This window comes from Lycorma delicatula, chromosome 1 (assembly GCF_047948215.1).
Source record: "Lycorma delicatula isolate Av1 chromosome 1, ASM4794821v1, whole genome shotgun sequence".
NCBI classification, from domain to species: Eukaryota; Metazoa; Arthropoda; class Insecta; order Hemiptera; family Fulgoridae; genus Lycorma; species Lycorma delicatula.
This window is the reverse complement of record NC_134455.1, coordinates 138,031,139-138,175,317: the sequence shown is the minus strand read 5'-3', so window position 1 is coordinate 138,175,317 and position 144,179 is coordinate 138,031,139. Positions and strand designations below refer to the sequence as shown.

The 144,179-nt window shown below is 34.9% G+C and overlaps 1 protein-coding gene across 2 annotated transcripts; it reads right to left on the bottom strand.

Annotated features, from left to right (window-relative positions):
* Positions 1–49,563: 49,563 nt before the first annotated feature.
* Positions 49,564–132,331, bottom strand: mh (DNA-dependent metalloprotease SPRTN). 2 transcript variants are annotated; one of them, XM_075362076.1, is made up of 7 exons: positions 132,172–132,331; positions 129,957–130,098; positions 117,396–117,574; positions 92,067–92,175; positions 70,855–70,974; positions 60,743–60,971; positions 49,564–53,871 (listed from the first exon to the last, which is right to left on the bottom strand). In XM_075362076.1, exons 2-7 carry the CDS (start codon positions 130,071–130,073, stop codon positions 52,802–52,804), a joined length of 1,824 nt encoding a protein of 607 aa, XP_075218191.1. In that variant the 5' UTR covers positions 130,074–130,098; positions 132,172–132,331; the 3' UTR covers positions 49,564–52,801. The 2 variants fall into 2 exon arrangements, with proteins under 2 accessions (XP_075218191.1, XP_075218187.1); XM_075362072.1 differs by having other exon boundaries at positions 132,191–132,331.
* Positions 132,332–144,179: the final 11,848 nt, after the last annotated feature.

The window sequence follows — 144,179 nt, the reverse complement described above, 5'->3', positions numbered from 1 at the left end:
TTCCACCGGAGTACCGGAACGGACCTCCAGGGTTGGTAGCCCTGGAGTGGGGGTGTACCCCGGCGGCTAGCCTTACTACAGAAGGGATTACTTGTTCATGAATTTTCCTGAACAAACCAACGTGGCAGAGGGTGCACGTAAACACCCTCGTTTAGAGCCGGCTGTTTCGCCTGAAGCGAAACGCCGAAAGAGTACGGAGAGTAAGAAGATAGAAATTGAGGCTAGAAAAAGCTTACAAAAGGCTTTTTTTAAAAGTAGTAATGTACCGAAACCTAAATATTTGGTCATTACAAAGGAGGATGGAAATTTCTCGAGGGTGAGTCCTTTTCTCATCGCTCGAGAAATAAACAAATGTGCTGGAGGCCCTGTAAAGGAAATACGGAAAACTTTTACGGGACTTCATGTAGAGACTGTTAATGATATACAGTCTCAGAAGATTTTAGGGCTGAAGAAAATTGGAGAGCTAGCGGTACGCGTTGATCCCCACGGCACGCTCAACACCTCAAGGGGTGTTGTGGTCTGTCGGGATCTTTTAAACTGTTCGGAGCAAGAGATTGTAGAGGAGCTGGCAGCACAAGGAGTAATAGAGTGCCGTCGGTTGAACATGAGAAGGAACGGTGAGGTCTTACCCTCGGCTTCTCATGTCCTTACTTTCAACCGGCCTACTTTGCCAGAAAAGATAAGAGCGGGGATTCACCGTTTGGATGTGCGGGCATTTGTCCCACAGCCGATGAGGTGCTTCAAGTGCCAACGCTTTGGCCACACCGCTGTTAGATGCGAAAGACCGCAAATATGCGTGTGCGGTGAAGAGGTGCATGAGGGAGAGCCATGTAAAGAGCCTCCTACATGTATAAACTGCAAAGGAGCGCATTCTTGTAGATCAAGGAATTGTCCTGTCTACAAAGATGAGGTAGCTGTGCAGGAAGTAAAAACCCTGCAAAAAGTCAGCTACTTCGATGCAAAGAAAATAGTTAACGCCCGTAAGCCTAGAGCAGCAACATCTTATGCTCAGGCTGCGGCTACTGTTCCTGCTCCTGCTCCGATTGCTGTAGATGAGGTACAAATTATAAATAAACTTGCTCCCACTTTGGCTAACATGATTGAGAGGATCATCGAAAACAAGATGAAACCTCTTGGCAATAAAGAACTTGTTAAGCCAAAGATAGTGATACAGCCTGCTGAAGATAAGTCGATAAAAGTGAAAGTTGCTCCTCCAGAAAAGAAAACGGATAACAAACCTGAATGTCAAGTCCGTCTCAGCGAGATCCTCGATGAAAAGAAAAAGGCGATACCTACAGAGTCTGTTATGGAGGCTCCCAAGCCTCCTGTAACTGAAGTGGCCTCTAAGCCTCAGAGGCCACAAAAAATCACACAGGGGGGGCGAGTGTCCCCCCTCCCACAGGCGGTGACCGGTGCGACCCCCGTGTTGGGGAGCGGGCAGGTTGTCGCCTCTCAATCGGCGCCTGAAACCGGCGCCGATCCATGCCCGTCGTCGTCGGCGGCTTCGGTGGTCTCCGATACGGAGACCGGAAGCCTTACAGGCGACGACCTTCTCCGCGAACACGATGCTGTTCGCAGGATGGAGAAAAAAAGGAAAAAGGGATGGCCGAAAGGAAAACCCAGGCAATAATTTAATTAAAAATTAAAAATTAGCGAGTCGATTGTACAATGGAACATCAATGGATGTTTTTCAAACATCCATGAGCTCCAACGCTTGGTACATGACGTAGACCCGATTTGTATATGTCTGCAAGAAACGCATTTCCGCCGAAATGAAAATTTTAAATTAAAAGGATTTGATATATTTCGGCGAGATCAACCGCCAAATGTAAGAGTTAGAGGTGGAGTAGCTATATTAACATCGACTAGAGCTACCACCGAAGCGGTTGTTCTAAACACCAACCTACAAGCGGTCGCCGTTAGAATGAAGCGACCGCTTAAGATCACTGTGTGCAGCATATACTTACCGAATTACGATTGGAATAAGGATGACATAGAAAGATTAATTTCCGAGCTTCCCCCACCTGTTTTACTGGTGGGTGATTTTAACGCTCATAATTCTCTCTGGGGATCGGATCGAGTAGATCCCCGTGGAAGAGAACTGGAAGGGTTCCTGATGAATTCTGAACTTATTATTTTAAATGACGGATCAGGAACCTTTTTCAATGCCAGAGATGGATCGACGTCCTGTATAGATCTTGCACTTATAAGCGGATCGATAGCACCGAGGTACAGCTTCCATGTTATAGACGATCTGCATGGAAGCGATCATTTCCCGGTGCAAATTGTAACTGATGTTACTAGAACAATATATCCCATCCCTAAAAGATGGTTATTTGAAAAGGCAGACTGGACGAGCTTCACAGCTAGAACGATGCTCCCAGAAACAACCGGAGTTATCGGAGACGATGTCGACGCCATAACAAATGCAATAATTGAGTCGGCATCGAGATATATTCCCAAAACATCTGGGAAACTTACAAAGAAACCCGTTCCATGGTGGAACGATGAAATAAGTGAAGCTATAAAAAGAAAGAAAAGGGCGTATAATGCCTTTAAGAAGCGTCCTAGTATAGAAAATCTTGTTGCCTTTAAGAAATACAGGGCGTATGCAAAACGTGTTATGATAGATTCGAAAAAACGATCCTGGCAGCAATACGTGTCATCCATTGACAAAACTACTACTGCATCAGATGTTTGGAGGAAAGTGAAGGCGATTTGTGGGCGTAATGATTTTGCTCCCATAACTAGCCTTCAAGATGAAGATGAAATAAAAGATACTCCATATGAAATTGCAGAGCTGTTATCCAATCATTTCGAAAAGGCCAGCAAAACGGCCAACTACGAGGAAGGTTTTCGAACCAAAAAAGAAGAACACGAAGGTCTACTAAATTTTGGAACTGAGTATAATTACTCATATAATGTACCATTTAAAATGGAAGAATTCGCGAAGGCGTTGGAAAAATCAGGTAACACAGCTGCTGGTCCGGATGAAATCCACTATAATATGATCAGGCAGCTGAATACCACTGCAAAGTGTAGATTATTAGAACTTTATAATAAAATATGGCGGGATGGAACGTACCCGCAGCAGTGGAAAAAAGCTCATGTTGTTCCAGTACCGAAGAAAAATAAAAATTTAAGAGACCCCAATAGCTACCGTCCTATTTCTTTGACGTGTGCTATGGGGAAAATTTTGGAAAAAATGATTAATAATCGACTCGTCTGGGTTTTGGAAAAAGAAAACCTGATATCACCGTATCAAGCAGGTTTTCGACAATACCATTCTACCACTGATCAAATGATCAGCTTAGAGGACATTATATATAACAGCTTTATTACAAGGAAACATTGTGTCGGAGTCTTCTTTGATCTTCAGAAGGCTTTCGATATGACCTGGCGACATGGTATAATGCTCCAGTTACATGAATGGGGCATTCGTGGCAATTTGCCTATACTACTCAGCAACTACATGAATGATCGTACCTTCCAAGTACGCGTCAACAACGAATATTCATGTGAAAGAATCTTGGAAAATGGCATACCGCAAGGTTCGCCGTTGAGCGGTACCTTGTTTACCATTGCCATTAATAAATTGATATTAGCCATTCCAGTAGAAATCAGCAAAAGCGTCTATGTTGATGATCTGGCAATCGTATATGCCAGCAACAAGACTGCTATAGTGAGGTACAAATTGCAACGAGCGATCAATGCTCTAAATGAAGTTGCAAGGAATACAGGATTCCAATTCTCACCAGAAAAAACGTGCTGTGTACACTTTTGTAGGAAGAGAATTCCTCATCAAAGTCCTGCTCTGACAATTGATGATAATCCAATACAATATAAAGACAGCGTAAGGTATTTAGGACTAGTATTGGATAAATCCCTCACATAGGGATTACATATACAGGACTTGAGTGATAGATGCAAAAGAGCCCTAAACATTATAAAATGTTTATCGAACCTAAATTGGGGCTCAGGAAAAGAGACATTATTGAGACTGTATAAAGCATTGGTTCAATCTAAACTAGACTACGGATGTATCGTATATTCATCCGCTAGAAAGTCGCACTTAAGAAAGTTAGACGTAGTTCATAATAGCGGAATAAGATACGCAACAGGTGCTTTCCGCACGAGTCCGGCGGCTAGTCTGATGTCTGAAGCCGGAATAATGCCACTACATTATAGAAGAGAGATCCTCTTGTTAAGATATGCAGCAAATATATGGGCTTTCCCTGCCCATATAAATAATAAATTGTTTATGAATCATCCCATGGCTGCATTATACGAACGTCGTGCTACCTATTCCAGACCAGCCGGAATTAGGTACCACGAATTAAGAAGGAAATATGAAATTGCTATACCAGAGACACTAGCAATTTCTACTAGAGAAATACCGCCATGGCTCTTGCCAGCGGTAAATACAAGTTTGGATCTCTCTCAAGGAGAAATAAAAAAGAAACCAGCAGTGATCATCCAGCAAGATTTTTTAGCAACCGTCAGTAGTTACGAAGAACATATTAGAATTTATACTGATGGTTCTAAAACTGAACATGGTGTTGGATGCTCGATATATGTAAATGAAGAAGCCCACTTTTGGAGACTGCCAGATGTGGCCAGTGTCTACACGGCAGAGCTCACTGCAATTCAGCAAGCTCTTCGCTACGCTGAACACTATTGCGAAGAGAGAGTGCTAATATGTTCCGACTCATTAAGTGCACTTGTCGCAATTCGGAACAAGAACATTAAGGATGTCCTAATTGCAAACATCCTGTCCATTTTATACGTTCTAAAACAACGAGGACAGCGATGCGTATTTGTATGGACTCCGGGGCATGCTGGTATTACAGGTAATGAAATCGCAGACGAAGCTGCCAGAAAGGCAACAGTCTGCGATGATTTGGATGCATTTCCTGTAAGAGTGGCAGATATTAAAAACCGTCTAACAAATATAGTAAGAAACAAGTGGAACGCTGAATGGAGGAGTTTAAATACAAAATTAAACTCAGTTAAAACTTCTCCTTATAAATGGAAAAGCGACTTTAAATTGACTCGCCGTGAACAAGTAGCGGTGACCAGACTTAGAATCGGTCACACGCGATTAACAAATTTATATTTGTTAACCGGCGAAGTGAGACCAATGTGCGGTGTTTGCAATAAAACACTGAAAATCAAGCATCTAATAGAAGAGTGTACCATATATGAGGACCTCAGAAAGAGGTTCTGTTTTACAAATAATATTAGTGCTGATCTGGATAATGGAAATGAAGAAAATATAGTTGCATTTTTACACGCCAGTGGACTTCTTAAAAGTCTGTAAAATGGAAGTTTAAAGCTGTGGAAAAAGATACTCTAAGTGGTAGTTATATATATATATACATATAGAAGAAAGAGGAAAGATATGGTATTGAGAAGATTAATTATAATTTTAAGTTCATGGTCTTTTGAGAACCTATCTCAAATTTTAATATTGGGGCCCTTTACACCCCGTAAGTGTTTGTGATTGTCCTTGTCTTTCATGTTTTAATGTTTATTGTGAAGTTTGTGTTTTTTAAATAAAATGTAAGGGCCCTTTACACCCTTACATATGACGATCCTGATGGAGATAATAATTTCTTTTAAAGAATGTGACGAGGGCTAATGACCTTAGCAGTCGATGCCCGTAAAAATTCAGAAAAAAAAAAAAAAAATAATAATAATAATAATAATAATAATAATAATAATAATAATAATAATAATAATAATAATAATAATAATAATAATGCCCTGAGGTAGATATTCCCCACGTCCGGAACACAACATCTACGTTCCACGTCCAGGGCGGTAACAGCTGTACTCAAGTACATTACATATAGCTGGCTAACGGGGTTCCGAGTGTTGTTTCTCGGATATACTTTTTTCGGTCGATTTACATCTATAGGCCGAATTACAGGACTGGACTTTACGGCCACCTGCAGATATGACATTATTAACGATTACGGAAATGGATTAATACCGCCGTTAGAGCTGGCGATGTGGCGGCCACGGTCAAAGTTATTTGCAGGTGTAACGGAGACCTTTCGTCGTCCACATGCCCCCTGCGATGGCAAGCATGTAGTTAAGGTGCCCATGTTCGGAGCATGGGAGCCCTGAAAGCTTCGGTGTGTAGGGGCCTGGAGTCAGTGCAGAGACTGCGCATCCGCTCTCTGCCAGGACATATGCCGGTTCCACCGGAGTACCGGAACGGACCTCCAGGGTTGGTAGCCCTGGAGTGGGGGTGTACCCCGGCGGCTAGCCTTACTACAGAAGGGATTACTTGTTCATGAATTTTCCTGAACAAACCAACGTGGCAGAGGGTGCACGTAAACACCCTCGTTTAGAGCCGGCTGTTTCGCCTGAAGCGAAACGCCGAAAGAGTACGGAGAGTAAGAAGATAGAAATTGAGGCTAGAAAAAGCTTACAAAAGGCTTTTTTTAAAAGTAGTAATGTACCGAAACCCAAATATTTGGTCATTACAAAGGAGGATGGAAATTTCTCGAGGGTGAGTCCTTTTCTCATCGCTCGAGAAATAAACAAATGTGCTGGAGGCCCTGTTAAAGAAATCAGGAAAACTTTTACGGGACTCCATGTAGACTGTTAATGATATACAGTCTCAGAAGATTTTAGGGCTGAAGAAAATTGGAGAGCTAGCGGTACGTGTAGATCCCCACGGCACGCTCAACACCTCAAGGGGTGTTGTGGTCTGTCGGGATCTTTTGAATTGTTCGGAGCAAGAGATTGTAGAAGAGCTGGCAGCACAAGGAGTAATAGAGTGCCGTCGATTGAACATGAGAAGGAACGGTGAGGTCTTACCCTCAGCTTCTCATGTCCTCACTTTCAACCGGCCTACTTTGCCAGAAAAGATAAGAGCGGGGATTCACCGTTTGGATGTGCGGGCATTTGTCCCACAGCCGATGAGGTGCTTCAAGTGCCAACGCTTTGGCCACACCGCTCTTAGATGCGAAAGACCGCAAATATGCGTGTGCGGTGAAGAGGTGCATGAGGGAGAGTCATGTAAAGAGCCTCCTACATGCATAAACTGCAAAGGAGCGCATTCTTGTAGATCAAGGAATTGTCCTGTCTACAAAGATGAGGTAGCTGTGCAGGAAGTAAAAACCCTGCAAAAGGTCAGCTACTTCGATGCAAAAAAAATAGTTAACGCCCGTAAGCCTAGAGCAGCAACATCTTATGCTCAGGCTGCGGCTACTGTTCCTGCTCCTGCTCCGATTGCTGTAGATGAGGTACAAATTATAAATAAACTTGCTCCCACTTTGGCTAACATGATTGAGAGGATCATCGAAAACAAGATGAAACCTCTTGGCAATAAAGAACTTGTTAAGCCAAAGATAGTGATACAGCCTGCTGAAGATAAGTCGATAAAAGTGAAAGTTGCTCCTCCAGAAAAGAAAACGGACAACAAACCTGAATGTCAAGTCCGTCTCAGCGAGATCCTCGATGAAAAGAAAAAGGCGATACCTACAGAGTCTGTTATGGAGGCTCCCAAGCCTCCTGTAACTGAAGTGGCCTCTAAGCCTCAGAGGCCACAAAAAATCACACAGGGGGGGCGAGTGTCCCCCCTCCCACAGGCGGTGACCGGTGCGACCCCCGTGTTGGGGAGCGGGCAGGTTGTCGCCTCTCAATCGGCGCCTGAAACCGGCGCCGATCCATGCCCGTCGTCGTCGGCGGCTTCGGTGGTCTCCGATACGGAGACCGGAAGCCTTACAGGCGACGACCTCCTCCGCGAACACGATGCTGTTCGCAGGATGGAGAAGAAAAGGAAAAAGGGATGGCCGAAAGGAAAACCCAGGCAATAATTTAATTAAAAATTAAAAATTAGCGAGTCGATTGTACAATGGAACATCAATGGATGTTTTTCAAACATCCATGAGCTCCAACGCTTGGTACATGACGTAGACCCGATTTGTATATGTCTGCAAGAAACGCATTTCCGCCGAAATGAAAATTTTAAATTAAAAGGATTCGATATATTTCGGCGAGATCAACCGCCAAATGTAAGAGTTAGAGGTGGAGTAGCTATATTAACATCGACTAGAGCTACCACCGAAGCGGTTGTTCTAAACACCAACCTACAAGCGGTCGCCGTTAGAATGAAGCGACCGCTTAAGATCACTGTGTGCAGCATATACTTACCGAATTACGATTGGAATAAGGATGACATAGAAAGATTAATTTCCGAGCTTCCCCCACCTGTTTTACTGGTGGGTGATTTTAACGCTCATAATTCTCTCTGGGGATCGGCTCGAGTAGATCCCCGTGGAAGAGAACTGGAAGGGTTCCTGATGAATTCTGAACTTATTATTTTAAATGACGGATCAGGAACCTTTTTCAATGCCAGAGATGGATCGACGTCCTGTATAGATCTTGCACTTATAAGCGGATCGATAGCACCGAGGTACAGCTTCCATGTTATAGACGATCTGCATGGAAGCGATCATTTCCCGGTGCAAATTGTAACTGATGTTACTAGAACAATATATCCCATCCCTAAAAGATGGTTATTTGAAAAGGCAGACTGGACGAGCTTCACAGCTAGAACGATGCTCCCAGAAACAACCGGAGTTATCGGAGACGATGTCGACGCCATAACAAATGCAATAATCGAGTCGGCATCGAGAAATATTCCCAAAACATCTGGGAAACTTACAAAGAAACCCGTTCCATGGTGGAACGATGAAATAAGTGAAGCTATAAAAAGAAAGAAAAGGGCGTATAATGCCTTTAAGAAGCGTCCTAGTATAGAAAATCTTGTTGCCTTTAAGAAATACAGGGCGTATGCAAAACGTGTTATGATAGATTCGAAAAAACGATCCTGGCAGCAATATGTGTCATCCATTGACAAAACTACTACTGCATCAGATGTTTGGAGGAAAGTGAAGGCGATTTGTGGGCGTAATGATTTTACTCCCATAACTAGCCTTCAAGATGAAGATGAAATAAAAGATACTCCATATGAAATTGCAGAGCTGTTATCCAATCATTTCGAAAAGGCCAGCAAAACGGCCAACTACGAGGAAGGTTTTCGAACCAAAAAAGAAGAACACGAAGGTCTACTAAATTTTGGAACTGAGTATAATTACTCATATAATGTACCATTTAAAATGGAAGAATTCGCGAAGGCGTTGGAAAAATCAGGTAACACAGCTGCTGGTCCGGATGAAATCCACTATAATATGATCAGGCAGCTGAATACCACTGCAAAGTGTAGATTATTAGAACTTTATAATAAAATATGGCGGGATGGAACGTACCCGCAGCAGTGGAAAAAAGCTCATGTTGTTCCAGTACCAAAGAAAAATAAAAATTTAACAGACCCCAATAGCTACCGTCCTATTTCTTTGACGTGTGCTATGGGGAAAATATTGGAAAAAATGATTAATAATCGACTCGTCTGGGTTTTGGAAAAAGAAAACCTGATATCACCGTATCAAGCAGGTTTTCGACAATACCATTCTACCACTGATCAAATGATCAGCTTAGAGGACATTATATATAACAGCTTTATTACAAGGAAACATTGTGTCGGAGTCTTCTTTGATCTTCAGAAGGCTTTCGATATGACCTGGCGTCATGGTATAATGCTCCAGTTACATGAATGGGGCATTCGTGGCAATTTGCCTATACTGCTCAGCAACTACATGAATGACCGTACCTTCCAAGTACGTGTCAACAACGAATATTCATGTGAAAGAATCTTGGAAAATGGCATACCGCAAGGTTCGCCGTTGAGCGGTACCTTGTTTACCATTGCCATTAATAAATTGATATTAGCCATTCCAGTAGAAATCAGCAAAAGCGTCTATGTTGATGATCTGGCAATCGTATATGCCAGCAACAAGACTGCTATAGTGAGGTACAAATTGCAACGAGCGATCAATGCTCTAAATGAAGTTGCAAGGAATACAGGATTCCAATTCTCACCAGAAAAAACGTGCTGTGTACACTTTTGTAGGAAGAGAATTCCTCATCAAAGTCCTGCTCTGACAATTGATGATAATCCAATACAATATAAAGACAGCGTAAGGTATTTAGGACTAGTATTGGATAAATCCCTCACATGGGGATTACATATACAGGACTTGAGTGATAGATGCAAAAGAGCCCTAAACATTATAAAATGTTTATCGAACCTAAATTGGGGCTCAGGAAAAGAGACATTATTGATACTGTATAAAGCATTGGTTCAATCTAAACTAGACTACGGATGTATCGTATATTCATCCGCTAGAAAGTCGCACTTAAGAAAGTTAGACGTAGTTCATAATAGCGGAATAAGATACGCAACAGGTGCTTTCCGCACAAGTCCGGCGGCTAGTCTGATGTCTGAAGCCGGAATAATGCCACTACATTATAGAAGAGAGATCCTCTTGTTAAGATATGCAGCAAATATATGGGCTTTCCCTGCCCATATAAATAATAAATTGTTTATGAATCATCCCATGGCTGCATTATACGAACGTCGTGCTACCTATTCCAGACCAGCCGGAATTAGGTACCACGAATTAAGAAGAAAATATGAAATTGCTATACCAGAGACACTAGCAATTTCTACTAGAGAAATTCCGCCATGGCTCTTGCCAGCGGTAAATACAAGTTTGAATCTCTCTCAAGGAGAAATAAAAAAGAAACCAGCAATGATCATCCAGCAAGAATTTTTAGCAACCGTCAGTAGTTATGAAGAACATATTAGAATTTATACTGACGGATCTAAAACCGAACATGGTGTTGGATGCTCGATATATGTAAACGAAGAAGCCCACTCTTGGAGACTGCCAGATGTGGCCAGTGTCTACACGGCAGAACTCACTGCAATTCAGCAAGCTCTTCGCTACGCTGAACACTATTGCGAAGAGAGAGTGCTAATATGTTCCGACTCATTAAGTGCACTCGTCGCAATTCGGAACAAGAACATTAAGGATGTCCTAATTGCAAACATCCTGTCCATTTTATACGTTCTAAAACAACGAGGACAGCGATGCGTATTTGTATGGACTCCAGGGCATGCTGGTATTACAGGTAATGAAATCGCAGACGAAGCTGCCAGAAAGGCAACAGTCTGCGATGAATTGGATGCATTTCCTGTAAGAGTGGCAGATATTAAAAACCGTCTAACAAATATAGTAAGAAATAAGTGGAACGCTGAATGGAGGAGTTTAAATACAAAATTAAACTCAGTTAAAACTTCTCCTTATAAATGGAAAAGCGACTTTAAATTGACTCGCCGTGAACAAGTAGCGGTGACCAGACTTAGAATCGGTCACACGCGATTAACAAATTTATATTTGTTAACCGGCGAAGTGAGACCAATGTGTGGTGTTTGTAATAAAACACTGACAATCAAGCATCTAATAGAAGAGTGTACCATATATGAGGACCTCAGAAAGAGGTTCTGTTTTACAAATAATATTAGTGCTGATCTGGATAATGGAAATGAAGAAAATATAGTTGCATTTTTACACGCCAGTGGACTTCTTAAAAGTCTGTAAAATGGAAGTTTAAAGCTGTGGAAAAAGATACTCTAAGCGGTAGTTATATATATATACATATAGAAGAAAGAGGAAAGATATGGTACTGAGAAGATTAATTATAATTTTAAGTTCATGGTCTTTTGAGAACGTATCTCAAATTTCAATATTGGGGCCCTTTACACCTCGTAAGTGTTTGTGATTGTCCTTGTCTTTCATGTTTTAATGTTTATTGTGAAGTTTGTGTTTTTAAATAAAATGTAAGGGCCCTTTACACCCTTACATATGACGATCCTGATGGAGATAATAATAATTTCTTTTAAAGAATGTGACGAGGGCTAATGACCTTAGCAGTCGATGCCCGTAAAAATTCAGATAAAAAAAAAAAAAAAAAAAAAATAATAATAATAATAATAATAATAATAATAATAATAATAATAATAATAATAATAATAATAATAATAATAATAATAATAATAATAATAATAATAATAATAATAATAATAATAATAATAATAATAATAATAATAATAATAATAATAATAATAATAATAATAATAATAATAATAATAATAATAATAATAATAATAATAATAATAATAATAATAATAATAATAATAATAATAATAATAATAATAATAATAATAATAATAATAATAATAATAATAATAATAATAATAATAATAATAATAATAATAATAATAATAATAATAATAATAATAATAATAATAATAATAATAATAATAATAATAATAATAATAATAATAATAATAATAATAATAATAATAATAATAATAATAATAATAATAATAATAATAATAATAATAATAATAATAATAATAATAATAATAATAATAATAATAATAATAATAATAATAATAATAATAATAATAATAATAATAATAATAATAATAATAATAATAATAATAATAATAATAATAATAATAATAATAATAATAATAATAATAATAATAATAATAATAATAATAATAATAATAATAATAATAATAATAATAATAATAATAATAATAATAATAATAATAATAATAATAATAATAATAATAATAATAATAATAATAATAATAATAATAATAATAATAATAATAATAATAATAATAATAATAATAATAATAATAATAATAATAATAATAATAATAATAATAATAATAATAATAATAATAATAATAATAATAATGCCCTGAGGTAGATAATCCCCACGTCCGGAACACAACATCTATGTTCCACGTCCAGGGCGGCAACAGCTGTACCTTTGTACATCACATATAGCTGGCTAACGGGGTTCCGAGTAAATTCCTCGGTTATGCTTTTCTAAGTTTGACCTGGTTCCAACTTCAGGTCACTAAACGGACTGGATTTTTGGCTACCTGCAGGAAATGAAATAACAAACGATTTTGGAAATGGATTCATACCATTCTTAGAGCTGGCGATGTGGCGGCCAGGGTCAATGTTATTGCAGGTGTAACGGAGACCCTTCCGTTGTCCACATGCCCCCTGCGATGGCAAGCATGTAGCAATGGTGCCCATGTATGTCGGTGCATGGGAGCTCTGAAAGCTTCGGTGAGTAGGAGCCTGGAGTCAGTGCAGAGACTGCGCATCCGCTCTCTGCCAGGACATATGCCGGTTCCACCGGAGTACCGGATAGGACCTCCAAGGTTAGTAGCCCTGGAGTGGGGGTGTACCCCGGCGGCTAGCCTTGCTACAGAAGGGATCAATGTTCATGAATTTTCCTGAACAAACTCACGTGGCAGAGGGTGCACGTAAACACCCTCGTTTAGAAACCGCCGATTCGCCACAAGCGAAGCGGAAAAAAAGTAAAGAGAGTGATAGAATTAGAAAAGATGCTGATAAAATCAGTAAAGATTTGAGAAAAGCTTTGTTTGGTAATAATGTTCCCAAACCAAGATTTTTGGTCATTACAAAAGAGAATGGTAACTTCCAAAAGGTAAGTCCATTCTTAATTGCTAGAGAGATTACAAATTGTGCTGGTGGTCCTGTCAAGGATATCCGTAAGACGTTTAACGGATTACATGTCGAAACTATAAACGACATGCAAAGTCAGAAAGTCCAGGCGTTGAAGAGGATCGGCGAATTTGCGGTTACTGTTCAACCGCATAGTACACTCAATTCATCTAGAGGAGTTGTTGTTTGCCGTGATCTTCTTAACTGTACTGAAGAAGAAATAGTGCAGGAAATGTCCAGCCAGGGAGTGACACATTGTCGCAGACTTTCTATGAGACGAAACGGTGAGATTCTTCCTTCGGCCTCTCATGTATTGACATTCAATAGGCCAAGTCTTCCTGAAAAGGTACGAGCTGGCATCCATCGGCTTGATGTACGGGCATTTATTCCACAGCCGATGAGATGTTTTAGATGTCAACGTTTCGGACACACTGCCGCTAGATGTGAAGCGCAGGAAATTTGTATATGCGGATCGAAGATACATGAGGGTGATCCATGTAAAGACCCTCCAGTCTGCATTAATTGTAAAGGGCACCATAACTGTCGATCCAGGAACTGCCCAGTATACAAATCAGAAACAGCCATTCAGGAGGTTAAAACGCTTCAAAAAGTCAGCTACCCTGAAGCGAAGAAGATTGTAAACCTACGTACACCTAGACCATCGACTTCATACGCAGAAGCAGCTGCTGCTCCCCCCACACCTAAAATCAACGTGGAGCAGTTGCTTAATACGATGGCGCCAAGTCTCGCGACAATAATAGAAAGAATCATTGATTCCAAGATCGAGTCTACTCAACAGATACAACAAAGTAAACATGAGAAGGCTCAATCCCGGACTGACGTCGCCGACAGAAGACCCGCACCAGCGCAGTTTAAAAAACCGGCAAAATCCTCGATTATAACTCCAGCAATAGACGTAATGAAGAAAAATCTTGATCTATCCAACAAAGATCTAAAGATCACCCCGACGACGAGTCATATAGCTAAGGATACTGTGACAAGAGTACAGGAAAAATCTGCGTCAACCAAAATGGAGGTGCAAGTAACTATCGAAAAAGCACCAGACACAGACGATATTAAAACCGTACCTACAGAGGCCCCAAAAGCTCAGAGAACAACTGTGGCGAGAGCATCTGTATCAGCCGGCCCAAGCACAGCCTTAGATATCGAATCGAGTTCATCAGCCGCCGAAAGTGCATCGGTTGCAAGTTTAGACTCAATTGCAACGATGCTCACAGCACCATTGAAGCTTTCATCGCCTGATGTAAGCCGGCGAACGTCACTGGCGTCAGAAAGAGAAGACGAAGCCATGTCCGAAGCCTCAGACACTCTGTCGTCGGAAGTTGAGGCCGTTCGCAGGATGGAAAAGCGGTGTAAAAAAGGTTGGCCGAAAGGAAAGCCTAGGCGGTAATTTGTGGATTCGAGTTAGGAGAACATAAATTTTTGAACATTTTTGATTCAAAGAAATGTGAATAATTGAACCTTTTTTTTTTTTTTATTTTTTTTGAAGTGGGATGGGGCTAATGACCAAAGTAGTCGATGCCCCTAAAAACCTCAAAAAAAAAAAAAAAAAAAAAAAAAAAAAAAAAAATAATAATAATAATAATAATAATAATAATAATAATAATAATAATAATAATAATAATAATAATAATAATAATAATAATAATAATAATAATAATAATAATAATAATAATAATAATAATAATAATAATAATAATAATAATAATAATAATAATAATAATAATAATAATAATAATAATAATAATAATAATAATAATAATAATAATAATAATAATAATAATAATAATAATAATAATAATAATAATAATAATAATAATAATAATAATAATAATAATAATAATAATAATAATAATAATAATAATAATAATAATAATAATAATAATAATAATAATAATAATAATAATAATAATAATAATAATAATAATAATAATAATAATAATAATAATAATAATAATAATAATAATAATAATAATAATAATAATAATAATAATAATAATAATAATAATAATAATAATAATAATAATAATAATAATAATAATAATAATAATAATAATAATAATAATAATAATAATAATAATAATAATGCCCTGAGGTAGATAATCCCCACGTCCGGAACACAACATCTATGTTCCACGTCCAGGGCGGCAACAGCTGTACCTTTGTACATCGCATATAGCTGGCTAACGGGGTTCCGAGTAAATTCCTCGGTTATGCATTGTTGAGTTTGACCTGGTTCCAACTTCAGGTCACTAAACGGACTGGATTTTTGGCTACCTGCAGGAAATGGAGTAACATATGATTTTGGAAATGGATTCATACCATTCTTAGAGCTGGCGATGTGGCGGCCAGGGTCAATGTTATTGCAGGTGTAACGGAGACCCTTCCGTTGTCCACATGCCCCCTGCGATGGCAAGCATGTAGCAATGGTGCCCATGTATGTCGGTGCATGGGAGCTCTGAAAGCTTCGGTGAGTAGGAGCCTGGAGTCAGTGCAGAGACTGCGCATCCGCTCTCTGCCAGGACATATGCCGGTTCCACCGGAGTACCGGATAGGACCTCCAAGGTTAGTAGCCCTGGAGTGGGGGTGTACCCCGGCGGCTAGCCTTGATACAGAAGGGATCAATGTTCATGAATTTTCCTGAACAAATTAACGTGGCAGAGGGTGCACGTAAACACCCTCGTTTGGAAACCGCCGATTCGCCACAAGCGAAGAGGAAAAAAAGCAAGGAGAGTGATAAGTTAAGAAAAGATGCTGATAAAATCAGTAAAGATTTAAGAAAAGCTTTGTTTGGAAATAATTTTCCCAAACCAAGATTTTTGATCATTACAAAACAGAATGGTAACTTCCAAAAGGTAAGTCCATTCTTAATTGCTAGAGAGATTACAAATTGTGCTGGTGGTCCTGTCAAGGAAATCCGTAAGACGTTTAACGGATTACATGTCGAAACTATAAACGACATGCAAAGTCAGAAAGTCCAGGCGTTGAAGAAGATCGGCGAATTAGCGGTTACGGTTCAACCGCATAGTACACTTAATTCATCTAGAGGAGTTGTTGTTTGCCGTGATCTTCTTAACTGTACTGAAGAAGAAATAGTGCAGGAAATGTCTAGTCAGGGAGTGACACATTGTCGCAGACTTTCTATGAGACGAAATGGTGAGATTCTTCTTTCGGCCTCTCATGTTTTGACATTCAACAGGCCAAGTCTTCCTGAAAAGGTACGAGCTGGCATCCATCGGCGTGATGTACGGGCATTTATTCCGCAGCCGATGAGATGTTTTAGATGTCAACGTTTCGGACACACTGCCGCTAGATGTGAAGCGCAGGAAATTTGTATATGCGGAATGAAGATTCATGAGGGTGATCCATGTAAAGATCCTCCAGTCTGCATTAATTGTAAAGGGCACCATAACTGTCGATCCAGGAACTGCCCAGTATACAAATCAGAAACAGCCATTCAGGAGGTTAAAACGCTTCAAAAAGTCAGCTACCCTGAAGCGAAGAAGATTGTACACCTACGTACACCTAGACCATCGACTTCATACGCAGAAGCAGCTGCTGCTCCCCCCACACCTAAAATCAACGTGGAGCAGTTGCTTAATACGATGGCGCCAAGTCTCGCGACAATGATAGAAAGAATCATTGATTCCAAGATCGAGTCGACTCATCAGATACAACAAAGTAAACATGAGAAGGCTCATTCCCGGACTGACGCCGCCGACAGAAGACCCGTACCAGCTCAGTTTAAAAAACCGGCAAAATCTTCGACTATAACTCCAGCAATAGACGTAATGAAGAAAAATCTTGATTTATCCGACAAAGATCTAAAGATCATCCCGACGACGAGTCATATAGCTAAGGATACTGTGACAAGAGTACAGGAAAAATCTGCGTCAACCAAAATGGAGGTGCAAGTAACTATCCAAAAAGCACCGGACACAGACGATATTAAAACTGTACCTACAGAGGCCCCAAAAGCTCAGAGAACAACTGTGGCGAGAGCATCTGTATCAGCCGGTCCAAGCACAGCCTTAGACATAGAATCGAGTTCATCAGCCGCCGAAAGTGCATCGGTTGCAAGTTTAGACTCAATTGCAACGATGCTCACAGCACCATTGAAGCTTTCATCACCTGATGTAAGCCGGCGAACGTCATTGGCGTCAGAAAGAGAAGACGATGCCATGTCCGAAGCCTCAGACACTCTGTCGTCGGAAGTTGAGGCCGTTCGCAGAATGGAAAAGCGGTGTAAAAAGGGTTGGCCGAAAGGAAAGCCTAGAAAGTGATATAATTGGACCAGAAATTATAAGGAAAAGCAAAATTTTGATCATTTTGTGAAATTTAGAACCTTTTTTTTTTTGTTTTTTTTTGAAGTGGGACGGGGCTAATGACCAAAGTAGTCGATGCCCCTAAAAACCTCAAAGAAAAAAAAAAAAAAAAAAAAAAAAAAAAAAAAATAATAATAATAATAATAATAATAATAATAATAATAATAATAATAATAATAATAATAATAATAATAATAATAATAATAATAATAATAATAATAATAATAATAATAATAATAATAATAATAATAATAATAATAATAATAATAATAATAATAATAATAATAATAATAATAATAATAATAATAATAATAATAATAATAATAATAATAATAATAATAATAATAATAATAATAATAATAATAATAATAATAATAATAATAATAATAATAATAATAATAATAATAATAATAATAATAATAATAATAATAATAATAATAATAATAATAATAATAATAATAATAATAATAATAATAATAATAATAATAATAATAATAATAATAATAATAATAATAATAATGATAATAATAATGATGATAATAACAATAATAATAATAATAATAATAATAATAATAATAATAATAATAATAATAATAATAATAATAATAATAATAATAATAATAATAATAATAATGCCCTGAGGTAGATAATCCCCACGTCCGGAACACAACATCTATGTTCCACGTCCAGGGCGGCAACAGCTGTACCTTTGTACATCGCATATAGCTGGCTAACGGGGTTCCGAGTAAATTCCTCGGTTATGCATTGCTGAGTTTGACCTGGTTCCAACTTCAGGTCACTAAACGGACTGGATTATTGGCTACCTGCAGGAAATGGAGTAACATATGATTTTGGAAATGGATTCATACCATTCTTAGAGCTGGCGATGTGGCGGCCAGGGTCAATGTTATTGCAGGTGTAACGGAGACCCTTCCGTTGTCCACATGCCCCCTGCGATGGCAAGCATGTAGTTAAGGTGCCCATGTTCGGAGCATGGCAGCCCTGAAAGCTTCGGTGTGTAGGGGCCTGGAGTCAGTGCAGAGACTGCGCATCCGCTCTCTGCCAGGACATATGCCGGTTCCACCGGAGTACCGGATAGGACCTCCAAGGTTAGTAGCCCTGGAGTGGGGGTGTACCCCGGCGGCTAGCCTTGCTACAGAAGGGATCCACTGTTCATGAATTTTTCTGAACAAACTAACGTGGCAGAGGGTGCACGTAAACACCCTCGTTTAGAAACCGCCGATTCGCCACAAGCGAAGCGGAAAAAAAGTAAGGAGAGTGATAAGATTAGAAAAGATGCTGATAAAATCAGTAAAGATTTGAGAAAAGCTTTGTTTGGTAATAATGTTCCCAAACCAAGATTTCTGATCATTACAAAAGAGAATGGTAACTTCCAAAAGGTAAGTCCATTCTTAATTGCTAGAGAGATTACGAATTGTGCTGGTGGTCCTGTCAAGGAAATCCGTAAGACGTTTAACGGATTACATGTCGAAACTATAAACGACATGCAAAGCCAGAAAGTCCAGGCGTTGAAGAAGATCGGTGAATTTGCGGTTACTGTCCAACCGCATAGTACACTTAATTCATCTAGAGGAGTTGTTGTTTACTGTGATCTTCTTAACTGTACTGAAGAAGAAATAGTGCAGGAAATGTCTAGTCAGGGAGTGACACATTGTCGCAGACTTTCTATGAGACGAAATGGTGAGATTCTTCCTTCGGCCTCTCATGTTTTGACATTCAATAGGCCAAGTCTTCCTGAAAAGGTACGAGCTGGCATCCATCGGCTTGATGTACGGGCATTTATTCCGCAGCCGATGAGATGTTTTAGATGTCAACGTTTCGGACCCACTGCCGCTAGGTGTGAAGCGCAGGAAATTTGTATATGCGGAATGAAGGTACATGAGGGTGATCCATGTAAAGACCCTCCAGTCTGCATTAATTGTAAAGGGCACCATAACTGTCGATCCAGGAACTGCCCAGTATACAAATCAGAAACAGCCATTCAGGAGGTTAAAACGCTTCAAAAAGTCAGCTACCCTGAAGCGAGGAAGATTGTAAACCTACGTACACCTAGACCATCGACTTCATACGCAGAAGCAGCTGCTGCTCCCCCCACACCTAAAATCAACGTGGAGCAGTTGCTTAATACGATGGCGCCAAGTCTCGCGACAATGATAGAAAGAATCATTGATTCCAAGATCGAGTCGACTCATCAGATACAACAAAGTAAACATGAGAAGGCTCATTCCCGGACTGACGTCGCCGATAGAAGACCCGTACCAGCTCAGTTTAAAAAACCGGCAAAATCTTCGATTATAACTCCAGCAATAGACGTAATGAAGAAAAATCTTGATTTATCCGACAAAGATCTAAAGATCATCCCGACGACGAGTCATATAGCTAAGGATACTGTGACAAGAGTACAGGAAAAATCTGCGTCAACCAAAATGGAGGTGCAAGTAACTATCCAAAAAGCACCGGACACAGACGATATTAAAACTGTACCTACAGAGGCCCCAAAAGCTCAGAGAACAACTGTGGCGAGAGCATCTGTATCAGCTGGTCCAAGCACAGCCTTAGACATAGAATCGAGTTCATCAGCCGCCGAAAGTGCATCGGTTGCAAGTTTAGACTCAATTGCAACGATGCTCACAGCACCATTGAAGCTTTCATCACCTGATGTAAGCCGGCGAACGTCATTGGCGTCAGAAAGAGAAGACGATGCCATGTCCGAAGCCTCAGACACTCTGTCGTCGGAAGTTGAGGCCGTTCGCAGAATGGAAAAGCGGTGTAAAAAGGGTTGGCCGAAAGGAAAGCCTAGAAAGTGATATAATTGGACCAGAAATTTTAAGGAAAAGCAAAATTTTGATCATTTTGTGAAATTTTGAACCTTTTTTTTTGTTTTTTTTGAAGTGGGACGGGGCTAATGACCAAAGTAGTCGATGCCCCTAAAAACCTCAAAAAAAAAAAAAAAAAAAAAAAAAAAAAAAAAAAAATAATAATAATAATAATAATAATAATAATAATAATAATAATAATAATAATAATAATAATAATAATGATAATAATAATAATAATAATAATAATGATAATGATAATGATAATAATAATAATAATAATAATAATAATAATAATAATAATAATAATAATAATAATAATAATGCCCTGAGGTAGATATTCCCCACGTCCGGAACACAACATCTACGTTCCACGTCCAGGGCGGTAACAGCTGTACTCAAGTACATTACATATAGCTGGCTAACGGGGTTCCGAGTGTTGTTTCTCGGATATACTTTTTTCGGTCGATTTACATCTATAGGCCGAAATACAGGACTGGACTTTACGGCCACCTGCAGATATGACATTATTAACGATTACGGAAATGGATTAATACCGCCGTTAGAGCTGGCGATGTGGCGGCCACGGTCAAAGTTATTTGCAGGTGTAACGGAGACCTTTCGTCGTCCACATGCCCCCTGCGATGGCAAGCATGTAGTTAAGGTGCCCATGTTCGGAGCATGGGAGCCCTGAAAGCTTCGGTGTGTAGGGGCCTGGAGTCAGTGCAGAGACTGCGCATCCGCTCTCTGCCAGGACATATGCCGGTTCCACCGGAGTACCGGAACGGACCTCCAGGGTTGGTAGCCCTGGAGTGGGGGTGTACCCCGGCGGCTAGCCTTACTACAGAAGGGATTACTTGTTCATGAATTTTCCTGAACAAACCAACGTGGCAGAGGGTGCACGTAAACACCCTCGTTTAGAGCCGGCTGTTTCGCCTGAAGCGAAACGCCGAAAGAGTACGGAGAGTAAGAAGATAGAAATTGAGGCTAGAAAAAGCTTACAAAAGGCTTTTTTTAAAAGTAGTAATGTACCGAAACCCAAATATTTGGTCATTACAAAGGAGGATGGAAATTTCTCGAGGGTGAGTCCTTTTCTCATCGCTCGAGAAATAAACAAATGTGCTGGAGGCCCTGTTAAAGAAATCAGGAAAACTTTTACGGGACTCCATGTAGAGACTGTTAATGATATACAGTCTCAGAAGATTTTAGGGCTGAAGAAAATTGGAGAGCTAGCGGTACGTGTAGATCCCCACGGCACGCTCAACACCTCAAGGGGTGTTGTGGTCTGCCGGGATCTTTTGAATTGTTCGGAGCAAGAGATTGTAGAGGAGCTGGCAGCACAAGGAGTAATAGAGTGCCGTCGATTGAACATGAGAAGGAACGGTGAGGTCTTACCCTCAGCTTCTCATGTCCTCACTTTCAACCGGCCTACTTTGCCAGAAAAGATAAGAGCGGGGATTCACCGTTTGGATGTGCGGGCATTTGTCCCACAGCCGATGAGGTGCTTCAAGTGCCAACGCTTTGGCCACACCGCTCTTAGATGCGAAAGACCGCAAATATGCGTGTGCGGTGAAGAGGTGCATGAGGGAGAGCCATGTAAAGAGCCTCCTACATGCACAAACTGCAAAGGAGCGCATTCTTGTAGATCAAGGAATTGTCCTGTCTACAAAGATGAGGTAGCTGTGCAGGAAGTAAAAACCCTGCAAAAGGTCAGCTACTTCGATGCAAAAAAAATAGTTAACGCCCGTAAGCCTAGAGCAGCAACATCTTATGCTCAGGCTGCGGCTACTGTTCCTGCTCCTGCTCCGATTGCTGTAGATGAGGCACAAATCATAAATAAACTTGCTCCCACTTTGGCTAACATGATTGAGAGGATCATCGAAAATAAGATGAAACCTTTTGGTAATAAAGAACTTGTTAAGCCAAAGATAGTGGTACAGCCTGCTGAAGATAAGACGATAAAAGTGAAAGTTGCTCCTCCAGAAAAGAAAACGGACACCAAACCAGACTGTCAAGTCCGTCTCAGCGAGATCCTCGATGAAAAGAAAAAGGTGATACCTACAGAGTCTGTTATGGAGGCTCCCAAGCCTCCTGTAACTGAAGTGGCCTCTAAGCCTCAGAGGCCACAAAAAATCTTACAGGGGGGGCGAGTGTCCCCCCTCCCACAGGCGGTGACCGGTGCGACCCCCGTGTTGGGGAGCGGCCAGGTTGCCGCCTCTCAATCGGCGCCTGAAACCGGCGCCGATCCATGCCCGTCGTCGTCGGCGGCTTCGATGGTCTCCGATACGGAGACCGGAAGCCTTACAGGCGACGACCTTCTCCGCGAACACGATGCTGTTCGTAGGATGGAGAAGAAAAGGAAAAAGGGATGGCCGAAAGGAAAACCCAGGCAATAATTTAATTAAAAATTAAAAATTAGCGAGTCGATTGTACAATGGAACATCAATGGATGTTTTTCAAACATCCATGAGCTCCAACGCTTGGTACATGACGTAGACCCGATTTGTATATGTCTGCAAGAAACGCATTTCCGCCGAAATGAATATTTTAAAATAAAAGGATTCGATATATTTCGGCGAGATCAACCGCCAAATGTAAGAGTTAGAGGTGGAGTAGCTATATTAACATCGACTAGAGCTACCACCGAAGCGGTTGTTCTAAACACCAACCTACAAGCGGTCGCCGTCAGAATGAAGCGGCCGCTTAAGATCACTGTGTGCAGCATATACTTACCGAATTACGATTGGATTAAGGATGACATAGAAAGATTAATTTCCGAGCTTCCCCCACCTGTTTTACTGGTGGGTGATTTTAACGCTCATAATTCTCTCTGGGGATCGGATCGAGTAGATCCCCGTGGAAGAGAACTGGAAGGGTTCCTGATGAATTCTGAACTTATTATTTTAAATGACGGATCAGGAACCTTTTTCAATGCCAGAGATGGATCGACGTCCTGTATAGATCTTGCACTTATAAGCGGATCGATAGCACCGAGGTACAGCTTCCATGTTATAGACGATCTGCATGGAAGCGATCATTTCCCGGTGCAAATTGTAACTGATGTTACTAGAACAATATATCCCATCCCTAAAAGATGGTTATTTGAAAAGGCAGACTGGACGAGCTTCACAGCTAGAACGATGCTCCCGAAAACAACTGGAGTTATCGGAGAAGATGTCGACGCCATAACAAATGCAATAATTGAGTCGGCATCGAGATATATTCCCAAAACATCTGGGAAACTTACAAAGAAACCCGTTCCATGGTGGACCGATGAAATAAGTGAAGCTATAAAAAGAAAGAAAAGGGCGTATAATGCCTTTAAGAAGCGTCCTAGTATAGAAAATCTTGTTGCCTTTAAGAAATACAGGGCGTATGCAAAACGTCTTATGATAGATTCAAAGAAACGATCCTGGCAGCAATACGTGTCATCCATCGACAAAACCACTACTGCAGCAGATGTTTGGAGGAAAGTGAAGGCGATTTGTGGGCGTAATGATTTTGCTCCCATAACTAGCCTTCAAGATGAAGATGAAATAAAAGATACTCCATATGAAATTGCAGAGCTCTTATCCAATCATTTCGAAAAGGCCAGCAAAACGGCCAACTACGAGGAAGGTTTTCGAACCAAAAAAGAAGAACACGAAGGTCTACTAAATTTTGGAACTGAGTATAATTACTCATATAATGTACCATTTAAAATGGAAGAATTCACGAAAGCGTTGGAAAAATCAGGTAACACAGCTGCTGGTCCGGATGAAATCCACTACAATATGATCAGGCAGCTGAATACCACTGCAAAGTGTAGATTATTAGAACTTTATAATAAAATATGGCGGGATGGAACGTACCCGCAGCAGTGGAAAAAAGCTCATGTTGTTCCAGTACCTAAGAAAAATAAAAATTTAACAGACCCCAATAGCTACCGTCCTATTTCTTTGACGTGTGCTATGGGAAAAATATTGGAAAAAATGATTAATAATCGACTCGTCTGGGTTTTGGAAAAAGAAAACCTGATATCACCGTATCAAGCAGGTTTTCGACAATACCATTCTACCACTGATCAAATGATCAGCTTAGAGGACATTATATATAACAGCTTTATTACAAGGAAACATTGTGTCGGAGTCTTCTTTGATCTTCAGAAGGCTTTTGATATGACCTGGCGTCATGGTATAATGCTCCAGTTACATGAATGGGGCATTCGTGGCAATTTGCCTATACTGCTCAGCAACTACATGAATGACCGTACCTTCCAAGTACGCGTCAACAACGAATATTCATGTGAAAGAATCATGGAAAATGGCATACCGCAAGGTTCGCCGTTGAGCGGTACCTTGTTTACCATTGCCATTAATAAATTGATATTAGCCATTCCAGTAGAAATCAGCAAAAGCGTCTATGTTGATGATCTGGCAATCATATATGCCAGCAACAAGACTGCTATAGTGAGGTACAAATTGCAACGAGCGATCAATGCTCTAAATGAAGTTGCAAGGAATACAGGATTCCAATTCTCACCAGAAAAAACGTGCTGTGTACACTTTTGTAGGAAGAGAATTCCTCATCAAAGTCCTGCTCTGACAATTGATGATAATCCAATACAATATAAAGACAGCGTAAGGTATTTAGGACTAGTATTGGATAAATCCCTCACATGGGGATTACATATACAGGACTTGAGTGATAGATGCAAAAGAGCCCTAAACATTATAAAATGTTTATCGAACCTAAATTGGAGCTCAGAAAAAGAGACATTATTGAGATTGTATAAAGCATTGGTTCAATCTAAACTAGACTACGGATGTATCGTATATTCATCCGCTAGAAAGTCGCACTTAAGAAAGTTAGACGTAGTTCATAATAGCGGAATAAGATACGCAACAGGTGCTTTCCGCACAAGTCCGGCGGCTAGTCTGATGTCTGAAGCCGGAATAATGCCACTACATTATAGAAGAGAGATCCTCTTGTTAAGATATGCAGCAAATATATGGGCTTTCCCTGCCCATATAAATAATAAATTGTTTATGAATCATCCCATGGCTGCATTATACGAACGTCGTGCTACCTATTCCAGACCAGCCGGAATTAGGTACCACGAATTAAGAAGGAAATATGAAATTGCTATACCAGAGACACTAGCAATTTCTACTAGAGAAATACCGCCATGGCTCTTGCCAGCGGTAAATACAAGTTTGGATCTCTCTCAAGGAGAAATAAAAAAGAAACCAGCAGTGATCATCCAGCAAGATTTTTTAGCAACCGTCAGTAGTTACGAAGAACATATTAGAATTTATACTGACGGTTCTAAAACTGAACATGGTGTTGGATGCTCGATATATGTAAATGAAGAAGCCCACTCTTGGAGACTGCCAGATGTGGCCAGTGTCTACACGGCAGAACTCACTGCGATTCAGCAAGCTCTTCGCTACACTGAACACTATTGCGAAGAGAGAGTGCTAATATGTTCCGATTCATTAAGTGCACTCGTCGCAATTCGGAACAAGAACATTAAGGATGTCCTAATTGCAAACATCCTGTCCATTTTATACGTTCTAAAACAACGAGGACAGCGATGCGTATTTGTATGGACTCCAGGGCATGCTGGTATTACAGGTAATGAAATCGCAGACGAAGCTGCCAGAAAGGCAACAGTCTGCGATGATTTGGATGCATTTCCTGTAAGAGTGGCAGATATTAAAAACCGTCTAACAAATATAGTAAGAAACAAGTGGAACGCTGAATGGAGGAGTTTAAATACAAAATTAAACTCAGTTAAAACTTCTCCTTATAAATGGAAAAGCGACTTTAAATTGACTCGCCGTGAACAAGTAGCGGTGACCAGACTTAGAATCGGTCACACGCGATTAACAAATTTATATTTGTTAACCGACGAAGTGAGACCAATGTGCGGTGTTTGCAATAAAACACTGACAATCAAGCATCTATTAGAAGAGTGTACCATATATGAGGACCTCAGAAAGAGGTTCTGTTTTACAAATAATATTAGTGCTGATCTGGATAATGGAAATGAAGAAAATATAGTTGCATTTTTACACGCCAGTGGACTTCTTAAAAGTCTGTAAAATGGGAGTTTAAAGCTGTGGCAAAAGAAACTCTAAGCGGTAGTTTATATGTATATAAAGAAAAAATGGTATTGATAAGTTTAATTTTAATTTTAAATGTATGCATATATACATAAGGGAGTCTTGAAACGTGGCACGTATAGTGACGGGAGGTAGCCCTCTTGCCTAGGCCATTTTGGCTCACCTACATTCAAGAGCAGTGAGTCGGGGAGTGTCCGATGATGGCATGGGGGACCCTCAAGGGTGGATTGAGGGCGCGAGGCTGTGGGTGTGCGCTGTGCATGTCTATAGCCTGTTTATAAGAAGGATTCAACTGCCACGGCACCCTGGCGCGACTGATATACTGCTCAACGGCGGTTCTGGTCGCCCCGAGGGTGCTTAAACAAACTATAATTGAGACTCGTAGAAGAAAGAAAGAAAGATATGGTAGGATAAGTTTTAATTTTAATTTAATGGTCTTTTGGGAACCTATCTCAAATTTTAATATTGGGGCCCTTTACACCCCATAAGTGTTTGTGATTGTCCTTGTCTTTATGTCTTAAATGTTTTGTGTAGTTTGTGCTTTTAAATAAAATGTAAGGGCCCTTTACACCCTTACATATGACGATCCAGATGGTGGTAGTAGTTTCTTTTAAAGATTGTGACGAGGGCTTAGCAGTCGATGCCCATAAAAATTCAGAAAAAAAAAATAAATAAATAAAAAAATAATAATAAATTTGCCCTGAGGTAGATAATCCCCACGTCCGGAACACAACATCTATGTTCCACGTCCAGGGCGGCAACATCTGTACTTTCGTACATTACATATAGCTGGCTAACGGGGTTCCGAGTAAATTCCTCGGTTATGCTTTGTTAATAATTTGTTATGTGTTAAATATTTGTTAATATTTGTTAATAATTTGTTATTTGTTAAATATTTGTTATGCTTTTGACCTGGTTCCAATTTCAGGTCACTAAACGGACTGGATTTTTGGCTACCTGCAGGAAATGGAATAACAAATGATTTTGGAAATGGATTCATACCACTCTTAGAGCTGGCGGTGTGGCGGCCAGGGTCAATGTTATTGCAGGTGTAACGGAGACCCTTCCGTTGTCCACATGCCCCCTGCGATGGCAAACATGTAGCAATGGTGCCCATGTATGTCGGTGCATGGGAGCTCTGAAAGCTTCGGTGAGTAGGAGCCTGGAGTCAGTGCAGAGACTGCGCATCCGCTCTCTGCCAGGACATATGCCGGTTCCACCGGAGTACCGGATCGGACCTCCAAGGTTAGTAGCCCTGGAGTGGGGGTTTACCCCGGCGGCTAGCCTTGCTACAGAAGGGATCCACTGTTCATGAATATTGAACAATCAAACGTGGCAGAGGGTGCACGTAAACACCCTCGTTTAGAAACCGCCGATTCGCCACAAGCGAAGAGGAAAAAAAGTAAGGAGAGTGATAACATGAGAAAAGATGCTGATAAAATCAGTAAAGATTTAAGAAGAGCTTTGTTTGGAAATAATGTTCCCAAACCAAGATTTTTGGTCATTACGAAAGAGAATGGTAACTTCCAAAAGGTAACTCCATTCTTAATTGCCAGAGAGATTACAAATTGTGCTGGTGGTCCTGTCAAGGAAATCCGTAAGACGTTTAATGGATTACATGTCGAAACTATCAACGACATGCAAAGCCAGAAAGTCCAGGCGTTGAAGAAGATCGGTGAATTTGCGGTTACTGTCCAACCGCATAATACACTTAATTCATCCAGAGGAGTTGTTGTTTACCGAGATCTTCTTAACTGTACTGAAGAAGAAATAGTGCAGGAAATGTCTAGTCAAGGAGTGACACATTGTCGCAGACTTACTATGAGACGAAATTGTGAGATTCTTCCTTCGGCCTCTCATGTTTTGACATTCAATAGGCCAAATCTTCCTGAAAAGGTACGAGCTGGCATCCATCGGCTTGATGTACGGGCATTTATTCCGCAGCCGATGAGATGTTTTAGGTGTCAACGTTTCGGACACACTGCAGCTACATGTGAAGCGCAGGAAATTTGTATATGCGGAATGAAGATACATGAGGGCGATCCATGTAAAGACCCTCCAGTCTGCATTAATTGTAAACGGCACCATAACTGTCGATCTAGGAACTGCCCAGTATATAAATCAGAAACAGCCATTCAGGAAGTTAAAACGCTTCAAAAAGTCAGCTACCCTGAAGCGAAGAAGATTGTAAACCTACGTACACCTAGACCATCGACTACATACGCAGAAGCAGCTGCTGCTCCCCTCACACCTAAAATCAACGTGGAGCAGTTGCTTAATACGATGGCACCAAGTCTCACGACAATGATAGAAAGAATCATTGATTCCAAGATCGAGTCGACTCATCAGACACAACAAAGTAAACATGAGAAGGCTCATTCCCGGACTGACGTCGTTGACAGAAGACCCGTACCAGCGCAGTTTAAAAAACCGGCAAAATCTTCGATTATATCTCCATCAATAGACGTAATGAAGAAAAATCTTGATTTATCCGACAAAGATCAAAAGATCACCCCGATGACGAGTCATATAGCTAAGGATACTGTGACAAGAGTACAGGAAAAATCTGCGTCAACCAAAATGGAGGGGCAAGTAACTATCGAAAAGGCACCAGACACAGACGATAATAAAACTGTACGTACAGAGGCCCCAAAAGCTCAGAGAACAACTGTGGCGAGAGCATCTGTATCAGTCGGCCCAAGCACAGCCTTAGACATTGAATCAAGTTCATCAGCCGCCGAAAGTGCATCGGTTGCAAGTTTAGATTCAATTGCAACGATGCTCACAGCACCATTGAAGCTTTCATCACCTGATGTAAGCCGGCGAACGTCATTGGCGTCAGAAAGAGAAGACGATGCCATGTCCGAAGCCTAAGACACACTGTCGTCGGAAGTTGAGGCCGTTCGCAGAATGGAAAAACGGTGTAAAAAAGGATGGCCGAAAGGAAAGCCTAGAAAGTAATTTAATTGGATCAGAAATTATAAGAAAAAGTAAAATTTTGATCATTTTTTTGACACATGAAAATTTGAAATATTGAACCCTTTTTTTATTTTTTTTTTGAAGTGTGATGGGGCTAATGACCAAAGTAGTCGATGCCCCTAAAAACCTCAAAAAATAAAAAATAATAAAAACTTTAGTCGGACAAATCAACAATTTGTTCATTAGCATATTTTTTAAAGTTTGTAATTTAATATTTAAAACAAATAAAATGGTCGTTTATTGTGCCGATGAGCGAAAAATTAAACAAACCGCACGGAAAAAGCAGACGCAATCCAGTGCATCAAAAACCTAAATTAGATTTTAAGAAAAAAATAGAAAATTTCATAACATTCAATAAATAATTAACTCGTAATCACAAAATCGGCTGATTTTCGAGAGTTCTAAGTCGAGAGTCCTTGTAAAGGCAGTTACTTTTACATGGATTTGAACGCTAGACTGTGGATACTGGTGTTCTTTGGTGGTCGGTTTTCAATTAAAACATCTTCGCTGCAGCAGCTTAAATAGCTTACGTCGCTACCTTGCGTTACGGCGCACATATATTACCCGTACCCTTTTGTCGCTACCTGCTTTACCAGGTCCATTTGTCCCGCAGACCAATGCGTTTGTAAATTTTCCTCTCCAAAAAATATACTGTTTTATAGAGTCAAACAATATGTACATTCTATTGGTAGAAGCATGTACTACTTCCAGCAGAAACAGTTCGTCTATCCAGCGTCTTGCGTTGAATTACAAGCGAACTGAATATTATGCAGACAGTATGCGTCAAAACATCAAATCTTTATCTCACCTTTATGCAATACAATTAGTATTTTTAGTGGGAGTATTTAAAACGGTTATTATGTAAATACTTATTATTAACCCATATTATGGGGTAAAATTAGCTTTTAAGGAAAAATATAGTCAAAATTCGTTTTTCAAGAAGCTATCTTACAGTTTATTTATTTCAATATATGTTATAAAACACAAAAGTTAACCCCTTAAATATTTAAAAATGTTTAAATAACCAAAAATATATGTAACGTACTAATAATATGCGGGAAAATTGGATGAGTATTAGTGAAAAAAACAATACAAAACTGAAAAACAAGGTAACCTAATAGCAATTAAACTTAACTTCGTTCACAATGGAATTCAAAAAAAATATGATTTGAGTTCTTGAAAAATAACATGAAATAAAATATACTTTTATATATAATATATATATATATGACCTACAATTTGGATAGCCTAGATATTTTAAAAATAAAAATGAATATTTATTACTGCACAACAAAATAAAATATTCAATCATAAAAGATATAGGATTTAAAAATATAAATTCGTAATAATGACTAACTAATAATTTATTGTGTTAATGTTCAAGTGATATAAATATAATAAAGAGCCATAATAAGAGAAAAACTATGAAGTTTTAGTTTTAGTTTCTCAGAAGAAAACAACATCAATCATTAGTCATATGAAATTATATCACCATTATAATATGTAATGAGATAATTATTAGATCATGAATAATTACTTAACCTATAATTTACAAAATATTGTATATGGAAAAAAATACGAACAAAAACAACAATAATAATTTTACCTAAAAACAAAAAAGAAAATCTGCATCCGCATAGCAGTGTTATTCCTCTACTGCGTTATGGGTCATAAAAGTAATCAAGGTCAAACAATCAACGCACAGTTGAGAAAAATTATTTCTTTCTCAGCCGCATCACAGACGACCGCAGTACGAGACATATGTACCCGTACCGCAGTAAACGTGTTAACAACACGTCTCAGGAGTGGTCGGCCTGAGTCTGTTCAAGACTACACATCTACTGGTACATTTACAGATGCCTTACATCTCTGCAGAGTACTGTTGACATCGTTACTGTGCTGTAACTCTGTAACCTGGTATACATAAATTAAATTAAATAAATTTTATTATATCATCACGTTTCTTCATGTTAGCAGCGCTTATATTAGATATGTCGAATTCAGTGTTCCGTTTGTCGATCGATTGTGCGAGTATTAATTCTAAAAAAAATCCGACAGAAGTCTAGTGGCCTACTTGGCCGTAGCTACAAGAGATGACTTTCTTTCTGAAGAACTCACGTTGCAGTTATCGTATGATTTGATACATGTTACAAACAGCAATGGCGTTCATTTTGCTGCCGCGCTATGAAGTCGGTTATAATCTGTCGGTAGCGTTCAGATGTTACTCCGTTTTTATGAAAATTATTGGACCCTCTGGTCTCTTGCGAGATATAGAGCACCAAATTTCGATCTTTTATGAATATAATTTAGTCACGTGGACAGTGGCGGTTCGTAACTAAAATTAGTGGGGATGCTGCTCCAGAAATTTTTTTTGGACCTTTTCAAGGCCATGGTTAAAGTTTTCTGTAAAATAAAACAACCGAAAGAAATGAATAAAATAGAATAGCTGGAAGCGGGATAATAATATAATTCTAAATTTTATCGCATTCAAGAATACGGTACAAGGTTTTTAAGCACATTGTGCTTAAAAACGTATTCCGTTTAACCGAATAAATAATAAAATGTCAGTACAGATAATATATTTTGGTATTATTAGATAATAATTAATAAAATTTCCGCTTAAAACACTATAGGCAACGGTACTTAATTTAAAATTTCTATATACACAGAAATAAATACGAGGGTTATTTTTTGTTCAAGGTCCGATCGGTCACGAAATTAAAATCACAGTGAAAATAAAAAAAAATGTTATTTGTAATAAGTACGTACGTAGTTACGCTATTTCTCTATATAGTCGCCACTCCGATTTAGACATTTGTCGTAGCGTGGTACCAACTTTCCAATACCATCGTCATAGAACGGAGCCGCCTGTGTTTTCATGTTTCTACGCTGTTCTGCAGGTCGATGTCTGTGCCAAAATGTTGTCCTCCTAGCCAGCGTTTCATGTGAGCAAAGAGGTGAAAATCGGATGGAGCCAAGTCCGGGCTGTTTGGTGGATGATCAAACACTTCCCAACGAAAACGCTGCAGGAGCTTCTTTGTTACAGCTGCAGAGTGTGGCCGAGTATTGTCATGGAGAAAGACAATGCCTGATGACAACATTCCTCTCCGCTTATTCTGAATTGCCCTTCGTAGACGTTGAAGAGTCACGCAGTATGAGGCTGCAGTGATGGTCGTGCCACGTTCCATGAATTCCACCAAGAGAACTCCATTCCGGTCCCAGAACACAGTAGCCATACACACTTTCTGTTGGAGAAGGAGAAGGCTTGAACTTCTTTGGATCACTGGGAGAATGAGAATGCATCCACTGTTTGGATTGTTCTTTTGTTTCTTCAGTTTCGAAATGGACCCATGTCTCGACTGCGGTGACAATTTTGTTCAAAAAATCTTCTCCTTCATTGTGGTAGCAGTGTAGAAACGTTAAGGAGGCGTCCATTCTCATTGTTTTGTGATGGTCGGACAGCATCTTGGGAACCCATCTCGCACACAATTTGCGGTACTGAAGTCTCTCACTCACAATGGTGTGGAGAGCTGACCTTGAAATTTCAGGAAACGAATCATTCAATACAGAAATTGTGAACCGACGATTTTCTCGAATTGTCTCAATCACAAGCTCAACGAGATCATCGGTTGACACTCGCTTCCTTCCCTGACCGCCTGCATCATGAACATCTGTACGTCCTGCTTTAAAGTTCCTGCACCATTGTCGCACTTTGCTATCACTCATTGAAGTTTCACCGTACACATTACTTATTCGTCGATGAATTTCAGCTGCATTACACCCCTCAGCCTGAAGAAATCGAATTACCGCGCGCACTTCACGCTTCTCGGGAGATGCTATTGTTGTTGACATGTTCACGTGCTAGCTGCGTGTTCAGAACTAAACGAAGTGATGCGGCGTGATTGAAGGCCATACTAGAGCCGCTGCGCATCACATATGCCCAAAGGTTCATCCGATTTTTGCGCGGGTTTTTATTTCGCGACCGATCGGACCTAGAAAAAAAAACCCTCGTAATAAATTCTGTTTTCGTTTGGAAGAAAGGAACGATTTAATTAATATAATATGAATATTTTCAAAAATTTTAAACGAGCCGTCTTTGAGGAGGTCTATAAACTGCTGACCACATTTTTCATAACCATTGAAATCAATATAAACCGAAAAAAGACATCATTGTAATTTACACTTTTAGAATATTTATTTGATATTTGCACGTGTTGGAATGATATAAACAATTTTGTTTCGTTTAACGTTAACACGGCTATCCCAAGTATTTGAAAACGTTAATTATATTCTATAAATCTGAGATTGATGCTTTTATTCGGGTAACGTGTAAATTTTTTTTTAAATAGCATACGACTATATAATAATGAGAACAGCAGAAAATAGCTTCACCCTGCCACTGAATAGTATTTATATACCTATGAAACGCTTGACAAAAATTAAAAATAACGAGCATAAACAACAGTGCGTCAGTGCTGATATAAATGCATTATAAAAGGAAATATATATATTTCTTTATTTTATATTTTTAAAGTTTTAACATGATATATAAGACCTAGATATACATGCAGATCAGGACGATGACTTCTATCTCAGAATGTCTGAAAGAAAACCTTTATGAAGAATTATTTTATTATAAAAAAGCAAGATGAGTATAAATACGTAAAAGAGTTAAATGGAAACGGAGATAATGTAAATGTCACGTAAAATTCTAGAAAAAAGGCCGGTTGGATTATTTAAAACGGATGAAGGATAAAAAAATACTGAAAAGATGGAACGGACTTTGCAGCTGTTATAGATCTACGGATAAAGTTGCAATCTTTGGATGATAGATATGAGAAAACAGTGTACATTAACAAACGGACATGATAGTGCGCAGGAAATTTTCGAGGAAACTAGGGCCGATCTCTCACCAATGTGATGACACCTTGAAGCACACCTCGACACATTGAAGCAATTGGAATGTGAAATATTGAAAGCGACTGAAAAATCGGTTGCGTCGGGTATGTTCGCATACCAAGGATACGCGACCGGAACGTTATTTCGCTTTGCTAAGTTTATCACTTGACAGTTTTTAATTTGCAAAATGTCAAGCGACGAAGATGTAATTGTAGCTTATTATTATTTGTACAGGAAAAAGAGAAAACAACGTAAGAGGAGCTTTTGTGTGCGCGTAGGAACTATCCTATAATGAAAACAAATTCAAGTCGGTTTATCGAATGTCAAAAGAAAGTTTCAAGCTGTTGCTTGAGCTAGTAGGACCTATAATTACTGAAAGAGATACACATTACAGACCTTGTATTCCTATTGAGGAAAGATTGCTAATAAACATCGAGTTGAGTGGTATACTTTAATGAAATTAAACGATTTAGAAAATCAGTAATTTTTTACTTAATTACTTCTTTTATGTAACATCATGTAAATAAAAAATGAAAGAATTATAAAACATACAATTTTAATTGTTATTACAAATTAAGCAGATGAGCACGGTTAACATCGTAATCTAAAGGTAGCATAGGAGTTTCTGGAAAGAATGCCGATGAATTGTTTGATGCACAGGAAAGAGATGAAAGGTAGTTATGATGGGGGAGAATAACACGTTCATTTCATATAACAATGTCAGTGCTCGTCTTTTTAAAATTTTAAATTGCGCTTCAGTTAGTTCATTAACTTAAGACAGAAGACAGTAAGAAGTATTTTCGAGGACAACCGTCATTACCGGATTTCATTCAATATTGGTTTTCTTTTCAATTATTTTACCAAAGATGTTTGTTGTAAACGCATTTAAAGTTCCTCAGCTTTATTTATTTGTGATTCAGTGTTTTCATTGGATTGGTTTGTCACATCAAACGGTCAGAGGGGCTGAAGGTTTTATGTATGAAATTATGAACTGAATATAATCATGTAAATAGTTTAGTTTACTTGATTTTCTGCCTTCACCACTTGGAGGAAGATTCCTCTTTCTGACAAAAACTGACCGCAAATTCTTCCACTTTCCTTACAATGTTACTGAAAAACACATACATACCCACTGCAGCTGTATTTATACACTGTATGACGTGTAAAGATAATTACATAATTATGTTATGTGCATTGAAATTTTTGTTATTAACATGTCGTGTATTACAAAATTAATTACTCCCACCTTATAATTGGGTAAAAAACAAAGAATACGATTGATTGGAATTTTGTGCCTGATAATGATAAGAATTACTCTCATCTTATGATTGGTTAAAAATCAAAGAATACGATTGGTTGGAATTTACTGACTGATAATTAATCTATGACTTTTAGAGTTGTGATATGTGGAATGTTGTGCTTTTTGATTGGTCAATCTTATTCCTACCCGTGATTCGTTAAAAAATGCGATATTTTTATTGCCTAGTTCCTGATGTAATCTCTGGAGGGCGGAGAATAATGCTATATGCTTGGATGAATGTCAATTGCCATCGGTTTATTTTTATCGACTTGCCTCTGAGTGGATTAGAAACGCATTGGGTCATATTTCACTGTTTTTTGTATACTTTAAGTGAATGTGATGAAGAGCCAAACTTTAAATAAATTTTCATCAAATTGCACTATTATAAAAATTAATAAATATTCGTATCTTAATCTTTTAGATATTCTTTCGTTAGTCTCCGCTATTGTAAAATTTAACACAAACATTATTTACTATAACTCATGAAGTTTTACGATTACCCATTAAAATGTAGTTACATTTGCATGAAAACTGATATAACTTAACCTGAAGATTTATAAGGCTTCATTATTTACTGTGGAATTTTACACAAATTTATTTCAAATTATAAATATATGTACCGTCAACTCGTTATCACGCTTGTTCTAAGTTTAAAAACCACAAAAACTGAAATAAGATTTGTGATTTTTAATATGAATTTTTTAGGTAGTGTTTATTTATAAATTTGTATATATTTATAAAATATAAAGTAATTAACATTATTCAGCACTAATAAATAAAGAAAACAATCATTTGTATACTTGTCTTTAAATACATTCAGAGGTGGGGGCTTAAATTATCTGCTTTGTGAAAAATTCTTCAATGAAATTCAATACTATACAGTTCGCGATGCGTTTAGTCATTAAATTATTAATATTCGTGGTTTAAAAAGCATACAGTAACATCAAAAGAAAACGAATGTTATATTTCATCAATATTCTCTTATTAAAAAAAAAGAAGAGAAATCCAGTTGTAAATAAGGAAACTACTAAATGTAATAAGCATAAAATTTTTCCTGTGACAAAATATAAACTATAAACATTTATTGAATTGAAATGGTAACAATTTGGATGTGAAAATTGTGACCGTTTCTAATAGGAAATTAATATTTTGCCTGAAAATATTCCCTTTTTGCATGTGAAAAAGAAGTAAAATTACAGTAATATGTGAATTCACATATTTAAATGAAAGCTTACAGTGTAGGTGTAAAATGTATAAACTGGGTTATATATAAAAATAAAGTAAGTATCGTTTATAGTGACATTGAATAAAATGACATATCGGATATAGTGAGCAAAAAATATGTCTCTTGGTATGCTGTCAATACATAAATACAGTTTATAATTACATCGGTTGTAGGGACATACGCACAAATTGAATAACAAATCTTTAACGGTTGATATTTAAAGATCGGTAACTTAATAGAATCGTCTGCTATGTGTAAAAATGTAATTGCGATTGGTGAAGTAGTTTATTAATGGTAAACTATTGAAGTCAAGCTATGTGACAGAGGGTTCAGAGAATTATGTCTTCGTTTTCCCATTACATTGTAAAATACTCGTATGTAATTAATTCTTACTAATTACTTTCTCTTTCGCCCTTCCAGCGTGTTTTTGGATAGATTTGGCAATCAAAGAGCCCTTGCTTTCCGCCATCTTCTGATCGCTACTGAAAAAAAAACTAAACCGTTTTCGTATTCCTCGCACAGACTAACCTAGAAAAGGGAACGTTCCATACACACGCGGCGTAAAAAAAAACTACCTTCCACCAGCACGCCAGGCGGTGCAAGAGCGACATGCTCTCTCTCCCTCGTAGCCTTGCGTGCAGATTCCTATGTGCACAACAACCAAACACCACGCCGCTGGAACTGTGAAGCGCACAGTTCCCTACAAAGACTTTTATATCTTTTCATAAACTGGAGGATGGCTACTGAAATTACGCTTAAGGATTATATATTGTACAAGTATAAAAAAAGATTAAAGAAAAAGGGACTCATTATATTAAATGTTATCGATAATATCAAGTGGAATAAGTGGTGCTCAAGTTTCAGAGTGCCTATACGCGAGCCACCACTGCTCGTGGAAAACTTCACTTCTCAGCACTCCTACATCGGTTGTACTGTGTAAACAATGTCTCTATACTAAACAAAATGTTATCCGAGGTACAAATATCCCCGCGAACAAAATCCATTAACAATTTGTTGTAATCGGATCTTTTTCCGTGAACGGGTTCCAGCAATTCCTGCACTACGTGAATACAGTACGTACGTAATTTAATTTCTTTGTTGCGTTGCGAACACTCCCTTATGACATTCCGATCTGCTGAGTTACTCTTCATAACCTTTGATCGTTGAAAGGATGAACGGACACATTCTAAGATATATCATTTAAAACTGTTGCCGGCCGGATCGTCTTTTTTGTCTACAGTACCAGTTCTCCAAAACGAGCGACTATGCGTTAAACTGCTGACTTACTGGATACGTTTGATCGAGAAAAACTTTGTTTCACTTAAAAAACAACGATATAGATTGATAATAATTCTCGAGAATAAACGCACGTTGAGAGAGTATAAAACGCATGATAATATTTTTATACAGAACGTTCAATTTAAACGAAATCCCATCATTCAGTAGTTTATACTAAACGCATATTTTTGTAAATGCGCGTATATTGGTGTGAGATGGGTAAAATAATGTGGAAAATATTGGTACGACTGGAGCCGGAGTGGTGAGAGCTATTTGTGTCTCGAGACAGAACGGTGAGGAGCCACGAACTCAACCGAAATAAGCCGATCGCTTGCTCGAGTTCTCCTCACAGTCGAGCCACGCGCGTATTTCAAATTCAACTCTAATAAAGAAATGACGACTTGAACGTGAATTAAATTGACGGCTTTTTGTTTATAATTTTAACATTTAAATAATTATTCGTAATTTTTAGTTACACTTATTTATGAAAAATTATTTACAATTATTTTTTAATAAAAAATAAATATTTGATTAATTATAAATGTATTATTTCGATTATTTTTATCTTACTTTTTATTATTTCATTAACCCTTTCACCCAATACATTTTTCTGATAGTCCATTTTCGACGAAAATTTGTACAAATAGATTTTTTGATTCGCTTATTACGAATCTTAAATTAGTTTTTCAAAATTCAAAATTGTGGGCAAAGAAAAGAAAAAATGCATTGATTTTTTATGAAATTCGTTATGCAAGGGTTTTTCAAGTGTTATATTACGAATTTTAAATTCGTTTTTTAAAATTCATAATGGCGGACAAAAATCAATAAAACTTTGTTATTTATTTCATTAATAATTATTAATCTATTAGGACGTTGAAGAGTTCTTGTTTCCCAGCATTAAATTCTAATTAAAAACAGCGAAAACTTTTTCGGCCTAATAGAATTACGAATTATTATTTTTTTTTAACATATTACTCAATCGAATTAGCGCGGTCGTTTCATCAATTCTTTAAATTTATTTTTGTCAGAAAAATAATTATTTAAACCATTTAATTAAAAAATATACAAAATTCGTATATAACCATGTAATTGAATACTTAGACGCAATTTTTTATTTAAAAATGTGTCATTAGATCAATAAACATAAGATTTTAATATGTGGAAAAAATATCGTCAAAATTTAAAATCTCATTATCGTTTACTATCACTTAGTGTAAGTGTTGGTGTTTAACAAAATCTATACTCTTATTAGTTCTAAAATACTAAAGTAATAAAGATTCAATTGGTTATATAAATCACTACCCATTCTAGTCTTTTGCAAAATAAAAGTTAAATCATCTTCTTAGGGATATTGGGTACTATCTTATGGACGATATTAATACGTTGAAATAATTATTAATAATTTATTTTATTGTACAAATTTTTATCTTCTATATATATATAAATATGCGAGCGCTATTATGAATCATGCTAACTCATCTGACCTGACGTGCGAGGAGTCATAAATTGCATTCATATCTTTTATCTTCTCTTCATCGGGCGGAGTCCCTCTTTAGCTGCAAATTAATAGGACAACAGACAGGTATAGAGGGAATCGTTTGTTTGACATCTTGTGTAAATGAATAGAATCTTGAAAATGGAATCGGTTACTGAATCATACATTTGAAGTTGGAGATTATTTCCTTTTGTGAAAATTGTACCTACTATTATTATGAGGGGGAGTAGCAAAGAATCGTATAATACAACCAAAAAGAGCAATTTAAGAAAAGTGGCTTTTAAACATGAGGTTTAAATGTCTTACCTTTTCTTACTGCTTTCAGTTTAAATCGTTCAAATACAATATATCGTCACGCTTGGGAAAATTGGGTACTTATAAGATTTTACATTTCAGAGAACGTTGATTTATAGTTTCTATCATAAACAATGTTCCCCACCAAATGGAACCCAACCAATGAAATTAGTTTAAACTTTGGGATGAACCCCAAATCAGCCTTCAGATCTGTCAGTCAGACGAGCTCCAATCTCGAAACTGTTCTGATCCATCAGATTTTCTAAGTGTGTCGATAATCGTGCTTATTTTACATACCCTTACCAAAGAACATTGTTCTTTTTAACTCAAAAATAATATAAAAATATATACAAAAACAATTACAAATATTTTAATTTATTAAAATATATTTAAAGTGTTTTTGTTTATATTGTATATTATTTTTTTACATTTCATTTAATTTAATCGACGGGTTAAAAATGTTTTCTTGTACATTTTGCAAGAAAACTTTTACGGCGAATAAAAAATTTATTAAGACATTTGCGATTCCATGAAAATGAAGACAAACAATTCAAATGCAGTGATTGTGATTACTCTACGTCGCGACAGGATAACTTAAGAAGACATCATTTTTCTAAACATTCAGAAACAAACGTGTCAACTGAAACAAGTGGTAGTGAAATTTCTTGTGTACTATGCAGTGTTTATTCGTGTATTTTACGTAGTGACATGCTCCAACATTATAAATCGGAGCATGATATTAATATAGCTGATAAAGTGTGTTTATCATTTGAAAGTGAAGAACAATTTAATGAGTGGAAATCGAGTGTCGAACTAAGTGATAAAAATCATTTTGTGCGCAACACTGGAAAAAAAAACTGTCGCTGATGGTAAGTCAAAATTGAGATTTGCATGTTTTCGCGATGGGAAATTTAAATCAAAAAGTGCAACGGGTCATCGGCATGAAAAATTTTTGGGAAGTAACAAAATAAATTATTACTGTCCAGCTAGATTGAACGTAACAACTTTTCCTTCTGGTGAAATAAGGGTTGAATATTTTAAAACGCATGTTCGTCATATATCGCATCGGATACATCGCATCGTTCGTGATCTTGGGAGCATGAGATTATCAAAACATAAAAGGGATGAAATTGCGACAAAAATCAGCACGAATGTACCTTTTGACATTATCTTGGACTCTGTATGATCGTCTATTTCAACCGATGAATTGGAACGGCACGACTTACTAACTACAAAAGATCTGCATAATATAGCCAGATATTAACATTTAATAGCCGAAGATATGAGGCATACAAATGTTAGTACGAGTGTGCATGCTTGGATTCAAGAAATGCAAGAAGCTGACAATAATACTGTCATTTTTTATAAGCCACAAGGCTCGATTTCCGAAGTTTCCTCGGTTGAAAGAAGACGATTTTGTTTTAATTTTAATTAATGATACTGAGCAAGAAATGCTAGAAAAATTTGCCAAAAAGTGTGTTTGCATGGTTAGTACGCATGGATTAAATTCATACAGTTGTGAATTGACGACTTTGCTTGTTTTGGGCAATCTAAGTCAAGGTTTTCCATGCATGTTCATGTTTTCAAATCGCACTGATTTTGAAACACTTTGATAAATATCAAAAACGTAGTCGGAAAAAATTTGGAAGCTGACGTATTTATGTCGGACATGACTGAAGAATTTTTTAATACATGGGTGGCGGTAGTGGGAGAAACAAAGTTTCGATTGCTTTGTACTTGGCATGTTGACAGAGCATGGAGAAAAAATTTAAAAAAATAAAAGGTAACAAGGAAAAACAGGTTGAAGTATATAAACTCATTCGCACGTTGATGGAAGGAGACCAAGAGGCGTTTGATTAACTTTACAAAGGAGTAGTAAAAAGTCTGAAGGATGACCCTAACACCGTTGAATTTGGCGAGTATTTTCAATAGATATACAGTAAAAAGATTCCAAGTTGAGCATATTGTCATCATCAACATGCTGGCTTAAATACCAACATGCATTTAGAACATATGCACGGTATCTATCATTAAACACATTTATCTGAAAGGAAGTAAGCCAAAAAGATTGGACATCGCAATACACGCTTTGATGCGTTTTTTGCGGGACAAACTTTTGATCAGCTTATTTCCTTTCACAAAAAAAACTTCAAAGATTTCTGTCATAAGACAACGTCACACATCTTCATTAAAATTGGATATTAATGAAATTATCCAAAATGATGATTGTAACGTGTGGAAAGTGTTGTCGAATGACTGAGCCGAAATCTATGAAGTTTCGAAAGTGAATGATACTTTCCAATGCGATCTGAAGTGTGTTGAGTGCAAAATATGCATCCACGCATATATTTGCACATGTCCAGCCTCACCAATCAAATTTAATGTGTAAACATATTCATCTCGTTCGACGAAAATTTATTGATGAGGATGAAAATAATATGCGACCATTAAATGATGAAGTAGAGGACGTGTTGATCATCAATGATGAACCCACTGAAAGCGCATTCCGGTAAACAATTATGAACGATCTTCAGAATAATAAAAGATTACCAGGCAATGATCTAAAAAGGAAAAAAGAATGCCTTATCAATCGGTTTCTGGATGTTATAAATGAAGCTACATCGGTAGAGGATCTGGAGTTGATAAGTAAAATGATAACACAGACACAAACTAGTATGCGCGCGGCGAATTCAATACAGCAAAGTGCAATGTTTGTATCAAAAGAAAACGGATAACCATCAGCGAAGCTACAGAAATTCGAGTCACAGAGGAAATTCGTGACTACAAAGAAGCAAAAACAAAAAACAACTTCTATATCTGTTCCCACTGCAGCCGAAAAACAGGAAATCGCGATTAATTTAATATCTGAAAACAGAATTAATTTTTCTACCAGTGACGATTGTGAATCTAATTTGTAATTGTTATATTATCCTTATCAAAATTGGAAGCCTAATTTTTAATTCATATATAATTTTAACGGCAGTATAAAAATTATGATGGATAACTATTATATTTATTAATTATAATTTTTTCAATATTAATATTTAATTTTTATATATTCTTTCAGAGAGTGGATTAGGCCTACAGGGGAACCACTATAAAAAACGTGCCATATTATCTACTTCATTCAAGTGGTGGGGAAACGATAATAAAAAATTAAATTTTGACGATATTTCTTTCCACATAGTCAACATTGTAATCGAAACAATTTTTTTTTTTTTTTAAATCGTTTGTCAATCGTAATTTGGTTCTCAAAAATCATATTTAATCTATTAATTTTTAATTTGATGAAAATTGTTTAAATAAAAAATTTTGTTCTCAAAATATGTCGTCTAAGTATAAAATGGTCGTCTTTTAATTAAATGGTTTAAATAATTATTTTTCTGACAAAAATAAATTTAAAGAATTGATGAAACGACCGCGCTAATTCGATTGAGTAATATGTTAAAAAAAAATAATAATTCGTAATTCTATTAGGCCGAAAAAGTTTTCGCTGTTTTTAATTAGAATTTAATGCTGTTAAACAAGAACTCTTCAACGTCCTAATAGATTAATAATTATTAATGAAATAAATAACAAAGTTTTATTGATTTTTGTCCGCCATTATGAATTTTAAAAAACGAATTTAAAATTCGTAATATAACACTTGAAAAACCCTTGCATAACGAATTTCATAAAAAATCAATGCATTTTTTCTTTTCTTTGCCCACAATTTTGAATTTTGAAAAACTAATTTAAGATTCGTAATAAGCGAATCAAAAAATCTATTTGTACAAATTTTCGTCGAAAATGGACTATCAGAAAAATGTATTGGGTGAAAGGGTTAATGAAATAATAAAAAAGTAAGATAAAAATAATCGAAATAATACATTTATAATTAATCAAATATTTATTTTTTATTAAAAAATAATTGTAAATAATTTTTCATAAATAAGTGTAACTAAAAATTACGAATAATTATTTAAATGTTAAAATTATAAACAAAAAGCCGTCAATTTAATTCACGTTCAAGACGTCATTTCTTTATTAGTTGAATTTGAAATACGCGCGTGGCTCGACTGTGATGAGAACTCGAGCAAGCCATCGGCTCATTTCGGACGAGTTCGTGGCTCCTCACTGTCCTCTTGAGAAATTTCTAAAACAGATTAGGTGTTAAACCAGAGACGTGCCGACACAGGCTAATTTTAACGATGCAGGTCATTAAAGCGGCAGTTACAAGATCACTTAATAAATATTTCCGGAGACTAAGCCGAGGAAAATACATTTCATTCGGTTCAGTCCGTACAGCAGCGAGGAGAATGCTGAAATGTTATCAGTTTCGAATGCAGGTTCCCATGAGCTAACTGATGCTGATTACACTAAAAGGGTTCATGATTATACTGTCAACGGTTCTAGAACTTCATTAGAAGCGACATTTGCATTTTAGATTAAATGGTTTTCACTTCGGCGGCTATGTTAATAGTCAGAACTACGGACCCGGGGAACTGAAAACCCGGACATCTTCTCTGAATCTCTCCTACACCCACAAAACGTAGGCGTATGGGATACGGTTTCAAGGCGGCGAATAATAGGACCCTAGATCTTTAAAAAATTCTGATGTGGACACCACATGATTTCCTTGTAAGTCACTACATACATATACACATTTTTTTAAAGTACTTGAAATTTTTTCCACTAATTTTTGATTTTTAAAAAATCTTTTTATTGTTATTATTGAATTATGATTTATTGTAAATTTTTTTTAATCAGAGATTAATAATTATTAATAAATCAATATATTTAAATTAAAAAAAAAGGGAAATGAAGTCGGATTTAACCGATTTGCCTTCCCCTTGTAAGATCCAAAAATTTCATTAGGCTATAACTCTGGAAGCAATGAAAATAAGTACCACTTATGATACATTTTTGAAAAGCTCTTAACGAGGGCTTATTACTGCAGTTAGGAAAACGTCAAAAATCCAAATGTTTCAAAATTGAAACCCTCTGTATAAACATTCTTGGCCGAGTCGATTGGAATCAAAAAGGACGGTGCACAACTAGATGTTAGAAACGTCCTAAATTCAAAATTTCAACACCCTACGGCTAATCGTTTTTTTAATTATGCGAGATCGATCATACGTACGTACGTACAGAGGTCACGGCAAAATGGATTCAGGAAATATCAAAATGGATATTTCCGTTGAAATCTGACATTTTTCGCGACTTCCTTTACTTCGTACAAGGAAGTAAAAGAGCAATACGAGTAGAACCATAAGTCTGTTTCTATTACGGCGAAGAAGTGTTAAATTTTACAAAACAGTTCCGTTGTCTGGATTGGTAGAGGTGGATATTTATTTATTAAGTTCTTGCACATTCATAACGGCAATCGTATCCGCCTATCATTTGCATGTTAATTTTAGCTATATTGAAGACCCTTTATCTCAGCAACTATTAATGTTACAGGCTTCAAATATTTTTGGATACTTTATATTCTAAGGAGATTAGATGCATCTACAATTATAACTATAAACCAGTGCCCTAATGAAATACAAATTAATTACATTATTCCTCTAACCTAATATTTTAGATTGTTGAATTAATAATTGTATAAATGTTTGATGTTAATAAAAACTAATATTTTAGAAACTGTTCATTTTATTAAAGAATTGCAGGATCGTATCTCTTTTTTAAAGGAGATAAGTTTAAATGAAGTGCAGCAAAAAATGTGTAAATACAATTTAATTGGCGTACAAGTCATGTAGGGTCCATATCATTTTTAAAAATAGTTTGACAAACAAACAGGTTATTGCAGAAAATTGGGCATAATTTTTGGCCAGATTTATTCTCCTCTATTAATATTTTAAACATCGACTAATAAAAATATGAAACAACAATCAAAATATCATTAACCTGATTAATAATCAAATAATCCTACACAATACTCAGAATTTGAGGATTCATTATGACCACAAAAAGAAAAATTCATTTATACAGATGAAAAGTTATCCAAAATATCTGTTAATTACTGTATCTGCACGCAACAATTTATATAAATGTATTTCATTTATTTTAATTCTAGTCTATAAAGACTTTACTCTGCAAACTGAACAATTATGATCACCATTTATGTTACTTAAGGCAACCCATGAGCCTTTTTTCCATATAGTTAATTTGATATTCGTTTCCATCTCCTAGTGATTTCCACATGAAAGATATTCCTTATGATTTTTAAGCCAAATATCTATTACGAACATTTTATTCTCGTTATTAAACTCAATAAGTCTGTCTCTCTTCTTTCAATCGGTGTACTTAGTCCACACTTTCCTACTACTCTGTCTTCCCTTCTTTCTCATTTCACAGCAATCAAACATTATCATAGACTAGTATACGTGAATAATTGTATTAAAAGCAAATCCTTTAGGTTCATTACTGACCAACAATTATTCTGTTGGTAAAACATCATACTTTGTAATATTTCCTACACCATTTCTTCAACGAGTATATTTCCTAGACAGTACATTGTAACAGCTTTTCTTGTTTAATTTCACCTCTCTTTTTAAATTTGCTAACTTACCTGGTGGCAGAAATGTTTGACATCAGCCTGTTTGTTCCTCTTTCCACCTCTTGATTGCCAGTGATCAACATAACTTCTCATGTCGCTTGCCCTAGAGATCCAAACGGGAAACAACTTTGGTACATTTAACAGAATAATAAAACATGCGATAGTAAAACTTGGCAAATCATCATGCAATGGTATTCCATTGCCTTCCCACTTCATATCAGGTGCCTCTAACATGCAGAATAGATGATTGCAGCCACTCTAAATCTGATCATATCCATCGGTTTATTTCCATCTTTCTTTTTCAATTTTCTAACTTACTTGCCTTATAGCAATATAAAAATTCAATGAATATCTCATTTTGTTTTCCAAATACTTTTCTATTAACTTATGTAATTACACTTCATTACTAAATTTCAATTTGGGTACTTTTTGATTATTGGTAATTTTATATGTAAGCTACTTGTATGCAATAACGTAAGATAATGTATGTAATAATAAGAAACAAAATTACTGATTGCGATTAAATTTATGTTTGAATTAAAAATATGATAAAATGTTTCATGCTGATGAGAGTTACGTAAAATAACTGTAACAAGAAAATTATCAGTCAGCTCCTTATCTTATCAACAGTTCACAGTAGTGGCAAATTACTGATGGTTAAAATATTTTCTCTCTACAGCAGTCAATGTTGTTGTTTCAAAAGGGAAATTTTCCACAATCCCTCATTCCTGTAGCAATAACAATAACGGTAATAACTTTAAATTATCATATCAGTTTATCAAGAAAATCAGTTTTTTTAAAAATTAATTATTAAGAATAAAAATTTCTGACTATAGTAACTTTGATGCTCCTCAAAGGCCGTTTAGCAGTCAGTTGCTGAGTCCATGTTTTTTGATGGCAGGCCAGCATATAAACTATGTTCACATTCAAAAGTACCTCGAGGTATTTCTTGACGACAAACTGCAGTTTAAGAAGCAACTTCATTACATCACAGAGAAGGCCTGCAGTGCCTTCTTCGGCATTCGATGTGTGGTCAACCCTAATTGGAGTCTTAATTTTAAGACCGATGAGCATTCTGAATAAAGGCATGGGCAAGGCTATTATGCTATAAGCAGCGCCTGTATGAGAGGATAGGCTAAAATATAAAAGCTATCGGGATATATTATTAAGGGCTCAATGCCTAATATTGTTAACGGTAACAGGTAGTTATTGTACTATTTCACAGGAGACAATCTTGGTGATTGCAGGCGTGAAACTGATAGACTTGGCTACGGCTGAAAAGCAGCAGCGGTATTGTTGCTAAGAAGTCCAGTGAGTTGACTTCAGATAAAGTTTGAGAAATTGAACAACATGGCAAGCCAGATAGGATGAAACAGAGGGTGGGAGTTGTGCGCATGATCGCTTTCCAAATGTTGTTGGTTTGCGGGACGCCTCTTGGGTACACCCTAAAAAATATGTGATCCAATTTCTTCCTGGCCATGGTGCTTTTAGGGATAGACAGCAAAAATTCAGCCTGGTAAATTCCGAGATTTGTCCTCAGTGTGGACAATTGAATGACACCTACCATGTTTTTTATGAATGCTCAAAGTATGAGTTGCAGACGGAGACTATCTGTTGGTTTGATCTTATTGGGTCAGCATTGGATTTTCATGTAAACTGGAGGAACCAGGACGAATGGGCAATAGAAAAGTTTTATAGTGTATTTAGCAAAAGAAAGAATTGCTGAGGGGATCTAGAGCCCTGCTTGGATTTTTCTTGTATTATGTTTTTGTAGTTGTTTTGTTTAATAAATTATGTTTTTGTCTTTTGTTTTTTTCAATGTTACTGTGTTGTTATTGTTCCATGTAACATTTTTAAGTTTCATGTTGGGTGATAAATGCACTTTACCTTCTATGGGTAGGTAGTTCAGTTCCTTTGTTTAGTTAAATCCTTTCAATCTTACTTAAGACTCTGTAAGATGTGTTTTGTTTTGAGTTCATGAAATAGTAGTATACCGATGGGAATGTCACTCGTTGCACTTGCATCGGTGGCATCCTGGCCGAGGTGGACTGAAATATGTCAAAGGCTGAGGTTTTGAAGATGACTTCTTGTAAAGCCCGTAAGGGCCAGGAATGGAGGGTGTTTTCCCCTACGGGGAGTCAGGAGATATGATAACTGCTAATTAAAAAATGATCAATATATCCTGCTGGCCTAAACATTAGCAGTTAATATGGCAATTAGGTGTAATGTTGTATTTCATTCGTTTTTGAATAAAAATAAATCCCAGTACTGAAACAAAATTGTATTAACAGAAAAAGTGCATATAAAAGACAATTATCCCTGATTCTTCCCTATTTTGTAAAATGAAGTATACTCATCAGTGAAGATATATATATACAACTTTCAAATATTTTTCATATCATTCAAAATTTACAAATCTTAAAAAATATCATAAAATATTATATCGGATTAATTTATAAACTAGAAACTTATTAATGTTGTAATTAATATATAACATCTGTTCTTATGCAACAAAATAGACTCAGGATGATAATTTGTAAAGATAAACGTAATTGTGATTTAATAATGAATATATGACTCAAATTTTTTAACCAAAAATAAAGGTAACAATATTTCTTGCTGTTTTATGATGCAATATGTCATTGCAGCTCTCTATCCTGGCATGAGAAATGTCAAATACACTTCTAAACGTAAAAGATGTTCTAAAGAATTCTTAAAAATAGGTACTTAGGAATTGTCATGGTTTATCAAATAAAGATTCACAGTAACTACATATAATTTTTAAAAAAATTACATACTTTAATATAAAATTTTAAAATAATATCGGTAAATAAATACAATTATTAAGTTTATTGACAATTAAAATTAAAATTTCTTTTGAAGTAATAAAACCATTACAAACTAAAACATTTACAAATTAAAATTGACATATGTTTGATTAATGAATCCTTAGAAGTTTCTAAACCAGGTAAACGCTAACAACAACATCAATAAATCAGGCATAACTGCAATGAATTTAAATAGCAAAAATATTCTAGCAGGTGATCGATCACTTTATTTACTGATTAATACCATCATATCATTCATTGCTATTATATGTCGCTTTGTAAGCTTTGCAAGAATTATGTTATTCAGTAACCTAACTCGTTTCTTATACTAATGCTGATTTTATTATCACTTTTCCTAAATGCCAAGTGATCCACAGGGAAACAGTATGTGAATCATGGTTTTCTTCTGTACAAGAATAGCAGTCTAATTTTCAATAACATGATCCTGGGTAACAGAATAGATATTACACGTTGAACCACAATCATGGCAGATGTATCTGTGGAACTTTCCAGAAGGAAATGGCTATATGGTACAAATAAAGGTCACAGCAGATGTGGTTTTAAAACAAAAAGAAAAAGATAACAAATACTTACTTTATAATAATGGAAAGTCATTGCGATTGTTAAATCCCTCCTAGTATAATGATGCACTTTTAGTTCTATACACGTATCTAACAAGTAAGCAAGAATTTCAGCCAAATTATTACCTATATTGTATGCATTATTGTCAAATGTTAAAGGAGTATATAACTTCGGAAGAAAGACGATTAACAAATTTGTTACTGAATGTTAGATGGAAGATTGTTTGTAACAAAAAGTTACATAACACATGTAAAGGTTGAAAAAATTACAGATTAATTTAATTAATTACAATGGCATTACATCAATATGGTATTCCCTGGAAGAATATTGTAGAACAGTAACTTCCTGAACTATCAGATTTTAGACCTACATTTCCTACATGATATTCATTATCTGTGTTCATTCATTTTGTACACGATAGAATAAAAAAGTTCTGCATAACTGAAAACAGCAGTTAACTGGAACCGAGCAAAATTAATTTTAATGTGTATACAAGCAGTATAGAGCATCATGCATAAAAAAAAAGAAATATTACTGGCTTACTAATAAGCCATCACATATTCACAGCAAAAGATTTTTAGTGTGTGCTAAGAAACAAATAATGTTTCACTGATCGAGACCTAGGTGAGTCATTTCATGAATCTATAAACGAGATTATAAATATGTAAAGATGACATATGTATTCTGACTTATGATGAGTAGATGATGAAGTTACAAAATTGAGATAAATTAGAAAATTAATTATCTACATAATTTCACAGACCCAAAACAAATAATTAATACAGTCAAGGAGTTGGAAGTTAACTGAAAAGGTAGAATACAGAAAGCATGCTAGTACAACTAGAAATCATACTGAATTATATTTCAGTGAAATTATGTGACATTAAATAGTGCAGGTGAAAGACCAATTTCACATAGTATTGTAATCTATAAATGCAGTGCAGTCTAGCACAGTATAGTATGTAAATAGATTCTACAAATTACAGAAAATTTAGAGGTGGTGCTAGTTTTGAAAATAAATATTTTTATAAAATAAATGTATAAAAAAGTTAAAATCAACTATAAATTTTTTGTGAGGAGGTAAGAAACTGAAACATACAAAAGCAGCCGGATTAATGTTCATATTTTAAAAACCGATGGATCTTTCATGTTAATCTTCATTTGATTTTAATGTAAACTTAAACAATTATACATTCTAGTTCTATGTATTTTTGTTAACTTAATTTTTCAATTTAAATTTTTATGGTATTTTTTTTTTTTAATGTATAATGCTATAAAAAAATCATGAATTTTTATTTAGTTCTTTTATTAATCATCCTAGTACAATGATATGAACTTACAGGTAGTGTTCAAGGTTATTTTTGCTACCTGCGTCAAGGATAAATATTTTGATTAAAGTTGTATATGCAATTTTTAATTGACAATAAATAAAATTAAAAAAAAAAACCCTATTCTCAAGAGTTTATATCTTCTCCTAAAATAGGTATTTTGATACTATACTGTGTATAACAAAAAATTCAGGTTTTTTTCTCTTGAGTAATAAAATTCTTTACTGATGGATCCCTTCAGTCCTTTACATAAAGAGTTTAGTTTTGTTTATTGTGTGGTAAAAGTCTAAAGAAAATTAGTTTCTGTCACAAATATAAATCTGTTATAATTCTACAATAAAGTTAAGCACTGCACTATTATATCTTTCCCAACAAAAGGAATATGTTCCTATTTTTTTCAAATAAAAAATGGCATGTGAAATAATTTTACAATTCAGAGAGAAAGACAGATGGAGATGTAATCACCATACTTATCATGGTGAAAAGACATCTTTGACAACGAAGAATTATTTAACAAATAGAAGACTTCCTTTCACTACCATCACTCCTGACTGATTCTGTGCCAAAGTAAACATAACTAAACCTAATGGAAGTTCTGACTGGCCTAGTGTCAAGTATGAAATATGCACTAACAATTTCTTAAGAAATTTTTTTAACAAAATTGAATTTAAAATTACCGCTACAGGTATTTGGCAGCATAAGTTGAAAAACGAAGTTTTTTACGGCTGTACTCAATAATTATGCTAATCATAACAAGAAAATATTCATCAACAAATTCTTATTCAATAATTATTTCAGATGAAAGTAAGTGTTACAATAATTAAAATACAATCATAAATATACCCTCATTACAATTAACCGTTTTCAGTAGTGGAACAAGAGCTTACGCTCAAGAAATTGAATTACATGTAGGGTACCTGCTGCATGACGTTGGAAAGTTATCTTTTTGAATTTATATAAAGACAAAAAGAGACAAACGGTAAAATTACAATAAATTTTAACAAATTTTACATGAAACTAGTCTCTTAATAAATGCTTTTAAAAATTTGTTTTCAGAACTTATATTAATTATGTTATTGTTGCTATTCAATAACATAAAACAAATTGAAATCAAAAAGAGGTAAGAAATTAAAGTGAAAATAAGTAAATAAACAAAAGCAGCAAGTCGATTGATTATTAAATAAGGGAGCAAAAATTCAAATGCTGAGGCTTAAAAAGTGTTAAAAATAAAATACAAAAATATATAAATACATGTATTTAGGCGATGTAATTTTTTTATACCTACCAGTCCTTTTCATCAAATTCTTTAATAGCTAATAACGATAAACACTCATCGAGATGCTTATTTATACCAGACTCCACAATATATTTTGAGCAACAAGGGCAAGGTAACGTAGGTGTATTATTTTCTTGCGATGAAAATCCTCTCCCATTATGGATTTCTTTTATATTACCATCATCTTCATCATCACTAATATCTAATGTACTACAAGTAGACATGTTCTCAATAGTTGAATTAAGAATATCACAAGATTGTAAATGAATTGACATATCATCTCTATTTATTTTTATATTACAGACTGGACATTTGACAAAATCACCTTTTTCATTTGGAGTGCTACAGATTATAACATCACCGAATTCTATATCAGCTAATTCATCATCAGAGAGTGTTTTATCAAGAAAATCATCTCTATACTTTTCTGGAGAAAATTCACTACTAGTTTTACTTTTATTATTACTATTACTACAACTGTTACTGGTGCTAGCATTGGAAGCTGGATAGAGTGACAACAATGAAGAAACTGGCATAGAATTAGAACACGATTCACTAACAGAACCCAATCTGTTACCGCTACCAGAAAATGGTACAAATGTTTCAGTTGCAGGTTTCTTCACCGTATCTGAATTGTTATTACCACTGTATTTTGATGTTATAGTAAAAGTTCCGGTACTTTTATTCATTAATGCATTACCACTGCTCCTAAAGTTTTTATTATTTTGAGTATTCTTTTTAACAACACCATGATTACCTAACTTTTTATCTTCACCTTTCGAAACAGAAGTCTTTTTACTATAATTTCCTGTATTACTTGGTCGATTACTATTATTATTTTCTTTCAGTAAATCATTAAACGATATATTTCTTTTAGCAGAAGAGCCTTTTGACGAATGTAGACTTCCTTTTACATTAACTGAAGCGTTCGATAAAGTGTCAATAGTTTTATTTGTGGCACCATAAGTTTTCTTAATATCCTGAACATTGTAAACAATATTTGTCTGTTTAGAATTCTGGTTATTATTAAAATAGTTTCTAATATCAGATTTACCAGGGCTCTTCATCAAAATCGCTGAAAAAAAGAAATAACAAAAAAATAATAAATATTTATACAGTATGCGGTAAATATTTATACATTTCTCTAAAATGCTGATTTTGAAGCACTTTAAAAAATTATAAAATTTTTATTATCTCCTTTTATTTGAGACTTTAAGTACAACATTTTATTAAAACATATTTATTTGAAGTCATAGAGTGCCTCAATGATTATTAATTACTTTGATAGAGAATGGACTTTTTTCATATTAAGACAATGCTTAATGACAACTATAAAGCTCTAAAGCATAATAAGGCCAAAGCATTTCTCATAAACCAAAGAATTGAGTTAAGTTAACAAAAAAAATTTTAGTTTGATAGAGGTGGATATAACAATATTGTTATTTTTTAAGACTAAGTGAGTATAAAATACAAAGATAAGTAAACATTTTTAATTTTTTTAATATCAGCCCATACGATTCATACTTTCAGGCGCCAAACAAACACTAACTGATGATCATCAAACACATAACAACCTGCAATTGGTTCTTGCTGACTGAAAACTACAGTTAGGAATACTGACTGGTTTGATGTAAAAAATTAATTAAACAAGGAAGTGTGCAGTCTTCTAAACTGTTTTATACAGCTGTTCAAGCTGGCTATAGATATTCACAATTTTAACAAAAAAACTATTGCACCTGATATTAATATAACAAATGTATTTATTACTGATGTGTAATATATGTTACGACAAATACTTAAATAGAAAATAATAAAGAATAGGCTAATGAACATTTGAATTTCTTGTCTTTCTAACCTCACTGAATCACTGCCCTTCATCAACTAACCAGCCAGACAACAAAACAGTTCGTTGCCACTAAATCTCACTTCTACTCCATCAGAGCTGACTGAATTAAATGAATTTTTATTTTCAACAATAGTAATGGAAAGAATCATCAGAAAAGAAAAACAAAGATTGGGTAGACATTAGAACTATGATTTTTGCAGATGATATGATGCGGGTTTCAGATGTGGAAGAAGTGCAGAGATATTTGGAGGAATGGGAGAGAGGGTTAAAGATTAATAAAGAGAAGAGTGAAATTTTGTTAGCAGCAAGGAAAAGAGAACTGGACAGGGCTATCATGTTGAAATGACACTGTTGACTGTCTCTGACAAATTTAAGTATTTGGGTTCTAGTCTAAATCAGATGGGAGCATAGAAAATGAGATAACCAGCCGATCGCAGAAAGGAGGAAACTTCTACCAAACTATTAAACGTTTGGTTTGAGATATAAATGTATTATGAAAAGCAAAGTTAATAATGTATAAACTACATGATCTTCTAATAATTACACTGGCAGCTGAAATGTGGGCAATGGAAGAGAAACTTGTCACATTTATTGATCAAAAACTACAACAGGAATGAAATTGTTAGCAGTGATGTTCATCATCCTCAATGGAAGGACATTATTTAATTATTTCCAAAAGAGAGAATTGTATTCAATTCACCTTCTCCCCTTTGGCTTACCTAGAAAAAAAATTAGAGTCAATCCTGAAAAGTTAAGGACACTGTTAATAGAGAAAAGTTTGTTTAATTTAAAAAAATTACAATATTGGTGAGTTAAATTTTGAAATATGAAAAAAATTCTGAAAAACCTTTAATCATGTTTTTCATCACAAATGAAAGGATAGGCAGATTACAATTTTCTTTTCATGTAAAATTCATAATTTTTATTGACTTTCATAAAAGTTATAAGTTACAGTCTGCCATTTAAATTTTTTAAGATGGAGTTGGTGGGGTGAAGGAAATGAATTATTCCCCTCTTAAAATAATACCTTCAAAGGATGGTGGACTTGCCTGCAAACATAACTACTATATCTCTCACAGTCCTTAAATATTAAATGTGGAAAATTTTTGAATGAACACTCTTTATATATATCTTTAATAATGACTAAAAACTTGTGGGAGATTTTCTTTACACGCGAGGTGTGTTTTTAAAGTAAGGTCTGTTTTGAAATAAAAACAATTGAAAAATATAAACAACCTTATTACTTATGCATAAAAACTAAATTTGTTTACAATTTTCTACACAGTTGTCTTCAACTTGCAATACATTTTTCATAATGTTTTATTAGCTTCTTTAATCCCTCTTTAAGAAATTCTGCCACCAGTGACTTAAGCCATGCATTAGCCATTTTTCAATTCACTGTCCTTGTCAAACCTTTGTGATGCAAACTACATGGTGATTTTTTAGTCCTGTTACCCAATTTTATATGAAATTAAGAAAGGGAAGTTTAGGCGGAATAAAAAAATGTATTTGTTACTTACAAAAGAGATATAATAAAAAGCTATTACTTACATAATTGTTAAAGAATATGCTCAAAATGCCCACACCTTGTGGTTATACACACATGGACTCTTTTCAGCATATTAGCAGAAATTTTTTTAAGAGTTGCATTGGAAATATTCGTGATTAAGTCTGTAATATTGACTTAAGTTCATCAATAGTGTGAGGATTGTTTTTGAAGGCCTCGGACTTAATATAGCCCCACAAAAAGTAGTCAGGAGATGTGAGGTCTGGGGACCTTGGAGGCCATAAGCCCTTGCTTATTATTCGATCATCAAAGAACTCTTGCAGAAAATCCATGGTTTCTCAAGATGTGTGGCATGTAGCGCCGTCTTGCTGAAACCAGCAATACCGTTCTTGAGGTTCCAGGAGGGACACAAATGGGCGCCCAATATTTATGTATACTTCACCATTTAGTGTCTGTTCGAAGAATACGGGTCCGACTATACAATGACGAGATATCGCACACCACACACCAATTTTTTCAGGATGCAAAGATTTGTCTTGTAAAGCGTCAGGATTTTCGACCGCCCAAATTCGACAGTTTTGACTGTTTACATAACCATCGAGATGGATCCAAGCTTTATCACTAAAGAACACTGTGTTTAAAAATTCGATTCAGTTATCATTTACAAGAGACCTAAACCAACGGCAATATTGCAATCTCTTGTTTAAATCTGGAGGCTGAAGCTCTTGGACTGATCATACGCGATATGGATACAATTTCAATTTTTTAGCGGCTTTCTGAACACTCGAATATGACAAACCGACTTGCGTGGAAAGTTTTCGTACTTTTCCGTGGAGAATTGAGCGATCTTGTTTTCACATTCTCTAAAACGTCATCTGTCAAGTGAGTCGGTCGACCACTACATTTTCTGTCGCAAACACTACCTGTTTCTCAAAATCGGTTTGCTACCCTAGAAACTGACATTTTTTCTGGCGGAGGAACACCAACAAATTTAATTTGAAATGATTCTTTTACACTGGCGTATGATTTCGTAGCAAAATATTGTTCAAGAATGAAAACTCGTTCTATGGTAAAAGACATTCTGTTTGTAACACGACCGGAAACGGCACAAAAGTTTACACAGCTCAAGGAGAATCAACTCACACTGCCGTATCTATACCGGTTGAGTAGCGCTACCAACTTCGTGTCACAAAACAATATTTCCCTTTCTTAGAAAAAAATTACCAGACATTAACAACTGGGTAACAGGACTAAAAAATCACCCTGTACTATTTCAAGTGAAGACAAAAATAATTGCAGGAAACCAAGTCAGGGCTATAGGATAGATGACTCAATATTTTCCAAAAAAAAAAACTTTTTCAATAGCCTCACTGTCAGATTTGCCATGTGCAGCCAGGCGTAGTCATGCAGAAACAATATATCGTAGGATAGCACCCACATTGCTTTTATAACACTTCTACGATTTTTCAATATTTTGGAATAAATTGGCCTTCAAATAGTTCCAGGATCACTAAATTCAACAAGTAAAACACCCATTTTGCCCCAAAAACAATAGCCATAAAATTTTTTCTGGACGTTCTTGTGTGAACTTCTTCAGTCTACGAGATGAATGCCGCCTCCAGATGAGAATGAGAATGAGATGGGATGAGAATGATATGAATGTTTTAACTCCAGTAAAAAAAATATGATCAAACAATTCTTCACATTCATTTTTGTAACACCACAAAAATTCATGTGCTGTAGCAATACATCTTTTCTTGTAAAAGATGTCAGTTAATAATCATTGTTACCCATCTGGCATATAATGTTTTACAGTCCAATTTTTCTGTGAAAACGTCATACAATCAAAGATCAACAAACATCAAAGCACTGGTTCTCTCAAACTTTTTCAATCAAATCATCCATCATTATTGACAGTCGACCGCTACATTCTTTGTCATTTTTGCTCATCCTTCTTGAAATGAACAGCACCATTGTCTTCCTTTAGCATCACTCTTAATATTAAGCTTGTAAACAATACAAATTTGCCTGTGAATTTCAGCTCCAGAATTGTTTTTCATCATCAAAACTCCTTATACTTTACACTGGGTCATCAACTGTACCACTATAAATGGTTGAATAAAAACGACTAAAAAAAAATTACTAAACTATTGTTGTTAACAGCCTACAACTGATTGAAATAACTAAGCTATGCAAGCGATATCTGTTTACATTGTGTATACAGGCAGCCAGTTCAAAATAGATCTTACTTTAAATATAAATCTTGAATAAATGATATATGTAAATATAACAATAAAAAGATACAATAAACTGGTTTTCTATATATGTCCATAAGAACAGAAATAAACAAACACCAAGTATTGATAAAATGTCTTAAAATCAACTATGTGAATGAACCATTGATATAACTGATTAATACCTGTTAATGCCATATACATTATTCATAATTTACAAATTATCACATTTTTCTTAAATACATTAATCAGATATATAATGTTTTTAACTACTGTAATCAACAGAAAAACAGTAAAGGTGATTGATTGTTGCCATTGTCACTACTGAAACTAATTAGTACACAATGCTCTGCTGTTATATTTACAGCCCCCTCCTCATAAAACATTAAAAGAATCTGTTTTTATTTTTCTTAATATTCCATAGTTATTTATAGAAAAATTTCTACATTTTTGCTCACATTTACGTCTTAATTAATACAGAAATACTGCAATTATAAGGCACTAGATATAAACAATGATCTTTCCTTTTATATGTTAATCGCTTCTCTTTTCCATGTTTGCCTCCCAACTTTTTTTATACAGACCTGCCAGAGTTTCAAACCTAAGGTCATTCATACACAAACTGAGCACTTTACAGAGTAAAAACAATGGCTTGACAGTAGCAAATAGCAATTTTCCCCTCATAGTTATTATACCATAATAAAGACACACCTCTGTGTCATTTACAGTAAACAATTATGGTAATAAATTTTCACCTATTTCTACATCATCCCTAACCCCTTGGATCACACTGTTGCATTAAGAGATAAATTGTTAGCATGCACTTCTCTAACATAGTTGTAGAAGTACCTTTTATTCATTTCAACTCCTTCTCAAGTAATTCAACAATTTTGTAGTCCAACTACTAACAATAAGTGAAATGAAAATTTTTCTTCAACAGGTGATCTAGAATTAACAAACAGCATATCAATTCATTTAAAACTAAGTTCCCATCTTTTATTGCAAACACATTTTTCATGTTCTGACAAATACAAAGTCATTTTGTACTGTCAATTGCACAAACATGGGTTAAGAATGATACCTACTTCTCAAGGTTAATGACAGTGGAAGTGGAAGTGGACTGTGACAATTAATGAATCCTATTCACAAGCCTAATGAAATCCCTGTTACTTAAACAGCACTACACAAAGACAAATAACACTAAATCTGCTTCATTAAAATACAAATAATAATAATTTCAGCATTTAAAATTAATAATTATCAATTGACCCTATGTCATTATCACAAGGGAAAATAAAAGTTGTCAAATAAAATCGAATAAAAGTAGTAACTAAAACCAACATTTAAATTAAAACAGTGAACCTGTAAAAAAAATATTCTGGAAAAAATACAGAAAAGAATGGCTGACATAATAAAGTAAAGTATCACAATGTATTCTGTGAATATTTTTATCTAGTGAAAAAAAAAATTATGTTGCAAGGATTAAAGTTATTCATGAGTAAACAGAAAATTGTAGAACAAATTTATCTAAAACCATATGTCAACAGAAATAATTTCTTGTTAAAAAAACTGATGGTAAGGTTTAAAAATAGAAAGTACTGTTAATTAGAAAAATACAGCAAAATCACCAGCAAATTGCACTGTCCAGTGAACCCTGTAATAAAGAACTTTTTTTTACTAACGGATTGCTGCTTTACTCTAAAAGAAAAACTATTCAACTATACTTAATAAAACAAATGTCTTTTTTATATTATATGAAATAATTCTATGCTTCCAGAAATTGTCAACCTAATAAATGTTTAAAGAACTGACTGAAAAAAAAAAATTGTGTCCTTCAATAAAAATTTTAATTGTTTTGAAGAAAGAGGCTTTTGGTGGTGTTATTAGCCTAGGGATGAAACATGAAACCATAAAAATATTTTACAATCACTAATCTGAAACAAATTACAGAAACCCATTCATCAGAATTGTGACCCAGGAAGTAACCCCTATACATTTAATGACTCAACAATCACATAGTAAAACACATCAGAAATTGCAGACTAGGAGGGAAAATTCCTGAAAAACTCCATTGTCATCCTGGTCTCACAACATCTGATTTATACTGTTTTAAAGTGGCAGGAATGTTTTTCAAGAAAAAATTTTTCATTAAAATAATTTTTGGTCCAAAAGAAAACACTGTTGCTGACTTTATACAGACATGATGATATATGTACTTCACTTATTCAACTTCCTTATTTTTCATGAACTAATAAACATACTAATTAAGTTTATTTATTATTTTAACAAAACTATATAAGACACTGAAAAATGTTAAGTTTAACTTCATTAAAAACTGGAAGAATATAACGATACTTACATTGATTAGATTTGCTTTTATTAATTTTTGGTTCAGGACCTCGAACTTTAATAAACTGTCCACCACAACTAGTCTCATGATTCAGCCACCAAAAATCATTTGGACCAGGTGCTCTGTTCATACTTCTTTTAATCATACCAAAAAATGGTGGCCTATTGTTACATGGACCATTGCATCGCCACCAATGTTTCTGATAAACTTTAACTTCATTATGAAAACTATGATAAATCTGAAATAAAAGTATAAAATACAAAACGTTAAAATTTATTGATAGAATCTCTCTCTCTCTCTTTCTCTCTCTCTCACACACATACACACACAGTCGCACACAAAAACTAAGAATTGAAAAATAGGTTATAAAATATTATTGAAACACTGAATGTATTAACAATCTGAATGAATTTAAAAAAAAAGTAATATAATAGCTGGAATTTCTCAGGAATACGTACCTAGAAAATTGAAATGAAACCAGTAAGAACAATGCCAACATCTGAAGACACTTCAATGACTTAATAAGCCAATTATTAAAGATAAATCATAACAATGCTGAATGGAAATTCTCTTCATGATGTTGGGATTTAATTAGAATTACTGATCATATCAGTCAATGCAAACTTAAATGTAAAAAAAAAATCATACCCCAATTTATGCATGAAATGAAATTAAATTATATGGAGTGAGTAACATAAAACAGAACCCATAACGTAACTGCTGCAGAATCTGTAGGTTATGTTAGAATGAAATTTTATGAATGATAAGGTTAACTTAAATAAGAAAAACATAAAATGTAAATTAAATGTTGCATTTATTTACCTTATTGTTACAAAAAATGTTCAAAATGACCACCTTGGCCATCAATGCACTTTTGTGTTAAACTGATCATATTGAGAGTCGTCTGACATAAAACGTTGTATCAATTGGATTGAGTTCTCACTGAATGTTCATCTTCAGTTCATCAATCTTGTGAAGATTAGATGCATAAACTTTCTTCGTTAAGTAGTCCCAAAAAAAAATCGCAAGTAGACAATTCTGGGGAACGTGGAAGCCACCACCATTCTCTGCTGACAACTCGTTATCTGTCTCCTTCAGCTGTTGCACAGTTGCAATGCGATATGGTTTCAATTTTAATTCATGAAGAATTTTATGACAAAATATGAATTTAACACCAGATTGTTGGGATAACTTGCATAGTGACTTCGGACTGGCAGTAATTCTCCTTTCAATATTGGCAATGGCCTCTGGAATCCTAATGGAAGGTTGCCTATTTTGTTTTGCATTTGAAACCAAACCTGTTGTACGCTATTTTTTAACTAAATTGTGTGCTACTCTTCACTGAGATACAGGCATTTTTGAAATTTTTCTATGAATACTTGGTATGATTCTTCAAATGATCCAGAATGAATATAGGCCTTAACTATAGCTATCTTCTTCTGGATTGAGTAAGGCATTTTACACAAACACAACTGCACTGACAATACTACACTGCAACAAAATGTATACTGCACTGACACGTAACCACCTGACAAATGGTAGCAACAATCAGTAGAAACATATTCATCCACTAGTCACACTAGTTGTGTTAGTCTTTCATAAGTAGTGTTGGGTAGCCATCGGGTTGGTCTAGTGGTGAACGCATCTTCCCAAATCAGCTGATTTGGAAGTCGAGGGTTCCAGCGTTCAAGTCCTAGTAAAGCCAGTTATTTTTACACGGACTTGAATACTAGATCGTGGATACCGGTGTTCTTTGGTGGTTGGGTTTCAATTAACCACACATCTCAGCTATGGTCGAACTGAGAATGTACAAGACTACACTTCATTTACACTCATACATATCATCCTCATTCATCCTCTCAAGTATTATCTGAACGGTAGTTACCGGAGGCTAAACAGGAAAAGAAAAGAGTGAGAAAGAAAAGTAGTGTTGGGTAGCGGTTTCATCATGGGTTCCGTTTTACGTTGCTCATTGTATATCTCATTGTTTTTGATGGTGGACCGAAAGCAAAATATGACAGTATTTAAAGTTAAGTCTCCTCTGTCCCTTGCTTTTGTTAAGAAAAATTAATAATTTTTCTCAAAATATCAACCATTATTTATTATTCCCTTGACACCACTGAATCTACATCAAAAGATAGTTACTAAATATAATTACAAAATTTTGCATATGCAGTTAAAAAACACTCATTATCTAAGTTTAATTAGGGATAAATTAATTGTAATGTTTTTCTCAAGTATACAGTTATTACAGCTAACCTTGTATATACAATTCCCATTAACTGGCCAGTAAAATAATGTCATTTTTTAACTTGATCTTTTGGCAATTCGTCTGTTTGTGACAGTTACAGACAAATGCGTTAATGTTTATGAAATTTTGCAATAAGACTTCTTGCTATTAGGTGGAATGATGTATGCATAACAATTTTTCTTAAAATTTTCTATTTTAAAATGTCAACTACTTAAGTTTGAAATTAAAGGATGGTCTTTGTTAAAAAAAAAGATTTACTAACTAAAATGGAATATATCTGGCTTTTTAGATTAAAATAAGATTTAAACCAACATTTTGTTAACCATGTTTGGTTATGTTAAATTAACGTAATTAAAATTTTGCATACAATTCAAAAATATCTTTAAATCGTTTGATTTTTTTAAAAATAATTTTATAATGGATGATGGCTGTTAATATGATTGGGAAAAAGTTTAAAATGGTATTCAAAAGATTTTTAAATCAGAATGAAGCATGTAAAGAAGCTCTAGCACAAGTAAAAATCACTAGTAGCAGCATAATATATCCTCTATGAGTCAGTACATCTAGCGACTCAATCTAACTGGATGTGTTTGTTGTTGACTTGTAATTTTCCATTGTACGTTTAATTACAATTATGATTTTGCAATGACCAGTCTGAGAGAACAGCATATCTATATAAGTAGTATTTTAAATTAGGTAAAACAACCATAACAACAGAAATGTTAACACATAAACTGGATGGCCCAAACGTCACTAACAACCACTTAAAATAAAACTTTATTACAGATTAACTTCTATTCTTCAATAAACAATAAGCATGGTTCTTGGAAATTATTTTTATTTAGTTTTATAAATTGTCTATAAATAGCCACCATTTTGCTCTTGACATTGATGGACTCTTTCTAAAACGTTTTCCATGACTTATCTCTTCATGGATGTGCGTCTTCAATTAATGATTAGTACAGGCACTGTTGTCATATACTATATCTTTCAGATATTGCCTCAGGAAAATGTCTTGAGCAGTTAGATCAGGTGAGCACAGAGGCCAGTTAAATTCTGTATTCTAGGAAATTAACTTTCTTCCAAAAATTTGTCTTAAGAGCTCCATTGTAGAATGAGCTGTATGGGCAGTACCCCATCTTTCTTGCTGCCACCAGATCTCTGATGTGTTCTCAACAGCAGGCCGCATGAAATGTTTCAGTATCTCTTGATAATTTCCTCCAGTGATGATTAACATGTTTTACATCTCATCTTCAAAGAAGTAAGGACCGAGCATTTTTTCTATACTTACACTGCACCAAACTGTTACTCTACAGTTGCAGCTCATGTTAGTGGAGGTTTTTTGATTTTCTGTCCCCCAAAATTACAAATTGTGTTTACTGACAAAACAGTTTAAATGTAAACTGTAATAAGATTGTGAATGAAATAATTTTATCATGTTGCAAATTCTTGGATCTTAGCAGCATATGGTAATCTGGTTGCTTCAGTTGCTGCACTACCTGTACCTTATAGGAGAATAACCTCAGTATCTTTTAAAAACTTTGTAGTGAGCTTTGGAATGTGCTCAGTCGCTGGAAAATTCTTTGGGTTGACGTTATGTTGAAGAGTTTTCATTAATGCTCTGTGTCTTATATGCTAAATGTTATCCTGAGAACTGATGGAACATGGCTTCCCGCATGTGGTAAACAGCCCCCTGTTGTTTGAACCTATGGAATAAGTTTAGTACGCCATGCTTATAAGGAGACTGTTAAATCCAAAAAAGACTAATGTAGTCCCTTTGTGTTAAAACGAGCCCCCAAGAATCTTCCACTGCGACATTCCAAGAATCTTCAAAAAGTTTTCTAGTTCTTTTGCTAGGTTCAGTTAGTCCTGGAAACGTGGATGAACTAAAAATCTTAGCGATGTATTATGATAATAAATGTTCTGAATCTGTCCTCCAAGCGAAGTATCTTATTAGGTGCGAGCAGATAAAGTCATAAAATTTAAAATGCAATCTAGAAGTGATTAAGTATTGGATCGCTGCAATAAAGAATATTTGCTGAATATCCATTATCTCTTGGAAGTTTCAGTGACTCTTCCAGTAACAACATGTACTAAAGAATGCTTGTTCTCCACAATGAAGAGTCAAAACAATTGTGTGTAACAAGTCAGGGGATGGAAGATTAAGTTCATTAGTTTCTTTGTAGGTGCATAGAGATATTACTGTTAATCTTGATGAAATTTAATATTATGGTGAGAAAGAAAAATCTACGACTAGCTGTCTAATAATTCATAACTTTTAATGGAGTGTAAATGTGTGGGTGTGAATTATAAATGTAGATTATGAAAAAATGATATACTAACATTATGATTCTTGTTTGCACAGTAAATGATGTATTAAATATAAGCATATGTTTTGTATTTTTTCAAACACAATAAAGTATAAAAAACCATTTCAATATAAAATGGTTTTTATTATTATTATCTTATGATCATCATCAGCCTCTAGTCCCCCCCCCCAAAAAAAAATCCTAGCTATGGTGCCTGACTAATCTAAAACAAAATAAACATCAGTCAAAAAATAATATTTTAAAGTGATCCAGTGATTTTTGGGCCACCCAGTACAAAAGTAATGATGATTTATGCCAGGCATAAACATATGACTGATTAAAACACTTTTAAAATTGCTGAATATCTGTTGATGAGATGATGAACATTCAGGATGATCATACTTGCATTACACCAGGAAATATCGTTGCTGTTCTGAATACGATTATAAAATATCACTGGCAGAAATCAATGATGACATCTGTAACATCTTGGCTATAAAATTGTATGTCAAATGTCAACAAATTTCATCACAAGAACTGAACAAAAGAAAATTGCTGCAAAGTTTGTGGGTTCAACAGCTGTGATAAATGAAAAGTATTGTAATATTTACAATGAACTGAAAGAATTGCTTTGAACTGATCCAGATTTCCTTTCTAAGGTCACAAGCAATAAAAGTCAGGTTTATGGATATGGACCCACCAGGTTGGTCTAGTGGTGAACGCATCTTCCCAAATCAGTTGATTTTGGAAGCTGGGAGTTCCAGCATTCAAGTCCTAGTAAAGGCAGTTACTTTTATACGGATTTGAATACTAGAATGTGGATACCGGTGTTCTCTGGTGGTTGGGTTTCAATTAACCACACATCTCAGGAATGGTCGAACTGAGAGTATACAAGACTCATTCATATAATCCTCATTCATCATTCTCTTAAGTAATACCTGAACAGTAATTCGAGGATAAACAGGAAAAAGAAAGAATCAAAGGTTTATGGATATGACCTTGAAACTAAGTGGAAATCATATATCAGTAGAAGCACTTGTCTTCACCAAGAGCAACATCAAATCCTTATTGATCTGTTTCCTAAATACTGATGGGATTATCCGTAATGAATCCATCCCTCATGGTCAGACATTAATGGAAAATTCTATCATCCTGTCCTGAGATGGTTAAGGAAGAATATGAGAATAAAATATCCAGAGAAGTGGCTCAGGAATAACAAGGTTCCTTTCCACAACAATGCAAAGCCATATACTGCTTTAATTACGCAGTAACTTTTGGCAAAAAAACATGGTGATTGTTCATCATCCACTACATTTTTCTGACTTGACTCTGTATGACTCTTTTCTCTTTCTGAAATTGAAAGGATGAAGATTTAATATGATAAAGGAGCTGCAAATGGAACCAATGCAGTGTTAAACACATTCACAAAAAAAAAACAAAAAAAAACAGGATGGATTCAGAATGGCAGAAGAACTGGGATTGGTGTTTGAGATCCTAAAGAAACTTAGATTGTAAAAGATGATGGTAGCACATCAGTACATTTGGGTAGCACATTATAATTTTAAACAGTCCAAAGACTACCAAAGACAATAGCCCAAAGATACAGCTGGATGATTCCCTTTATGTACAGGATTAACAACATTTGAATTGTTACTCAGCCTCAAAATGATCTTTTAGTTCATTTATTGCTTAATTTACATAAAAATTACAAAGATAGATTGTATTTTTGTTTCAACCCCTTTTCTCTATCTTTCCTATGCATACTGAACAATTGTTCTTTTTTTCCTCTCTAACTACCCAATTCTTAGACAATTATTTTAAAAAATTGAACTATTCATAAAAAGATTTCTATATAGAAAACTTTTCCTACATACTGCATCTATATTTCCTGAAACTGTGTTCATTTCTATTTCACTACACCTCCCTTTCAATCTTCCTTTTCTGTTGCTATAAATTTGATTCTATCTTGAGTAAAATAATTTTTTTCTTACATTCTTTACAGCCTCCTCTATGAATCATGAGACCTTGCCGTTGGTGAGGGGGCTTGAGTGCTCAGGGATACAGAGTAGCTGGACCGAAGGTGCAACCATATCGGAGAGGTATCTGTTGAGAGCCAGACTAAGGAATGATTCCTGAAAGAGGGCAGCAGCTCTTTCAGTAGTTGTTAGGGGCGTAAATCACAATGACTTAAACGGCCATATCAACATCACTCAGTCCTCTGAGTACTGCGCAGCTGAAAGCAATGGAAAACTACAGCTGCTTTTTTTTTCCAAGAAAATGTGGCTCTGCATTTTCAAAAGCAATAATGGAGGCGCCTTCCTTGGTAAAATATTCCGGAGGTAAAATAGTCCCCCGTTTGGATCTCCGGGTGGGGACTACTAAGGAAGGGGTCACCAGAAAAGTAAAAAATAACATTCTACGAGTCGGAGCGTGGAATGTTAGAAGCTTAAAAAAGGTTGGTAGGCTAGAGAATTTAAAAAGGGAAATGGATAGGGTAAACGTGGATATAGTAGGAATTAGTGAGGTTCGGTGGGAAGAGGAAGGCGACTTTTGGTCGGGTAACTTTAGAGTAATTAACTAAGCGTCAAATAACGGGCAGGCAGGAGTAGGTTTCGTGATGAACAAGAAAATAGGGAGGAGAGTGGAGTATTTCAAGACGCATAGCGATAGAGTCATTGTAATAAGGATAAATTCAAAACCTAAACCGACAACGATTGTTAACGTCTATATGCCTACAAGCGCCCATGATGATGATGAGGTAGAATGTGTATACGAAGAGATTGATGAAGCAATTAAACACGTAAAAGGAGATGAAAATTTAATAATAGTTGGAGATTGGAATGCAAGCATTGGAAAAGGCAAGGAAGGAAATATAGTGGGTGAATACGGGCTGGGCAAAAGGAATGAAAGAGGGGACCGACTTATAGAGTTTTGCACGAAGTATAATTTAGTAATTGCCAACACCCAATTTAAAAATCATAATAGAAGAATATACACTTGGAAAAAGCCAGGCGATACTGCAAGGTATCAGATAGATTATATCATGGTTAAGCAAAGATTTAGAAATCAACTCGTGGACTGTAAAACTTACCCTGGAGCAGACATTGATAGCGACCATAATTTGGTGATAATGAAATGTAGATTGGGGTTTAAAAACCTGAAGAAAAGGAGTCAGATGAATCGGTGGAATTTAGAGAAGCTTGAGGAAGAGGAGGTAAAGAAGATTTTTGAGGAGGACATCGCAAGAGGTCTGAGTAAAAAAGATAAGATAGAAAATGTAGAAGAAGAATGGGAGAATGTTAAAAAGGAAATTCTTAAATCAGCAGAAGCAAACTTAGGCGGAATAAAGAGAACTAGTAGAAAACCTTGGGTTTCAGACGATATATTGCAGCTGATGGATGAACGTAGAAAATATAAGAATGCTAGTGATGAAGAAAGTAAAAGGAACTATCGGCAATTAAGAAATGCTATAAACAGGAAGTGCAAACTGGCGAAAGAAGAGTGGATTAAAGAAAAGTGTTCAGAAGTGGAAAGAGAAATGAACATTGGTAAAATAGACGGAGCATACAGGAAAGTTAAGGAAAATTTTGGGGTATATAAATTAAAATGTAATAATGTGTTAAACAAAGATGGTACACCTATATATAATACGAAAGGTAAAGTCGATAGATGGGTGGAATATATTGAAGAGTTATACGGAGGAAATGAATTAGAAAATGGTTTTATAGAGGAAGAAGAGGAAGTTGAGGAGGATGAAATGGGAGAAACAATACTGAGATCTGAATTTAAGAGAGCATTAAAAGATTTAAATGGCAGAAAGGCTCCTGGAATAGACGGAATACCTGTAGAATTACTGCGCAGTGCAGGGGAGGAGGCGATTGATAGATTATACAAACTGGTGTGTAATATTTATGAAAAAGGGGAATTTCCATCAGACTTCAAAAAAAGTGTTATAGTAATGATACCAAAGAAAGCAGGGGCAGATAAATGTGAAGAATACAGAACAATTAGTTTAACTAGTCATGCATCAAAAATCTTAACTAGAATTCTATACAGAAGAATTGAGAGGAGAGTGGAGGAAGTGTTAGGAGAAGACCAATTTGGTTTCAGGAAAAGTATAGGGACAAGGGAAGCAATTTTAGGCCTCAGATTAATAGTAGAAGGAAGATTAAAGAAAAACAAACCAACATACTTGGCGTTTATAGACCTAGAAAAGGCATTCGATAACGTAGACTGGAATAAAATGTTCAGCATTTTAAAAAAATTAGGATTCAAATACAGAGATAGAAGAACAATTGCTAACATGTACAGGAACCAAACAGCAACAGTAGCAATTGAAGAACATAAGAAAGAAGCCATAATAAGAAAGGGAGTCCGACAAGGATGTTCTCTATCTCCGTTACTTTTTAATCTTTACATGGAACTAGCAGTTAATGATGTTAAAGAACAATTTAGATTCGGAGTAACAGTACAAGGTGAAAAGATAAAGATGCTACGATTTGCTGATGATATAGTAATTCTAGCCGAGAATAAAAAGGATTTAGAAGAAACAATGAACGGCATAGATGAAGTCCTACGCAAGAACTATCGCATGAAAATAAACAAGAACAAAACAAAAGTAATGAAATGTAGTAGAAATAACAAAGATGGACCACTGAATGTGAAAATAGGAGGAGAAAAGATTATGGAGGTAGAAGAATTTTGTTATTTGGGAAGTAGAATTACTAAAGATGGACGAAGCAGGAGCGATATAAAATACCGAATAGCACAAGCTAAACGAGCCTTCAGTAAGAAATATAAGTTGTTTACATCAAAAATTAATTTAAATGTCAGGAAAAGATTTTTGAAAGTGTATGTTTGGAGTGTCGCTTTATATGGAAGTGAAACTTGGACAATCGGAGTATCTGAGAAGAAAAGGTTAGAAGCTTTTGAAATGTGGTGCTATAGGAGAATGTTAAAAATCAGATGGGTGGATAAAGTGACAAATGAGGAGGTATTGCGGCAAATAGATGAAGAAAGAAGCATTTGGAAAAATATAGTTAAAAGAAGAGACAGACTTATAGGCCACATACTAAGGCATCCTGGAATAGTCGCTTTAATTTTGGAAGGACAGGTAGAAGGGAAAAATTGTGTAGGCAGGCCACTTTTGGAGTATGTAAAACAAATTGTTAGGGATGTAGGGTGTAGAGGGTATACTGAAATGAAACGACTAGCACTAGATAGGGAATCTTGGAGAGCTGCATCAAACCAGTCAAATGACTGAAGACAAAAAAAAAAAAATTCTTTACAGACTACTGATTCCAGGAAGCACTGTTGTTTTATTAACTGTTATTCATACTCCTGTAATCTGTTTTTTTGTTAATTATTCTATAATTTAGTAAAAAGAATGTTGAAATACTAATCTAATCTATCTAACTTAACCTAATCAATTTCTAGATAAGAATAAACACCTGAAGTAAACAGGAAATTCAACTAAAGAAAAAAGAGAAAAATTCATTACTCTTTTTTTATGAATAAAAAAATCTTAAATTATTTAATAAGAAATAAAAACTACGACATACTGTTATATTAGTGCCAGCAAGATTGTTGATGCGATGCATATGCTTCTTAAACTCAGGTCCATGACCGTCTCTATCTCTGTCATTTTGTGTCACAAACAAGTATGCATGTATCATCTCGTGCTGAAAAAAGAAAAAACCTACAACATCATATGATATAATATATTTTGTAAACCAAAAACTAATGTTATATTACTTGCCTCTCTTGTTTGTAGCCTGTATTTTTATTTTTGAAAGTTATCAAAGGTTAAACTATCAGTGAAACAGGATCCTCCCAAGAGGTTACTAATTTTTATCTGTTCTCATAATAGTCCACTATATCTTTGAAATTACTTTCACTTATCTATTTTATTCATATGTAACAACAGGCTAATGCTCGATAATAGTTATTTTTTATAATGGATAACAAATAATTTTTTAGTGCGTAAAAACACCAAGCTTAAGTTGAGAGTCAAACCTAGAATCTCTGGTTGTAAGGCAAATACATTACTAGTCTGCCAAGGAAATCTGGAAGTGTTGCCAGTAATCTGAATAAACAACACAGATCTGTTCCAAAAGTCAAAACTGTTTACTTAGTAAATGCTTCTATTAAAGCAAGTAGGTTAAAATTCCATATTTTTACTTCTATACGGAGTTAGAAAAAGTTAGCTGTGAAATTTTAATATAAAAAAATGAGAAATATTGACTTCTGCGACAATTTACTTAAATTTTTTCTAATCATATCTAAGGCACCATAAAAAATTTGATTTGTATCAAAATTTTCTTCAAAAGAATTAGTATTTCTTCTGGTTTACTGTAGAGGTCAATTTTGGACCTACCAAATTTTTTCATCTTTATCATTCACATAGGGCAATAAAAATCAGTCAAATCCTAATAACATGTTAATGATATTAACATTTTTTCTATGAAAATAGTGATTGCGTAACCTCAATACGAGGATTTGAACAAAATCTCAGCAATAAAATATTTTTAATAAATATTTATGAGTTTGGAACACATATCTTATAACAAATGCAAACATAAATTAATATTGTTTTTTAGAAGCAAGAAAACATTATAATTTAAATTCTATTAAATAAACCATCTAGTACATAATATAGGGATAAGATAAATCTTACCTTGAGAGTACTTACATGGGATCCCGTATCCTCAGTCATGATTAAAATAATTTTGTTATTGTATAATAAAATTTTAAAATAAAAATACTAAAATAATGAAAACTGCATATTAATTGACATGAATGCTGCCATATGTTACAGTTTTTATGAGACCGTCTTCCTAAAACACTGTATGATGGTTTATCAAACTGAAATTTTGTTTGTACTTTTATATATTTATTCTAATAAATTTAATTTTACGCCTTTTTATTTTCTAATTCTCTAAATTTGTGTATATTGGAAATAGAATGTTTATTGTTTATTAAATGGTCTGCTGTATTAGATAAACCAAATCTACTATTTTTATAATTTCTATAATGTTCAAGAAATCTACTTTTAAAGCATCTATTTGTTTTTCCCTGCCTGGAGGGAAAAATCTGCACAGTTCCGTTCTTGGTCCCGTGCTGTGGAACCTGGTATTCAATGGATTTCTGGGACTGACATTCCCAGAAGGGGTCATGGCCCAGGCTTTTGCCGATGACTGTCTCCTGTTAGTTCATGGTAATTCATGACCACAACTAGAAGACTAGAAGACAGGGCACAGGCGGCTCTGTCAACTGCATAGGGCTGGATGGCCATGTAAAATTTAAAGATTTCTGTGCCCTTGAAGTGTATGCTTCTCAAGGGTGCAAACAAATTATCATACAGTCATAACCTCCATATTAAGTATAAAGGCTGTGTAACTAGTCTAGTTTGAGTTCATAAGTACCTAGGTGTTTTGTCTGATGAGAAGTTGCTGTTTAGCAACCATATTAGGCAAGTAGTGGTGAACACTGTCTCTGTGATGTACAAGCTTAGGAGAATTGCTCGGAAGGATTATACAGGGTGTTGGACCATCATTTGTACGTGGTGTACCGAGGTGTCTTCAAAAGTATGACCTCTTATGCTGCGTCCATTTGGGCGCATATGTTGAAAAGAGTCGAGCACTTATTCAAAATTTAAGGAGTGCCCTGCACAGAGCCTTAATCATATGCACTGGTGTGTTTAAAACAATCTCCTACGAAGCTACCACTGTAGGCTCTCCCAATCGATTTAGTAGTGAAAGTTCAGGTGGCATATAAAAATTGCAAAGAGGTAGGGAGACCGAGGTATTTGGGATGCAGTTATGAGCCAGACCTGTACCAGAGCGGAAGTGATTGTAATGCACTGGTTCTAAATTTCGACAGTTCCCCATCACTTGCCTGTGAAGGAGGCTTTACAGCCTCGTTATGGAAGCATGGCAGCAAGAATGGCATGCCACAACTAAGGGTAGGTCCTTGAATAGATTTATGCAGGGCTTGGGGGGATGGTACGCCTCTAGTTTGTTTTTAAGGGCAATGAGGGCCCAAGTGCTCTCCAACCATGTGAATGTGAACCAATATTTGTATTGGTTCTACCTGGTAGCTAATGAGTTGTGCATCTGCAGGGAGGACCAATCAAACGAACACATGATGTTTGACTGGCCAGCTCTTGAGGGGGGGAGGGGGCAGAACTCAGGCCATTCTGGAACTTAGAGGTCAAGGGGAAAATTGGCCACTTATAAGCAGCGAGTCAATGTGGTGTGATCTGCATTTTCGGACTGCGTTGGAGTTTCCTGATGCTGTTGCTTTGTTCAACAAGCATCAGTATTTTAAGGGATATAAGACTCCTACTACTTGTTATAAGAAGCACATGAAATGGCTGGCCATTGGTCAAATACAGCTCCAAGTGCTATAATATGGTGGACAGGTACTTGGTGGTATTCAGCAACCTAGGCGTGGCAGCAAATGGCTATTCTTGACGGAATAAATTTTAATTTATTGACAAGTCATATATTTTATATGTAGACAGGGTGAGCCTACCCAATTCAGTAATATATGACAAGTGAGTAGTGAGACACGCAAGCGAGTGATATAGGGCACCATGCTTACTCAGCTTATGCAGTTAGGTTTGCTCTAGGAGCTAATTAGGTTATTGGTCACTAATCCATTTTGAGTTAACAGTTTGTGGCATGGATATTTGATCTTATGCTTCAGGGCAATCAAATGAGGTGGTAGTGGCAGAAATGCCAGATAAACCAAATATAAATAGTTGGGAGCCAGAAATTGGGCCACCCTGCAACCTAGAGGTTAAGGAGGAAATTGGTCACTCACAAACAGCGAGTCAATGTGGTGTGGGCTACATTGTCGGACCATGTGGGAGTTCCTTGATGCGGTTATGTTGATCAACTGGCATCAGTAGCTTATTAAGGGAAAAGACTCTTACCGAGCTACTATAGGTGGCTACGTTAGAGGAATGGTCAGCTATTGGCCAACAGCGTCAAGCGATATAAATGGTGGACAGATAGTTGCTGCCATTCAGCAACCTAGGCATGGCAGTGAACTGCTGTCTTTAGACTTAAGGACACAGAAATGACTCCGTTTTTCTGGCCTCGGGAAATAACTTTAACGTATTAGGTGTACAATTTCTCGCCAGTAGTGATCATTTTCAATTCCAGATCACCCCTTTCCAAGATAAAATCACGAAACTTCCTCTTTGGTCATACATAGCAAGAATCTTCGATCCTCTTGGATGGCCCACGCCTGTGACGTTTTCTCTTAAATTATTTATGCAACAGATTTGGCTTGCAAACCTCGACTGGGACGAATCTCGTTCTGAAGAACTCACTCTACAATGGTCGCAAATTACCTGCAACATCTCTGATTTAAATCATGTCGAAATACCTCGTGCCTTTCTTCAAGGCAGCTTCAAGCAAGTAATATTCGGATTTTGTGACGCTTCATCAAAGGGATATGCCGCAGCTTTGTATGTGCACATGTCTACTCCAGAGAAGTTTATTTCTCTTCAGCTTGTTGCCACCAAATCACGTGTAGCCCCTCTCAAGAAAATCACCATTCCTCGACTTGAGCTTAACTCTGCTGTTTTTCTCGCTGTGTTACTAAAATATTTTCTTTCCTCGTTCAACCAAAATCATGTCTCCGAGTACTATTTATTCTCTGATTCTGAAATTGTTTTATCATGGATTTCTACTCCTACATACAAGTTACAGACCTACGAGGCTAACTGTGTCAGTCAAATTTTGGAAATTACTTCACCCCATTCTTGGCATCATGTAAAATCTTCAAGTAACACTTCTGACATCGCGTCTCGAGGAACATCTGCCTCACAGCTTCCTTCTTGCGATTCCTGGTGGAATGGTCGATCAGCCTTCCACATTCCTATCCTTCACATACCTCTTTCCAAGCCTAAGAAAACTTTTCCTCAGATCTGTCCCTTCAACTCTGCATCTTCATCCCTTGAAAACTCTCCTGTTCACATAAATCACTTCCCTCCCATCTCCTTATTGTCCAGTTATCCTCCTGCTGAATCGAAATCCATGTTTTCTCTTGTCATTGATAAATTTTCATCCTTAGCTCATCTGTTAAATGCCATTATTCATATTTTTAAATTCCTTTCCAAAATTTACACCATCCTAATGTTGCTCAACTGTTGAACTCACTTCAGAATTCATGCCACGCATCGCCTTCTGCGGAAACGCTTAATTTTGCTCTTCTTTTTTGTGTGCAGATAGTTCAACAAGAACATTTCTCTATGCAAATTCAAGATCTTTACAAGAAAAGCATGCCTTCTTCTCTTGCAACTCTTTCGCCTTTTCTCGACAACAATCGACTAATTCGGGTTGGTGGACGTCCTCAACAATCGTCACTTGACTATGACTCAAAACATCAACTGTTATTACCTAAAAATTCAAATTTATCTAGACTTCTCATTAGGAAATATCATCTTGATGGCATGCATCTTGATGACACTCAAGCGCTCGTTGCTCAACAATTTTGGATCGTCTCTGCACGCACAGTAATTCGTCAAAATATTAAAAATTGTTGCAAAATTCAAAAGGGTTATTTATGTATTTCTATGTAATTTGTATCTGATTTATCTGCTCAAGCCTTTCTTGCTGCACTTCAACGATTTACGTCACGTCGAGGGCTTCCTCATACGATATATTCTGACAATGGAACAAATTTTGTTGGCGCTTCGACACATTTAAATGAAATTTCGACTCTACTTGTTAACTCCCAAAATGAAATTTTCACCAGTTTATCATCTCAAGGCATTTCTTGGCACTTCAATACGCCATATGCTCCCAACTTCGGAGGTTTGTAAGAAGCCGCTGTTAAGTCAGCTAAGACTTTACTGCTTGGAACCTTTGGTGATATCCCGTTTACCTTTGAAGAATCTTCCACGATCTTTGCTCGTATTGAGGCAATATTGAATAGTCGACCTCTCACTTCTCTTTCCCCAGATCCTGCTGAGGAATACTGCACCCTTTCTACCGGACACTTTCTCATTGGGTCTCCAATCCTTGGACTTCCCGAAAAACCCATTGATTCGAATCTCTCTCTTCGTGTTCGTTGGATTCTTCTACAGCAAAAAATTCAACATTTCTGGAATCGATGGTCCAAAGACTATCTGCATGAGCTCACTTCTCATTCAAAATGGAACAAATCCCAACCCAACCTTGCTGTTGGTGATCTTGTCATGCTGAAATCTTCTAGTACTCTTTCTCTTCGTTGGGCCATTGGTGTTATCTCTGAAACATTTCCTGGTAAAGATGGTATTTGTCGTATTATTCATATCAAACTTCCTTCTGGTTTTGTTACACATCCTGTGAATAAGATTCACCCTCTGGTCTTCTCTGTTGGATCTTGCTTGCTCGCCCCCCAGTATGTTTACGCCATGCGTAAAGCAGTTATAAGTTAATTCAACTTGTTTGGTATTTGACTTATTTTCATCTAAAATTTAACAGTATTTCGATATAATTAATATTTCAATTATAAATAAGAAATTTTTCATACACTGAAATTTATGCGTTCCATTCAACAAACATATAAATATATGCTCAGCTGATTTTTATTTATGCCTTTTGTATTGATTATTTATTAAGATTTAACTCTTAAGAATTATACAACCATATTCATAAAAACAAAAAATGCATAAATACATTATTACATAATTGCTTTGTTAAAAACAAATGTTTTGCACAAAATCTCCTTATGCGATATTTATATACAACAATCGTTAAGTAAAGTATAGGTAAACTTGTTACCTTAAATATTTCTTTTACTAACAGACAGAATATAATAACAATACAGAGTATAATAATAATATCTTATTATTTAACAGAGGATTACCTTATTATTTAGTAGATGATTACTGTTTTTTGTTAATGAAAAACAATATCTTGATACTCACTGGCACAGAATGTAATCTGGACTATCATAATAGAAAGTTTAACAGATGATTACTGTAGGATGAAAAACATTAGTATCTTGATATTCACTTACGCAGGATGTAATCTGGATTATCATAATAGAGAGTTTAACGGACGATTACTGTAGAATGAAAAACATTGACATCATGATATTCACTTGCATAAAAAGTAATCTGGACCATCACAATAGAAAGTTTAACAGACGATTACTGTAGACTGAAAAACATTGACATCTTGATATTCACTTGCACAAAATATAATCTTACAATCGTGGATTTTATATATGTCTACATAAATTCCTTTGAGTTTAATATTTTATTATACAATTATAGAGAAGAAGAATCACAAACATAATGTTTAAAGGATTTTTGACATACAACATAGATTCATAAGTATTAAACATAAAGAATGTTCGATGAATCATCTACTAAATAATAAGGTAATCCTCTGTTAAATAATAAGATATTATTATTATACTCTGTATTGTTATTATATTCTGTCTGTTAGTAAAAGAAATATTTAAGGTAACAAGTTTACCTATACTTTACTTAACGATTGTTGTATATAAATATCGCATAAGGAGATTTTGTGCAAAACATTTGTTTTTAACAAAGCAATTATGTAATAATGTATTTATGCATTTTTTGTTTTTATGAATATGGTTGTATAATTCTTAAGAGTTAAATCTTAATAAATAATCAATACAAAAGGCATAAATAAAAATCAGCTGAGCATATATTTATATGTTTGTTGAATGGAACGCATAAATTTCAGTGTATGAAAAATTTCTTATTTATAATTGAAATATTAATTATATCGAAATACTGTTAAATTTTAGATGAAAATAAGTCAAATACCAAACAAGTTGAATTAACTTATAACTGCTTTACGCATTGGCGTAAACAGTGTATTTACCAAGCTGTTCATACACTATTCACACTTTTCACACTATTAGGTTAGTTCTAGGAGCTAAATAGGATATTGCTTGCTTAAACTGTTTGAGGCACAGTAATCCTTCACGGCACAGACATTTGATCTTATGCTTTAAGACCACCGGAGTGGTGGCAGGAGAAATGCCAGTAAACAAATATAAATACCACTACAATCATTATAGTTAATTATATAAAATCCACACAAACATTATATTTTATTATTTAAATATTTTATTATGTGGTTATTAGGTTTAAGTTAGATTAAGTAAATCATGGTTTAATAAGTCATGCCTCAAATTAAATTTAATTCCTAAATACACAATCATAAAAATGTATAATTTTAGTACAATAAAGCCATATAAAAACAAAAGTATTTGCAGAACCATTTCTGAATAAAACGAGTATATTGTAAGAGAAATTGTATAGATATTGAATTACGTAACACTCGTTTAAAAAGACAAAAAACTTAGGATCACTCATTTTTTATTGTATTAGAAATTTAATTGAAATTAATATAGAAAAACACCTTAAATATAACCTAAAAAAGACTCATGAAACCAAAATTTATGATTTAATCAAAAAAAAAAAAAAGTAATGATGTTGCAGCATTTTTTAATCAGAAACAATATATTAATAACAATAATTCAAAAAATTTAAACCTAATTTTATAGATGCTCAAGAAAATTCATATAATAACATAAGTAATAAATTTTTAAACGTAACAAACATAAATTTTAATGATAATGAAAAATTAATCATTACTAATATAGTGTTTTTCAACCTGTGAGGCGCATCCCATAGGAGGGCGTAATACCACTAAATGAGGGGTGCGAGCATATCGAAAAAAAAAAAATTATTAACAACTGTATTAATTTACTGAAAGGAAAGCAAAACAAAATACATTCTGACATAATAAATAATAAAGTACATTTACACTGATATAATATTCTTATAAATAGGATTGTATCAGTACTGGATAACGTATTTAATATCTAATGTGGACACCACATACCTTCCTTGTATGCCTATTAAATTACAAGCACACAATTTTTTTAAAATGAAAAGTAAATAAAATTTTATTTCATTAATAACTTCTGATATTTTTTTATATATTTTTTTTATTGTTATTGAATTAATAACAATTAGGTTAATAATTATTAATAAATCAATATATTTAAAAAAAAAATCAAATAAAAAGAGATGAAGTTGGATTTGAACTGATGTGCCTTCCCCTTGTAAGTCCAAATATTTCATTAATTACAATTTATTTGGCTATAACTCTGGAACCAATGAAAATATGTGCCACTTATGATATATTGTTGAAAAGCTCTCAATGTGAGCTTATTACTGCAGTTAAGAAAAAGTCCAAATCCAAATTTTTTGCATTTTGTGCTTTTTTGTACACTTTCGGTCCAGTCGATTGCAATCAAAAGAGGAGGTAGGTGCAAAAGCAAATGTTACAACAGTCCTAAATCCAAAATTTGAATATCCTACGGCTAATCGTTTATGATTTATGCAGGACACATACGCACGTCTGTACATGCAGATGTCATGCCAAAACTAGTTATAATGGATTCAGGGATGGTCGAAAAGTCTATTTCTGTCTAAATCTAAAAACCGAAATTTTTCAACATCACAATACTTTGTTTACTTTGTATAAGGAAGTAATAATTATTAGCTACTCTTTTGAGCCTGTCTTGCACAGTAAAGTTTTTCAAAGGACGGTTTAGTATCAGAAATACAAACTGAGTTCTTTTTCTATATTTAGTCAGATCTATATTTTGTCTTCAGGAGAATTTCAAAATGGATCCCTAACCCACTTGCTACCAAGTTGTCATCAGCAAGAAAATACTTTTTTTAAATTCTTTGCTAGCATGGCTAAATGATTTTCAATGGTTACAAAAACAACTTTCACATGTTATTCTTCAGCCTCGTAAGTTTTGACACATTCATCCAAATTTGCAAACATTTCTAGGATTTTTTGCTTTAAATTTCTGCTTCACAATTCCAATTTTCTACAAAAAGCATTAACTTTATCGCTCGTATCCAACATATGTATATTTGCTCCTTGGAGTTGAAGCTTCAAGCTATTTAATTTCTCGAATAAGTAGACCAAGAAGCTCAATTCCATTACAAATAAACCCTCTGAAACTTCTTGGCTTCTGGTTGGTTTTCCACGTCTAGAAAAATGGTAATTTCATTTCTTAATTCATAAACACGTTGCATAAATTTCCCACGCGATAACCATCTTACCTCACAATAACATAATAACACTGAATGTACTGCATCCATGTCCTTTTACAAAGTGCAGAAAAGATTCTTGACTTTAAGGGTCTCTTATTTATATAACTTACTACAGTAACAATTTTCATTAGCATAATAATCAGACTAGGACTCATTTCTTTGGAAGCCAGAGCTTCTCTACGGATCATGCAATATGACTAAACATACTGTGGAGAATTTTGTTTCAAAAGTGCTTGTATACTTTGGAATATTCCAGACATTGAACAAGCACCATCATTGCATATTCCTACACCAATTTTTCACTCTATGTTTGCCTAGTTTATAAAATAATTTAAGACAGCAAATAATGTGAGTGATGTTGCTTCAAGTTCTATTGGTTTGCAAAAAAGTAGTTCTACTGCTGATGTACTATTACAAAATTGAATGTAGGCAATGAATGAAATGAGCATCTTTGTTGCTATCTGTTGCCTCATCAAGCTGAATTGAAAACAATTTTTCATGCAACTTCCCGAAAAGCTGATGCTGTATATCTTCAGTTGTTCACCAATTTGATGGGCAACAGTATCATTTGATAGGGGTATGGATGGCAATTGGCAAAATTATCTTCAAACAAAGTTTCTACAATCTAACTTGCAGCTGGTAAATTAAGCTCTTCACCAGTGGTATGAGGTTTTTTACATGAAACTTTGTCTCGAACATACTGGAACATTTGTGCGGATGGTTGCGCAAATTTTCTAGAATTTTCGAGACAAATCGGAACTTCTTGCGAAGCCGCGAGAATGTCTGATATGGTTTGATGTTAAGACAGAGAGCAACAGAGAGACATTGATTCTGGTTTTGTCAATGCAGTGGATCGGTGTTGCCAAATAATAATAAATTTACTTATTCTTGGTAATTTACAAGTTTTGTAATTAAGGTTGTAGAGTAGCTTTAGCAACAAAATACATTGTTATTATATGAGACCGAAGGTGCGATGAAAATTATGATTGAAAATTGGGTTGCCAATATTGAATGGTTGAGAAATGCTGCACTAATCCATTTAAATTCAACTTAATTGATAATAAAAAAATTAATATTATTAAGAGCTTTGTTGTAAATTGTGAAATAAAATCTAACAGAATGAATCTGACAGATAAGGAAAGATTTTATATTATCACCTACAACACCCAAAAAATTAAAAATACAACAAAGTTTACTAATAAACCATTTATCAATAAACAAATAATTTACCAATTAAGAGAAAAATTAAACAGAAACAATTTTTTAATAGTAAAATCAGATATAACAAACACCATGCCACTTGAAAAATATAATAAAATAATGAAACAATACATTGTTGATAATAGATTTGAAGAAAATAATGGCCCAAATAACACATTTATACAAGTAACAAATAGTTTAATAAAAAAAAAACTTCAGATCAATTTTTAATTACAATAATTTAAAATACCATTACAGATTACATACTTTTGAACCAATCGCTCCTTAATTAACTTGATTACCAAAAATTCATAAATTAAACATCTCAATGTGATCTTTAATCAATTTTAAATCTGCCCCCTGTTATATTATATCCAAAATAATAGGTAAAATTCTTAGTAAGAAAATGAATTTACCTAATACTTTTAATATAAAAAAACAGTTATGAATCAGTAAATAAATTAAATATCTCAATTGTAAACAAAGACGCTAAAATGGTTAGTTATGACATAACTAACATGTATCCCAGCATACCTACAGAACACATTCTAAAAATAAATTAAAATGTAACAAAGAATATCTAAAATTTATTAAAGATATAATCACTATTACAAAAGATACAGTAGCAAACAAATTAATCTGCACAAAGGGAATTTTCATTCTGTGGCAAACTGTTTGCTGTTAGGTGTTTCAGGTTATGTTGTTAGTTCATATACAAATAGAATTAGTGGTATTTGTGCTTTTATAATTCATTGTCAATTACTTTTTGGTGAACTTGTGAGTTTCTGTTATAAGTTTGTTTCTGTAACTGTAAGAATTGTATTAGTTTCTAGTTAATACAATGGATACAACCCTACAAAAGCAGTCAAAAATTGTTGCTCTGTCCCAATACACACAAATAACTCAAAGACAGATTGGCAGTGAGTGTAGTGTGGGATTAGGTACTGTAAGTGAAATTGTGAAAAGGTTTAGGGAAACAGGTTCCGCCTCTACAAAGAGAAAAGGAAAACCACACCTACACAAAATTGATTACTAATAAGAAAAAGCAGAATTAATCCATGAATGTCAGTTGTTGACCTTAAGAGGAACTTGGGAGCAAGTGGGACTAATGTTTCTGATACGGCAATTCATAAAACATTGTTGGCAGTGGGAAGGATTGCTCAGAAACCTAAAAATAAACAGTTTTTGACACAGATTAGGAAGACAAAAAGACTTGAATGGGCAAAGGAACATAAAGAATGGACTATTGAAATATGGAAAAAAGTTATTTTTTTCAGAGGAGACTCATTTCATTCTCCAAGGGGAAAGAATAGCCTACATTTGTAAGTCAGTAGATGAAGATTACTATGCCAACACACCTGCAACAAGCTCTCAAACACCCAACCAAAAACATGTTTTGGGGATGTTTTACTCATGAAGGGCCAGGAGCACTTAAGCCTGTGTATGGGATGATGAAATTGAACCGATATATTAACATATGCCAAAGAAAAATTTTTCCACTTAGGCAGAAGAACACAGAATTTATTTTCCAACAGGACCTTGCAGCATGTCATACGTCAAAGAAAGCAAAAGAATTCTTCAAAAACCAAAAAAATTCAGTGCTTTTGTGGCCAGGGAACTCCCCCGACCTGAATCACACTGAAAATTTATTAGCAATACTAACAAGAAGATTTGGGAAAATTAATTGTAGCACAAAAACTGACCTCATTAGTTCAGTGATACAGGCTTGGTTTGGAGATGAAGAAATCAAAAATCATTGTTATGTTATAGCTTAGTAGAATCAAAACCAAAGTGAATTAATGAAATAATCAAAAACAAAGGAGAACATATAAACTATTAAATTTGATATAGCTTATATGTTCTCTATTAAATTTGAGTAAGTTTGACTAAACATTTTTTATTATAAAAATAAAATTTTCTGTTAAAAACACTGTGTTCAGATTAATTTGTTCACCACTGTAATGCCAACAAAACTATTTTGAATTTAATAACAAATACTATACACAAAAAAATACCTTACCTATAGAATTTCTATTTCAGCAGCAATTATGTGAGAAATATATGTACGAATTTTGTACTTTATTTAATACAGTTCAAATATAATTTAACAGTACAAGGGGATAATATGAATCTTAAAAAGATTATTTAGTAAGATAACTAAACATATTACAATAGAATTGGTCGGTTGGATGAGATACCTAGGAGTAATTTCTAACTAAAATTATGTTAATAAAAGTTTTTACAATCTTGTCAATAAACATTAAACACACATTTTATATAGCATGCCCAAAGCAAGAGCATGTTATACTGCGGGTCAAACTTTTTGGGAATGCTTTGTTTTTAAACGATAAAAAACTTAAAAGTTAAGCTCTGATCCACTTCAAATTGCTTTTAAGTGCCTGCAGTTTGGAGTACAATTGAAAAATTATTATGGAAATGTTTGCAATTTCTTTTCTTCTGGGCTTTTAATTATCTTTGTTTTGAGTTAATTTGTTTGCCAACAGAGAGATCATTAATTTATTTGGCAGTTTCAAATTTAAATCCCTTAACTGCAGATGAGAAATGAATTTCTTGATTACATGTTTACATTCCATCGATCAGAAATAGTTTAATTCATTAGGAATTCAATATAATTGTGCAGATATTTTTTATGTGATACTTCAAACAAATTAACAGAAATATTCAGCAGCTGCTTTATTCTCCCTAAAACTTCTTGTTTTTAAATTTTTTTTTAAGGTAAAAGCAGTCTTTAATTTTAGTAAAAAGATAATATATTACTCTTTAATTTTATTTTTTTAGTATATTATATTTTTTATATATTATATGAAACTATTTTATTTCAGCTGACATAATTTATTGATTGTTTGTTTGTCAATACAAGTGATTCAGGAAATTTCTGCCATATTTTAAACATGTATTTATTTATTCATTTTAATAAGGATAGAAGCTCATATAAACATATATCTGGTAACATGTTTTCAAGTTACACATAGCAAAAATTTCAGCTAGATTTAACTCTAAACATCAAATTATGCTACACCACAACTGTATGGACACAAATTATTGAGCAAAATTAGTGGTTTTATACGCAATCTTTCAATAAAAAAGTGAAATTCTATGAAAATTAATGAAATTAAAGTCAGTAAAATCTGAATATAAATCTTTTTAATCTGTTTATTAAAAACCAAACACAATAAAAAAATTCTAAAAATCTAGCGCTATAAATGTACGTTACATTTTTCTGTTTATTGATTGTTCCAATAATAATTAATGTTATTATTCCAAACAGATAAGATTAATTATAAGAATACAAAAGTAAGGTTTGAACAAGAATTAAACACCAAAATTATAGATAAAAGTTTATACTCTTCTCACTTTTATTTTACATTGAACTTTGATCTGACATGAGTTCAACACACAATAATTATATGAATTAAACATAATTATGTAATTAACCTCCTAGAGGCTAAACGACGAACTAAAATATGAATAAAATATCAAAAATAGTATAGTAGAAAGCATTTACTCATTTATAGTGTACAATTTTCAGAATTTGTTGTGATTGGTTTTCAATAAAAATGCTCTTTTGAAAATTTTATTCAGATTTTACTGACTTTTAATTATATAAATTATGCCAGATTTAAATTCTCTGTAAATTTTGTCTTGAGATTTAATTTAGTTATTGTTAATTTAATAAAATATATTTACACAAATTAAAAATGAATGTTTTTTGACTCTAATTTTTTTTTGGGGGATTAAAACAATTCATTAGAAACTACAAGTGATTAAGTTCTAGAATTATTTTTTTTTCAATTTTTCATTTAAAAATTACATATAAAACTAATAATTTTGCAAGTAATTTGTATCCAGAGTTTTAGTTTAGCATTAACAACATTTACGGCAAAATATTTGCTAGCCAAAACTTGAAACGAAGTGTTTCCATGTCTATGTTTATATTAACTTTTTTCATTATTTTGTTGAGATGAATACACTTATAAAGTATGACAGAAACCTTACTTTCTTTCTCTCCGTATCTGTGTAAGTGTAAATATATACCACATTTACTCTTGTATAACATTTACGGCAAAATATTTGCTAGCCAAAACTTGAAACGAAGTGTTTCCATGTCTATGTTTATATTAACTTTTTTCATTATTTTGTTGAGATGAATACACTTATAAAGTATGACAGAAACCTTACTTTCTTTCTCTCCGTGTCTGTGTATGTGTAAATATATACCACATTTACTCTTGTTAAACGTGCACCTTTTTTCTTAAAAACCAACATGAAATTTACAGGTGTGTGATATGTGGGGATTTCCCAAATGAGGGTCCAATATCTGCATTTGCTATTGTACTATATTATAGTATACAAATCATGAGAGAACTTCAATACCAAATTTTAAAGCAAATCAAGGATAGTTAAATAATTTTAAGAATAGGTATGAACTATCAATAAGAAAATATACATCTAATTATCAACATTTACCAGATGCCTTTAAGGAAACATTATTGGCTTTCCAAGACCTGTAATTCAGTTATGATAAGAAAATAACTTTTTAATGGGACACAGAGGAAATACCAATCAAACACCAGTTTACTTCAACATGCCAGCAGATTCCACAATTAATGCTGTCTGTGATAAAACTGTTTGTGTGCGTAATTGTGGTTATGAAAAACAGCGATGCAAGTCATGTTGACAGTACTTGCAGATGACAAAAAACTTCTACAATTTATTGTATAAATTTAAAAAAAAACCTTTCCAAAGAGTGAAAAATTACCTGTGGATGTAATTGTTATGTGCCAAGAAAAAGGAAGGATGGATGGATAACATGTTAGTGTTAAAACAGCACCAGGTTGTTAGGTGCAGCAACCTAGTGAAAAAAAAAAAAAAAAACTTTGAGAGAGTACAGCATTGAAAATTTATATTTATACCAGAATGACATCATTACTCCAGCCATTTGATGTTTATATTAACAAGCCTTTCAAGGCCCATTTGAATCATTTTTATTCAGAGTGGATGGTGACTACAGTCAATGAAATGACTTCTGAAGGAAGATTGAAGAAGCTGAATTAGACATTAATATGAGAGTGGAACTTGGCTGCATGGGATCTTATTTCAAATGATTTGGTTATGAAGAGCTTCAACAAATGCTGCATTTTTAATAGCCTAAATGAAAGTGAAGACTGCTGTATGGAATGACGAAGATGATCACATCCCTTTTGAACTTGGAGATTCAAACAGTAATGAAGATTAAAATACAGGTAAGAATCCTTGTTAAGATTTACCGTATTAGTATTTTAACTTGCTGATCTTTTAAAATAATAGTACAATGTTATTACAATAGGCTCTTTGTTTTTTTTTTTCAGACATGCCTGCTAGCCTACATGTATTTCTGAATTTTTTACAGTGTTTATCAATGAAATTTTTGTATATAATGTAGTATTTCATGACAATTCAATAATAAGTACATATTTTAGCAATTGAATTTTATTCTACAGAAGATAAATAGAAATCAATTGAGAATTTTATTATACTTTTTTTTTTAAAACTACATTTTTTTCTACTAACACGAGGGCACGTTGTATGTGGGTAAATTTGGTTTTATTTTGTCCTTATAAGAAGGTTGTTGTCTATTACACTCAAATGTAATAAGATATAGCAAAGTTAAACAATATATCCTAGAAGAAGTTTATGTCTGACTGATAATATCTGTAAATATATCAATCTGTAAAAGCATTTCTTTTACAGATTGTTTTGGTTGAAATTTTACTTGATCATTAAAAGAAGTCACAGAACCATAAAATATAATCATTTTTTGTTGACTACAAACAAAATTGGGAACTTATAATTTTAAACTCTAGTTTTTGGTGGTTTAGGAAATTTTTATAACAACAATTACCAACAAAATAATAAGATGAAATTAGTAATATCATAATCTAAAATCTTCCATGGAATCATAAAAATACGCATGATATGTTCCTTCCAGTAGCCCCATTAAAAAAGTCAGATCTGATGATCTCAATAGTCGATCCAGAAGTTTACTACCTACCTAACAAACCGATTAACAGTCGGTTCATTCATCACTTAACAAACAACTTACAGGGTTTACGTAAAACGAGCCATGGCACCATTTTGTCAAAAAGTGAAATTCACTGCTTGAACAGAAAATACCAGATAATTTTTTGATTTAATATTTCCGGCTAAAACTATTAAAAACTTAAGCTTTTTCTTTTTCACTATAACAGGATCTGTTGAATTATAGTAAGAGATCTGTGCTGATTTACTAAACCATAATGGTACACGAAAAACTCTTCTGAAAATATGACTAGAAGAGGTTACTTAGGATCAGCTTTGTGAAGCTTGACGACGACTCAAAAAACAAAACTCTTGTTTACCCTTACAATCTTCAAGAAGACAATCGGCATCATGAGTCCTTTTTTTAGTTGATTTAAATTCTCTATACAATAGATTTTGGTATTCAGGTATTAAAGCACACCTTTGTTATCAAACTTTGTTTACTCATCGACTGCAGTAAAGAAATACATATGGTTTCTTCTTTTTCAATATCTGAAAGCTGGGATACTATTTTTATATGCAATAAATGTATCTGATTACAAATTTCCAATTTACATTTTCAATGTAGGATCTCTGTATACAGAAGGGTAATTACACAAATTTTTATTATTTGGAAGAAATTTTCAGATTCTAAACTATAACAAATTAAACTGAATTGGACACATTCTGTTAATATAATGTTAATGTACAGAATGCTTGTTTGACAAAACACTGGTTAGCAACACATTAAAAACAAACACTTCAGGTAAATTAGAACACTTGAAACTGGAGTTTTATTTATATACTACAAAAAACTCTTTTATACTATTAAAGACACTATAGAAGAACCTGAAAACATAATAGTTACATCATGCTCAAACCAAATTTCTATTGTTCTTAACAATTTTTTTTACAAGGGAGCTTCATACATAAACACGGATTTTCATGCTCTGCTTTTTATAATGAGTACTAGGGAAACATGACTCGTTGGATAAACACTTGACACTTAAATTTTTAATCAGAAGTATCAGCTTCTGATTAAAAATTTCTCTTCTACCTGTCAATTATAATCAACAAATCTAAAAAGGATGTACAAAATAGTTGATGTCACACATTAATTAATTTTTTTTATAAATGATGATTCCATCTGTACTACTCTTATAGTTGATTTAGAAATCGGTTTGAGGAACAGGATCTCTTCAAGTCAAAGCAAATGAATAATGCAAGACAATCAGAGACAGGAAAGAGTCAAAGATGAACTTCACAGCTGTCAACCAAGAACTTTCCTGATGAAAACAAAACTGCAGTTGAAGCACTTGTTTAAGAAAATCAACTACATAAACGTACTACCGGGAAAATTACTGAAAATATGAAATAAATCTTAAAAATGTGAATGATCATCTCAATTTATCAATAAAGCAAGTGTTAGAAAGTTTCTCACATTTACATCCAGAACACAAAGAATGAAGACACAATTTATATGAAGATAAAAACAAATTTTAGACTCTACAATAACTTAAAATGAAGCATGAATGTATTACTTCATTAAAGAATTAAAACAGACAGAGATTACATTCAAGCTTGCAATCACCGTATCACCAGAAACCACATTTTCACTGGTGAAAAAAGAAAATAACAGTAACCTTTTTTTTGGATTCACAGGGATTTCTCTATCTCAATCTCCTCATAGAACAGAGTACTATCACTGCTTGATGCTATGCTATGATTTTAAATTATGGAGACTATTTCAGTTTGAAAGTTTCTGATCTTTTATTAATTTTTTCCAGAAAATGTTCACCCTGATACTGCTTTTTAACTATGGAAATGCTATGAGAACTCAAGTGGAAAGAGCCATCCCACTCTCCCTATAGTCAAGAATTAGTGTCATTGAAATATCATCTGTCTGGCTGGCTTAATTCTCTTAGAAGAAATTTGACTCAAATTGTCACTACTAATGCTGTGCAAGAATGGGTTGACAAGCCACTAAGGCTTCTTTTCTGAGTTAAAAAAGCTTCCTGAGAGCTGAAACAACTGTGCTGCACCAGTGGGAGACTATAATGAGAAATAGTATTAAGTTACCATGTCATATACAAAATTATACAACATTAATGAAATTTCTGCTTATATCTGAGCCTCCCTTATATTTTTTTGTAGCATTACATAATTACTAAATAAAAAGAACGTAAACATCACAAAATATGCAATTTTATACTACAACCCTATAAATTATTATCAAAAATTATCATTAATTTATCTTATATTAAAGAATGTAAATTCCAGTTTTTGACATTTTTATATGTTTTCTTCTTTGTAATTCATAACCATTACAAAACTCATTTTTCAATTTAAAATATTAATTCTACACCTTCACACCTGTCTTTAAATTATTAATGGCCTCTACTGGGTAAGAGTATATCATACTGAAAATAAACAGTTGAAAATGGCTAACATTTGTAAAATGCATCTTCAGTAAAATTGTTTAATTCAAAGAAAAACTTAAAAGACAATTAGTTGTTTCTTATATGCAAAATTGTTCTTCAAATTTGTGGTCATAAAAATAATTGATCTTATTGACTGTAAAACATACTGAAATATTCATCTTGTTAATACTAAATAAACAGACAAGACAAATGTCCTATTTATTATCTATATAAATACAAATTATTTATTTTTCAACAAGAGAGTATATAATGTGAGATAATAATTGACTGTAACAACACTCATTACTTACAACAGCATCATCAGTCTTTTCTTAAAAAGAACATAAAGACAATAAGAAACTATAAATTCCTAAAGTTTTGCTAGAAAATTGTTGAATACATAATAAATTTGAAATGATATATTTTATCCTACACAAGCACTGTTCCCCTCTACTTAATCATCTCATGTTTAATAAACAGGATACTGATGTGAAGTTCATATAAGTAATATAGAAAAACTAGATAAAATCTAAACCATAAAGATTCAATTCTACTCATAATTTTAACAAATCAATTTATGTATTGCACCCAGCACTATGTAATATTTGTTGCTCCTAACATTTTCAAGCTTAAAGGTAGTAAGGTGAAATATAACGGCTTCACTGACAGGTAGGTAACCAACCTTGTCCTCCTGGTTCATATGCATTTATTACTATTGGATTAAGTATATGTCTTATAATAGTCAGGTTTATTACTAACAGTAATAAGCATGAAGTGCAGTGATGGCACAGTCAATTTTTTGTTTTGAGCTGAATATTACCCGTAGTTTGGAAGGCTTGATACATTTTTACAAGCAACTTTTGTCTATTATGTTGTCTACAACCATTAATAAATAAGGTTTATGACATCTAATATAAAAATAAAAGTATGATGTAAAATATATAAAATTATTAATTTAATAATTTAAATAGAGAATATCAAAACAAGAGAAAAGATTAAAAAAAACATATATATAAAAAAAACTGTGTTTTAAGCTGACCCTCTGCTTTTGTTAGTGATTGATTACAAATGAAATTTTTGCCTTCATTTAATTATTTGGTTTTTATGTATTTTTCTATATTTATTTTTTTACCTTTCATTTTTTCTTACAATACACAAATGTAGATGATTTTTTTATAATGTAGTATTAATAAGAATCTAGAAAAAAACAACATGAATTTCACAATTATCAGTTACTATTTTACTTGAATACAACAATTATTAGCTTAAAAATTATAAAAATGTGGGTATACAAAAAAGCTACATGAACTGCTTGAAAACCTTTAAATGGAGTTTACTCAGAAACAGGACATGTTGAAAGCTGCCATTTTAGATAAGAAAAGACCACCTTCACCACCCTGGAAAAAAGCACCAATAAATTCCTTTATTAACTACCTTTTCTTTCTTTTTTTTTCCTGTTTAGCCTCCGGTAACTACCGTTTAGATAATTCTTCAGAGGATGATATGTATGAGTGTAAATGAAGTGTAGTCTTGTACATTCTCAGTTCGACCATTCCTGAGATGTGTGGTTAATTGAAACCCAACCACCAAAGAACACCAGTATCCACGATCTAGTATTCAAATCCATGTAAAAATATCTGGCTTTACTAGGACTTGAACGCTGTAACTCTCGACTTCCAATCAGCTGATTTGGGAAGACGCGTTAACCACTAGACCAACCCGGTGGGTTTATTATTAACTACCTGCCTGTAAGAGTTATAGAACTAAAGTTTATAAAGAAAGGATAACCAACTTACAAGAAGACATGAACAAAACTGAGTTCGGAAACAATCCGTTTATATGGGGTTTAATTTTTATGTTTAAAAAACAACAGCATTCAAAAATCATTTTTCACAAATGAGATGAAAAAGTATGGTAAATTATAATTTAATAATTAAAGAATAAGAAAGTTAAAAAATACATAAACTTAGCTTACGAGCAAGGTTTCAACCAAATCTTTTCTAGGTCTTAGCTTAAGAAGCGGCTCACTAAGTCTAACAGAACACAATCCACTTCTACCTTCATATGAACATACTCCAGCACACCTAAATGAAAAAAAAAAGTAAAAACAACACGCCTTTAAGATATGCTTCTCAAAAAAAAATAATAGTTAAAACTGATAAAATATTTCTACTAATTGTAAACATTTTGATTTTAAAATTTCTACACCACATTCAAAAGCACACATAAGAATAACCAGTGCATACAATTTCTTAATGTATTTCTTAATGTATGTAGCAAAACTAAAACCTATTAACCAATCAATAGTAATATAATATTAACACATAACATCAGTTTTATAAATATTATTAGTAGAAGCCAAGTTTAAAAAGATTAAAGCACATCTAAATGGGATTCAAACATATGGAGAAAGCACCTGATTAATATTAGCAGAATACTGTTTAAAATTTTAAGGAAAATAAAAGTTAAAAATATGAATACTTATAAAAATCACTATGAACTATTTACTGCTTATCCCTTTATCTTTTTTTTAGCCCGTTTCAAAGATCTCTTCTTCATCAGAATATATACAATTAAGCATAGATTAAAACCACATATTGAAAAATTAAATTATAGATATTTTTATCATCTCAGTTACTGATATAAAAATCAATTATTGTCCAGTTATTACAACTTGTGGAAGATAAAACTATAATCGTTGTTAGTATACAAGGTTTATAAATAAAATAATGAGACTTCCTTTTTCCTGTTTAGCCTCTGGTAATTACCTTTCAGATAATACTTCAGAGGATGATATGTATGAGTGTAAATGAAGTGTAGTCTTGTACAGTCTCAGTTCGACCATTCCTGAGATATGTGGTTAATTGAAACCCAACCACCAAAGAACACCAGTATCCACGATCTAGTATTCAAATCCACGTAAAAATAACTGAATTTACTAGGACATGAATACTGGAACTCTCAACTTTCAAATCAGCTGATTTGGGAAAGTAATGCGACTGGTTCAGAAAAACTTTTTATTTACAATCCAATTACACACTGACTCTATCACCTTTGAAATAGTTCCCTCTGGAAGCCACACAATGCTTCAAATGGTTTTTCCACTCTTCATAGCAGTCTTGTAGCTCAGAAACCGGAATATCCTTGAGGTCAGTTACATTTTTTTAATGTTTTCTACTATTCCAAAATGGTATCCTTTGAGGTGTTGTTTTAAAGTCGGGAACAGAAACAAGTCGCATGGACTCAATTCAGGTGAATAAGGTGGTTGAGAAACTACAAGAATTTTTTCTTTACCAAAACTCATTAATTGAGAGTGCAATGTGACAAGGTGCATTGTCATAATGCAGCATCCAGAGTTATCTCTGATGGCTGGTCTCATGTGGGCAACTATTTCCGCAGTCTTTCAAGATTCTCAGTAAACACACTGATTTACAGTCTGTCCTGTAGGCAAAAACTCATTATGGACAATGCCATTACTATCGAAGAAACAGATTAGTATGGTTTTGATTTTTGATTTGCTCATTTTTGCTTTTTTGGGATGTGATGAGTTTTGTCCTTGCTCTGACATTTTGTTTTTGGGTCGTACTCAAATATCCAAGATCAATCACCAGTAATAACATTTATAAAAAAATCAAGATCAGTTTCAATTCACCCTAGAATATTGCGGCACACTTCCACCGTGTTGTTTTTCTGTTCAACAGTGAGGTTTTTTGGGACCAATTTTGCACAAACTTTTTTCATGTCCAATTTGTTCATCAAAATTTGATGGACTGTGGTATGGTTCAAATTCAATTGTTCTGCAATCATTCTGACAGTTAATCACCAGTCATACCATATCAAGTCTCTGATTCGCTCAACATTGTCATCACTTTTTGAAATTAACAGTCTTCCAGAGCATGGATCATACGCAACTGATTCCTGCCCATCTGAAAATGCTTTAAACCACCTAAAAACTTGGCTCGTGACATAGAGTCATTTCCATACGCCATTATCAATTTTGATAAAGTTTCAGTAGCATTCTCACAAAGTTTAACACAAAACTTGATTGTGCAACATTGCTCATAATTAGCATCACTCATTTTTGTAACGCACAACAAAAACTTGTTTCATGAAAAGTTTGTCTCACGAGGCAACAATACACTAAAAATTTTAATACCGAATATAAATCAGCTGCTCATATAACCATGTGTTTACTAGTAACTTTACAACAGTGTTGGCATTTTGGCTGCCAATAAAAACTTTATTACTTTATTTACAGACCTTGTAGTTTGAATATATTTTTAAAATCTAAATGTTAAAATTTAAATTAATGTTAGTACACTTAATCACACTGCGATCATTTTATTGCACAAATCATTTGTCTTGAGCACACTGACATTCAGTAACTGTGTTTTAGCAATTTTTGAAAGTTAGATTAAGCAGTTACATCAATAGTTAGAACAAAAGATATCAGTCAACACAAAATCCATACATCTTACATAAATTGCTGCTGCACTCACAGAAGGTAGGGGTTTGGTGTGCAATTTTTTGATGACAAATAATGGGCCCAATTTTTTTAATGAAAACCTTTGACAATTCAGCATATTACCAGACTGTAATTATGCAATTTATAGATAGTCTCCAACCTGATGAACACTATTGTTACCAGCAACAAGACGGGGTAATGCGCCATACATCCAAAAACACCATAGAATTTTTGGAAGAAATGTTTGGTGATTGCATGATCTCAAAATGTCTGTGGCTCCATCGTTCCCCTAACTTATCATCAACATACTTCTTTCTATGGGGTTTTTTGAAAAAATGTATACAATGAGCAAAGCCAAATACTCTAAAAGGTCTGGAGCAAGCCATTACTGCCGAGATGAATTCCATTAGCACTGATGTCCTACGAAGGGTGTCAAAAAAATATGGTGCCTACGGTTCGAACCTGCCTTCAAGAAAATGGTGGATATTTCCAATACTTGCTGTAAGACATTACCGGTTGTGGATAACTACATTCCACGAATCAAATCAGATATGACTATCTCTATATTATAGTTCACAGTGGAATTTTACGGCATATAGTATCATGATGTGCACAATAAAATGATCAAACTGCATTTCTCTAACTATCATGTTCAAACTTTACTTATTCATTAAGTAAAGTTATTCATTATTACTCATTGTGTTTTATTATACATATTTTCTCTAAACTAAGGAATTTAAATTTATTTCCAATATTTGCATGTTCTATATGGTTGAAAATGTATACTTCTCTTAATGTGATTTGCATAATAAAATTTCTATGCTTTATATTTATGTCCTTGTAAATAGTTATAATATAATGAATATTAACAAAAAAATTGAAAAATGTTAATTTAAATATAATGATGAAATAAATAAATTTATAGAATTAAACGAGACCAAAAAATTATCCTTATGTCCTATTAAATCATAATATTAAAATAATTTTCAATTATAGGTGTCATTTTAAATTAATAATAAAATGTATATTATTTTCAAAAATTGTAGTTACCTTTATTTCATTTTAAAGTAAAAAATTTATAAGTAAATGTGGAATCAATTATCTGATAAATGGTACTATTTCTATTACAGAAATCTCGTAAAGGAAGTTCTACATCACATTTTTACATAATTGCGGTGGTACTTTACGAACATCTTGAATATTTTCTTTATGCGCCTGAACAATTTAAGGATTATGCATAGACTAGTTCCATCACAAAGCCTCTAACAACTCCAAGAAGTCAGTTACCATTATGCAGCAGTGCTCTGCATCAACTGTAACTGTAACACCTTCATTGTTCTACAAAAATACCTTATATAAAATACTGTCATTGTAATAAGTACAATCCTATCACAACACTGCTAAATAATTAATCTAGGGTTTTCCAAGCTCCAGATGAAGCATTGTGTTTATTCATGAGTCAACTTAGTCAAATATGGACCTAGTTATTAAGAATTTTTTTTTTAAAAATCAGGGTAATCTGCCTGCAATTCTATTACTTAGTAAACAAATGCATTTTTTTTTGGGGTGCACAATGAATGTTTGTTATTAGCGCCTGAAAACAAGGATTCTATAATATATAAACTAATTTTATAATAACAGGCGCTAAGTATAATAAATATATAAACTAAAAAAACAGAAAAATAATAAATAAAATTAAGGAACAAACTGCACAATAACAACAAAAAAAAAGAAAAGGTAAAGTGCAGTATAAAGTACAAAAAAACATATTATAGTATTAAATAATCGAATGTAGATGTACGGCTTTAAGAAATAACTTGATATTCTATAAAATCATCAGATTGTTTCCTAGAATATCCTGGATGTTAGCTCTTATTTAAATTTCCGATGCAATGCTGCGTAACATGCATAGTCCACAAATATGTTGTGTATCATTAGTTGGCAGTCGCAGCAAACACAAACCGGTGCATCTGTCTGATTCATTAAGTGTACATATGTAGTTGCCCTATTTGTAAACATCAAATAATAACCTCCTCTTACAGTTATTCCAGATTGAAGAGCTCCCTGGCAGCACAGTATCATTGTGTATTGAAGTTTATTATCTACTGTAGCAGCCCAGTCATCTTGCCACCTTCCTCAAAGAACATGTTTAACAGAATTTAAAAAAATTGATAGTAATAACATGAGAAGTGAAAGACTGGTTGGCTACATGCTTCTTTAGTAGGGGAATCCGCATGTTTATTACTTGGGATTCCCACATTGCTAGGGATCCAGCAGAAACTCACTTGTGCGTTGTGATGGTTCAACTCGGCGATTGCAATATGAATTTCAGTGACGACAGGATGTCTAGAATACAAATCTTCAAGCTTGGAGCGCACTACAGGAATCACTATAAATAAGGATGTGACGGTATTTTGGGTTAACGATATTCAAAGCCTTATTGATGGCATGCAGTTTAGAGCATCGTAGATACTTGTAATACAAGATAGACTAAACATATAGATTCTATTATTTAAAACAAAAGTGCATCCAACGGTATCATTCTGTTTTGATTCCTTTGTGTATACTACTGTGTTTGGGTTCGTCTTGGATGAACTGATGTATGAAGTTGAGCATACTCTCATGACTATAACTATCACATCAACTGCATTTTTTAAATATGCAGTCCAAGTCCAAGATCTTTTCAAAAAATGCTATATAAGCTACTCTTTGAAATTTCTAATTGTTGAAAACAGCTTGAAAACGACAAACCTACTTTTTCAGCAGTAGCAGAAATGTTTAGCACCTGATGTGGCACTACAGTGCCATATCAGGTGCTAAACAAGATAAGCTGCTTATTCAGATCTGTAATTTGGCTGGTTCTCCCAAATTTAGTTTTACAATTGTTGTAATTCATTATGACCAAAAACACCACAAACTTAATGCTCTTTCCAACAAATATTCACCATATTCCTAGTGAATTTTCACAATTTCTTTGTCTTGTTTTGTTCTGAGAGGTTCTGATGGTCTGGATTGGGTAGAGAATACGAAAGAGAGAAAAAACAAATAAAACAGCACATCAACGTTATTTGAAGTTTATTTAATTTATAATTATACCAGAAACGCAAGAAAAGTTTATACATCGTCTGTAATAATGGAGAACAATATGATACATAACATTTGTGTTACAAGAACAGTAGAAGTAACTAAGAACAATTGAATAAACATTACAATTACATTCACAAAATAAAATAAAAACATGAATTCAGACACATAATTAACTTACAGGATGAAAACACATAGCACGATGTGCCTTACCAAGCACAAATTTCACTTAAAAAAAAAATCTAATTCTAGCTTAACCGACAATACAGAAACAGCCGTGAGCAGAAAGTAAAACATTAAATAAAGTCTTCAGAAAACTGAAATCTTGTAAAGAGTTTGACGTGACTATATATTGACAACAAAAGAACAACGTACACAGCACCGAAGCTAACACACCCAACGCACGCAGAGAGCAACTGGAAACAGCTGACATTGGCATTTGCATACAGGTCAGAATTGTAATAATAAACAACCTTGGATTATGTTGTTTATCACACCATTCACAGATTTATTGACAAACCCTAGTCCATTAATGCAAAATCGGCAAAACTGTTGTTTCTTGAACAACGTTGTGTCTGCGAACTTGACCAAAAACTGAACATGTTTAGAATAAATCATTCCATTTTCACCTCGTACAGTTTTTAAATTAAACTTCATTGTTTTTATTTAGCAGCTATTAATAAATAGCACCTACATGTCTGATTACTGAAAAATACTGCAGGATTCAAAATGACATCTCTTAATAGATGAAAAAACACATTTAACTACTACTTTTTAAGCTACATAAAACTTTACATAAAGCAATAAATAGCAAATCTAAATGTTTACGCCATTACGTAAAGCAGTTTTTAAGTTAATTCAACTGGTTTGGTATTTGATTTGTTTCATCTAAAATTTAACAGTATTTCGATCTAATGAATATTTTAATTATAAATAAGAAATTTTTTCATACACTGAAATTAATGCATTCCATTCAACATACATATAAATATATGCTCAGTTGACTTTTATTTGACTTTTGTATTGATTATTTATTAAGATTTAATTCTGTATTATTTCATGTGTATAGTGTTTAAAAAATAAAATAAAAAAAGAAGAAGAACTAAACGTAAACATGTTACAATTCACTCGGCTCCTTTCGGATGCACTTGGCGCCTGACGATTTAGCGGTTCTTCACCGTTCACACAGCTCCTTTCGGATGGACTCGGCTCGACCTACCCTATATAAGCCGGCTCACCTCTAGAGTCAGGGCATTCTCTCGCCGTCTCTCGTCTTTGTCTCTCTCAATTTTCTCTCACGATCTCTCAGTGTGTGTGTGTCTCTCTCTCAGCCAGTCTCACCTCTCTTCTGCTTCGGCAGTCTCGTTATGGTCACTCTCTTCTCTTCTTGTGTGTCGTCTCTCTGACCATCGTCTCTCTCTGTCTCTCTCCGACCATCGTCTCTCTCTGATCATGGTCTGCGACCATCATTCGAGTGATCATTGGTGCGTCTTGCAACTCTGGTATTGTTTGATCAAGCTTCACACTTCGTGCGGTTGACAAGTGGATTGCACATGTTCTGCAACAATGAATCTTTTTATTGTGTGTTAAGGATCCTTTAAACGTTGTGTTTGTGCTTTTTCTTCTCTATAACTGCATTAAAAAATATTGACTTGAAGGAACTTATGTAGACATATATAGGGTCCATGATTGTGAGATTATGTTTTGTGCGACTGAATATCAACATATTGGTGTTTTTCGTCCATTAGAACTCTTTGTTGTTATAATCCAGATTGCATCCTGTGCTGGTGAGTGTCAAGGTATTTGTTTTTCATTAACAGAAAACAGTAATCGTCTACCAAATATTAAGGTAATCCTCTGTTAAACAATAAGATACTATTATTATACTCTGAATTGTTATTACATACTGTGTTTATGTAAAAGAAATATTTAATGTAATAAGTTTACCTATACTTTACTTAAGGATTGTTGTATATAAATATCGCACAAGGAAATTTTGTGCAAAGCATTTGTCTTAACAAAACAATAATATGTAATAGTGTTTTTATGCATTTTTTTTTGTTTTTATGAACATGGTTATATAATTCTGTTTTTCATTCTGTTAAAAATAAAGTCCAATATTCTTTTGGCAAAAACGAGCTATTTGTAATTTTATATTTGTAACTTTCCCCAACACTAAATATAATATTTACATTAAATCCCATTTATAAAATAAAATGAAAGTAACAAAGATGTCAAAATTCTATGTGAAATGTTAGTCAACTGATGTTAATAAAAAACAACTTTCAGGAACATTTACAAGCACAAGATCAAGAAAACACACATAATATAAAATAGATAAGAAACTATAATCAATGAACAAGTGAGGTTAATAAGATATGATCACTGGGTTAAGGAAACAGTACACATAATTTAAATTTTAAAAATTTAGATTTTAAAAATATATTCAAATTATACTACCAATAAAGATTTAATAACTGATTGTAGTAGCAGCAGCAGAGTATTATTTTATATACTGATATGGTGTAAACAAATGAATTTACATTTTCATCTTTTAAGATATATTTTAAAATAATATACATATATATTTTATATAATCTTTTATGTTCTAAAAATGTACAGATCTCTATGGTAGTGCTAAACTTAAAAAAAAGAATAATCTTGTAAATACATGATAATTTTTATAAGTTTTAAAATTATATTCTACTTCTGCAAACATGCACTTTGCTTTTACTTATAAACATTAAAATGAGAGGAAAGGTTTTGGTAAGAAAAAAATCAAACAATCCGTACAAAAATCAGTTTTCTTACATCAGTGGAAGAATATGAAAACGAAGCTCTGATTTGGAAAGGAATCAAGGATACCAGTTGCTTTTTAATTTGTAATGAAGGGCATAAAAGTTCTTAATTTGGATTAAAGGAAAAATCTCAGAGTAAATAAACAATTTAAGAAAAAAAAATGTTAAGATTCAGTGATGATATTGTTCTTTTGGTAGAAATCAAAGATAAGTTAAAGGAAATAGTAGTGGTCAATCGCTAGAACAAAATGCAAACAGAAAGAGTGATAATGACGAATTTAATATTAAAACAGGAAATACAATGCACAAGAAGTAATACAATTTTGTTATTCAGGGATCAAATTACAAAGGATGAATAAAGCCATAAAAAACAGTGATTATTTTTAGAATATATCTAATAATTAGAAACATTTCTAGAAAATATCTAAGCAACATGTGTCAGCTTTAATGCAGCAAAACAAAACAACAGTAAAAACAAAATGGAAATAATAGAAACCTTTGAATGTATTGGTACAAGATTTTGACAATTATGTAGGTTGATAAAATGTAAAATGATGACATCCTTCGATGAACACAAAATTTGAGAAATTAGTAGTAGAATCTTGTAAAGAGGAGAATTTGACTGGTTGAACATACATTAAAACATCCATGTTTAGTTAACTTTGTAATAAAGATATGTTTAGAAGTCAGAAATGCAGAAGACAATAAAGATTGAAATTCTCTAACAAGTTAAACTAAGGATGCATGATGTAGAGGTAAAGAAAATGTAGGAAACTGAAAAGGTGTATTATATTACTTGGACATAAGAAAGTAGTGGCGGTTTCATCAACACTACAAATTTTTAATAATGCTGTAAAATTAATCAGCTTTAAATAATTAGTAATCTTGATTATTGAATCACTAAGGTAGTCTGGTTACACAAAATTTGTATAATATGCTAAAAAATAAAAAAGTTATACATAATAAAAAAAAAAACAAAAACTCAAATAAAAAAGGAAGAAACAGTACGTTGCATCTCGTTTAACATAAAACAGTATTTATAATTGGCAGTACTATCTACCTTGTACATGGTTTACAATAGCCTAATTTTACAGTAGACATTACGTACTCTGTACTCAGTAAAATGTGTTAAAATTCTGTTGTAACTATCATTTTTCTTGAACTGTTGCATTTATACATTTAGTAAGGTTATCTTTTTGAACTCAAGGCCTTTCTTCATCATGAATAATTTTTTTTCAATAAACTTATAATAACATTGATTTACCTTTCCTACACTCTTATTGTAGGTCCATAAATTTCATGCAGATAACAGTGAATTTCAGAAGCATTAAGACCTTTCATGTTCATAAACTGAATCACACTCTCTCTGGATTGTTACACAACTAGTGGAACTGTATATTATTTTGTAGCCACCATTAATCACTGCCAAAAGCACGGAAAACAACAGACAGCTGATAGCTGGCTAAAGAGGCAGTGAAGCTATTTTTCATCTTTGCTTTGACTCATTATTTATCACTTTTTATTAGCAACCGGCCCAGATTTTTAAAATACCTCATAACACCACACCAAATTTGTAAGAAATGTTAATTAGCTATATATTTTTATTACCAGTCATACCAAATAATATTACAAAGATATCACAGATTTTTAAATTGCAATATTCTTAACTGAAATTATTTTTACTAGTTAGATCTATCAACCGACACCTTTTCAAAAACATATGATAAAATGTACTTGTATACTTAAAAAAAAACAGAATCTACTCTAAATAATTATACTTTAGAAATTTATGTGATTAGGGTGAATCTCATAATGTTAAATAAACACTTACACAATAAAACAGTCCCAAAAACCACCTTAATAAAATTGTTATACTATAACAGACTTTTTGAAGAAAAGTATGGTGTTACTTTCGGTCACATGATGAAAGTGATGGTAGGGGGGTGGGGCGAAAGTTTTGAGGAATGAATTTTTTTTCTGTTTTGAGGAATGTTGAGTATGAAAATATCATTCACTTAATCTGGTGTTTCCTTATATATACATAAAGGTGTTTCCCAAAGAAACAGAAAGAATGTCAGGATGACTTCTACCAGTGAAAATAATGAAAAATGTTTACACATAAACATGAATTCGGAAATGCTTTGTTAGCGAGTTATGGCTGGCGAAAGATTTTGCCATGATTCCAGGGCAGAATGAAATTCTAGGAACCCAAATTAAGGAGTAAGCTTGATGGTCTTGTGGTTTTCGACGTAACAGATTGAATAAAACAGGTTTGAGAACTGTATCTACAGTGGTTTTTGAGAAAACAGCTAGAACGCAAAAAAAAGTGGTGAAAACCCCGTTTTTTATGTTTTACGTATAACTTTGCTACATGGGTAATAAATATGTATAATTTTTAAACAAAATTTGTAAAGAATTTAATTAGGAAAAAAGTAAATAAAATCGATTACAAAACAAAAACATGTTACAAAAGATGAATTTTGGTTAAAGAGTAAATGTAGGTGAAAAGATACATTAATTTTTAAACAGAAAGAATAATACTTTTAACATCCGAGAATATCTAGAAATAAAATCGTTTAACAAAAATAAAATCGACAAAAAGGAAGTAACATAAAACACCAGTTTAATACTTTATCCAAAAATGTTGAAAAGAAAAAAAATATTAATGGTAAAATAAATGGTTTTTTTATTTCATAAGTTGGCAGTATTAACAGCTGATCAACAATCACAATTTGCCTACAGTATGTGAATAGTTTTGTACACTTTTAAAAGTTGTAGTCAATTGTGCAGCGTAGTAAAGTGTTTGTGTTCTGCGTTTTCAAAATGCCACTTCAGTTTTTAAATGAGCAATGTGCTGTCATAATTTTTTATTTTTGGTTATTACAATGGTAACTCGTTGGCTGCAACAGTACAATATCCACTGAACTGATGGCAAGAATTTTCAATGCATTTGAAATTCTACAAAATAATCCAGATACGTTGGTAAGTGCCACCCATGGAATTTTAAAATGAGCAGAGTTCTGCTTTAACAATGAAGGAAGACATTCTGAACCCTTGTTGTAATAGTAAGTTCTTAATGTGTTTTTACTATTTCATTTTTGTGAAAATTATTTTTTTTTCTAGATATTCTCAGATGTTAAAAGTATTATTCTTTCTGTTTAAAAATTCATTTTTTGTAACTTGTTTTTGTTTTGTAGTTGACTTTATTTACATCATTTTGTTCAGAATTTTCTGAAAGTTTTGTTTAAAAATTTCACACAAATATTACCCATGTAACAAAGTTATTGTATGTTATGTAAAACTTAAAAAATGGGCTTTTCACAACAATTTTTTGTGTTCTAGCCCAGTTTTCTCTAAATCCACTGCAGATACAGTTCTAAAAACTGTTTTATTCAATTTGCTGGGTCAAAAACCACAAGCAACCACCAAGCTTACTCCTTAATTTGAGCTCCTAAAATTTCTGTAAGGCTTTATTTCGCTCTTTGCCCAGGAATCATGGAGAAAATTTTTGTGCCAGCCATAAGTCACTAAGGAAGCATTTCCAAACTCATGTTTATATAAACTTTTTTCATTATTTTCGCTGGTAGAACTTGTTCTGAAATTCTTTCTGTTTCTTTGTGGAGGAACACACATACACACACACTCTCTCTCTCTCTCTCTCTCTCTCTATATATATATATATATATATATATATATATTTAATAAAAAATATATATTTAATTACTTACAGGCCCATATCTAAAACTTTTACAGTCTTAATTTAACATTTTAACAATCTTAAATATACTTTAAAAATTTGTTCTTATTCAATCAGAAACTTGAAAAAAAAAACAGGCAAAATATAAATTTTAACATTTAAACTATAATTTTAAAAATTGTTAAAGGGAACTCCTTTTGTAGCACTAATTTGTTTAATGAAAGTATAAAACGTATTATATCAATTTTTAAAACTTACAATTTTATATATTTGATTAATGCACAATCTTTGTAAAAAAAATAAATCCTTGTTTAAAAAAAATATATCAACCTCAAATCTGAATTTTGAGTTACACAATGAACTGATTTTGTGTAATTCAACCAATACCTTGACTTAAAAGAAAGGGTCTTAACAAAAAAAGGATCTATATTTCTTCTGTTGCCATCCTCAAAAAAATTATTGAACCATTCAAAAAAAGAAATCTTGTCATAATCTTATTCAAAATACAATTAAAGAATCTTCTTTTATTCTGTTAATGAATTTTTAAATCATATTAATTAAAAAATAAAAAAAAAATAACACTGCATTTTTTCTCCTCCTCTTTTTACATCTATATAAATACAAATTTTTACCCATGATTCCTGGCATAACTGAGAAAGTTTTTAGATTTATTTCATTCTGAAAAAAAAAATATATATATGAAGTAGTAGAGATATAATTTTAAGTATCAAACCAGAAGAAATAGAAAAAAGAATATTAATGTTTCATGTTTTGGAGCATAAACATTAATGAATTGTGAGTCTTTGTGAGCTGGGTTGAACTGAATTACTCAAATTAATCGAATGAATAATATTACAAAAATAATTGAATTAAATTTACTTTAAATAAAATAATACTAAATAAATTTTAAAAAAAATTCTGTTTAACAATGATGGGCTTCTGATGGGGACTAAATGTGAGGCTAGAGTGGTGAGGTATGTGGCAATCTTGTGAGAGACTAGACCAATCATCATCATCATCAACTGGTAACAAATGCGGTACCCTTGGGGGTTCTGATTTGGGAGGTTCAATACGGTGATCTTATAACAATCATCTTAGCAAACAATCATGGTGATCTTTGCAAACAATCATCTGATTTTCAAAATTCAAACTGGGTATTTCTTAGTAGGTTGAAGGCTAACTTTTACACGCATCAGGTACACTCGATCACAACAAATCTAACAGATCACTATTATTTAGAATAGGATTATATGGATATTATAAAGGAATCCAATAGAATAATAAAGGATAACCCGTTACGGAGCTGTACTTCTCATTCAGGCCACTAGGTGGCAAGTCGCTAAATTCCCATGCTCCTTTCTTACAGCAAGCCACTCCCAAGATAATTTTCAGTAGAGCTATTTTTAATAAAGGTTACATTGAAACTTAAGACAACATATTGTGAGTAATTCATAATGAACATCAAGAAAAAACTATAGAAGATAAATTGAAGAAAATTTGTATACGTGTTCTTATGGTGTAACTGCACACTAAAAAAAAGGATTTTTTGAAATTCCAAGTTTAAAGGGGTAAAATGGAGTAACAATGATATTTACAATTTTTTAATTTCTTGGTAACAATTGAAGATATCAGCTTGATTTATTTTTGTGTGTAATCTTCATATGAATATCTAAAAATCAATTTCTAGATTTTTTAAATTCCAAGTTTGAAGGGTTAAAATGGTTTTCTGAATTTTTTTTTTAAACCCTGCTTTCTTTTTAATTTCTCGATAATAAATGAAGAAATCAAGCTGATTTTTGATGAGTATAATCTTAATGTGAATAAACCTATTTCTAGATTTTTGAAATTTGACCTTGAAATGAAGTGAAGAAGGTTTAAAAAACTTTGAATAATGATTTTAAATTTTCCGATCCCCGAGGGTATACAGTGTTGTGCTTCAACCCACACAGCCACTGCCACCATTACTGGCAGTAATGGCATACCAGTATTGTGACTGACTGCATTTGCAACCAGTTATTTGACTAAAAAACATAAAATAATATGATTTCCCACATAGAGTGAGCAAAGCTGTGAGAGGGGCTAGTACTTTATAAGTCTAATCTCTTCTATATTTTTTTTTGTAAAAAAAAAAAAAATGCTCTTACCAAGGTTTTATCCATGGTTTCCCTTGATCCATCCAGGTGAATGCTAGAGCAGTTACTTTTTTTTATTTATGAAGAAGCATATTTACCTATTCCTGATATGATTTATATTATTATTATTATATACTATGCTAGCAACTCCATTGCGGCTTCGCGTGCGCTATATGGTTACTTGCATTTCCCGTCTTGTTTAGGGGATGTTTAGTTGGGTTAGAATGAGTGAAGCAAGCTCTTCCCATCTAGACAGGGGACTCTGACCCCCGCCCCCCGGGTTCCTCTGTGTTCATTAAACTCATGCTTGTCAGAATAATAATGTTAAATAAAAATTAAACTCTGTTCAATTTATAAAAACTATTTGTACTTTAATTTCTTCAGAGCAATAGTTTGGTCAGTATAGGACCCAAAATTTTGAATGATCTGAAGAATGAGGTTTTAGAAGAGTTGGCCTCCATCTTAAAAGTAATACAATGTACTTTGCATGGTTCTTAGCGTTATCCAATACACATCACTAGGAGGAAATAACTGTACGTCATTCATTTTTAACATTTTTAAAATTTTTTTAAATATTTTTTAGTCAAGTAACCAAAGGCAGGTGCTGCTAGTCACATTGCACAAACAATAACAGTGACAATGGCTATAGTTAGTTGAGTCACTGTGCTGTACACATCACACTCCTTAAAAAATTGAAATTCAAAAAACCAAAAAATGGTTTTTAGATATTAATCTGAAGATTATCTGCAAGCCCACAGCTAGTGAATATATCATTTAGTATAGTCAGAAATGGAGGAAATTTGCAATAATTGTTGAAAATTCTTTTACCTTTCTTCACCACTTCAAGGTCAAATTTTATAAAAATTGGAAATTAGTTTTTAGATATTCACATGAAGATTACACACACCAAAAATCAAGCTACCTTAGTTTGTTACGAGAAATTTAAAAATAGCCAGCTTTAAAAAAAATTCAAAAAATCTGTTTTAACTTTTAACCCTTACGGCCTCAAGCCTATTTTGTAAGTACTAGTACTAGTAGCTTCAAGCATGTTTTTCAGAAAAAGTAGGTGTTTGGTAGAAATGCCACAGAAATAACAATATACACGATAAAGTTATGAAAAAAATTGTACTTACTCACAAAACTATGTAGATTGTGGTGCTGCGATCCAAAATGGTGTTACACCCTTGAAAATTAAATTCAACTTTTTTTTCATTTTTTAAAAAAATACTGAATTTGTTATTTATTTGAAAAAAGTCCTTGCTATTTATATCTAATCTATCACTGTTTCTAAAATTATTTGTGAACAAATTAAATAAAAAATTCACTTAAAAATCATATATTTACAGAGTTATTGAAATATTTGAGTTACCATTTTTTTTTAACATTTATGCTTTAAAAGCCATTCTCCGTGTAAGCCTTTACTACAGCGGATACAAACTGTTCTTGGTCTTCTATGTCTTCCTTCTTGTGTATGAACGCAGCACCTTGCTTCCTTTTTATTGGGTAATTTTCTCAACCCTGGTGGCCCTCATGGATCTTCGAGAATGGCTTTTGTTTTTAACCACTTATCTGCCAGTGCTTCAATAACTTCTGTGTTGAACTGAAGTCTTGATTTAATTTTTTGCCCCTTGTCATTCTGCTGATACAAAATATATTCTCCCCCATTACATTACAGGATACCTTCTTCATGCAGGGGTCATAATCAGCATGGCCAGGCAGGGGACAACTTGCACTGTCAACTAAATGAAAAAAATTCAAAATAATTCTAAAATGGTGCGCTGAAAACATTTTACCAAACCAAGGGGTTTCCTGTGATGATACTGTACTCCAGTAACTCTTAAGAGTAGGTTTTCTAATTATCTCCATATTCAGTATGCAAGCTATAAACCTTTCATTTCAGAAATGGTAATATTTTTCAATTTTTGGTATGGTTCAGACAGCCTATCTCTATTTGCATTTAAATATTGATTGGCTGATCTATTGGTTTCTTTCACCATCAGTTCAAATAAATTAAGTGTAAATAATAAATAAAAATAAATTATAGGTGTGGAACCTGGATTAGGTATATGTTTTGGGCTGGGGAGTTCCAAAAATTGATGTGGAAGAGGGACATTATCTTCCGGTTCAATGATGTTTCTGTATGCCTCATCTTCTTCTGAATCCCCATCACTATCACTTGTGATTAATTCAACATCTTCTTCAGCTCCACTGTCATTAGATAATTCAAAATTTCTATCAGTATCATCAACAAAAAAGTTATTAATTTCTGCATCAGTAAGACGTCTACTAGGCCCAGACATTGTAGAAAAAAAAAACACCGAACTAACGAATAAATCTGAACATTTTACAGATCACGGTAACTAATACTACCACTAACACTATAACTGAAACTCTAATTTCATAAAATAATATTATAACGCCTATAAAAAATCCCTTATAAACGCACGGAGTAACCAACAAAACATAACCACCATGAATGCACGAAACACACTTCTGTTTACATCAGAGATTATCAGAATTTTCAAATCAATTATTCTCTCAAATACTTATCATAAAACGAAAACAACCTACACCATCAATATCTACAAATTGTTAGCTTTAAGAAAAGATACTAAATGAGTGATTTAGCGGTAACGTAAAGAACAATATGAACATAAAAACTACATACCAATACATCATACGTGTGAGACTTTTAGCACAAGCACTCATGTACGATATATCGTTACCTAGAGGCTTTAAAGGTTAAACTCGTTACTTCAAAAATTGGTTTTTAGATGTTCACATGAAGATTACATATCCCAAAAATTAAGTTGATATCTTCACTTGTCACTGAGAAATTAAAAATAATAAATTTCATTGTTACTCCATTTTAACTCTTTAAACTCAGAATTTCAAAAAGTCCTTTCTTAGTGTGCACTTACATTGTAAGAAGAACATGTATCAAAAATTTTCATCAATTTATCTTTAGTAGTTTTTCGCTGGGCAGTGATTATGAATCACTCACGAAATAAGGTTTTATATATTTTTTTTAAATAAATTCTTTTAAGAATCATATTCCTCTGTACTATATACAAATATATTTATTTTATTAGATCAACCAAAGTACAGAATAAATAAAGTAGGATGACTTACCTTATTCCACTATATATGCAGGAACACTTTCGCGATTTACTCGCATCATCAGCTGAATTATATATTCATCTCAAATACATTACAAACTTTGTAAAATGTACATATGCATTTATTTATTTTATTTAAAATTTAAAACATTTAACCTTTTTATTTTTTTGAACTTTTATTTGTGTGTAAAAATATCAAAAAATAAAATATCAAGGCATAAAAGAGAATTAAAATTAAAAATCAAATAAAAATAATTTTAAGTAAAGCAATTATGCATGTTGTCCATTTAACTGAACTTACTTTCTATCTATCATTTTAATTTTTGATTTTTAATTTTAATTTGATTTTATGCATGAGGTTTGTTAACAATGTTTCCAAGAAAAGAAAATCTACAAATCCTGCATGGTGTCTCCAGATGGAAAAACTGAGAATCAAATACATCATGTATTCATAGATGGTAGGCAATAAGTATTGTGACTAATGTACAAAGTGTAAGGGGTGTGGAGTTTGGGACAGACCACAATCTGGTTTTGGTACAGTTCAAGCAAAAAATGGACATTAAGAAAGAGACAAAATATTTACTAGCAACAGAAAAAATAATGATACCACAAACAGAAGAAATTTCTAACTGCAACCATCAATATAAAAGTATTGGGAATTCAATAAGGATTTTTTTGTAGTATTCATAAATTTAATATATGCATATGATAGTATATATAGATGGGAATGACTAATGGGAGAGTATGGAAAAGCATAGGATAACAAGGAAGTTAATTAGGCTTACAGGAATATAACGAAGTCAAAGGCAAGGGTAAAGGTGGATGGAGACATATCTGAAAGTTTTCTTATGAACACAGGGGCGGGACAGGTTGATGGCATCCCCAATATTTTTCAATATAGCTGTGGAAGAAGCTTTACAGAGAACAAAACATTTCAAGAGAGGTGTAAAATTGGGAGGGGACTTAATCTGGCATTTCCATATGACATAGCAATTATGTCTGAAACAACAAAAGATCTTATGTTATTAGCGGAAACAATCATTAAAGAAATCAAAAATGTTATGCTAGTTGTGAATGTATAACAAAAATAGTTTATTTTGGAAGGAATGTAACTAGGATAGGAAGGAACACTAATTACAAAATAGCAAATCTGACAGTAGAGTATGCGAATAGTTTTAAGTACTTTGGTGTGATGCAAAAACCTGATGTCTGCACAGTCGTTACCTTGTACATCAAAAGTGAAGGTGTATAAAACTCACATAGATCATAGAAAGAGAATCTAAGTGAAATGTAGTGTATTTAATTTATAAGTTTGTATAGTTGATTGAAAACTCAAGAGATTAATAAAGGTAATATTTTTAAGTAAAATGTAAATATGTCTTACTATATTTAATTCTATCCAATCAAGAGGAAAATAAACTTAAATAAATAACATTTAAGTTAATATTTGCAGATATATATACACAATATATGTATGTATAAATATATACATACATATGTATGTATACTATATGTCCTGACCCCAAAGGAGATGATACAACCATGTGACACTTCTGGCACCACGTGCCACCTCCTCCATACCTAGATCTGCTGGACTTTACCGGAGGTCATCTTCAAAAATCTTGACGGCAGACATATTGCAGTCTCGCCTCAATGCGAATGCTGCAAGCAACATTCCTATTGGTGTACTTCTAACAAAGTTGGACATATAGAAACAAAACACATATCAGTTAGTCTTAAAGAAGACTGAATATGCAATTGTTAAGTGAAGGAACTGAAATCACCTACACCTACCCAAGGAGAAAAAAGTGAGTCCGACACACATCTTGTACTGAAACTAAAACATAACTACTAAAGAATTAACAAAAACAAGAGCAATAAAAACAAAAGACAAAAAGGACACAAAGGAAAAAAAGGATGTCCAGCTGGGACTAAACCCCCTCCGCTCCTTTCTTTTGCTAGATAAACCATGAATTCCTCAACTATAGACTATCTGACGTGGTTATTCCAGTTCTGATGCAAATTCAGCACTGACCCAAGAATGTCCTGTCGAAAAATGATCTCGTTATGCTTCTCATCATATTTCATGCACACATATAGCACATGAAATACCATCTAACATCCCACACTGCGGACATAAACCCGTAACAACCAGATTGAATCTCGCCAGCTTGCCCTGAAAACACAATGTTCTGAAATATGATATACTTGTTTGGGGAAATCCAGGAGGCATGCTGGAAGCAACTAATATCTGGGAAGAGATCATTCATATACCACCAATCTTCAGTCTCATCCCATCTAGCTTGCCATAAATCAAATCCATGATGCTCAATTTCCTGGATTTTTTCAGAAGTCAAATCACCCAACTTCCTAACAGCAACTTACCATCAGCAACATAAGTCATTGGGCTCTCAATAAAATATTTTGGTAACTTTGAAATTTTAGCCTTCCTGCCCAAACAGATGCTGTATATAGCATAATAGCCTCACACATGCCTTTGTACAAGATATTCATGGTCTTAAAATTAAGACCCCAATCAGGATTGACCACAATGTCGAATTTTGAAGAAGGCACCACAGGTCTTCTCCGTGACATATTGAAGGTGCTTCTCAAATTGCAACTTTTCATCCAGAAACACCTCAAAGTGCTTCTGAGCCTGATCCTATTTAATGCATGCATTGGTCTGGCACTGAAACGCAGGCTTGCAGACTTGCTATCTCACAGCCAAACAGCCCTTGAGAAGCATCATAGTGGTCTTATCCAGGCTGAATATCACCTTGTGTTGATGACCCACAGCTCCAATATCCTGCAAGCAAGAGTGGCTCTGAGCTCTGCGAGCCTTCAACCAACAGGAGCCTGTCATCAGCATAAGCAACCACGCAACATCCACTGGGCAATCTCAGCTGCAGAAGAGAATCAAACTTGACCCCCCACAACAGAAGAGCCAACACACTGCCTTGGGGACAACCCTTAGACAATGACTTACCAACCTTATGGTTGCTCTCACAGAGCAACACATCGCAATGACTGAAATAGCTTTGAAGTAATTGCAATTCGCTATCAGTACAATTTCTCCTTTGTAATTGGTAAATAGCTGAAGGCCACCACAAGTTATTAAAAGCATCAGAAATGTCCAGGAAAATTCCCAAAACATATTCCGCTGCAGTCATTGATACCACACTCGTCACACAAAGTATGGCATCCTCGGTACCTTTTCCGGGACAAAACCCGTGCTGGTTTTCCATCAATAACCCATGCACTGTCAGCCTCTCATTTATACAAAGATACACAATGTTCTCAAAGGTTTTACCAATAATCGGCAGCAGCATCAGGGGCCTGTAAGATGAACTAACAGTGGAATTCTAGTCACCTCCTTTAAACAACAATTTAAAAATCTCTTTCTTCCAACATACAGGGAAACATTTGCCAAACAACATTTGTTAAACACCCATTTAATAGATCTTACACTTACCGCTACTGAGTGAACAAGCAGTTTCATCATTATCCCATCAAAGCCCAGAGCCTTACCCCTGCCAAAAGTACAAATAGGCTGATGCACTTCGACCTCAGCAATCTACAAAAACAATGTACCCCTGCGAAATAGAGCAACCTCACGCTTCACACACAGATGGTATGTGGTCTCTCCCACTTTATTGTCATCAGGCAGCAGATTGTTTATTAGTCTGCTTAAAATTTCAGATACATTTGGTATTATGTCATGCTAAGTTGAGAGAGCAGACAAAAGAACCTATTTATGTTTATCCCAAACGTCCTTTCTATGTTTGTGTCTCAAAACCCTATACACAGCATCCCAGGAATCCCTCTTTGTCGTGCAGACCTTATGAAAATAATGAGATCTTTGATCACTATACTTCGCAACCAGGACTGCTCACTATTCCGGATCACCCTCACACAGAGATGCTCTCTGTAAATGACTAGCACCCTGTTTAAGAGCTGTTAATTCTCTATTCCACCATGGAGCAATCCTTTCTCGACTGAACTTCAGGGAATTGAATATTCAGCAGCAACAATGAAATCTACTGACAACTAACTGCCAGGTCCTCTAAAACTAACATCTTCAGACTCCGATCAAAAACATGAAGTCTGGCCAAAAAGAAATCAACAAACCTCCTCCAGTCTGCATGCCTGTGAGAAAACAACCCTGCTGAACTGCAACGTTACATCAGTAATGATCGCTCAAGCCACCACCAAACTCATAAACAATCAATGAATGATCACTTGAGCAATCATCAACAACCTTTCAATCACTAACATTGGCAGGAATAAACCTACCAATGGTGGCATTGATGCTCATTCCACCAAACAACCAACACCCATCTACCATACCAGCATATAATGGTATGGTAGATGGGTGTTGGGCAACTCTCCAGGAATATTAAATACTTGAAAATCATGCTGGGCTAAAAGCCCTTAACCAATTCACCGCCTTCATCGGTACAACTGCTATGCCACAGCAGTGACTTAGTGTTAACATTAACTCCAATAAGGATTGGACAATGACCAGAGAATCTGAGAATTTTATCCCAGACCTCATGACGATGATCAGTAGGATCTTTGAATTGAAAATACGAACTTGCAACACACAGATGCATCTATGCGAACAACAACATTATCTAAAAGCTATCATTATCTGAGAGCTGTCACAAGATCTATCTCCTTTCTGCACACTCTGCGGACATACTGGCAGAACCACAATAAAATTATTTCCAATGATAAAAAAACCTGGCAGATCACCACACACAAGATATGGATGCTGAAGAACATCCAAACCCCTACAAAGAGCAATCTCTATCTAGTTCTATCCAATTCTAGCTCTATCTGTACAACTTATGGATTCTGTGATAAGAAGACTTTGTCTGCTTATCTTCTGCTACGATGACTAACCCCTTGTTAGTTTCATGAATGTTTCAAATTTTCAGGCTTGACCTCTTTTCTCAAACTATGACTTGAAATTCATCCTTCATCTCCATGCTTAACTTACCGGATACCCCTCTTTTAAATTTATGAAAATTACCTCTGGTTGCTTTTGGTTCAAACTGGTCTTCCGCTTTTCTTGCAATACGTCAGCATAAAGCTTACGCTGAGACACAACAACAGAAACTGAAACTTTTTCCTTTACTATGACTTCTCTCACTTCAGTAGGCCTTGCAGCTATGGCCACATACCCCTCAACTAGAGCCACGAAAAAGTATTTAAAAGTACTCAACTCAGAAGAGACCAGTTTTCATGAACCCAATATTCCACTTTTAGAATGTTAAAAAAATTGCACGAGTATTTCATATCATTCATTAAATTCACAAAGAAGTGGATCAGAACTTGACAACTAAGAACCTTATGAAATTCATCAATAAGTTCAATTGCTTAAGTCATAACACCAGACACTTCAGCCATTGGTTCCTCCTTTTCTGAGGACAAATTTTCAATTCGCACCTCAGTTATGATGGAGATATGAATGGGCTATTTGCCCGCCTGGGCCTACTCCGCTTGTCTTTTCCTGACATAACTCACACTAATTACATTAAAAAGAAATTATAAACGATAAATAACCAACTAGATAAGGTAATAGATGTTTACAACGAATAAACAAACACCCAATCGAAGCAAATGTAAACAATAAAACATGCCAATCAGGTCAAGGCATTAGGCTGGTGCGAAAACAAAGCAACCAATCACAATGCAACAAGAAGGTGATAGTTACTACAGTAAACAAACTATGGTCTCAATTAACAAAACTATTAGATATTATAATAATTTCCAATAAACCACAAATAAACAACACAAACACTAAACACTTAACAAAACACAGCACTGATACAAACCCACCAAAAGAGGTGAAATTCAATCAAGAATAACCATCTGATAACCTATGGCCCGGATAGCCTAGGCTACCCAAGAAAAATAAATAAAAATAAATAATTACACCAAAATAAACCCCTAATTGTTAACAAAACAACCTAACCTATAAAACCTTTCATACTGGAGGAAAACAAAACTAATGAAATGAAGTAATTCCAAACTAAAAAAAAGTATGGTTGGAGCAGTAAAAACACATTCTAACTCATCCAAGTTGTATGTCGAACTCCTATATATACATACACATGAATCTGGAAACAGTTCCTTTTCAAGTTATAGATTTTGAAAATTATTTTCAACCTGATTTTTTCTCAAAGCAAAATGAAGCCACACTGAAATTCTTAAAATTTAAATAAGGGGGTAAAAAATGTGATAGTTTTGTATGGTATTTTTAAACAAAAATTGAAGAAAACAGGTCGAGAACTTGTACCTTTAGAAATTTCTAAAAAATCTGCTATAAAAACAAAGAATTGATGGCACAAAACACTACATTTTTAAGGTTTGATATACAATTTCTAAGTTAAACTGCAATAAATAAATAAAATTATACAACAAAATTTGTAAAGAACTTATTTCTGAGAAAATCTAAGCGACATGAAAATTAAATTTAATTTTTATTAAAAACAAAATAGACCAAAATGTGGTAGAAAAATACTGTACTATAATTTTAAACCAGAACGAGAATAATTTTCAGGTTAGAAAATTTCAAAAAATAAATTAAAATGAATAAAAATAGAAATGAAATAAGATGATAATAACATTATATAATCTCAGTTTAGTTAAAAGTATTGAAAAAAAATAAATTCATTATTTAGAAATAGTACATTAGCAATGCTAATCAAGAATTGAATTTCATATATTACGCATCTGAATAGTTTTATAAAATTTCAAAATTGAAGAAAAATGATTTTAGTTTTAAGATTATGAATATGGAAATGTAATTTTGTTTAAGAGTATTGTAATGAAAATGTGCTAGTTGCAAATCATGATTAGCAAGATAGATTTGTTAACAGAATGGTTCCAAAGATTAAAATCTTTGCTTCAGTATTTCAGTGTTTATAGACACTGGTTTTTTCATAGGTTTCTTTCCATCCTGTTTGAATTCCATTAAATACCAAGAACAATTTAATGTCAATTAAGAGAACTAATTGAATGAATTCATCATAGCCAGGGCTCAGTACTAGATGAATCTCAGATTGCATAAATTTGTCGTGCAGTACAGTATGCAAATACTTTGAGAAAAAATCTCTACTTGTACCACTATTAGGATAAAGATTTACTACCTTGAGACTTCCTGCTTTGTCAACAATTTTTTCACTGGTTCAAGACAACCATCACAAGATTTTATTTTATTTATCTGATGATGCATCATTATTCTTTTATGAGGCATTGAGGCGTTTACAAATATTTTCTTTGATATTCATTTAAACCGGATCAGTCTTTTATTTAACATCTTCAATAAATAATTAAATCATTAAAATTTGTATCAACAAACTATAAATTACTATTAAAATTTTCAGAACTTATTACTGACAGATATGAATACTATTTTTTTTAAAAAAAAACACAAAAAAATTGAATGTATTTTTGTTAACACAAATATGTATTACATTGTTGACATTGAACTTCAGATTGTATAGATGTTTAAAGTTTCTTGTACAATATAAAAAAGATGAAACTTCTTTTTGTTTACACTGATTAACAAAAGGAAAACACACAAATGATTAAACTCATGATAACACATTATACAATAATTTAATTTTTAGTTATTATATAATTTATTTTATAACTTTATTTTCTTACAGCTATTTAATTTTTTACAGCTATTAAAAAATTAATACCAAATACATTTCTAAATGACTTACATAATATGAATTCTAGCTATAAGGCTGCCAGAGTTCATAGAAAAATTAGATTACTAACAGGTAAGTTGTTTATCAAGGTGGTCAACCATCATTGTTGACTACCCTGACAATCGACTAACCAAACAGTTCTTTTTAGGGCAACCAGTATTCAAGGTGTCTCCCATCACCCTCCAGTAAAACTACTTACAGGTTAATATCAACACTACCCAAAAAATTTAATTAAAAAGATTTAAACACATTATATTATTTTGTATAATTAATCAAACTTACGAATACATGCGAGGACTCCATCGGACTTCAACTGAACCCAGAGCATTCCAAAAGAAACGTTTATTAAATGTCATAAATAGACCACGAATATCAGGAGTCGGATCAATTACTTCCCACTCTGGATCAATCAGTGATTCAGGCTTATGTTTTTTTTGTGATAAACATCCATTATCATTAATCTAAAATAAAAGAAAATTACCATCAATATTTCATAACTTAACCCTTTTTTGATCAACTCAGTAAATATTCAGATTAACCAGGCACACACTGATTATTATATAATTTATTGCTCACCAAATAATTTTCATAAGTGTGAAGATTTCATAATTATATCACAGATAAAAAGAACTACATATAGTTAAGGTCAGAATAATAAAATACTTTGACAATAATTTTTAAAATTAATCTTTTCACTTACTGCTTTTTATTATCTCTATACTACAAGTAAAGGCTTGTCAGATGAGAGTAATGGGGGATATCATGTACCAATTTCAAAAGGAAACCGATTATGATTATTATTATTAATGCTGGTGGTAAAGCTGGACTTGTTTCAAACTCTTTACTTACTTTTAAATCAGGCTGTAAATTAAGGGATTACCAAGATTATATAAATTTCTCAATTTCAAAAGATGGGTCGAAGAAAATCTCATTGCAAATCTACCAGATTCAGTAGTTGATCTTGGTAATGTCCCTTAACACAACGTAGTAGAAAACCCTCTCCAAATTCTAATTTGAGAAAAGCTGAAATTTAAGAGTGGTTGAGTAATCACAATAATCTGTTTCCTTATTCATGGTTGAAACCTGAGCAAATGACCTAATTAAAAAAAACAACAAAATTGCTAACATACAAAATTGATAAAATTTTAGAAGCACGTGAACATTCAGTACTTAGACTGCCTCCATATCATCCACAATTAAACCCTACTGAACAAATAACATCAGTAGTTACAACGGTATGCTGGAAGTCATACTGCTTTTTCTTTTTTTTTGAGGGCGAAAAACAAAAACACTCACACGTTATCATCGCCTGGAATAAAATTTTTCTTTTTAAAAAAATGAGGGAACTAAGACTAATCAAAAAAGAAAACTTGCAACTAATATCACTGCTAAAATCTAACATTTAATTTAAAATAAATACAATTTAACAAAGTCCGAAAGGGGTGTAAAGGGTCCCTTATCGAATAACAGAAAGACTAAAAAACTAAAACTAACATAATAATTAAATCTAGGTTAAAAACTAAAATAAGAAAAATGAATTAAAACTTAAAACCAAAAAAAAAAAAATATATAAACCTAACATAAAAACTAAAACTAGATTAAAAACTGAAATTGAAAAATGAAATAAAATTTAAAACCAATATCACTAAAAACTTACAACTAATATCACAGTTGGCGTATTAAAAATACAATAAATTTATTTAAAAGAAACATAAAAGTAAAAATAATAACAAAAAGTACAAAAAATTTAACAAAGTCCGAGAGGAGTGTACAGGTTCCCTTCTCGGATAACAGAATCAAAAACAGAACCACAAAAATTAACACAAACTTATTAAAAACTCTTCCAATACAAAACATATACACAACAATATTAATTTTTTTGTATAAAACCGGCACTATGCAAAAATAGAAACATCCTGTCTAAAACTTCATTATCATTACCCATGGATGTCTCTGGGCAGTTTAAATTTACGATGCAACGCCGAATAACATATGCAATCCACAAGTATGTGATGAACAGTCATGGGACAGTTGCATTGTACGCATAGTGGTCCGTGTCCTGCTGACTGAGGTATTCGTGTGCAACTCTGATATGTTCTAACTGCAATCGACAGAGGACCACTTCCTCACGACAAATTTTTGTGCATGAGGAGTTCCATGGCAACACAGAATCTTTAATATGCCATAGTTTGGTATCAATGATAGACATCCAGTCACCTTGTCACTTTGCTCGAAGAGACTGTTTTATACAGTTAATAAAGTCAGAAGCAGCAACACAAGTGGTGAAATGAGGTTGATTACATGTGTCTTTAGCAGCAGAATTTGCACATTCATTACCTGGAATTCCCATGTGGCTAGGAATTCAACAGAAACTCACTTGTGTATTGCGATGATTCAACTCAGCAATTGCATTATAAATTTCAGTAACCAAAGGATGTCTAGAGTAAAAGCTGGTCCTGTGTATCCCAAAGTGATGGCTCACTGCAGTCAACAAGGATGCTTATGACAGGACTTGATCTAAATGCCCTGTGAGAAGCCGAAGGAAAGCATGACATACAGCATCCAGCATTTTAAGCACGGTATGACGAGCTGAAGAGTAGGCGACACAACTGTAATCTAAACGGGAATGAACTAAGGAATAATAAGAACATATCATACATGACCGACTGGCTCCCCAATTGGAGTTGTTAAGAACTCGCTTCATATCTAAAAGTTAGAACCATTTTGTCTTTAATTCTTTGATGTGTTTGACCCAAGGAAAGCAGCTATCAAAAAATAAACCTAAAAACTTGACATCAAGAGAAATAGTAATAAGCTCACCGTTCAGAAAAACTTTGGAAATGGAAGGGTCCCGCAGCCAAGAAAAGACTACACATTTTGTTTTTTCAGGTGAAAAGATGAAGCCGGTAACCCTGGACCAAGCATCAAGGCGAGATGTAGTGTTCTGCAGTAGTCTCTCTTCTGTGAGTGCTGAATGTGACACAATGTGTATAGCAAAATTGTAAACAAATAAAGAACATGAGACAGGTGGATGCACACATTTAGTAACACTGTTGATAGATATAGAATATAAGGTGGGACTTAATACACTACCTTGAGGCATTCCATTCTCCAAGACGACGCTACCCAAGAGAATCTCCCACATATACATGGAACGTTTAGTGATTTAAGAAACCCCGAATAAAAGCAAGCATATTGTCCTGATTCCCCATTCTTTGAGGGTGTTTAGAATACCATGTCATCAAGCTGTGTCGTACGCCTTTCTAATATCAAAGAAGATAGTGACAAGGTGCTGACGGAGTAGGAAAGCATTTTGAATGGCTGTTTCCTATGATAGTAAATGGTCGATGGAAGATCGTCCTTGTTGGAAACCATACTGTTCTGGAGATAAAAGGCCATGTTTCTCCAAATACCACATAAGCCTGTGGTTCACCATTCTGTCCATTACTTTGCATAAGACGCTTGTCATGGAGATAGGGCGGTAGCTCGAGGGGTATGTTTTGTCTTTACCAGATTTAAGCAGTGGCACAACAACTGCTTCTGTTCAGCCATGTTGGAAGACTTGTTCGGAAAATAAACCATTGTAAATGTTAAGTAGATGTTTTAGTCCTGAATTAGGAAGGTGTGACAGCATACCAAGGCGAATATTGTCAGGTCCAGGGGAAGTGTTATGCGATCTTTTAAATGCGTTTGTCATTGAATAGGAATGGGGTGTTTAATTTGGGAACTGAATCACCAATATTTAATGTTAAAACTTCCATCTGTATTTTGTAGCTCTGAACATCGTTATAATATGATGAAGTGAGAGACACTGTGCGGAAAAAATTTGCTAAGGTATTTGTCACTGTAGAAGATGATGAAAGAAGTTATCCTTCATCAATAAGACTGTGAATAGATTGTTTCAGTGACCCACAAATCGCACGGATCTTTTTCCACACAGTAGATGTGGGAGTAGTGCGTGAGAGTGTTCATCATATATTTCGTCCATGACTTCCTCTTAGTATCCAAGAATACTCGATGGTATACCACTCTAGCTCTGCAGTACAAATTTAGATGTTCAATTGTAGGCCTACACTTAAATTTGCGTAGTGCCTGCCATTGGTTGCTAATAGCATTTTGACAATCATCATTCCACCATGGAATGGAAGGATGTCTAGGAAAACCCAATGTTTGTGGCATATATCTGTTAGCATTCTCAAATATCATGGACGTAAAACAGGAAAGTTGATTAAGGATGTCTGTGCCATCGTCATACTGTGATTGGAAGGCTTTATGGTATACGTTCCTATCTGCCTTTTCAAGAATCCATCTCCGAAGCCTTTTTTTCACCTCACGGTCAACACTGAAAGAAATAATTGGCCTGTGATCACTGTCATGGAAGTCATCACAACCAATTAAGATGTAAACTCCGTGAGCATTTGGAGAGGTCGGTGTTGGACAATGTACCAAATGATAAGGACATGAATGTGTGTGACCCATCATTCAGTAGACCAAAAAAGGTCCAAGTCTTGTCTCACTATTTTTATCATATTTCCTCGAGAGGAGCAGAAAGATGAGCCCAGGAGATATGGTGGGCATTGAAGTTTCCTACTATTAACGTTGGTGATGGAATTTGTGAGGAGATTTGACATTTCTAGAGCGTTGAACTCAGAGTTCGGTGATAGATACAAATTGCAGATATGCAATTTGAAAGGGAATGGAGACCTTCACAGCATTAGCAGGAATAAGGGTGGCTAGTGGAATCCTTGTAGCTGATACCTCATTCTTCATGAAAATAGCAATTCCACCACTCTCTCTACTGTTTACAAGACAGTATCTCTCACACGTATAGCCTCTGAGTGTTACTGGATCATGCTGTAATAAATGTGTTTCTTAGAAGCACATTATTAATGGTTCATGTGTGCGCATCAACACTCTAACATCTTCAATGCAGGACTGAAGACCTCTAACGTTCCACTGAATAATGTTCATAAAGGTAGTTAGATACAGAAATACAGATAAATATATGAAAAATTAGTTCTACATGATCCGGTTTTTCTTTTTCGTATTTTTAATTTTAAAGAATTCCAATGCCTTGGGTCAGGTGGTTCCTCAATCATATCCTCTAGTATACAAGGTGATAGAGGAGGAGATATGGAAGAATAAAAAGTTGCAACATCCCAGAAGAGGTGGTTGTGTGGGCTTTCTTAACAGGGAACTTATTTGGAGCCTTACCACCAGTTGTATTTACTCCTGTCCAAAATGGTAAAATTTTAAGGAGCATACCTTTCAGAGGGATCGAACTGTTGGTTTCACTGGCTGCAACTATCAATTTTTTATTTATTTTAGTAAGCTCTAAGATAGTAACTGTAAGTGAAGAAACTTGATCAGATAACATTTGCACAAGCTTCTTCAACTCATTGCAGGATCTGTATTCCTGGTTATCTGCATTTAAAGGAGCTTTGCTAGATGTTGTGGCAGTGAAGGAGATATCAGGTTTAACTAAGTTACAACAGTTGATTAATTTTCTACATTCTCTACGTGCTGCTGGAAAGGTTAGTTTCTGCTACACAGATTCTGAGAATTGCCTTCTGTTCTTTAAAATTGGGCAATCCTGGGAGTGAGCTGTATGTAATCCACTGTAGTTTGCACATTTCTTGTTTTCTTGGCAGTTAGTGTCACTGTGGCCTTCCTTAGCACATCAAGCACAGATCTCTTTTTTTGAGCAAGATGTAGTGTGTCCACACCCTTCGCATTTGAAACACCACTGTAAATTAGGTATGAATTAGTTGAACTGATAGATAACTTATTTTTACCTTCTCTAGTGGTAACGGAAGGTTAAATGTCAAGATAAGGGAAGGTTCTTCACTTTCCTTTTCATTATTCGCTTCACCTTCACAAATTCCTGAGTTCAATGTTCACTAGCTATTTCATTAATCTCCATCTCCAGATGATACCAGCAAAAGATTATTCTTCAGCTAGTATTTAAAGATTTATGCAAGCTGCCTTAATGTTTATATTACCCATATTGGTAAGATGTAAGAGAGATCAACTCGTCACTAAATATCTCACCCGATATTGATCCATCACAACTTTTGGACGTCTTTCGGCAAATCAACTGAACCAGTTATCACTTTATTTATCAGGAAGGGAGCCTCCTTCCTGATTGTTCTGATGAACAATAAATCATATATTTCCATACAGCAGATGGGATGCAACACCAATCAAAGTATTTTCTTCAATACAGTTTTCATCCTCATAGGACAACGCCGAGTGAGGTCTTTTCACATGACTAATGTTGATGGTTTTTTCAGATGGACCACCAACCATCGTAACATTATTTTGTGGACTAGAAATTTTGGTCCCACGAGTTCCGGCAACATAACGGACAACTCCAGCAGAGCACAAATGTACTGGTACTAAAGCTAAATACAACTGTGTTTGCCTTGGTGCCAGAAGACATCGTTTGAGTCTCATTACGCAGAGCCATTCACTCATCGGCATGATAGTTCCCAGCTTGGGTTACGGTTGTGTTTCATAAGATATCGCAACACCACCAAGTGTAAATGTAAGAAAAAACAGTGTAGGATGTTGTTGTGTAGTTGTGTTAGGGTATTTGTTATAATTTGTATAGTGTTCTTGGTGTAGTGTATGTGTAAGTGTGAAGTGTTCTGCAGCTCTGGGTGTAGTGCAAAGAAAATCTGCAATGGCTAGGGCCACGGGGATGCCAACCCCACAAGTCTATTGGGGGTTGGAGGTCTTAGTAGAAACCATATTATGTAAAGATATTAAAAATGAATGTTTATTATATTAATGCAGTAGAGCTATTATTAAATTAGAGGATGATTCATTATGTAGTGACAGCAATTAACTTTTCTATTAGAAAAGAAAAAAAAATAATTCTATTTTAGTTTGTTGGTAAAATATATTTAATCACTATTATGAGATTTCAATACAATTTATGTTTAAAATCGGTAAAACTATACTGTTAATTGATCCTATTTTTATTTTATTTATTTATTTTTTTTTTAATAATAGATTGCTTTTTGTTTGTAGATTAATTATTTTAAAAAAATAATTGGGAAATGTCTTCATTGTTTATTTTTACATTGTTAACAGCTGTTATTCACATGTTCGCTATGGAACCTAAAAATGGACTTTCAAATTAGATTGTCACATATATGTGACAATCAGGGAGTAACCCATAGCCCAACGTCACACATGTGTGACAAGAACCTTCCTTTTTTTAAATGAACTCTTATACTAGGATTGTCTACTTTTTGTCTGTTGTTGCATGTCAATCTGTTGGAATGTAAATCACATATATGGATGGGTCTCTTGGTCCCAGAGTGAGGATTAATTTTTTTTTTTTGCAGACTGAAAGTTGACAGACCTGTTGTTTACATTCTACAAAATCTGACTCAGTCTCAGCTGCTGTTTTGTATAGTAACTAATCCCAAAAGTCCTGATTGTTGTGTTTCTCTGTTATTTTTAATGTTCTGACTGTTTTATGCATTTATCATGACTGGTGGAGCATGGTATGAAAAGAAAATACATGGGCAGTGAAACTGATCATTGGACTGACTGTAATTACAATGATGAAAGTCACTTATTTATTTCTAACAGCTAGAGAGTACATTCCTGACTCAGAATGGGATAATGAAAGTGATTGTGAAAATGAGCTTTTTGAACCGATAAATATAGATTTTGGTGTAAGCCCAAATCCAAATAATCTCATGCCACATGATTTAGATTTTGAATTTAGATTTTGAACGATGACGCAGTGAATATTGAAAATATTGTTTATGATCCAAATGTTCCTGTTTATTGTGGAACACATCCATGATAATTACTAAAACCAACAAGCCATCAAGACTAATCCAGATGATGCTCCTCTCATCACAACTTTTCTGGACAAGAAGAGCTACATTTTCAAATCACATAATGAAAATTTTTACAATATTTTTGAAAAAGTCCTTTTTAACAAAATTGTAGCCTGGATAAATATTCATGCCTTATGTTTCCAGGAAGATCTATCAAAAATTTGATTATGCGATGTGGAAGCCTGCAACATTGGATGAGGTCAAGAAGTTCTTAGGCCTTTGTGTGCTTATGGGCAACTTACATTTTCCCAGCATGAGACACTACTGGTCTACATCAGAGCTTTATGAACATCCAATTTTCAGAAAAATATACGTTCAGAAATAGGTTTGAGGTAATTCTTAGGTGTCTATGTTTTTATGGTGCTGAGACATATTTACAGATGACGAAGTTACACAAAGTAAATAATGTCCTAAAGCTTTATTGAATGACTTTACTAAATCGTATAGCCCTGGAAAAAATTTGTCATTAGATGAAGCCATGGTTTTGTTTTGTGGCAGACTGTTGTTTCGAACATTCATAAAGAACAAATGACACTAATACGGAATTAAGCTTTATGAGCATTGCAGTCCAGATGGTTACAATTTAAACATTCTCATCTATACAAGTAAAGTATATACTTAATCAAACCATGAAAAAGATCACACCTTTGTTGTTTTGACTTGTTTGATGTAAGATTACAACAGGAAGGGCCACTCACTTTTTTAAATAACTTCTAATATAATAATATAGACCTAGTGGAGCACCTCATGCAAAACCAGATGAATATGTAAAGGACCTTACAGACAAATCTAGCTGGAAACCTAGAAGTGGTTACTAGCACAAAACTAAAGAAAGGTGATTGTATAAGCCATCAGAAAGACTTTGTAACTGTCATGAAGTGGAAAGATAACACAAATGTTTTCAGAATTTTCACAATCCACAGATCTGGAAAAGTAACTAACAAAAGAGGCTAAGTTATAACTAAGCCCTCTATGGAGTTGAATAGATCACAGCGATCAAATCAATTCTTACTGTTCTACTCCTAAAAGTTACTTTGATGATACATCAAGATATTCTCCATCTTCTTGATGGTGCAGTAGGAATAGAAAATTTTTATACTCCAAGAACTTGGAAAATAAATATACCTATTTGGAATTTAGAGATGTCATTGTAGCACACTTCAGGTGCAGCCTAGGCCTTTAACTCCTTGCCCTGTTCAGCCAAGACAGGATCAACAACAACACAATTCATGAAGGAGCACCTAAGAGTAAGATGTTGCCACTGCCACAAGACACAAAAAAAAGAGAAAAGCAACATATTACTATTGAGTGACATATATACTTGCACAGATGAGAAAGACAACAAGATTGAGATTGACCTCTGTCCAGTGCTATATTTTAAAGATTGACACAAGAAATAATCAGGACCTGAGATAGACTTTGCATTTGATGTTTTGTCACATTAGGTTGTGTTTTATCTATTTTACATTAGGCTTCATACAATTTGAAATAATTTTTCACAAAACACATTTATGTTTTCTGTTATATTCAATTTTTATAAACAATGTTTTGATGTAAATAATGTAGCATTTGTAAAATAAAAATTTGTTTCTTTGAACTGTTTTGTCACTGCATTTACCTAAAAATAACAAAACATTTTACCTCATGTTTGACTTTGATGATAAAGTATGCTCAATTTGCATACTTCATTCAATTCAATAATTTCAATAAATTTCATTGTTTACATGCAACATAAAGCAAAATGATTTTATTTGAATAAAGACTGGAAACTGATAAATAACAAAAGTTTAAAAATGCCTAAAACTATTTACAAAATATATTTATTTTTACCATCAATATCTGTGATGGTCAGTATATAACTTATTATCTATCCACAGAAAAAACCTATAGACCAACAAAACACATATGTGATGTACAAAAAAAAATAATTAAAAGTGTAAATAATGTTAATAAAAAGTTAGGCATTGTTTGTAGTCATTTTGATTCTTAACTGACAAAAAACAAGAAAAAAAATTTATGGTCGGTGGGTATTTCATTACACATTGGTTTGCATGATAGTATCGGATTAGGTCCACTGGAAACACCAAGCATCATGCATATGTGAAGTTTAGTAGCAAATGTGTTAAAAAAATATAAAAAAGGAAAGATAAAACCAAAAAAAAGTACATTGCTCAATAAATGATAACCACACCAAGAGAATTTTAGGATCATAACAATAACTAAATTTTTCTTCAGTGGTAGTAATGCTTATTGAGAAAAAAAAATTCCCTCTGCTTGATCTATTTAACTAACACTTTGTATGCACTATAAAGCCATGGAAGTAATAGAATTAAAATGAAATATTCTATTATTATTAAAATTTCTTGGTAGTTAGAAAAGTGATATTTTGGGAACATATTTCAACACATTTTTGAAAAAAAAATATTACAAATATTTAAAGAATTAAAATTAAATGTACTACTTCCCTAAATCAATTACCATGTTCAAATGTTACTTTTGTTCATTAATTTTATTATATCACAGTTATTTATTGCATGTAGTTTTTTGAACATAAGGGATTTAAATTTGTTACTATGAATTTCTAATTTGACATTTTTTCTACTGAAAATGTGTGCTTGTTTTCCATAATGAGATTACCAAATATACAATTTTGTTTATTGCATTTATATGACTGGAAAACTTTCCTGAAAGCTATTTTTAATTTATATTTATCATTCCCATGAAGAACTGATTTAAATTTTGCTCTCAACATTTTACACCATAAACATATAATTTAGTAATTATTAAAAAATAATTTGTTACAGATATAGAATAAGATTTAATATTAATAATTCTATTTATTTTTTTTTTGTTTGCTTTAAAAGCACTTTTATAATTAGCAGAAATTTCATTAAAAAAAAATGTCATGGTACAATGAGTTGCTGATTTTCCAGATGTCCAATTATCTGGACTGCTTACATCTGCAACAAGCAATTCTAAAAAAAAATGATATAATTTAAAAAATACCCACAATACTTTGCATCAACAGGAAATCTATTTTTACTGATCTTTGTTTTTACTCTTTTTTTTCCAAACTAATTATAAAATTAAGTCCTGAAAAAAATAATGGAAACAAATTAATTTGTCCCTAAGCATCAACTACAATGCAATAATGTTTATTTTTATGCTGCTGTGCATACACAGTAGGTCAAAACAAATGAATCATTACTGTACATTTTGCCTTATCAAACTTCACATAGGTTTTATAACATTATGCAGAGTAGGCTGCATATGTTAAAATCACAATTTCATTCACTGGGATATTTTAAGTCTATACTGTTAAATTTCTATAAATTCACTGATCTTAAAAGCGGGCGACATGGTAGCTGCAGGTGTCCGTTGTCTCCTTCTGAAGGCATAAACTCAAAAACTATCTCGGGGTGAATTTACCGATGCAGATGCCCCAAGGGACATCTGCATCGGTGGCATCTCTGCAGGGCCTGAACTGAACGCTGTGATATGTGATCAGTTTGAGGGTGAGATGTCCTCCGTTAAAGCTACTACTGGCTAGGAACGGAGGGGGTGGTGTAGCGACCGGACACACTACGAGGAGGGATCTTCTCCCCTGGGGGGGGGGGGGGGGTCGAGATGATCTTAAAAGCCTTCTTTCTCTTTAAAACCCAACAGGGCAAAGAACAGGGGGGGGTGGCGGCGACCGGAACGTCACTAGGCAGGTGTCTTCCCCTACTGGCTTGGGATTGGGATGATCTTAAAACTTGATGGTTTATGAGGTGAATTTCACACAGAACTCTGCAATGGAGCCAAGTGGGAGTAGGAGGTCTGTCTGTCTCTCCCTAGTGGACCAGACCGGAGTCCATAATTTAACCTAAGTCTGGGGTTTGAACTAAAGTTGAGTTCACTAAGGGAACTAGGACTAAATTTTGTTGTTGCGATCAACATCTTTGGTGGTATGTTGTGTTAACTACTTCGAATTATGAGAAATTAACGAAATTGGCTCATAATAAGTAGAACTAGGCGCGGGGTTTGCGCTTCGGCGAGCTTGGTTAGCTAGTTCAGAGGGATACAATGTAGGACATTCAAGATGTCCAGATGAGGCCAACAGCGAAGGCAAAAACTGAGTTAATAAATCACAGATGCAAATGTCCACCAAGGCATTTACATCGGTGGCATCCCAAGGCCAGGCTAATTACTATGAAATGTAAAACGTCAGAGGGCGATAGACAACTTCCATTAAACCAGATTACAACTTCCATAAGACCAGATTTGAGGCATAGTATTGAAGCATTTGTTGCTTCTATTACTCCAGACATGCCATTAAAGTACGAGTGGAACTCTTCTATCGGTTGGATGTGTGCCTCTTGACAAAAGGTACTCACATTAAACAGTTGTATGAAAAAATTGTAAAAGTTATTTTTTAATTTTACTTGCAATTCATTACCGAAAGTCAAAGTTAAGAGATATTATAAGCTGACAATCTTTTTTATACACCTGCATATCTATATTTTGTCAACCTCTAATCAGTTTTATACTTTTAATTTTTATGTTTAACTTAAATTATTATTAAACAATTTTTAATAATGATATAAAAATATTTTATTTGTAATTCTAATCCAAAAAAAAAGGGAACAAGTAGATATAAGCCTAGAGTCAATTCTAAGGATGCAAATTACACCTACACTACATTTTTGGAGTATGCTTCTGAAAGGGTTAAAAAGAGGTTATCCAAAACATTGAACACTGAACTACCAATGATTGGCTGGCAAACTAGCCAGCATAACGATTTCACATTAAGGATCCCAGGTTTAAGAATAAACATCACCACGATTAAGAATTAAGCATCCCAGGTTCAAATTATTCTAATTTGAGTCTGATACACTTCCATAATTTAATAAGGGGCATATTAATTACAACAAAAAATTCTAAATTGTGGTATCCATGAAACTAACAGTAGTATGAAAAACATACTAATTAACTTACATACCAGAATGGGAGATTTACGTTTTGAAGTATTTTTTGATGCTCTATTACTTAATACATCTTCATTATCAAATTCTGACTGTAGGTGAAGTGCAAGTAAAAAGTCAGAATCATCAGCCATTATGATAAATATTGATCTAAATAGCCTGAAAATAACAATAATTTTAATACTCCCTAAATATAAATAATATAATGTAGAAAATGTACAGATAATAATCTATATATATAAAAATAAATGTTTGCTTGTCCTGTATATGTTCCTATACCATTAATCTGATGGCGATGAAACTTTGGTGAGTTGTTGTCTGCATGCTAACGGTTTCTGAATTAGTTTGGACCCGCTAGGTGGGGCTGGGGTCGACATATTTTGAAAAATTGTATTTATGATTGAATTTGGCTAACATTCAGAACATATATTAGTTACGTGAAAAGAAATATTTTTGCGAAAAATGGACCAGTTAGGTGGCGTTGGGGTCGAGATATTTTGAAAATTTGTATTTATGGTCTTATCTGGCGCACATTCAGAATATGTGTTACTTACATGAGAAGAAATACCTCTGCAAAAGATGGGCCTGCTAGATGGCGCTGGGATTAACATATTTGGAATAATTGCAATTATGGTATGATTTGGCTCATATTCAGAATATATATTGGTCACATGAAAAGAAATATATTTGCAAAAACTATACCAGCTAGGTGGTACCAGTATCAAGATATTTACGAAACAAACAAACAGACTTTCTTCTTCTACATATATAAAAGACAATGTTTGTATGTGTGTTCGCTGTAGACTAAAAAACTACTAGACTGATTTACACATGAGTTTTTGCAAAATGGTCTGTGTTGTCCAGGGAAGGATTAAAGCTATTGAAATCCTCGATCTGACCAGCAGAAATAAAGTTAGGGGTATTTTGAACCGACTACTGTGTTTAGAGAGTAGTTTGAAGTAAATTCAATAGGTAGTGCTGTTTTGGCAATTGGATTTATTTATATTCTGTCTTTTATAAAGTGAAAGGTTAAATTTTGTGAAGTTTCGTAATGCTCAGTTTTTTAATGTTTTATCAAACTTTCAATTGTGTTCATTTAATTTATATATATACTCAAATCTATCAATAGCGAAGCATTGCCAGATCTACTAGTTATAAATAAAAAGCTAATATAATAAAAACTATGTTTCAATTAACAATTACATAAAACTACAAAGGCCATCATAAAAGTAAACAACAGCTGCCCAGGTATCTGAACCTCTCGTACACCTTTAATGCATTACTACTTCAAAAAATGTATTTATTCATTTATACATTTTTGTCAAATTTATTTATTTGTTACAAAAAGTACACTAAGTAATAGTTACATAATAATTAATAACACATAAAATAAATAATAACACCAAAAAGATGCTTTTAAAAGTGAATCTTCAGTCAAGATCAGAAATACAGAAAATATATTGGAATAACATAAATCTCTTAAGAAAAACAATGTTCGTCATAAATATAATTTATTTATATTCTGTATGTGTGTCACATCTATACCGAGAAGAAAACCAACATAAAATATAAACATCAATTAATGAAAACTATTAATATAAAAATCATCTGCATATATTATTTTTCAAAACTCATTTTATTAGTAAAATTTTGGATATATTTATATGTAATGTCAACAAAGGCAATGATACCATGAGAACTTAAAATGTTTATTAGTCATAAACCTGTAATTACTATGAGAATGATAGAAAATAATTTTAATTTTCTGACTATAAAGTTTTAATACATATATCTTAACCGTTATACATAATAATGCCTAAGCACACAGTTATGCACAATACATGCCTAGGCACAAACGCTATAAAATTAGGCGACAGGGTGCTACTACTATAATATTAATAAAATATAACGAAAATGTTCAAAATGTAAGATAAATGCATTCAAAATCTCACTAAGTGTCTCTCTAAATAAACGTACGAGATGATCTCGTCTTGGCACTTGTGTACAAGTACCATGTCTCAACACGTTAACAAAGCAAGAAACTATTAAATTTAAGATCACCAACTGTTCACATGACTATTGTTTTCAAAGACTTTACGTTTGACAAACAATATTTATACCATTTCGTTAAATAAAAAATCAGACTTCAGTAATGTTGTTTTAAAAATCTGTTCAGTTAAGGTTATGTACGAGAAGTACCATTAAAATATATAATAATCTGTCAAATCCTACCATTCAATCAAATACCTACCCAACCGACTAATCCAAAAATACTACTCATAATTACACACTCTATTAAAACAAAAAAAAATAATACACTGAACAAACACCTCACAGCTACGAAAAGTACCAGATCATCTGTTGCTATGATAACATCTGATTTACCACATTGGGTTCATAGTACAACCAGTATGCGTAATACAACCATAACAATTAATGCTCTCTGGAAATATAAAAAGCAAATTCAACAATAAATAACAGAAATATTGTAAGTGTAAAAATTTAGTAACTTGTAAACTATCGTGCAATAATACAAATCTTAAACTTTATTGCTCGGTAGTACACAATATAATTTATTAACACCATACGCTAATTCACAAAAATACTATTTGTATAAAGTCCAAGATGGATTAAAAAAACAAAAAAAAAACAGAAATAATTACTTGTCTAAAAGACCAGATTATAATAAACAATAACAGGATGATCATCATGTCAGTCTAACAAAATAAAAAGTACCGGTAACAAGGTAACAGTAATAAAATTCCAACAAGTAACAACTACAGATATTTTTTTTTTTATTTTTTTTACCTCCTGTATCACCGTTATGTATTGCTTCAGAGGATGAGATAAATGATTTGTTTTTTTTTGTCATTACTCATTTGACTAGTTGATGCAACTCTCTAAGAATCCCTATCTAGTGCCAGTCGTTTCATTTCGGTATCCCTCAACATCCTACATCCCTAACAATCTAACAATTTGTTTTATATATTCCAAACGTTGTCTGCCTGCACAATTTTTCCCTTCTACCTGTCCCTGCAGTGTTAAAGTGACTATTCCATGTTGCCTTAATTGTGGCCTATAAGTCTGTCTCTTATTTTAACTATATTTTAACAAATGCTTCTTTCTTCATCAATTTGCTGCAACACCTCTTCATTTGTCACTTTATCCACCCGCCTGATTTTTAACATTCTCCTATAGCACCACATTTCGAAAGCTTCTAATCTTTTCTTCTCAGCTACTCCGATTGTCCAAGTTTCACACCATATAAAGCGACGCTCCAAACAAATACTTTCAAAAATAGTTTCTTGATGTTTAAATTAATTTTTGATGTAAACAAATTATATTTCTGACTGAAAACTCGTTTTACGTGTGCTCTTTGGCATTTTATATCGCTCCTGCTTCCTCCATCTTTAGTAACTCTACTTTCTAAATAACAAAATTGTTCTATCTCTGTAAACTTTTCTCTTCCTATTTTTACATTCAGTGGTTCATCATCATTATTTCTACTTCATTTCATTACTTTTGTTTTGTTCTTGTTTATTTTCATGCGGTAGTTCTTGCATAGGACTTCATCTATGCCGTTCGTTTTTTCTTCTAAATCATTTTTACTCTCAGCTAGAATTACTATATCATCAGCAAATCATAGCATCTTTATCCTCATTAACTCATTAAATTGAAGAGCGTATACAATCGGGAGTGGGGTCTGGGTGTCCGAGCTTGCAAAATTATATATCGGGCGGTGTTTGAAGCCATCGTGACTTATGCGTTTCATAGCTGGGGCGGTTTAGTGTTGAGGAGAGAAGTGCGCAAAAAGTGTTGCGCACCCAGCGCCTTGCGCTCATAACAGTATGTAAGTCGTATAAAACGACATCTACTGCGGCTTTGCCTGTGTTGTCAGGGGTGATCCCCGCGGATCTCCTTATAACCGAGCGGGCGGAAATTTTTAGACGAGTACGAAACGGTGAGCGTAAGAATATAGTTCGGAAAGAACTGAGGGAGTCTACGCTACGTAGCTGGCAACAGCAGTGGGAAAATGAAACGACGGGCAGAGTCACGTTCGACTTCTTCCCAAGCGTTAAAGATCGGATGAGTCTGAAGTGGCAGGATTGGGACCATTTCACCTCCCAATTCCTGTCAGGACACGGGAATTTTAATAAAAAGCTGTATGATCTCGGCCTCAAGCAGAGCCCGCTCTGTAGAGAGTGTGGAGTCGACGAGACCAGCTTTCATGTGTTGTTTGATTGCGGGAGATACAACGACACTCGTGCATCGGCGCGGGAGAAATATAGGAACATCGGGGTAAATTTTGGTCGGGCCCGCGATATGGTGGGCAGTAAGGCAGCGTGTCGGATTTTCACTGAGTTCGTCCGCGAACTGGGAATTCTCCGCAGTTGAAGGGGGTTAACCATGGCCTGTCTCCTTTAGTTTTAAGTTAGGTTAAGGTTCTAATCTGTAAGTTTTTATAGTTTTAGCACTACCGCTGAGGCAAGCAGGACAGGATGAATCGAAGTGGACGACAGGTCGGGTTGCCACGTTTCAGAAGACTTCTGGGCCTGATGGCTGAGGTGGTATTATATACCCGAGCGGGCTATACCACCATACACACGAGCACATACAACAACACTTATCGGACTAGTCCGCTAGTCCGATAGAACTCCAGTCCACCTGGACAACACTACACTCTTCCCCAGGCCGGAACAACACACTGAAAAAAGTAAAAATAAATAAAATATAAAACCCAAAAAAATATTTCTCCCACATCTAATACACTAACCGGCCTGGTAACATTACTCACATCTTTTCTATCCTTTCTTTTTTCTTCCTATCTGGGACTTCGAAGCTATACGTGTTCGCTCTCGAGCGGGCTCGGCTAGTTAGGAGCCCCTGGGGAAGTTTTTCCAAGTATCTGGTCATGCTGAGAGGTACCTCCACGTGGTCTCCGCTGGGCAACGGCGTCTCTCTTCTTAGAGTAAGGATAGGGACTATCTTTGTTTTGTGATGAGAAGGCCGGCTACCTTTCCTAGCCGGCCGAGTAAATGTAAATTCACTTAGTTGTTGTGGCAAGTTTGGCTTGCATTTTTTGCTTGAGACGACGGCTGAACTTTGATGAGGCATGGCCGGCGAAATGATAGTGGCGTTCGCTGGATGGGGTGCAATACTCTTGGCCTAACGCGGGAGATGAGTCTCGTACTCAGGTGCCCGGGGGTCAGGAGTGCGCACCGGGTCGGAAGACGTGTCCCTCGATCTGCCGCCCACCGAGCACATTTGAAAAAGTCGTGCTCAGCGTCGTCCCGTACACCGGACAATACAGGCAGTCTGGGAACGGCGCTTTCCCTATGACATGGAGGAAAGCGCGGAAGTACCCGTGACCCGTTAAAAACTGGGTCATGTAGTACTCTACCTCTCCATGGCGCCGCTCCGTCCACGTTCTGACCAGAGGGATCAGCCTTGCAGTCCATCGTCCTCTGGTCTCGTGGTCCCAGGTCTCTTGTCATGCGAGAAACGTGCGAGTATGTTCCTCGTTGGCAATGATCTCCCGGTCTTCACCTGCCCGTCGTCTCCTGTAGGTCACCTGGCGCTCCCTTGTCAAAGTAGCAATGTGCATGACGCCGGCGACCACCAGTACTGCAGGCTCGGAAACCGTCCAATACGCGGAAGCGACTCACAAGGCTGCGGTGCGTTGCACCTGAGCGAGCCGCTTCTAGTTTCTTGCAGCTCTTAATGCCTGGGCCCACACTTCCGACCCGTATAACAGAATGGAATGCACGTGGACTTCAGCAATCGCCGTCTGCTGGCTTTAGGTCTGCCGACAATCGCAATGAGTCGGCTGAGACCAGTTACGGCTCCCGCAGCTTTGTCGGCGGCTCATCGAAGCTGCTCAGCAAAGCTGAGTTTCCGGTCAATCATCATACCGAGGTACTTTGCGGCTGGCTTGGTCTCGACAACCTCCACCCCGACCCGCAGGGCGAGAAGGGTGTTGATACGCTTCTTCGTTAGAACCAAGATCTCCATTTTGCTGAGGCTAGAGAGAGCTCCTCCGTTAAAGCCACTGCTGGCTAGGAACGGAGGGGGTGGTGTAGCGACCGGACACGCTACGAGGTGGGTTCTTCTCCCCTCGGGGGGGTGGGGAAGATGAGGCTAGAGAGATACTCTGATCTCCTGAAGTGCGTCCAGAGTGCTGTGGCTAGATTGCTATTTGGTGTATTTTGGCTGCTGGTCGAGTGTGGACCTTCCAGTGGTTTCAGTCTTGCTGAATAGAGTGATTGCGATCGCAGTTAGTGCTTTCCAATTTAGTCTCATAATCTCACTTTCTTCGGAAGGTGACAGGAGTAGCTTTATACGAAGCGTACCTGCCTCATCGGGGCTGAAAGGTGGCAACAACTTCTGGTTGTAAGTCCCCGTTACAAGCAAGGGAATATTTTTGGCTTTCCCTAGTCCTGCTTGCGCTCTTTTCAGAGCGAGGGCTGTTGTCCGTGGTTTTGTGCCGTACGTGTTCCGTATTGCACTCAACCGATCCAGAAGCGGCTAAAAGGTGCAAAGAGTGACAGGGGAATAAAGAAGGTCCCCAGCTGTCCGTGGCTCGCTGCGGGCAGTAGTCACATACATGGGTTCGCCCAGAGTAATTATAGAAGGAAGACAGCGAGTATGTTTCGACCCGATAGTAGGCAGGCTAGGGTATCTCTGGCCAGTTTAGATGACCAGCTGGTAGTTCGGCCTGGGCGCAAGAGGAGAGCGGAAATTTCACCGTCTCTCTCTTGCTCGGAGAGTAGGCTCTCTGAGGTAGAGATGGTTAGGGCTCCCACCCGGGAGTGTGTTAATGATCCTTTGGTGGAGGATTTCGTGGCTTCCCAGGAGGTACCTGGGGGCTCCGAGGCTATGCTGGCGGCTGCTCGACAGTGCTTGGACTATCTCTTCGATTTTATCGAAGGTCTCAAGAGCGTCAGCGCAAGTGCGAGGGGCAGAATGTTCCCCCGATTGCGGCATGTTAAGGGTGTGCTGTCTGCCTTGGCAGATGGTTACGAGAAGTTGGCCTCAAAGCCCGCTGAGGTCAAAGTTGTTAGTGTCCCGAAGCCTGCCCCGAGGCAGCAAAGGCGTTTCGCCGATGTTGTCAAGGGGAAGCGTGAGGCTAGTCAGGCTTCCAAGCAGCCCGAGGTTTTATTTGTAAATCAGCCTGAGGGGTCTACTAAAACTAGTAGACAACTCAAGGAGGACTTTCAGATTGCTCTTCGTAGTAACCGAAAGTCGCTCAAGATTAGGAAAATTAAAGAGACCAGCAAGGGTCTGGTAGTGGTTTCGAATGACAAGGAGACAGTCCGAGTCATTCAGGAGTCTCCGGAGGTGAAAAAGCTTGAGGTCCAGGTCGACCCCAAGCGCAAGCGTAGGCCCCAGGTCATTGTCTACGACATTGACCGGCGGTTATCCGATAAGGAGGTTTTGTCTCTCGTGAGGGAGCAGAACACCGAGTTGGATGAGGCTGCTTTTGCAAAAGAGTGTAGGCTACTCTTCAAGACCGGCCGCCGTGAAGCTCAGCGGTATCATGGCGTTTTTGAACTTGGCGCTGGTCTCTTTCAGAAATTTGTGTCTGAGGGTAGGATGTACGTTGATTTTACTTCCTGTAGGGTTAAGGAGTACATTGATGTACAAAGGTGCTTCAAGTCCTGTCGTTTTGGTCATAGGGCCAAATTCTGTAAGTATGCGTCAGTCTGCGCGCATTGTGGCGCGGAAGGTCACAAGCGCGACGACTGTCCGCAGAAAGCCGAGGCTCCATCTTGCGTTAACTGTAAAAGGTTGCGCAAAGAGTGCAAGCATTCGGTCAACAGTAAGGACTGTGGCTGTTACTTACGTGCGGTAGAATTGTATTTCAATTCCTTGGATAGTTAGTATCCTTCTTTGGGGCATTGTGTTTGCACACAGTTAGGATAGTTGTTGCTGGAGTCTCGGTGTTGTTTTTCAACACCGCTCACTGTAGTTAGGCGATCTGCCAGGTCGTTTAGTTGTTCTTTATAAATGATCCATCTCATTTCTGATGCGGAAGGCTGTATTTTCTTGTTGCGAAGCCAAATCGCTTCTTTGACAGTTTTATTTCTCGACCGCGGGTTTCTGTTGGTGTTGCTCTGCTTGCAGAGTCGATTCCGCATTGGAAATAGGTGGATTTGGCGGTAGGTTTTTCAGTCCCAGACTTGTCTGGGTAGCGGTATTTTCTTGATGGTGTCGGCATGGCAGAGTGTAGGTATCCTAGCAGCTTACGCTGCTGTATAATCACTGACTAGCCTATGGCTTCTCGTACTGTGTTGGCGCTTGCGGGGCCTTGTCCCGCAGGACTCTCGGGTGAATAGGGGGCACCGCCCAGGCAGTTAACTGGCCAGAGGTAGGCGCTTTGGCACCGGCCTCGGTTAGATTAGTCTCAATGGAGGTTGTGCTCGGGGGGTTCACTCTCCGTGCACGATTACTAACTTTAGCATAGCGATTTGTCTGATCGGAGTGCACACCTAATGGGGGTGATGAGTGAAATTGGTTGCGATCGACCAGGGTGTATTCCGAGAGGCCCTCCTAACCGGAGCTGTAGTGGGAGATTAGAGGTTATACTCAGGTCCCGACGGACCAAACTTTAGGACCTCTGGGACTTGGTTTATTGTTTATCTTGCGGCTGTACTCCGATCGCTTAATTATTTACGATCCGTTGCGGGCTTGATTTAGATTTATCTAGTAATGGGGTTGTGCCCGGGGAGTTCGCTCCCCGAGCGCGATCAAAACTTTAGCATGGCGATTTGTCGAATTGGAGTGCACATTTAAGGGTGATGGGTGATGCTGGTTTCGGTCGACCTGGGTGCATTCCGAGAGGCCCTCCTAACCGGAGCTGTAGTGGGAGAATAGATGTTATACTCAGCTCCCGACGGACCAAACTTTAGGACCTCTGGGACTAGGTTTATTGTTGCGGCTGGGCTCCAATCGCTTAAATTCTTACGATCCGTTGCGGTGACTGAATCTGCTGAATGATATGCTGTCGTGGCATACTTGATGCATCTATGCGCTAGGGGCATAGTATATTTTTAGGCCGATTATGGTAGGCGCGGGGTCTTCTTCTCCGCGGTTTAGGCTTTTGCTTAGTTTACGTGCGGTAGAATTGTATTTCAGTTCCTTGGATAGTTAGTATCCTTCGTTGAAGCTTGGTGTTTGTACACAGACTTAGGTGAATTGGTGTTTGTGAGTCTCGGGGTTGTTTTTCGCAACGACCATTACAAGCTGGGTGATCTGCCAGGTCATTGCTATCTGTTCTATGTTTTCATGATTCATCTCCTCTTCGATGCGGAGGGCTGTAGGTTTTATCTTTTGCGATGCCAAATCGCTTCTTTGGCAACAGTTAGGTGATCACTGTGGGCTTCTGGCGTGTTTAGACTCTGTTTGCAAAGTTGCTAGAGTGGATCTATTCCTTATCTTCATTAGTCTGTCTTTGACTGACTGGCCGTATTTGTTGATTGTGGGACCTGGTAGAGTTCTAATTTTTCCCTGTGGTTTTTACCGCTGTTGTTCTGCTTGACTAGCTTACTGCTCCTCTAAACTGCGCTGGCGTTGTGGGTACCTTGTCCTGCTTAGGATCTCGGGTGGGTATGGCTCCGCCTAGACAGAAATTGGCCAGAGGTAGGCGTGCTAGGCACCGTGCCTCGGTTAGATTAGCTAAGTTTCAATGGAGGTCGTGCCCGGGGGAGTTCACTCTTCCGGATGTGACTTTAGCATGGCGATTGGTCGAATTGGAGTGCACTCTTATTATGGGGGTATTAAGTTAAACGTTGGTTGCGATCAATCTAGTGCTATGCGAGCGGTCCTCAAAGTTTGAGCTCAGTTGGGAGACTAGAGGTTATACTCAGCTCCCGAACGGAACGGACCAGATCTGAGGTCCTCTGGGACATTAGTTTTTTATGCTGGGTGCACTTCAATCGCTTAATTTAAAGATATGCCGTCGTTGCAATTTATGCTGAATTGCTGTGTTTAATAGGCTTATTTTGTAGTGATAGGCGCGGGGTCTTCGATCTTCCGCGTGTAGGCTTGTAGCTTAGTTTCTGAGAGCTAGGTGGTAGTGTTAGGTGTCTGATGTCTTCTTTGAAGGCAAAACTTGATTGGGGCGAAATTACCGATGTAGATGTCCCTCGGGGCATCTGCATTGGTGGCATCTCACGAGGACGGACTGAACACCGTGGAATGTAATCAGTTTCAGGGCGTAAAGATGACCTCCGATTAAGCCACTCTTGGCTAGGAACGGAAGGGGTGGTGTAGCGATCAGATATGCTACGAGGAGGGATCTTCTCCCCTCGGGAGGGATTGAGATGAGGGCTAGAGACATCCCACAGTCATCCAGCCAGGCACTGACTCTGTGCATGGCTTGGCTGAGCTTCATTTGGGCGCGCTCCACATCGCGGTCAGCGACAAGTAGCGCAACGTCGTCAGCGTATCCAACTAAGACAGATTCTTTAGGCATCTCCAGCCTTAGCAAGCCATCATAGATGGCGTTTCAGAGGTCGGGGCCGAGAATCGATCCCTGCGCCTCCCTGACGTGATCGCAGGCCTACGCCAGCCCGCCGCGGTCTCATTTATGAAACCGCGGTTCCTCAGGTATGCGTCCACCATTCTGAAGAGGTCAATACCTCTTCAGAATGGTGGCACATGGAAGGCACATGGAACGAATACTCCAGGGCTCGAATCATTTCGCTCTACCGTGCGGAGTTGAAAGCGTTTTTAACGTCCAATGTAACGAGAAGCACCACACTTTGCGAAAAATGATTGTAGTCCTCTGCTCGCCGTACTGCCTCAACAACCTCTTGAATTGGATCTAGGGTCGACCGACCCTGCCGGAAACCGTATTGGTTGAGTGACAGGCCACTACCTGATTCATCGCTGCAACCAGTTTTTTCTTCAACAGCTTCTCCAATACCTTCCCAGCTGTGTCAAGCATACACAATGGGCGGTAGGAGGACGGTGACTCTGGATTCCCTTTGCTCTTTGAAATCAGCGCAAGACGCGCGGTCTTCCATCTGGTGCTAGAAGCCCCAGCCTTTAGGCATGCATTATACATGTCTACAAGCAGACGGGGCCTGCAGCGCCCCACAAGTTTGTGCACTTCAGCCGGTATACCATCGGGACCAGGGGCATTTTTGCCTTTCAGCGACCGTAGGACTCGAAGGACAAGAAGAGCGGGAAGTCGCCCACATCGCCGGAGTCCCGTTTGGTACGGACTGAGTGGGCCAGGAACAACATCTTAACGACATGCCCCGCTTCAGCCTCGTCTAGTGTACTGGTCACCGCGAGACCCCTAATCGCCGAGTTACTATCTTGTATCCTGGCCCACAAGGATCTGCATCCACGGTTTCCGTGCCCACGCACGGAACACTCCTTAGCCTTGTGCTCCCCTATCCTGCACTTATGGCAGAACCGGCTCCTGTCAGGCCCCTTACATCCACGAGCCAGATGCCCATACTCGTGGTACCTGTGCCCTAGCTCTAATCTAGCAGTACACCCAGCCAATCCTTATCTTGGATTTACTGAGTAGTATGGCAGCAGCCTTCTCTCCAATCTCTACTATTGCTGCTTCTGCCCCCTGGCATTAGCATTGGTAACGCTAACTCGGCAGTCTCCTATATCTCCGAGATCTCTTTCCAGTGCTGCTTCCACATCATCCTTCCCTGTGACGCAGTCTAGATCTCGGATCTCCAGTATCTCTGGCGGTTCCATTTGTAGACTGCAGCTCCTTCGAGAGCAGCCTTCAGGACAGCTCTAAAGGTCTGTTTGTCTCTGGTAGCGCTCCCGAGTTCAATCAGAACATCTCCCGCCCTGATTTTTCGAATTGCCGCTACCTCTGCCTCTGCCTCAGTCTTCGATATCGCACTTTACTCCGGCTCTGCCGTGTTTGCGGCAGCATCCCCCACTACTCCCGTGCGTTTGATCTTTTTTTCCACCTCGAAGTCTTCTATTAAGGCAGAAAGCTCAGCAAGCCCGTTCTTTATCTCCAAGGACACGTTTTTTTGTCTGCCTGTAACGGTCACCATGTTCTTAATAATTACCTTGCAACTTTGCAGATGTTTGGCAGCGCCTCCTTCGAAGGTGTTTCCAGAATAAAAATCAGTATCTTGGCTGTTCACCATTGTGCCCAAGAAACTATTATAAAAGTTTAATATAATACTTTATTAAATTATTTCCATTTAATTTATATTAATTTTGTAATTAATTAGCTTGTTTTATTTAGCTATATTTATTTAGTTAAATTTTTTTAATAAAAAGTCGAGAAAAGTGAAAGAAAAAAGATTAAAAAAAAGGGTTATGAGAGACAGGAATCGTGTAACACTCTTTATATGATAAAAAATTTGGACAGAGTCCCTCCCCTTATTCTTGGGTAGGTGAGACTTGATATAGGCTTAACCTCCTCAACTCTCTCGGCAGAATATGCTTATTTATTATTCATGAATAAATATAATATAAACTGAACGTTAGAGCGTATCCCGTACGCACCAAAACATAACAGCTGACATCCGAATAACGCGCGTTGTTTTCACTTGCTAGGTTAACAGACGATAACCTAGCAAGGGCACTGGACACTTTCCGGTATGTGCCAAAAATTTCAAACCTGTAAGAAAACAGAAAAACAGTGCAAGAAAGGATGGCCGAAAGGAAAGCCTAGGCGGTAAACTTTTTGGATTCGAAAGTTATCAAGATATGAAATTGTGAACCTTTTTTTTTTTTTTTGAAATGGACGGGGCTAATGACCAAAGTAATCGATGCCCCTAAAAACCTCAAAAAATAAAAAAATAATAAAAATGCCCTGAGGTAGGTAATTCCTACGTCCGGAACACAACATCTACGTTCCACGTCCAGGGTGGCAACAGCTGTACTTATGTACAATACATATAGCTGGCTAACGGGGCTCCGAGTAAATTCCTCGGTTATGCTTTGTTAAGTTTGACCTGGTTCCAACTTCAGGTCACTAAACGGACTGGATTTTTGGCTACCTGCAGCAAATGGAATAACAAATGATTTTGGAAATGGATTCATACCACTCTTAGAGCTGGCGGTGTGGCGGCCAGGGTCAATGTTATTGCAGGTGTAACGGAGACCCTTCCGTTGTCCACATGCCCCCTGCGATGGCAAACATGTAGCAATGGTGCCCATGTATGTCGGTGCAGGGGAGCTCTGAAAGCTTCGGTGAGTAGGAGCCTGGAGTCAGTGCAGAGACTGCGCATCCGCTCTCTGCCAGGACATATGCCGGTTCCACCGGAGTACCGGATCGGACCTCCAAGGTTAGTAGCCCTGGAGTGGGGGTTTACCCCGGCGGCTAGCCTTGCTACAGAAGGAATCCACTGTTCATGAATATTGAACAATCAAACGTGGCAGAGGGTGCACGTAAACACCCTCGTTTAGAAACCTCCGATTCGCCACAAGCGAAGATAAAAAAGGAAGGAGTCTAATAAGATAAAGAAAGATGCTGATAGAATCAGTAAAGACTTAAGGAAAAGTTTATTTGGATTTAACGTACCTAAGCCAAGATTTTTAATTATTACAAAGGAGAATGGAAACTTCCAAAAAGTTAGTCCATTCTTAATCGCTAGAGAGATTACTAAAGTGCTGGTGGTCCTGTTAAAGAAATCCGAAAGACTTTTAATGGATTGCACGTCGAAACTATCAACGACATGCAAAGCCAGAAAGTCCAGGCGATGAAGAAGATCGGTGAATTTGCGGTATCTGTGCAACCGCATAGCACACTTAATACATCAAGAGGAGTTGTTGTTTGTCGCGATCTTCTAAATTGTACAGAAGAAGAAATTGTACAAGAAATGTCGAGTCAGGGAGTGACTCAGTGTCGCAGACTAACCATGCGAAGAAATGGTGAAGTTGTTCCTTCGGCCTCGCATGTTTTAACATTTAATAGGCCGAACCTTCCTGAAAAGGTACGAACAGGCATCCATTGACTTGATGTACGAGCTTTTATTCCGCAGCCTATGAGATGCTTTAAGTGTCAACGATTCGGACACACGGCAGCTAGAAGCGCAGGAAATATGCATATGTGGAATGAAAACACATGAGGGTGATCCATGTAAAGACCCTCCAAGCTGCATTAATTGTAAAGGGCACCACAACTGCCGCTCAAGGAACTGACCTATATATAAATTGGAAACGGCCATTCAGGAAGTTTAAACGCCTCAAAAAGTTAGTTACCATGAAGCGAAGAAAATTATCAACTCGCGAACACCTCGACC

Bases quoted from the DNA above. Each gene is read 5' to 3' on its own strand.
- mh (XM_075362076.1), bottom strand. From the start codon at position 130,073: ATGGCTGATGATTCTGACTTTTTACTTGCACTTCACCTACAGTCAGAA. The intron at 60,972-70,854 runs GTATGTCGTAGT...CTTTTATTTCAG, and splicing joins TTGCTGGCACTAATATAACA to ATTTATCATAGTTTTCATAA. The intron at 53,872-60,742 runs GTAAGTATCGTT...TCTTTTTTTCAG, and splicing joins TAAAAGCAAATCTAATCAAT to CGATTTTGATGAAGAGCCCT.